The following is a 132,264-nucleotide window of genomic DNA, read 5'->3' as shown; positions in this document are numbered from 1 at the left end:
AAAATCAGAAAATAATGACAAAGTTATGGTATGTTAAAGGTTTGCATTATTCCGGTGAAACAGTTCTAGGCATGTCCTCATGAATATTCAATGTGCAAACTGATGTTATATCCCCACTTGTTCTTTTGTATTTTAATGTATGAAATTATATTTTTCAAATAAATATTACGCGCATTAAATATTCATTGCTGCAACTTATTCATAGGTGAGACTTGGCTCACATCCGATGATGATGTAGTAATAGCTCATCTTCGCCCAAGTTCTGACAGATTCGAACATTGTCCTAGAGCCTCCAGGCGCGGTGGCGGAGTGGCCTTCCTCTACAAGTATAATCTACAGGTTACCATTAAACCCACGTATATATAGGTACGACAGTTTTGAATGTATGTGCGGTACTCGTTCTCCAGCGACTCCGGTTGCTTCGACGTCGCGGTAATCTACAGGCCATCGAATAGTCATAGCTTTTCCAGATTTCTGGAAGAATTCTCAGACTTTCTCGACGACAGCATGTATAGAACTACACCATTGATAATTATCGGCGATTTGAACATACATCTCGACAGTGCCTCTTCATCTTACACGCAGAGGTTTGACTCTCTCCTTTGTCGCCACACCATGTCTTAGCTTGTCAGTTCTCATGATAAAGGCCACCTACTTGATGTTGTGATAGTACGGGAATCAGATGACCGATCTCTGTGTTTTAAACCGAAGGTTGTTCCGGGCATCTCATATCACTCTGCAGTTGTTTGGGAGATTGGTTTCAGCAAGCCCAGTCGGACTCGATCAACTTATCCCGCAACGTTCGAGATGTAGAGTAACTTTTGTCCAGAGTGTGGCTGATAGCAGCATTATCATTTCTTCTGCAGACAACGTCGATACTGCTGTTCTTCTCTACAACACTGAACTTAAGCTTCTCAACATCCACGCTCCACCAAGAACTAGAAAGGTAAAGAGCTACGTGGACTTCCCGTGATACAGCTCTGATATCACTGTTAGTACAGAAGCGTATTCGACGGAGGCTGGAGACGAAGTGGCGGACGAGTGGACTACTGATTGACAGGGATAATTTCTGAATTTGGCGCGACAACTCTCCTGTCAAGAGGTCGAAGCAATCTTTCCTCGTATGCATGATCCTGCAAAAGCGGGGGTGCTGGGGGTGAAATCTTCCTGGGGATGCTGCGTGTTTTCCATATGCAGCACCCCGACGAAATCAGGTTTCCTTTGTATTCTTTAAATATTTTATAATATAATATATAATAATCACATCCGACAATCACAAATCATTTACTGTCTTTCACATACTAGTATTCCAATAACTTATATCCTACTCCAATACAGATCGACGTGGTCGCACGCGATTCGTGTTAACCACACACACTATTCGATAGTGAGCAGGGAGGGACATGGGTGTGGTTTGACTTGAAATTTGAATCAAGTGTGCGTGCGCCCGACCGTTCAAACCATAATACATTCAGTCTGGAGTACCCTTTTAAACGTGCTCAAAATTATAAAAATTTTCGTTTTAAAGTGATAAGATTTTTTATGCTCGCACTTCGCGCTCACATCATTAATGTAGGAAGTTATCGAATTGCCCCTCATTTTCTTGATTTACTAAACATGAATAGGATGTTCCGTTTTAAGGTCTGAAATCTCAATTTAGTTTCCGCTCGCGCTTTGCGCGGCTCGCATCAATTGTATATAGTTTATACCTATCCTGTTCATGATTAGAAAAGTGATTAAGATATCCCGTTTTTAGGTCTGAAATCTAATTTCTATTTCCGCTCGCGCTTTGCGCTCGCATCTGTTATATACCTTTCGTTTTCATGATTACAAAAAGTGCTTATAATGTCCAGTATATAGGTTGGAATGTCAATTTTTTCAGCTCGCGCTTCGCGCTCGCATTATTTAATTGTTGATATTATGTATCGTCTTCAGGGGTAGCTGCAAACAGTCCTTATAACTGGTCCCTTTCGATCAGGCCAGAGTGTATATTGAAAATATCTGCTTGCGCTGATCGCGCTCGCAGTTATTATTGTTACATACGCATCTTGTTCAGGATCACAAACATTGCTCAAAATGTTCAATTTTTTCATGACAAATTACATGAAGTTAAAAAAAAAATAGCTCGCGCTTCGTGCTTAAAATATTTCATATTAATGTTCTTTTATAAAAATAAAGTTTAGAAGTGACTGTCATATATATGTATATATATATATATATATGTGTGTGTGTGTGTGTTGGTGGGTGGGTGTGTGTTAGGGTGTGTGTGTGTGTTTACTTTTAGACAAAGGTCGCCTTTAGTCCAAAGTCGTTTAGATTATTGGTTTATATCATGCAGTTTAGAAAAATTAGTGAATAAGTGTGAAATCTTAGTATCAGTAACACCGGATCATTCGGGCATTATTCTACAATTTCAGAATTTGAAAGAAAATTATGTTTATGGAAATTCGTACTGGAAATTTAATAATAGTCTTTGTATGGATAAAGATTTTATTAAAGAGATGTATGATATTATATCTGAATTGAAAAATGAATGGGCACCTAGGTTTTCGAATAAATTAGTCTTTTGGGATTTCTTAAAAATCAAAATGAGGGAATTCGCTATGAAATACTCTCGGGAAAAAGCAAAATTACGAAAACGCGAAATAGAAACAGTAGAGGCTGAAATCAAGACTTTAGAAAAGCAGATACTCGAAGGGTCATCGAGATCTGTGATTGATACAATTAAATTGAAAAAAGATAAGTTAAATGAATTATATAATTTTTCTCGGCAAGGAATTAAAGTTCGCTCTAGAGCAGATTGGTTTGAGGAGGGGGAAAATAATATGAAGTACTTCGAACAACTGTTAAAAATAAATAAGAGGAAAAGTGTTATTAAAGAATTAGTCATTGAAAATGGAGAAATTATTAGGGACAAAAATAATATTTTAAAAGAAATAAAGATTTTCTATGAAAAATTATATTCTTTGAAAAATAAAAGTTATTATGATAACAGTTTATTTTTGAACGAAGTCTTAAAGTTAAGTGAACAGAACAGAGAATTATGTGAAGGTAAAATAACAAAAGAAGAATGTTTTAAGGTGTTAAAAGAAATGAAATGGAATAAGTCACCTGGAAGTTACGGTTTTACCGTAGAATTTGGTGATACACTTTGGCCAGTGTTAGGGGATTTGTTGGTAGAAGCATTAAACGAAACATATATAAGAGGGGAATTAACAATTTCTCAAAAACAAGGGACTATCACATTGATAGAGAAGGAAGGAAAAGATGCTTTATATATTAAAAATTACAGACCCATTACGTTATTAAATGTAGACTACAAAATATTATCCAAGGTTTTGGCAGCAAGGATCAAACAGGTTTTAAACGAAATAATTCATTATGATCAGGTGGGATACATAAAAGATAGAAATATTGGGGAAGCAGTTCGACTAATAGAAGATATATTATTTTACTCTAGACATTACTTGGAGCAAGGACAAGGATTTTTTATTGCGGTAGATTTTGAAAAAGCGTTTGACTCTGTTTCTCATCAATACTTATTGAAAGCACTCAATTTTTTTGGTTTTGGGGAGTCATTCTGTTCTTGGGTGAAAATACTATATAAGGATATAAGTAGTTGTGTTATGAATGGTGGGTATTCCACCGGTTACTTTAATGTAGAAAGGGGGGTCAGACAAGGTGACCCACTTTCGCCCTATTTGTTTTTGATTGCAATAGAATTACTGGCACATGAAATAAGAAGGGACAAAATTATTAAAGGGATAAGTTTGGGGGAGCATGAAATAAGACAGGTCTTGTATGCCGATGATATGACAATTTTTTTGAAAGACATGGATTCAATAAAAAGGTTGCATTATGTTTTTGAAGAATTTGAAAAAGTCAGTGGCTTAAAGGTAAATATGGACAAGACACATTTTATGTACATGGGTAAGGAAAATGGAAAAACAAATGACCCTGTATATGTATTTGGCAAATATGTTAGGGAAGTTAAAATTTTAGGAGTAATATTTTCAGTTGACTTTAGATTAAAAGATGATCTGAACTATAAAGAAATATTAAGTAAAATAAAAAAGCTTTTAGGTTGGTGGAAACAACGAGACTTGACTATTATGGGAAAAATACATTTATTGAAAACCATATGCATTGACAAAATTAAATTATGTTTCATCCATCCTTGTTGTCCCCTCATGGGTGTATATAGAAATCGAGAAATTATCATTTGATTTTATATGGGGAGGGAAAGATCGTATTAAAAGATAAATTATGTATCAGAATTATAATTGTGGTGGGGTTAAAATGATAAATTTTGAAATATTTGTTAGAACGCAGCGTATAATGTGGGTAAAAAGACTTTTGTATGGAGAAAGAAATCTGGGGTGGAAGTTATTTTTTATTATTCCCTAAGTTCAGTTGGAAGGTTAATTTTTCTATGTGATTATGAAATGAAAAAGATAAAAAGTAAGTTGAATATTCCATCTTATTATTTGGAAATGCTAGATGCTTGGCAAAAGATTGATAATTTAAGACATTTCAATGGTTCTAAAAATCCAATCATTTTCAATAATAAGAATATTTGTACAGAAAATAAAATGATATTTGGTAAGATTTATTAGAACGAGGGTTAATTAAGGTTGAACACATCATTGACAATGGACATGTTAAACCAGTCGCATATTCTTTTTAACCTTGGTATGGGAAGTGATCTTTTGTTTATAATAGGTGAAATATATCACGCAATTCCAAGTGATTGGAGAAATGATTTAGGTTCGATACAATTTTGTGAGATAGACTTAATTAATTATAATATAAACTTGCTTCTGTTGGGGAGGGAAATTAGCTTTAAGGAGGTATTATCAAGAAAAATATATGAATATTTTATTAAAGAATTGCAAAAGTCATATGATTTACAGATAAGAGATGGACAAAATAATTATAATAATACAGAGAAAGAAATTAGTGAATGTTTTTTAGAACAAGAATAACATCATTAATTGGAAGACAGAGGGAATTTCAATTTAAGCTTCTGCATGGGGCAATTTACACTAAAGTTAATTTGTTTAGATTTGGATTTGTTGAAGATAATCTCTGTTCGTACTGTAAACTGGAAACGGAAACATATTCACATATATTTTTGTCTTGCTTAAAGGTCAAACTGATATGGGAAAGTTTGATACAGCGATTTGAATTAGATGAGATAAAGGACTTGAATTGGCGGGATATATTTGTTGGTTTGTCAGGCAATACAAATAGAATAAAAAGTTGTAATACTTTTATCTTTATGGTAAAATATATATTATTTATATTTAGAAAGGAGGGGGTTTTACCAACCATTGACGATATACATAAACTTATTTTAGAATATAAGGATCAAGAAAAGAAAATAGCTATTAAAATGGGGAAATTAGGGCGGCACTTGCAAAAATGGGAAACAGTAAAATTGTGACAAGGTTAAGTTGTAAGTCTTTATTTACTTTCAATATATGTAATGCTTCTCCCGTGAGCTTGTTATATTCAAAATTGTTCATCGAATTGTTTTGTACTTTTAAACATGATTTATTTATAATGAGTGTGAGCAGATCTTCTGGGCAGTGGTGTGTTGGGTGAATGTGTGTGTTTGTGGTGGGGGGGGAGGGGGAAGTTTGGTCTTTAAGCATTTTTATAATAACTGATTTCATTGTTGTTGTTTTTTTAAGATATATATGACTCATGATTTTGTTAAGTTAGTGGAAAAAAAGTGAAAATATGAAGTGTAAAGTATTATATATGATTTGAAATGTTAAATTGAAATGTTATGTAACTATTTGTTCATGAAATCAGAATAAAAACATTATTCAAAATAAAAAAAAAAGTGTGAGTGAAATAATAAATCACAACAGCTTTTGCACCTCTTTTATTTTAATATTTTGTGAAAGAAATGGATGAAGAGAACAATGATATGTTTGTGTGTATGTGTGTGTATAAAAGAACACTAGATAACTCAATTGTGACCCTCCCCCCGACTTTGAGAAGAGATTTCAGCACCCCCACTTAAAAAAATCGTTCCCTGATCGTTATGGAACTTGTTGATGAGTGCCAAGGTGACTCAAAACAACTCTTCTCACATTTCTTTTAAACGAAACTTCAATGTTTTATCCGGAAATATTCATCAAGGTCCGCGACGGAAAAGTTAGGGGAAGACGGGGTAAGTTGAGCATAGGGGCAAGTTGAGCCACCACCCCCAGGCCAATAATGAATGAGTCAGACATTGCGGTGGTGTCATGTATTGATGACCCATAGCATAACCCCTAACCCCACCACATTGTTTTCCACTTTGAAACAAAAAGTAGTTTTTTTAGAGGGAAAAGTATGAATTTCAGCCAAAAAAGTAAAAAAGAGTGTGAAATAGATAAGTACTTTATTCACACACACGTCTTTAAATATATTAAAGACATGATAACAACATTGTTAGTCCAGCCTGGATCTTCATTCTTGTCGTAGTCTTTTATATGATGGATGCATAATAAATGTGTGGATACAAAATTATCGCACTAAGTTCGGACTGGGGTAAGTTGAGCCAAACAGCATGGGGCAAGTTGAGCCATAGTAATTCTTATGGTAATGTATCTTAAAAAACAAACAAACCATAAAAATCGATTGAAATGCAGGCTGAAAGGAGCAAATTTACATGACTGCTTTTTTCCTTTTAAAGGATGTTAGTATTTATAGAGAATTAGCTAGTGAAAAGACTTCAAACAAAAAATTGACATGCTGGTTTTCCCCCCATACATTTTGTACGTAGTTTTTGTGGCTCAACTTACCCCAGATGGTGGCACAACTTACCCCATATGTGGGGCAAGTTGAGCCATTTGACATCGTTTTTTTTTCAAAGGTCACGATGACTTTCAGTGTGGGGGTAGAAAGTTATATGTAGGGGAAACATTTCCCAAGAATCAAATTTAAAGGCAAGGTACTTATTTCTACAATAGTACTAGTCATATCAATTCTAACATGCAAAATGCAAAAAGTGTCACAACTTACCCCGCCTTCCCCTACATGTCTTGATTTCCTTCCGCCGTGATTTGTGTAATGTCATATTGTTCAATTTACTGCAGGCTCAATTATATAAGCTTCAGAAGCTTTAGAATGCAGCTGCTCGAATCGTCATTGTAAAATAAACGCTCTTATATCACTCCCATCTTGAACTCGCTGCACTGGCTCCCTATCAAAAATCGTATTATCTTTAAGATTTTGTTGCTTGCTTTCCGTAGTATTCTTGGATCAGCACCACAATACAGTCTTTCATTTATCGAACTAGCGGTCTTTGCGCTCATCCACCTCTGGCTTCCTTGTTATTCCAAAAGTTTCAAAAACCTGGGGGGAAAGATCAAATGATTTTGCATGTCCCACTTTGTGGAATAGCCTTCCTGGTGACATTAAAAATGTACCTTTGTCGAAACTTTAAAAAATCTACTAAAAACTTTTTTTATTTAACTCTTAGCTCTTTATCCGCCTTGAACACTCTACAGAGTGGATTTGGCGCTCTATAAGTCACATTATTATTATTATCATTACAAGGGAGACATATCATTCACACATGTAAATGAAAAAAATGAAACAACGAAGATTTCATGTAATAACATACGAAAAAGGAAGGTGGGGATATGACGTTACCAGCTGATCTAATGAATGTTCGTGATGACGTACATATAACTGTTTTCACAATAATAATATTGCTAAACTTTCAAATTCCATAACTCCGCTCTTTTTTTCCAGATTTGTTAAATTTTCAGCACTTCACTCCGTAAATTTTACTCTATTTATTTAGATATTAATATTTCCAGCCCAGATCACCTCATTGAGTTATCAAAAATTAAGAACTTTGTTGTTTAACTTGTTTAAACTGTTGTTCTTATAGTAAAAAAACATTGTATAGCAATTCTAAACAACATTTTTACTGTGTAATGTAAAGTATGAATGAAATATGAAAAGCAAAAAGGTGTGTTATTGACACCCATAGTCAAGATAGTAGTGATTGTTTGAGCCGATATTTTACTAACCTACATGACAAAGAGTATTATTGATCTTTCGTGTATGCCAGCTTTATTGATTCAACATCATGCAGTCTGGTGCATATATAATTCAGGTGTCACGGTCATGATGGTCAAATATAATCTGATAATTGAAATATAAAATACAATGCGAATGTGACCTTATTAAGAATATAACGATTGAAGCGGTTAATACTAAGGAAATACCTATTTCCTGATTCCAAAAGTTGTTGAATATCTAAATAAATGAATTAATTTGTTTGCAATGAATAGACATGTATATTGGACTCCTTCTACCTCGATGCCTCTTCGCTTCGTATACATACAAACTTTGTTAATATAGCTGATTCATCTGAGAGCGAGACCTATAATTTGGTCATCTTGATAATTTGTGGTAGGTCCATGTCCATGGAACGAAATGCTTTCATGACTCTGCTTAAAGAGGTGTCTCCCATCCCCGCTAGGGTACTAATTCGAAGTACTTGGAGATATTTCCAAAAAGTCCTATATAGTCTATCCTGTCTTCAACCAAGCAATGACAATGCCAATTAAAACTTTTGTGACGTCGGATCTGCTGTCAACAAGGTAAGGGTCATCTCGGTCACAGTAAAACGCGGCTGATCAATATCAGCAATGACTTCTGCAGCTTAGAAATCAAACAATCCAAAGTACAAATGCTCTACTTCAATTGAATGTGTACTAGGACTTCCATATTTTCGAAATTCATACCAGTTGCATTTATTTTTTTCATGACTTTACTTACTTTGTTCATGAATGTTTCGTTCAATCATGTTCTAGTAGGATCCATGGTTCAATTCAAATTATCATCGTCTGTAAATAACCATATTTGATAAGACGGTTCCACCCAACCAAATGAAATATTAATATCCATGAATATACAAAATGCAGTAGCCTAATACAAGTTTACAACGAAAACATATTAAATGCAAACAGCGTACCACATTGGCAGCCGAATATAATATTCATATATATGTCATATTTTTAACGATCGGCCTTTGAATATTGCACACACAAAAAAGGGAATATTACACGTTTTACAATAAATCACATGATTTCAGACGAGATCTATAGTGCATGGATGATAATTAAAATAGTATGAAATTATTTGCATGTCTGCAATGTGTGCTATGTACGAGTATATTTTGTATCTAAAAGTACTAAACCTACCTTCAATTAAAATTCACATTATCGATCCCCATGCCATTCTGTTAGAAAATGGTAATAACTATTCTTATTTATGAATGAAGAGAAAACATACATTATTTTCGCAAGCTCATGGGTTCAGTCTTATGAGAGGACATGTAATACAGGGGCCACTTCATAAAGCTATTCGTAAGTTAAGAGCAACTTAAAAAACGGCTGGTGAACCTTTCTTACTAGCTAAATCATCCCGAATGAACCTTTAAGTGTATACCATTTACCACAAGAAAGTGTCACCAGTCGTTCATAACTTACGATAAGCTTTATGAAACACCCAACAGGTGTCACAAGATTTATGCCATGGATGAATCTGTAGAAAGAGTAAAACAAATATTTTCAGTGTTCAGAGGAGGAGGGGATTGTGGCATTCATACACGTTGTATCCCGCCGTAGAGGAATTGTTTTGGGGGCGGGCGCCATGAAAGTCCCTGTGTGACATGCACGTTAATCAAATTCTTATGAGGCAATAAGATGTGTAAATGTACCATTTCACGTCGTTATATGATGACGATGCTTTCATTTAATAAGGTATTACTAGGATCTTCCTTTGTAGTTATTTTTTCCAGTAATATTCCGCGCATTTATTTCATATACCACGACCTGAATATCAGAGTCCTGTCTTACAAAGAGTTACGATTGATCTGATCATCTTAAACTATTTAGGAAATCCAACGATGTAATTTTTTTTTCTCTGGGAAATTGGCATGATGTCGTTTGTAAACAAAGAGAAGCACATCAAGTTTTCAAGAAAACAATTGATACATCACATCTAGAAAACATTTTGATACATCACATCTAGAAAACATTTTGAACATGTATTTTAGCTGTTGCTGGCTTTCCATAGTTGTGGTTGATTCGATCAATCGGAACTCTTTCTAAGACGGTTCTCAATGCTGTTATTTATGACAAATTTTAGCTAAAATTGTTGTTTTGAACAAGAAACAAGTACTAGCGATAAATATCTCCTTGGTTCACAGGTGTGGTGATTATAGACATTTCGCACCCAGATGGAGATGGCGGAATTTCTAGCATGTTCGTTTTTCTTCTTGTTTTCCCATTCTGGACTGGCAGATCGGGTGCCAGTTCATTCCAAGTATCTGGAGTCCATCATCACCAAAGCCAGATCACGGAGCAATGCCTCCATGGTCAGCTATTGCACCTTCCACTGGTTTTGCGTCGTGACCCGAGAAGTTTTGTTTTATACATTATGCATTATCATGATTATCATTGTAATTATCATTATTAATGTTAAAATATTGTAAATCATGCCGTAGCTGATGTATTGATAGATGTACTAAATTGACAAAGCAATTGTGTATATTCGAATTCATCCTATATAGAAATCATGAGCCATAGACGAAATAAATAGTGCAATGCCGCGATATCCATTTATTACTTGCAAGAGAGGTGTATTATGTACAAACAAACTTCAGAAATGTGCAGTATTCATCTACATTTGATAGAGCTAAAATTTGGATTAAACAAATTCAAAATGAAATCATAAAAAAGAGAAAATGCTGGTGACCATATGAACTGAATATAAACACATCCGCAAAATAAACCAAACAACCTTTCACTTACGTGATCCTTTATTTTTTGTGGCCAAAGCATTGTCTTTTGCATCAACTTGTGCTGAATACTAATAGTTATTACCACATTATACTAATCACTTTTTATTTTATTTACATAATTTCTTATTCACATGTTTTATGCTATTGATTTTTTGTAACCTAACCACTAATCAATTTATATCAAACCTGAAATAATTCAAGCATAGCCCGACGCACGACCAAAGCACTGAAATTCAGTCGAAAAATGAGGATTGTCTGGGAAAGTGCTGCCATCTTGAATATTGAGTCGGCACATTTCTTTGACAAAATGGAATTAATAATCCTGTTCCCAACTGCACGATACCATACGCCAGGTAATCGCCAGGAACAGGCAAGAAGAACGTTGGGTGTGTTAGAGACCCCTTCAACATTCGTTCAGCTGGCTTCATGTTGACTGGGAAAGCGTCTAAAGCAGTATGCGTGCGCTGTGTCAGCGCTAGTTGTTCGCCGCCGAACTTGCTACGAATACCAAACGTCCGCCCTCCGTTAGTCTGGCGTTGGTCTAGCGCGCTCTTTGCATGTCTGGTGTTCTTTTGGCGTGTAGAGTCATGCGCCTTTTCTTTGGGCGGGGGAGGGGTATTTTTAACGGCTTTTCAGTCTGACTATTTAAGCCGTCGAGCTCTGCGCACATTTTTTTAGCAATCTATAACAAAACATTTAGACGGTTGGCGTTGAACAGAAAACGTTGGTCTAACAATGACGCACATTGAGCGAATGACAACAATATGACAAAAACTACCAAATTTGCGCCCCTCGTGCAAAACACGTGTCAGAGGAAAGCAGTGAGAGGCTGGATTTCGTAAAATGGTCTCTAATCAGTTCAAGCACAACTTATTGGATAGAGAGAACTTGTCTTTGAAAAGATACATGTACTTTCTAAATTTCGATTATAAACATGTATCAACCTAAACTACGTACGATTAAAGGCATAATGGTTTGCTTTGTGGACGATCGATCTCTATCATGTCTATCGTGTATATTTTCACTGGGAGCTATCAGGATTGGGTACACAATTATAATAACTAACAAGATCATCACCTAAAATAAATAAACATATCACTCGACTGATCCGATTCGGTGCTCAGGAGTGTGAAATTATTTTCAAAACCATGTGATAGGATCTTTTTATATTTGGCAATATATAATCATTAAGGAGATTTTTATTTTTACTGAACAGAGGAATCGGTCGAGATTTTGTATAGCGGGTGGTGTCAATTACAGTAGATGCGGTTTTGGTTAAATCCAAAACCCAGACGTCCACCCAATCATATGGATGTATTTCGTACAGAGGTCGTCGTCGTCCTATCCTTGATCCGCTGAGAGGAGTCATGCAGGCTTGTACCTGACGACTTGCCCATCACTAGACCACGCCACAGATCGAAGACTCTGCGGGTAGCAGCGAAAGCCAGAAATATGTAAACTCCTTGGAGTGAGTTGATGATGATAAAAACAAACCAGACAGCTTGCTGTTTGCTGAAAGCAGCTATGAAGCCAAACATCCATGTGAAGCCCATGAGTGAAGAGATCTTTAGTAAACAGGATGAAATATGAATTAGGGTGGTGTTTCACATCTGACCAATGCTGTCATGCCTTTTATACCGCGCACAACTAGGCATTTAAGTGCGAGTTTAAGTCATACTTAAATCTTTGTGAAATACCCCCTGGTTTCAGAATTACACAAATCCAATGCAAAAAAAAATCATCCGTTATCAATGTGGCCCCTCTCCAAGTAAAAAAGAGTCCCAACAAGAGTCACAACATACATAGCAAAGAAAACCTTGCAGGACCGTGCAAATTCTAAAACAAAAGCCAGTAACTTCTAATTATACGTTTCACCGTAAACGAACAGTTTGGCATACGGGTTTTTTTTTAATTATTATTTTGAATTCGAACGTTTGATACATTAAGAGAGAAGTAAAAAATATACAAAACTGTACACAAGGAACATGTTTGTATCCCCCCTCACATATTTTTTGTCTAGACCCATATTTTTATTTACAGCATGGATAATGGCATTTTCATCTTGGTATATTCCTACCTTAACGGCAATTTTGAGGAGTTCCTGGTGGTCCTTCTGGTTTTCTGTTCCCTCTTGCAAGGTCTTCCTTTCCCTTTTGCTCTTCAATATGCCACGCATCGTATCCAAGAAACAGGAGAAATTGAACACCAGCAACACAAGGACTGGGACGCCGAACGCTATGAGGTTAGATTGCCCTCCGCCAATCCAACATGTTTGTTCGTCGCCGTAATGCAAATCAATGCCTTCTACGAAGAACATCAGGGCAAGACAGGTAGCCACAATTAGCAGAGGCAACCCTGCGGCTAATGATAAGTAAAATATGAGGACTTTGCGATTTGTTGTCAATACCCTGATCGTCTTGCTGGATCCAAAGGTTCGACGGAGATCGTATGCGATTGAAGAAGACAGGGTGAATGTAGTTAACCACAAGAAGTGCGATATTGCCGCTAGAACGCTGCACAGGCGTTCAGACACCGAGCTCGCCATACCGCCAAACAAGAGTAGACACTGTGCCACTAGCAGGGTGCCACAAAAGATCATGATAAGCTGGTTGCTGACGAGCCGACGAAGAGATGGAAACGTGATGTAACAGACGAGCGTTGTGAATAGCGACACTAGTGACAGGGTTGTGCCTACAAGGCTAAGGGTTGTTTGTATGGCCGAGTAGTAGAAGAATAAGTATTGCGTTGTTTCATTAAACGTGCCATTTTGGCTCAGGAACTGACACACTCGGATCGTGTCACTATCAAGTAAAACGTAATCGCCAGGTGAAATGACATCACTTGATGGCAAGTATTTCAACATGCCACTCTCTCCAAGACGGATAAACAGACTGATGTTAAATACGTAGCTGGGACATACGAGCTCGTCAGTCGCGGGGATACATCTGAACGTTGATATGTTCTCCGTGGTATCATTTCTATTGGATATAAAGTTATAACTTGTTGTGAATACCTTAAATCCGTTAGTGGGACGTATTTTGGGGGTCGTGTTGAAGGGATGCTGGTCGCCTCTCGGGGCAGAATCATTTCTTAGATCCGTTAAATTTGTACAGATACTGTCACCATTACCAAGCAGTGCACATCTACTTGATATGGAAAAAGAGGAGATTCGACACTCGGTGTTGTTTGAAGCGTTAAGAGATAAATCAGTAATCATGCTTCTTATATCGTCGAAATCACAATCCAGACAGTTTTGGTTTAATTGCCATATGAGAACCGTTTTGGACTGACCACTTAAATAATTCTCTTCGCATTCTATCAATGTTTGGTTTTTCTTAGTGATCAGTAACGTCGCGAAATTACAACTTTCATGTATCAAATGTAGACTTTGGCACAGACTTCGGTCACTTGTTATCATAATAGCCGTGACCACGTTGCTTTCATATGATTCCAGGAGACGGCAAACTGAATCATCTGCTGAAACTTCTTTGGCACATTCATCTCCGATCATTTCGTAGCCATCAGGACATGATAGTCTAAGACATGAGCCAATGTATGGATCAAAAACCTCTCCTGACTGACACGCCACTGTTGTTTCAGAAATAATCTTGTTTTCTCGAACTACTTTGATCCCACTCTCAGATGAAAAATCAAAGAGGATGGACAAGGGACTAAGAATCGGCGGCAAAATGCCAAATCCAGGTCCTCGAGAACATTCAGGGGGACACATTCGTCGACGGGGCGGAAACTTTCCGACGTTGCAGGCGTAACAAACAGGGTTTTTATACGAAACACATTCTCCATATCTATTCTCCAGGAAAATATGCGCGCTAAAAGACGCGCATGCCAACTGAAGTGCCATGTCAGAGAGGGGTGGACATTTTTCTACGTAGTTTACGGAATCTCCTATGCATATTCTCGCCGCTGTTCCCTCTGAAGAAGGAACCACGGAAAATTGACATAACATGTCACGAATTATTCCATCTACTGTTCGCGAGTGGTTTTTCAGGTCTTCAACGACTTCATCAGGACAGTGAATTGTTACCTTCCACGGTGTTAGTTTTATGAGTTCCACTCCGTTACAAATAGCGCAGTATACATTCCTATAGCTTAATATATCATCCAGAGAAAGTGGAATAGACTCATAATTGAGTGATCCTAAATGAACAGATGGGGACTCACATTTCTCCCTCATTTGATCGCCAACAGATGCATCAGAACATTTAGAAATGAGATAGTAATAGGACGAACTTGGAAATTTTTCTATTCTTTCACAGCTAAAGTAAGAACGGTCGTATCCGTACAAAGTGGAATTGTCGCTGGATTCTCTTGGGTGATCTTTGGAAGCAGCCTTAGGGCAGCAGTCACCGAAGAACTGACAAAATTCATCACAAGAACATCCTCGATTACCATCTTCATTTACCATACAAGATTTTTCTGGACAACTGTGCCGGTCGGGGCAAATCGGAATCGTCAAATTTCCTATCGTGACATTCAATGGACCGTCGGGTAAATCTGCAGTTGGAAAAATGAACGCAGAATTGTTGAAATGAAGTGATTGTTAAGGTCCAGTTGTTTGTTGTTTGTTAACATTTGTTGAACGAGTCACCCTCGTGAATCCTGTATTAGCATAATCATTATCAAAATGATCACTACAGCCACAATCCTCCCCGTCGTCTGCGGACAGTCATGCACTTCCAAGGCTTTTCTTTACTACATGATCATGATCATTTCGAGAGAAGAGACTCCTCATCCTCTTCCTACTACTTCTGCTTCATACTGCTACTTCTACTTCTACTACTACTGCTATTAATACTACTACTACTACTACTATTACTACTACTACTATCAGAAATTACTACCACTACTTCTTCTTCCACTGATCATGCTGCAGGGCCCTGGGAATGATTTTTTGACTGGGGATGCTGATGTCAATTTGGCCAAAAAAAAGAAAGATTTAACTCTAAAATGGAGGTAATTTCGTCCCGAGAAATTTGACGAGCAAGAAAAATTGGTTTCTGAAAAAGACATTTTGGTCAATTAGGTTACATTTCTTCATTTTGTCATACCGTCCAGAAATAATAGGGGTGTTGCCTTTGTAAAATAATACACGCTGCATCCCCAATGAAAAGTTTAGGGGTACTTCAGTAACCCCAGCACACCCACTTCCCATGGCCATGTCATGCTGCCACTAATATAACTACTAATGATAAAAAAAACAGCTGTTCTTGTATTAGATGACATGATATAACGTCTCCATACGCTGCGTCCAAAGGACTTTGCTGCAGCTGCCAAGTTATCAAGTGTGAGAGCTTAAACCCATAACCTATTATATTGTTTATTGATTACAAAAATAAAACTGATTTCATTGTGTTTTTTAAGAAAAAGAGAACTGTCGATGCTAATTTATTTATTCGAGAAAAAAAGGATTCTACTTACTTTGAGGTTCCTGATGTGATTGTTCTTCACAATCTATCTCTCGACTATTCATGTCCAGCCCGGTTGAGGACAGAGATGATTCCGTGGTCTCTTGGGATACAGGAGTCAACATCGTTGACGCGATGAGAGTCCTCGTCATCAATAACAGGACGATCACATTCCGGATGGTAGATAGATGTTTACTCCAGGCCATTATCACTCTGAAATTCTTGTAGAATTAACGAATAATTTACATATATTGAAGAAATGTGATTGAAACTATCATGATAACTTTTTTTTTAAATCATCATGTTCACTGCAGCATTAAATTAGCAGCATTGGGTATTTCCTTACACTATTCAAGTACTTAATAGCAAAAAGAGAAATACTATTCCATCTTGGATATCATGAAGTTTGTAAAACGGTACGTCATCGAATCATTATGAAGTTGGATCTCGACATCATCTTCAGTCCTAACAAAGTGGGAAGGGGCATTCACTTGAAAATTGGCCAACTGTCTTTCCTTCATACAGGAGTCTGTGACTGAAATACTTATATTTAATACATAAGTCAATAAAACAATATTTTTATTCTTAAATGAAATGCCCCTCCCGTTTTGATGATGATGATGACAATACTATACTACACTGAGTGAAACATACCTTCAAAAAGCGGTGCTCTTCTTTTCCATTCCCTGCATTCAAATCGATGAAGAAGTTTAACTGACAGACAACTGAGCAAGATTATAATTTATAATTAAACACCAGGAAAATCTGCAACGGTACAAGGTATCATCGAATGACACGAAGGGTAATCTTTATATATGTGTGAGAAATTTCTAAGAATGGATTCTCCAATTCTTTTAAGAGGAGAAAACCCTGAGAGGCTCCACTGTATGTCGGTCGCTATAACTGCTTTCGAAGTTTAATGCAGGCCATCATCAACAAACCGCATTTAAATAAGCATCGGATCGAGCTTCTGAGGCAAACGTTGTAAATCAACTGCCGACATGGCAGCGCCGCGACGTGTCGTTCCGCCTGCTATGATTACTTTCATTGAGATGCATCAGCCTTGTGAACTTCCAAATCATTTGAAGTATAAATATTGATATGTTAACTAAATGTATGCATAAGCAGGGAAACGAAGCAGCGAGGGTAAGCTCGATGACCAATATGAGGCTGAAATGTTCAACTTTAAATATATCAACGACCTGAAGTGCATTCGTCATTTGTGCGCAGTATATTCTTGTCATCTGTCTACATGGTCTAGATTTCTTTTGATATCTCAAAATGAACATAAAACATTTGCCAGTTTGGATGGGTTCTTAATTCGTGGAGTCATATATATCTTGATCAAGGTTATTTTGGTGTTTTTTAATGCGATCAAACTATTGTGATGTTTCGTTCCTTCTGAGTTATTCTGTTTCTTTACTAATTCATTTCATGTTGTGGCGGCTATCAAGACAATCCCTCTAGGGTTTTATACAAAAGCCATTTTTCATTTTTGATCATGTGATTTTATATATATCTTTGTATTATTGTATTTTGATAACCATATTTTTACCTGTTGATTGAACTGATTGAAAAATAAACTTCACGGACATGCTTTCATCGTTTATCTTTAATAACTTGAAACAGACTATTTTAACAATGACGACCAGTCATTGAGAATGCAGCGTCAATAAAATGAATTAAAAACAAAACCTTAACAAGGTAAGAGGTAAGGTGAATTTTAAGAACACTTCACCGTAAAAACACAGTTTACAATTTTAAGTACGTTGTTTAAGGCCGTCTTAAACTTTTAAACAACTGTATAAACTTTATAAACAACTGTTTAAACCTTTTAAACAACTGTATAATTTTTTTAATCAACAGTTTAAACAAGTTGTTAAAAAAGTTTTAGCAATTAAAAAAAAAATAAACCATTTGTTGTTAGAGTGATAGGCTTAAACAATGTGCTATTTTATTACTGTGAATTTCACGTTTTGAAGGTTGCTAGGTATCTGCACGACCAAATGATGAAGAAAGGAAAAACCTATAAATTAATGAGACCATCATTATATTTACCGTACGCTCTAACCGTAAGGTAATCTCTTCCACTCAATTTATATGGGTTAATTCTGCGACAATCATCTTTCTAAACACCAGAATTGAACCTCCATGGAAACAGCAACCTGATATGGCACCAGGGGAAAGATGGCATTCATGCTGCTTACATTTAATTACACAGAGACATGTTCTCGAATCTCTGAGGACCGGATTTCAAAGTAAGGCTTTCTATGCCCTACAGTTCAATTATAATAAAGATTGAAATATGACGGTGGCGGTTTGCAATTGTTTATACATTCATCGAATTGTATCATCAGCCCTCGCATCAACGAAGTGGATGATTTAAAGCGAGACGAAGAAGAATGAGCGGAGGAGAGGAGATGGTTATTTAGTAACACAGTTTGTTACGTTTCCTTGTTTTTCATGATCATCTTAACATTAGATGATTCGTTGAGAACATAGAAAAAATGTTTTTAGACCATACAGGAGCATAGCGAGCCTATAATCTACAGCGGAGGCTGCGGTTATTGTATTTGTTGTTACGCTGAACGCAAGCGATACTTCTGATGTGGCAAAGACTCCGAACTGCGTCTTGCTTTGGACGTTTTTTATTATTATTAACAATGAAATGACAGTTTTCCGTACATAACTTTCTCATGCGTATGTACGAATAATACATAGGGCCAATCAAAAATAAGTTGGAAAGAGGAAGGTATTGCATATTTAAAGGACAAGTCTACCCCAACAAAAACTTGATTTGAATAAAAAGAGAAAAGTTCAACAAGCATAACACTCAAAATTTCATCAAAATCGGATGTAAAATAAGAAAATTATGACATTTTAAAGTTTCGCTTATTTTTAACAAAACAGTGATATGAAAGAGGAAGGTATTGCATATTTAAAGGACAAGTCTACCCCAACAAAAACTTGATTTGAATAAAAAGAGAAAAGTTCAACAAGCATAACACTCAAAATTTCATCAAAATCGGATGTAAAATAAGAAAGTTATGACATTTTAAAGTTTCGCTTATTTTTAACAAAACAGTGATATGAACGAGCCAGTTACATGCAAATGAGAGAGATGATGATGTCACTCACTCACTATTTCTTTTGTTTTTTATTGTTTGAAATATGAAATATTTTTATTTTCTCGTCATTGTCATGTGAAATGAAGTTTCATTCCTCCCTGAACACATGGAATTCCATTATTTTAACATTTTGTGCATCAGGCAAGGAGGTCCTAATCATTAAATTCGTAAAAATTGAAATATTGTATAATTCAAACAATAAAAAACAAAAGAAATAGTGAGTGAGTGACATCATCGACTCTCTCATTTGGATGTAACTGGCTCGTTCATATAACTATTTTGTTAAAAATAAGCGAAACTTTGAAATGTCATAACTTTCTTATAGTCTGGTCTGTTAGCGTCAAAAATGCCCTACTTGTGGACACGGTGGACAAAAGCATGACTTTTTCTCCAGACCTTTGTTTATGTATAAGAATTAAGAATGGGGTATGCTCCAAAAAATCTGGCTGCAGGAACAGTGAAAAAATGGGTGAAAATGTCAGAATTTATGAGTTCAGATTTGTCTGATATATAGACTAGCGCTAGTGCAAAACTCAATAGCAGTGCATTATTTTACATTGGTTTAGTTCTTGAATTCAGACCCTTTTTGAACAGATCTTCTGTTTGTCCTCGCATCTCAATGCACCAAATATCTGAATGAAGATGCTAACCAAGCCGAAGGGTGACGGTGGAGGGGTTGAATGTTGGTGTGTATGTACATATTTTGGTCTTGGGGGAAAAATGTGCAAAGACACATTTTTTGCACGTGTTGGAAATTGTGTTGCCATGGTAACAGTGAATTATTGCAAAAAATAAGGTAAAAAACTTGCAGTTAGAACCACTTCCTCTGTTTTTAACTGATTCTCATGAAATTTGGCACACACATTGGTCTTGAGGTGAAGATGTCTAAGACACACTTTTGTGTGTCTTTCAGAAATCTTGTTGCCATGGTAACAACATATTATATGGTGAAAATTGGGGAAAAAACTTACAATTCAAACTGCTTCATCAGTTTTCAATCAATTCTTATGAAATTTGGCACACACATTGGTATTGAAGTAAAGATGTACAAGGCACTTTTTGTGTGTGTTTCCAAAATTGTGTTGCCATGGGAACAACATGGCAAAATTTAGGTAAAAACCTTGCAATTTGAACTACTTCATCAGTTTTTTGTTGTTGTTGTTGTTTTGAACCAATTCTCATGAAATAATTATGGCTCACACATTGGCCTTGAGGTAAAGATGTGCAAGAACCTTTTGTCAGAGAGTGCATTGCCTTGGTAACCACATTTAGCCAGAAATATGGGGAAAACTCATTGTGGATCAGTCTACTTCTCAGTTTTCAGCCTTTGCTCATAAAAGTTGACACAAATATTCATTTTGGGTAAAGATTCATAAAGGGAATCAAGCCTTGGTCATAATGTTGTGTGCATGGAAAAGGAGAAAAATAAGAATGGTGAAAGTTTTAAAGAAATCGGACAAGCAAAATAAAGTTATGGCTGCTTTAAAATTAAGATCCCTAAGGCTACTAGTATGTAGAATTCAAATTGGCAACTGGGTAAGTAAATTATGACAAGGGGTGAGGCCGCAAGGACAACTTTCCCATAAGACCAGTTATCAGGATTTTTGGTTTTCTCCTAAATCCCTATTCCATTGGGGCCGTAATATAAACCCGGTAGTATGTTTTATGTCCTCATGAAAGAAAGATATAATTTGAAGTTAAACTTTTGAAAAAAAGAAATTTTAGCTAATTAATTATTCCAGTACATGGAAGAGTGGTCCTTGCCTTCTTACATCACTATGACATCACATATGCGGTCAATTTGAAGTCTTCATGGGTATAGTGATTACCAATGTTTATAACTTTAATATGTTCACAACTTTGTTATGGTTTGTCCGATATTGTTCAAACTTTGACCTATAAACTTGTCTGATTTTTCATTTTCCTCTAAAAACAAGTGTTATTTGGGTTTGATTCCCCTTTATAACGTCATATAATAGCGCAGGGTATTAATCACCTTCAATAATATTTATAGGCTTTTTTGGGGGGGGGGCGGAGAAGGTCCTTAAAAACTGACAACATAAAAATATAGAAGGTTAAAGGCCATGACCATGAGGAACTTAAACACTCTTAAAAAACACCCCTTACATTTTTTATTTTGGGGGGCTTTAGAAAATTGCCACATAAAGATTAAAATGAAATTACAACGACTAGGAACTTCAGCATATTAATTTAAAGCCTCAAACATTCTGCTTTGAAAAAAAAATGTTTCCGGTGTCCAATTAATCAATGTTTTATTTGAAGCATGAAGCAGGGGCTGTCACAGAAATATACTGAAAAAAATAAATGAAAGAAAATATAAGGCTAAAATCTATTGTGCACATAGGTATATTTTTGATATGGTATGTTACCGAGTCATGGATTTGCAAGTGAATTTCTAAAACAAGTGCAGAGATTTTTGTATATATTTATATTTCTATAATTAGTTGCATGATTAAAGGTACACTTTAAAATATGTCAGAAAAAATATACTTAGAGAGAGACAGGAAACAGAAGGAGATGGCATGGTGAAGCTCAAAATCAAGAGTGATGTGAAAGTTAAAAAGAAAGAGTAGGAACGGAATATGAATATGAATAAAAGACTGAGTAGGAGAATATAAATAAACAATGGTTAATTGGGTACTGTAAACAATTTTTTTATCAAATCAGAATGCATTAAACTTCAAATGAATGGTCTGAAGTGCAAAGGACTCTTCTTACCTTTGAAGGGGGGCATTTTCTACTAAAAATTATGTCAGCCCCCTATTTTTTTCGGGGGGTTAAGTTCCTAGTCATAATCCTTTAACTGTAATTTTTATGAGGTCATTTTCTAAAGACCCCACCCCCCAAAAAAAGAGTAATGTCTAGCTTTAAAAATGCATTGACCCCTGAGGGACAAAGGTGTAGACTGGTTTGAGCATGGGGAAGTAGAACTAAAAGTGGTATGGGGAGGGGTGCACATCTTGGGGAGGTGGAACTAAGGTTTGGAAAATCAGCTGTTGAAAGTAGAAGGGGTACACATTTTGTTTTGCTTGCCAGTGTTGGAACTCCTCTGCTTCAGCGGAAGGTTTCATATTCACCCAGTGTACCTCCAGCCTATATGCCCTTAAGGGGATGCATTTTTTAAGAGTGTTTATCATTTTTATGTTTCTAATGGCCACTGCCTTTAACCTTCTTTGATGTCAGATTTAAAGGACTAATCCTGCCCCTTCCCCCCAAACCCAGAAATATTAATGAAGCCCCCCACATTTTAATGCAGAGAAGACATTTAGAATTTAATATGAATCTTTACCCTAAGATGAATATTTCTTCCAATTTTTATGAGCACTGACTAAAAACAGGGGAAGAAGTTTGATCCACAATAAGTTTTCCTACATTTCTGGCTATCATTATGTGGCTACCCTGGTAATGCACTCTCTGCCAAATGCAAAAGAAAAAAAGGTTCTTGCACATCTTTACCCTAAGGCCAATGTGTGAACCAAATTTCACGAGAATTGGTTCAAAACTGATGAAGTAGTTCAAATTGCAAGTTTTTTACCTAAATTTGCCATATGATATTTTGTTACCATGACAACACAGTTTCTGAAACACACACAAAAAGTGCCTAGTACATCTTTACTTCAATACCAATGTGTGTGCCAAATTTTATGAGAATTGATTGAAAACTGATGAAGCAGTTTGAATTGTAAGTTTTTCCCCAATTTTCACCATATAATATGTTGTTACCATGGCAACAAGATTTCTGAAAGACACACAAAAGTGTGTCTTAGACATCTTCACCTCAAGACCAGTGACAGTGTGTATGCCAAATTTCATGAGAATCGGTTAAAAACAGAGGAAGTGGTTCTAACTGCAAGATTTTTACCTTATTTTTTGCAATAATACACTGTTACCATGGCAACACAATTTCCAACACATGCAAAAATGTGTCTTGCACACCTTCCCCCAAGACCAAAATATGTACATACACACCAACATTCAACCCCCTCCACCGTCACCCTTCGGCTTGGTTAGCATCTTCATTCAGATATTTGGTGCATTGAGATGCGAGGACAAACAGAAGATCTGTTCAAAAAGGGTCTGAATTCAAGAACTAATCCAATGTAAAATAATGCACTGCTATTGAGTTTTGCACTAGCGCTAGTCTATATATCAGACAAATCTGAACTCGTAAATTCTGACATTTTCACCCATTTTTTCACTGTTCCTGCAGCCAGATTTTTTGGAGCATACCCCATTCTTAATTCTTATACATAAACAAAGGTCTGGAGAAAAAATCACGCTTTTGTCCACCGTGTCCACATAATTTCGCTAACTGACCAGACTATTATATTAAATCCGATTTTGATGAAATCTTCAGCATTGTGCTTGTCTGATTTTTTCTCTATTGATTCAAATCAACATTTCTCTGAGGTGGACTTGACCTTTAATATATAAGTAATGTGAAATTACGTCACTTTCTTCATCCAAATGGCGAGTATGAGTACACGCGAGAAAGTTTGGATCCAGTGTTTGGATTCTGCTGCCGATAACTCGGCATTCCTAGTGGCAAATTCTGAGACCTTCAAGAATCTGCCATTCGTAGAGTTATTGACGACGGGAAGGATATGTTGCTTTACCAACAGGATATGGAAAAAGCCAGGCAATCCCTATGTGTCACGGTTATCTTCGCGATCACGGTTTTTATGATGTAGATGTCTCAAGTCGTTTGCACACGACCAGCAATGCAGGTACCAGTCCCAGTACCACAACATGTCAAACGACGAGATCATGGGGAAATACGAATTAAAAATCGTTAATTTGACGTCAGGTCTCTCAAAACACATTTTATCTAAATTTTGATATATAACGGTTGTCTAAAAAGATAAAAACACTGTTTTTGTAGAATTGGCCTGTCTACGGAAATCAGGTTTAACTTAGACCAAAGTTAAATCAGGTTTAACTTAGACCAAGGTCTAACTCTGTACTAAAATTATGGGGAGCCAAAAAAATTGTATATTTCTAATGTCTACTATCTTGTTCCTTTTGTTTTTTTAAATGAACAAACATACTTCAAATATAATTCCTAGAAAATTATGAATAATATGGGTGTCATACGAGTTAAGGAATTGAATGTGTACTGATAGGGATTTGTGCCCGAATTGACTCTCTATAGTTAAACCACCACTGTAAACCCGACTTCAGAATACGGGCCATTAAGTTTATGTATCCCTATCTCCTGATTTTGTTTACCCCCATTATAATGGACGAGCGGATTTTTTTTTCTTTGCGACTTCTTATATCTGATTGGTCGAACGTAACTTCGGTATTCCGTACTTGGCGCGGTTGTTAAATTATCCATAAATCCGCCATTTTGAATAAACATGAATATTGATTAGCAGACGGGAGTGTGTACAAGGGGTGACACGGTAGTCTTTGCCACATCAGACGTATCGCTTGCGTTCAGCATATTAAAAACAGCAAAGCAATAACTGCAGCCTCCGCCTAGATTATAGGCTAGAGCAAAGCGGGCCTTTTTTTGCCCCCCCCCCCCCCCATACTAGTGATGATCTTGGTACAGAATGGTAGAATGGTACAGATCTTGCTTTAGCATCGATCAGAAATCAATTCTCGATGAATAAAGTTTTGAATCAAGAGTAACTGCAGGAGGCTTGAATATTTAAGTGATATCGAACTCAAGGTAACCTTGCTTATCTTTATATACTCACACACACGCGCGCGCCCCCACACACCAGCCCTGGTCCAGCGGTTAAGAGCATTGGACTCATAATCGCAAGGTTGTGAGTTCGAATCCCTACTCTACCTTTGTCTCCACTTTGATATAACGGCCCGAGATTAAAGTCTAGGTCACACCGCCCGAGCGTTGTTGGAGCGGTCGTGGAGCGGAGAGAAAAAATAAACAAGTGGAATGCCTCTGGCCGTCTCACCTGCATCACGCGGTTCAATATAGCAGCAGTGCTGACTTTGAATACTACTCTAACTCGCACAAGATGTTCAGTGATACATGGTTACTCTTATGTCCACTTTTTATGAACTAGACCAATAAACTTACAGAGATATGATGGTTATTCAACAAAAAACCCAACATGGCCAAAGTTCACTGACCTTACATGACCTTTGACCTTGATCATGTGACCTGAAACTCGCACAGGATGTTCAGTGATACTTGATTACTCTTATGTACAAGTTTCATGAATCAGATCCATAAACTTTCAAAGTTATGATGGTAATTCAACAGATACATCCAATTCGGAGAAAGTTCATTGACCTTTGACATTGGTCATGTGACCTGAAACGCGCACAGGATGTTCAGTGATACTTGATTACTCTAATGTCCAAGTTTAATGAACTAGATCAATAAACTTTCAAAGTTATGATGGTAATTCAACAGACACCCCCGATTCGGCCAAAGTTCATTGACCCTAAATGACCTTTGACCTTAATCATTAGACCTGAAACTTGCACAAAATGTTCAGTGATGCTTGATTACTATTATGTCCAAGTTTCATGAATCAGATCCATAAACTTTCAAAGTTATGATGGGAATTCAACAGATATCCCCAATTCGGCCAAAGTTCATTGACCCTAAATGACCTTTGACCTTGGTCATGTGACGTGAAACTCATGCAGGATGTTTGGTGATACTTGATTAACCTTATGGCCAAGTTTTATTAACTAGGTCCATATACTTTCTAAGTTATGACGTCATTTCAAAAACTTAACCTCAGGTTAAGATTTGATGTTGACGCCGCCGCCGTCGGAAAAGCGGCGCCTATAGTCTCACTCTGCTTCGCAGGTGAGACAAAAATCATCACCGCTCGCTACCGTTCACCATTTTAGATTTCCCAAATTTTGTGAGTGAAATTCGACCCTCTCTCCCTACCGCTCCAACAACGCTCGGGCGGTGTGACCAGGCCTTTAGATCTGACGTCTATAAGGTCAGCCACAATTACTGATTAGATGTAAAATGTTTCCTAAGTAATTGGTTACATACCAGCTTGGTGCTTACCAATTCAATTTGTTTCCATGCAGAATGCAAATAAAACACAGACAGAAATGGATACAGAAATATACAAGTATGATTTTATTCCAAGACAGTCACTTAATAAGATTTTTTTTCTCATTTCAATTACCTGATGAAGAGCTTTGCGTAATAACGAGGTGGGCGTACGATCATTTTTCAAAACAATATACAAGTTGGTTATCATCATCCGTACACACTTTTAGGCACATATATTTTCACTTAGATTACATAAAGTTTCTTCTGTGGAATTGAATCTCACATTGAAAATGCACTAATCCCACACCTAGTCTATATATTATTCAATCGACGAAGTACGCTGTCCTCTAATTTCTCCGAAAACCATTTGTCATGGTGACTTACAGAATTATTGCTAGATGGAATATGTTTTAATATCGCATTTTCTTTCTTTACACGTGTAAAGAAAGTGTCTATTTTTAAAGGGTAAAGATTGTTCTCCTTCCCATTTAAGTTATTAAAAGTTATAAACCCCATGCCTTTCGAAATGTATATTACAGAAAAGTTTTAATCTTCTTTATATACATTCATTATATTAAAAAATACTGCTCTCATATCCAAGTACTGTTTAAGCATATTTTGGCTTTACACGCATTGACAAAGTGACTTAATCTAAAGTATTCGTGGTTTTCTACTACACTTTGAGAATCTTATATGATGTACGATGCTGTACGATGATGTCATCAATGGCATGCAATGAAATAAATAACACATGAAAACACATGCTAAATGAATGAAAGCAAATCTAGTACGAGTCGACTTAAAGAAAACTTTCGACAGAATCATTTTTGTTTCTATTTACAAATGTGTTTTAAAATTGAATTCCATTATGCGTGAGTAATTCATTGAGTGAAAATATCGGAACTCTGCGGCAGAGTGCTCTATAAAAATATGAAAATAGTAAAGATTAAAACAGATTTAGCTATGCCGTCACTGGCGTAGAAGAGGGAGGAGTTCCACCGCCAAGGGAGAAATAAAAAGAATTAATGAAAAGGAAATAACAGGAAAGGAAAGGATGAAATAAGAGAGTATGTATTTTTCAAATATGAAGTCAATCAGTCGCAATATATACAAGCCTACTGCCAAGATTAAAAAGGTTTTAAAAATACGTAAAGAGATTACTAAGACTTTACATTCTTGTTCCATAACTTATGAAACCTCGCTCTACACCCCTCGCTGAAGACTTGGATTAACAATACAAAAACATACCAACACACAATTATTGCAAGCGATCCTTGGATAATAAGTGCCTACCTCTTTGGTAATGATTAGTTATTTCATCAATTTTAGACTAACTTTGATCAAACCTGGATTCCCATTCAGAAAACCAAAATGAAGGTATTTCGTTAACTCCGGCAACTTCGGCAAGCCATATGATTGCGTTCACTAATTGTCTCTTTTTCTAAATGCTAGTCATATAATTCAAAACATGTTGGATTTATTTTCTTTCGAACAGTATTTGAATTGCGATAGAATAATGATGTATTTGAATGAATAGTGAAAAAAAATAGTTGTTTATTCATTTGTTTGATTTAGGGAAAGAAAATATGCCATATTGGTCATTGAAGTTCCATTATTACTGACCAGAGTCGATGGCCCAAACGAAACTTGTTCCGATTACAAAATGTTCCGTATTTACATGAACTGAAAAGGCGTATAAACAATAATAAAAACACACAGATATGTTGGCGCAAGGGAACTCGAATTCATTATAGAGGGGCAATATTCTTAGTAATTATGAAAGAGAAATTAATACATGATATTCAAGAAGTCAATCAGGTTGAAAACATTCGAATCTGAATAAGAAACAATAAGAGAGTAATTAAATAAACCCCGATAGTCAAAGTAAAATGCGCGCACATGATATGTATTGATTACCATAGCCTTGTTTGAAATATTCGAATTGTAAATCACATTGTAAGTCTAACCAATAGTCAAGAGGAAATTTGCTATCATCTCCTGCAATTGCTGGTATAGCCAATGATAATTCTTCCCATCAAAGCCGTCTCTGTCTGTGAAACAACACCTGGATCACTGTTTATTTCACGATATGGCCTCAAATGATAGCCACAAAGGCATGTTTATCGATTTAATTACAAGTTGATTTCAAATTTGGAGACCATTCCGTGAATTTATAACACAACACACAGGTCATTCCAGTGTCAAGTGGAATAAGTGCAATCGAGTGTTGATATGAAAAATAATCCACGACACCATAGTTTCCAAATTATTTATTGCAAGGATGTAGCCATATCAAATTGATCATTAAAAATTCAATTAGGGATTTATGACTAGGCTTCGGAAGTATATTGAATTAAAACCTCATCATTTTTTTAAGTGTCTACATCAGGTGCTTCATTTCTTTTATGAAAATTCATTGTATTAAAAAAAGAATAAGAAAAAAACAACCCAAATTACGATATGTGATTTTCATTGCCATCCGGTCTGTAATAGGGAGCATGAAAATGGTTTTACTCTGCAATATGCTTAGTGCTTCAATCTTTCCGTTACCTTAGATATGGCTAAGGGATACAAGTATAATACTTGTATAGTTCTCTAAGTGATGGCTTTGAGACGTGTCTGCCGAGTGTTCGATAAAGATGTTCGTAAGTTACGATGACTTTACAAATGACTACTGACCCATTCTTGTGGTAGATGATAATAGAGCTGACTTAGCACCAATATAACTTTGTCTCTATATAAGAACATGTTCCAGTCGTGCGTCAAGTAGTGTGTAACTTTAAGAACAACTTCACGAATCACCCACCAAGAAGCCGTTTCATTAAGCTGTTCGCAAGTTCAGAGTGACTTCAAGAACGATTGGTGATCCTTTCTCAAGCGGTAAACCATCGCCAATTAACATTTTGGTGTACATCATTTACCACAAGGAAGGGTCACCAGTGGTTCTTGAAGTCGCTCGTAACTTACTAACACCTTTTTAATAGGAAACGGCTCCCAGGTTTGGGAGATTGCGTAAAGAAATCTAAACGCCGAGTTTAGTCTCGGAGGCTGATGTAGGTCATACATCTGTCCAAAGGTTTGTTGGAGACATTCGCCAGGATGATGTGGCGTTGGGACTGTTCCAATCTAAAATCGAAGCTTTGCAGCAGCTTTGCCATGATCACTTTTGATTCGATCTGTACGAGGGAAAATCCATAATATTTCGTTTTGGTGAAAATCAAGTCGGAAAGAATCAGCAATTATTAGAATGTTGTGTCAGCAGCAGGAGTCATTAGTAATTTGAATTTGTTTACAATATTGGTGAATATGAACAACAACAAATTATTTAGAAGGCTTGTAAAATTATCAGTAACAATCGTGTTTACGTATTCGTATTCGTTTACGTATCCATAAACATTTATGTTTCAAAGACATGAATATAGCGCAATAATTGATTTCGACAATTTTAAAGTATGTTTGATAGATATTTGGCAATGTGATCATCGATTACATCTTTATATGGTGTACAGTCATTTCGTCTTGTTAAATATTCAGACAGCTAAAGATTTGTCATCAGGTTATTTGCTGGAAGCTTGTAATATTTATTCAAAAGGAAGGAAAAGTCCAGGATACTTTGATTTAAGCTACGGCCAACAATATCTATATCCCTATTTTTCACAACGAATATAAATTTTAAAAAAAAAAAGAGTTGTCAAAGCTGATGTACATTTCTCACACTTATGAGGTGGTGGTAGCAGCAGCAAGCAGCATCAGATGCAGTAGCAGAAGTAACTTCTGATGACGCATTGCAGCAAAAGGACTCTTCGAAGTTTTCTTCGATATATTTAACAAGATATAAGTAGCCAAATTGTTTTATACAATGTAAGAAAAGAGGGTTAGCAGAAGTTATCAGAAAACAACTCGGTGAAAAAATATCTTACCAGAGCTAATTGCTGTCCGATACAATTGCGTTGACCAATAGAGAAAGGAAAGTAGGCAAAGAGGTGTCGTGGACTGAAAGAATACATAATAAATGATTTCTGAGTGATTTTGTCTTGAATATAAATAAGAATGACAATGGTGATGTGATTATATTTCCCCATGCGGTATTTTCCCCATGTGAATTTTTATTTGGCGTCTTTTTCTCGTTTGAAAACATGATTTGGAAGAGGATGGATATCTTCCGGTTTTTGCGAGTAATTAATACGAATGTCCGATGTGACACTGTACTGTAGCAGTAAATGTATGTGGAATATGGGAATACTGAAATGTCACTGACATTTCAAGTTATACAATTTTATATATTTACTATACAATTCAACATAAATTTAAAAGCAAAATACATATGATTGCACCAGTTTCACTAATAATGTCACAGCGTGTGTAAAACATTCACTTCTCAACATCTTATCAATTTTAAGGCTAATCCATAATCTGCATAAGATTGGTTAGAATAGGCCATTCACTTCAGATAAACCTTTCGATGTGTAAAAGCAAGAAATGGTATGAATAGGATACATTCAAATAACTATATATTTGTTTGCTACATAAATTCAGAGTTGGATTACTGGATCGAAAAAGTTTCAATTTGACTGATCAGTTTATCGTAAGAAGTCTGTGTATTTAATTTAATTTGCATAAGTACAAGTTGGCATTAAACGTTTTAGCGCTGTTTCTACTTTATCGTTGAATTTCACTTCTCAAAATCATTCAAACCACTCTTCCAAAATAATCTCACGTGCTTATTCAAGTTTAAGATATCTTCAATGTGAAAATATTTCAAGTGTACATTTTGTAAGTCTTCGAGGAAATAATGATGAAGATATGAAACCATCGGAAACTCTAGGACCAAATTGGCTCATTATTTCGTTGAGTGTGGTATTGACTATTTCCTCCCCCCAAAATGAATCAGTTGTGTTATACTTTATGGCTCTGTCCCTGTCCCAAGATCTTAACGATAATATGACGGACAATACTCACAGTTCATCACTTGGAATAAATCTATCGGGGTTGAAGAGGAGAGGGTCATCAAAATATTCTTCCATTCGTGATGTCAGATAAGTACTGAACTACATTAGTGAAAGAAACACGGTTCCAAATTCACCAAACTACAACACAAATCTGCTCGTATTATTTGAAATGCTTAACAAACCTTAAACTAAAGTGGCTATATTTGACTCAGATTACCCGGTACTAGATTTTTTGAGTCGTTAAACACAAGTTTGTAAAAGCCTAAATCATAAATCTGGAGAAATTGAAAGGGTGAAAACTGATCCAATACAAAGGACTCTGGTGGAGACTTTGGTATGAACGTATATACAGGTTTATTATACAGGCCAGCTAGGCAGGTCAATCAACAGGCATGGTATCCATGTTGCGGGAGGTGTGTGAAGTGCTTAGATATCCATACTGATATCGTAACATCCCCCTTCTTCTGATAAGATTGAGAATTTCAAATTTCAAGAATATTGTTTTCAAACAATACTTTTGGTAGTCTGCAAATTTTGGTAATTTGGCTTAGTTATGATTTATCAGATATAATATAGAAATTGTTTGGTTTGTGAGAATAATACCAATTTGTGATAAACTGTATGCATCTTCAATTTTACATAACTTCAATCTTGTGCAAAACTGAAAATAATTTGGATAACCGGATTGATCCTGAAATCAATATTTCCAAACAATAAGTTTTGGTTATAGTGTCTTTTTGATAATTTCGTAAACACTATCTTGACATACCAAAAATAATGTACAATGTTTATACATGCATATAATAAACTTAAAACTACACTAATGTCTTCAGTGTTGTCTTCTTTCTTCTCTTTCTCTTCTTTGTTTGAGAGTTTAGAGTGTTCATAATGTTCAATCTTCAAACATGAATCTCTCTGGTTTGCGAATAGTGCGTCCAGACCTCGTGGTTTGTGAGTGTGTCTGTTGAGATTGATTAGAGTTGGACATTGGTGTTCGTTGGACGTTGTCTTCCTCTGGTTGAGTTTCTGTGGAATGGTCTTCTTCGAACCTCACACGCTTTGGAGTTGGGTTGGTGGATGGAACTTCCCTCAAGTGAGATCTATTTCTCCTCAATATTCCTCCATTCGGCGTTGAAACTTCGTAGGATCGAGGTTCTTCACAGACTTTGGATACTTTGGCTGGTATCCAAGTGTTGTCTCTTGGATGCAGAACTCTCACTGGCTGTCCTACATGCAGTGGTGGCAGATCAGAACTTGCATGTCGATCATGCACTTCTTTCATTTTGTCTTGCCTATTCAAGAGAAACTCGGTAGCAGCAGAATCTCTCGAAAGATAGTGACTTGGCAATGTGGTTCGGATGGGTCTTCCAAACAACATCTCTGCTGGTGATCTCAAGTTATTGTCAACTGGTGTTGCTCTCAGGTGCATCATGGCTAGTTGACTGTCTTGGCTAGTTTGAGAACACTTTGTCAACAGATTCTTGATTGTACGAACCATTCTCTCAGCTAATCCGTTGGATCTTGGATAGTGCGGTGAAGAAGTGATGTGCTTGATATTCCACTTCTTGCACATGTCTTGGAATGGTTTCCCGACAAATTGTGGACCGTTGTCAGACACAATCTCTTCTGGTGGACCAAACAGACTGAAGATTCCCGTCATCTGTCTTGCTATAGCTGCACTGGATGTATCGGTTAGCTTAGCAATGATCGGATACTTGGAATAGTAATCAGTAACGAGTAGATACTCTTGTCTGTTGTGCATGAACAAGTCACTTCCCAGTCTGGTCCATGGTGCTGGTGGTACATCATGGGGATGCAGTGGCTCTTTCTGCTGTCTTGCTTGGTGTTTCTGGCATGTTTCACACTGCTTTATCAGCTGATCAATGTCCTTGTTGATGTTTGGCCAGAACACTGTCTCACGAGCAAGTCGTCTCGTGCTTTCGATTCCCATGTGTCCTAGATGAAGCTGTCTAAGGATGTCATTCCTTAGTGTCTTCGGTATGATGACTTGACTTCCCTTGAAGAGTACTCCGTGTGATACTCCGATTTCATCTCTGTAAGACCAAAATTGACGAAGGGATGTCGGCAATTCTTGGATGGTCTCAGGCCATCCCTGAGTGACTATTTGCCATAGTGATCTGAGAACAGGATCATTAGCCGTTTCTCTCTGAAGCTCTGTTCTCTTGTGTTGTCCGAAGTATATCAAGTCAATCTGGTGCGAATCTTCGGCTTCAGAGCAGATGGATTCCACTCTGACATCTAGCGAAACATCGCGTGCTTCCTTGGGATTAGGAAGTCGGCTCAAGGTATCGGAAAGAATCATGTCTTTTCCTGGTCGATACTTGACTTGAAATCGGTATCCTTGGACTTTGATGAGCAATCTCTGTAGACGTGGTGGTGCACTTCTAAGAGGTTTCTTCCATATCATCTCCAATGGTCTGTGATCTGTTATGACGGTGAATTCCTTCCCGAACAGATATGTATGGAAGCGGTTGATACCAAACACTAGGGCTAAGGTTTCCCTCTCTATGTTGGAATAGTTGGACTGTGCAGTGGAAAGACTTTTGGATGCAAATGCAACTGGTTTGCCTTGCTGGAGCAGGCATGCTCCTAGCCCTTTCATCGATGCATCTACCTCAAGAGTTGTCTCTTTCTTTGGGTCATAGAATTGTAGACATGCACCTGATGATACTGCACTTTTCAGGCTGTTCAAGGAATGTTCATGATCATCGTCCCAGATGAATGGTACTTCCTTGTGTAGAAGTTCTCGAAGTGGCGCTGACTTATCTGAGAAGTTAGGAATGTATGCTGCTAGGTATGTGAATAATCCTAGGCATCTCTGAACATCTTCTTTGTCCTTGGGTGATGGCATTGAGGTGATAGCTTCTACCTTGCTCGGATCTGGGTAGATACCTGATCTAGTGTACTTGGAACCAAAGAAGTTGATGGCTTCCTTCTTGATAGTACATTTGGAGCTGTTGAACACTAAGCCTTCTTGCTTTGCTGTCTCCATGAGTAGGTAGAGATTCCTATCGTGTTCCTCCTCCGTTCTTCCTACGATCGCTATGTCATCTGCGATGCATATGCAGCCTGGCACATTTTGGACAATCCTATCCATATGCTGCTGGAAGATATCCTGACTAGTACATAACCCAAATGGTAGTCTTTGGAAGCAGTACCTTCCAAATGGTGTACGGAATGTGGTGAGATCCTGGCACTCCTCTGCTAGGTGAACCGACCAGTAACCAGCCTTCGCGTCTAACTTAGAGAAGTACTGAGCTCCTGCGAAGACAGGTTGGACCTCTTCCAAGGTTGGTACCTTGTGCGGGCATCTCTTCAAGGCATCATTTAACCTCCTGGGGTCAAGACAAATCCTGATGGATCCATCTTTCTTCACAACAGTGGTCATGGAGCTGCACCAATCGGTGTGGTACTCGATTTTTCTGATGACTCCTTGCTGCTCCATATTGTCCAGTTCCGCCTTGATTTTGTCTTTCAAGTGTACGCTGCACTTGCGGGGTGCGTCTATGGTAGGTTTAGCATCATCCTTGACATGAAGCATTGCCTTCCCTCGGAAACTACCAATAGCGTCAAACTGATTTGGATATGCTTGTTTGAGATCCCTTACACTTGTGATAGGTGTTTGTTGAGGATTGGTTGTAGGTGTTTTGTTGTGCATTGAGTGAATTGTGATAATTCCAAGGTCAGTGCAACCTAACAACCCTAGGATCGCTGGACCCTTGACATCTGCTACATAGAATGTATGTGTTGACCATTTTGTACTCTTGTATCTACACTTTATGTCTAGTGTACCCTTACATGGAATTTGTGTCTCTCCGTAAGCTATAAGTTTTATCGTTGTTTGTTTCACTACTGATTCCCACTTTGGACCGTAAATTGCTTTGGCGGTACGTACTGTGATAGTGTTAGCACTTGCCCCCGAGTCCACTTTTAGGTAAAGCTTATGTTGACCTACTCTCTGTGGGCATATTATGTCAATGTTAGCAAATGCTACAGTACCTTCTGGATTTACAACTGTGTGTGGTCCACTAGTGTGTATGGTGTCGAATTGTGCTACGTTGAATGGACTATCTGTAGATTGATAATGATCATGATCTGTGGTAGTATCATGTGTTATGTCCATTTCGCTTATTGGTTTACTCTTTCCACTTTTCGACCTTGATCGTGATTTGTTTTGTTTTGGTTTCCGGTCATCAGATACCGTGTCTGATCTTTGGTCATCTGATCTACGATTCTGTTTACGACTACGATCATTTTTCGATTTACGACAGAATTTGGCCCAATGGCCCTTGGTGCCACAGGCACGGCACTCATCGTCATACGCAGGGCACTGACGAGGTTTGTGGAAACGTCCGCAGTTACCACATGCTTTTCGTCCCTGGCTACGCTTGAACGAATCGATATTCTGTTTGGGGTCTAGTGTCTCAAGACATTGTCTGCTCGCAGCAACTGCCTCGTATTTACGACCTTCTACCAAAATTTGTTCGACCTTGTAACCTTTCGGTTGATCTAGCAATGACTTTTGGAATTCGAGACTTGGAGTTGACGCAATCACTAGCTCCATGATTCGCTCATTTAACTCAGCTTCCTCGAAATCGCAATTTTTGGCTTTGTCCCTACACCTGGTAACGAATTCATCAATCGTTTCATCTGGTTTCTGTCTGTACCGCATTAGCTTTAAGCGGTGTATGCGAAAATTGATATTGACCTTTAACTGTGCCTCTAATAGTCTCCATAGCTCTTGCGGTTTTTCTTTATCGGTCTCTGATAGCCCCGATGCATTGATTCGACGCAAGCCTTCATTGCCTACAGCAATCTTGATTTTTATAGCCACTTTTCTCTGATCAGTTTTGTCTTGGTCTGCTAGAATCAGCTCCATTCTTTGTCTGAAAAGCTAGAACTCATCTGGTAGGTCTGTTGCCTCCCAGTTCATTTCTGGATATTTTCCACTACTCATTGTGTATGTTCGCTGTACGTATTAGGTATTTAAATGAATGAGTGTAGATATTAATGTCTGATTATATCCACGTGTGAACGCTCCTTACAGTCACAGGTCGACTGGTGATGATACCTGTAACACACTCACAGCCCTGTGTGAATGTCATTAGGTGTTTCATGCAGTGAAAATGCTGGTCACTCCCACTCACTTCTCACACTCCAGATTTACAATTAATATTAGGAAAATATTAATTCATTGTTCACACTCCAGTCCAGAAAATTAAGTAATTTAGGTTTTATCAACTTTTAGTGTATGTTGATCTTATGATGCAGACCTCTGTGCCAGTGATTGAACACAGTTATAACTTATTCAGGCTATATTTGATTGTTTACAGTTACCGTTAGCATCTCGCTCCTTCTCACAACACTGTGTGATTTGCTGTGACAGTGCATTGGGTATGCACAGTACGGTACGGCACAGTAGCGATGCGATAGCCGGGGCGAGCGGGCACCCGTTGGGTTAGTAAGTAGGTTATGAAGCATGCGAATTTCGGTAAAAAGACATGCAGTTTACTTCCCAACAATACAGTATCTGGTTACTTGATCCCTGTCATTTCAAAAGCGATCACTGGTTTCCGCTGCCACCATGATCCAATACAAAGGACTCTGGTGGAGACTTTGGTATGAACGTATATACAGGTTTATTATACAGGCCAGCTAGGCAGGTCAATCAACAGGCATGGTATCCATGTTGCGGGAGGTGTATGGAGTGCTTAGATATCCATACTGATATCGTAACAAAAACATATCTGATATGATAATAATTTCGTTTATTCGTCATAAGTGTATTCTCAACACCCTCTGAAGGGATACAAAGTTTTCATAATCATTGGCATTTGTCTGTGGCGCAAATAATAGTGTGCCGAAAGCGGATGTTGATAAACTATTTCCAAATTTGATCAGTGGCGTACTATTTAAGTCACCTGATCTATGCTATGTCTTTCTTTTTATAATTAAATTGTTACATTATGCTACGTCAGCAAACGTTACACATCTTCATGCGAACATGTTCGAAAGTGTTGGTGCTTATCCTAATGATCATTCGAGGAAAAAAAATATGTGCTAGTTGCGATTTGATTATTAGCTCTAGAACAATTTTTTGCAAATCACCTTTCATTTTTTTTTAATCTGGATTATGAATTCAACTAACAATAACTTTACAGGCATTTGTCAGAGTATGTCTACTTCACCGGTGCATTTTTCGCGCATTCCAATCTACGGGTACATGAACAAAAACAAATACGCCAAAAATTGATTTCAACTAAATATATACTTACAACTGTAGGTGATCCTTTTGGAATGACATAACCACAACTATTGACGTCACAAGCTAGAGCCCGCATTGTTCCAGTAACAGGAGGGTTAAGGCGCAGTGTTTCTTTAATGACCTACAAATGGAATCAAATTATCTTAATTTGTAAGTTCTTTAATCGAGCATTTCCAACGTACAGGACAAGTCATTCAGATCATTTTAACAATTTTAATGCGTCACACTGTTCAAACTATTTTCGCTGAATTTACCATAGACAATTAACAGTTACGTGCACAATATTTGTATAAAAAAAGGGGGAAAAAAGAAAAAAAAATATATTGAATAGTTGTATTATAGTACTATTAGAAGATGCGCGTAATGCGCCTAACGGATATGACAGTAGCGCCATGGACACTATCGAATGAAATGTTATCTCGAGTTATCTTCATTTTCATCGAACTACACTTATCTGTACAATAGCTGAAGCTCAAGTAGAAAAAGGGCAGTGTTCAATCAAGCTTGCAATAATTGGTCTTTAGGAAAGCATTAATTGGAAGAAGGACAGTTTACAGCTAACTCCCTGTCACGAATCACACCACGATTGAAAAGTAGCCTTACTCGTGAAGTAATTATACTGATCGTATCGGATCGTATCAATCAGTAATGGCAATCGCATTGATCATTTAAAAAAAAAGATTCAAAAATCTGTATGATCGGTAATGAAGGGCCAACTTGGAGTTCGTAACGGATCGCGCAACAGTGGGAACGAGGGATTAATGAAGCACACATATGGTTTCACAACAAAACAACGAAGCTATAAAGTTGATACGACCATGGACCCTACCACCATGATACGACACATAACATGAAGAAACCATTAGACTGGCCCCATGATGTTAATCAGATTGGAGTCTTAAACATTAAAGGCGTTGAAAAAAAAGTACGCTCAACTCCATATCAAGCATAGTTCCCTAAATCTATGTTATGTTATTTACGTTATCCACAGATGAGGTGTAAATAAATTCCAAGGACATCGGTTTTCTATTCATGGTAACTCCCGTAGGAACCCGGCTGGACAGCATTCTTACTGGTAAGCACCAATAGGCCTATAGTATTATAATCAATTATCTCGGAAACATTCATTTTAACGTCTAGGTTAATCATATAGCGGCTGACCTTATAGACGACGGGTATTACTCTCTGGCAAATTTTATCAATGTGAAAACAATGGTAAAGTGGGATTCGAACTCACAACCTTGCGGTTATGAGTCCAATGCTTTAACCACTGGACCACCATCTAACATGTTAGTGTGTTGGAAGAAAGCTGAAATTGAACCATGCCCCTGGAAAGCGCGGGGGTGCTGGGGCACTGCGCGTAATATTCTCCATAGGCAGCACCCCTGGAATTCTTGTAGGAGTGACGAAATGAAGAAATGGAAACCAAATGACCTTATTTCGTTTTGCTTGTCAAAAATTACCTTCACTTTGAATACTGAAGGCCTAGCCTGCATGAATGATACCGTTACATACCCGAGACATATATTCCAATTTGGGGAGGTCTGAGTACTCAATAACTGGTTTATTCCCAATGACTTCATCCACATCTTCTTTTAACCTGTTCCAAGTCAAAGAAAAAAATAGGATAAATCAGAAGGGCAATGTCAATTCAACTGAAAATAAAACATGAATATGACCATCCTTTGAAAATTCCATTATAATGCAACAGAACTGAGTGCACGAATAGAAGAAATTTCTACTAGATAACGTCAACGAATGACCTGCCGATTTTCTCTCAGATGTCGGAGTCACATTTGATGATGACCATTTATCAATACTTGAAAGATAATAGATCAGATTTGCATGATTTAAAAAAAAGAACAGCATCAGATCTTTTTAAAAAGTCTTGTTTTTACACCCAAATATAAATTATTATTTTCATTACTAAGACATTCGAGTAAACCATTGAAATTACAGATTGACAAGTAGGCACATGCATGTTTCAAATACGAAAAAAATAAATGCAGATGTTTAACCTCTTAGCCACTCCTTCATGTCTCCCGAGCTCAAGTATGGTAAATGCTAGAAGATTGCTCGTTGTTTCTTGACCTTGATTTGTGAAAAAACAAAAACAAATATCAACCATACAAATGATGATTATTATGGTAACAACATCTACAGCTACAACACAGATAAAATAAATGATGATAATAATAGTAATGATAATTATCATTATTATTTCAGAAAGAACAGTGCTTTTTCCACCCTTTGATGTACATTAATGTAACTTTTGGTATTTTAGAACGCGGTAAACATAAAGTGCTTCTTCTGGTCTTCTGGTAATATGACATTTTTTAATCTATTGCATCAAGACAATGAATTGGATCACCCAGATTGAGGGGGGATTCAGTCTTGATTATAATGCACTTATCAACGTCTAGAGACGGGTTTTCAGGGAAAATGTAAAGAAAAATAATTTGAGGGGAAGGCTTAAAGCTAACCTGCCACAAAAAACGTTCCAAGCTCGTCGAGCAGTTCTGCAATTTCAATATTCTGACCATTCCCAAGATCATCTTCCAATTTCAGAATACATGTCAGGATGTCCTTCGGCAACTCTTCGCCTCTCTTCTTTGCCTCTCTTCTCTTTTCAATACATTCCTGGCCATATCTTCGTACCAGTTTAATGGCGCTGCGCACCGAGCGGCGATAATCACGAGCCTTGCTGCGAGCATCCACCTAAAAATTAAAGTTTGATTTTTTTTAATGATTGTTTTCAATGAACAGTAAATGTATATAAAGATTATAATTGGGGAAATACCTGCACTGGGACAATAAGTATGCCAAGACGAACCATGATGGGCCGTTTAATAAAGCCACTCAAAAGATTAAAAACAGTCAAAGGTTAGGCAAACCTTTGTCAGAAAAGTTTGGCTCATAAACCTAGGAGTGATTCTGTACCCACTCTCGTTCAGAGATTTTTATCTCTGAAAAAAAACCAAGAACCAAAAGGAAATGACAATGCCCATCCATTCTAAAACAAATTCGACTTGTCCCATAAAGAAATAGATTTTTTTTTGTTATTCTTAGTATCATTTATTAGTTATCTGTATTTAGTTATAGGCTCTCCTTAAGTTAAAACAAGTGGAACGTCTCTGGTAGTCTCGCCGGCATTATGCGATTTGATATAGCAGCTGTGTTGGCTTTGAAAACAGCTATTGAATAATTATTCATAAAAGAAAACATTCATAAGACAATAAAATACTATGTCACTTGACCCATTATGGCCTTTGACCATGATCATGTGACCTACATGACCTAAGACGTGTGCAAAAAAAATCACTCATACTTGATTACTCTTTATGTCTATATTTAATGAACTATATCCATAAACTTTCTAAGTTATGATGACAATCCAACAAACATCCCCAACATTACCAAAATTCGTTAACCCTAAATGACCTTTGATCTTAGTCATGTGACTTAAACTTGAACAGGATTTTCAGAGATACTTGATTACCCTATAATGCCAATGACATTTCAAAAAGTTAACCTTGGTTAAGATATTGATTCCCCAACATGGTCTAAGTTCATTGACCCTTAATGACGTTTGACCTTGATCATGTGACTTGAAACTCAGGCAAGATGTTGATTACCCTAATGTCCAAGTTTCATGAACTAGGTCCATATACTTTCTAAGTTATGACATTTTAAAAATTTTGTCTTGGTTAAGATTTCAATGTTGACGACGCCGCTATCGCTGTCGGAAAAGCGGCGCCTATAGTCTCGCTCTGCTTTGCAGGCGAGACAACTAGGATGTTCTTCTGGGAGGTCCTGATTCTCTTTTAAAAAAACTATTGAAGTGAACGTACATAACAAATGAACACGCTTCACATAAAAATACTACAAAATGAATAAAATGGTGAAATTTATTACCAACCATGATCAGTGGGTTTTTAAATATAACATCCATCGCTTCAAGAGCGAGTGACACGGCCGATGGAAATGGACAATCTGGCGTCTCCACTGCGTTTGTATCCATGTTAAATCCGACCTGAGTGGTACAAAATTTAAGAAGGAACGTAATAGGTCACCGGTTTGGATAGCAGTTCATCATGTTCATAGCGGAGTGCCCTGAATTAAAGGGGAAGTTCACCTTGACAATAAGTTTATTGTAAAAGCAGGGACAGTAATTAAACATATTGAGAAAATATTGATAAATATTCGTCCAATATTTAAAGTTGTTAGAATATTTTGTTTTAATTTGTGACGTCGTATGCGAGTAGCTTCCCTATTTATTGTGCGATTAAAATCAGTGAAATGTCATCCCCCCCCAAAAAAAAAAAAATTAGATAAAATGGTTTTCATTGCAGTTCCTTATAACCCTTTCCTGAAAGAAAAACAATTACAGTCACCATTAACCATTGAAATATGAAAATTTGTTCATTTTATATTGCATGTGATATGAGACATCACAGATAAAAAAAATGAAATTCTATGAAATAAATTTTTCAATCTTTGATGAATTTGCCTCAAACTTTCACCCTGATTTTTTTTACTATTAATTTGGGTTTTTTACCAACAATCATTTTTCGTAATTTTTTTTCCTTCATTCGCTTAACCCCATGATAAACAATATGCCTATTGAAATTCATATATATATTCATTTATAATCATCAAGCTTGTACAATGCCAATAATTCAAAAGTGCCAAGTTAACGATTGTGACGATACGATGAAATATATTTGAATCAATTGTTGATAAAATGGGATCAAGAAGTGTTGCAATAAGAGAGGTTTGTGGAAAAAAAGGGAGAGGGTGAAAAAGAGCGGAGTGCTACCTTAGCAATGACATCCAAGGTGACATTGTTGAAATGATCTAGCATTCTAATTAGAGTTTTGCCGTCAGCAAGGGGGACTAGGTGATCACGCAAACGTGTCGCACTGTCGTTGAAAAGATCCATCATTTGCATCAGATATCTGAATTAGACAATAGAATGCGGATCATTTATTCTTTAACACAAGCCACAACACGCTTTATTACTATTTAAAGGTCAAGTCCACCTCAGAAAAATGTTGATTTGAATCAATAGAGAAAAATCAGACAAGCACAATGCTGAAAATTTCATCAAAATTGGATGTAACATAAGAAAGTTAAGAAATTTCAAAGTTTCGCTTATTTTTAACAAAATAGTTAAATGAACGAGCCAGTTACATCCAAATGAGAGAGTTGATGATGTCACTCACTATTTATTTTGGTTTTTATTGTTTGAATTATACAATATTTCAATTTTTAAGAATTTGACGATTAGGACCTCCTTGCCTGAAGCACAAATGTTAAAATAATGGAATTCCACGTGTTCAGGGAGGAATGAAACTTCATTTCACATGACAATGACGAGAAAATCAAAATATTTCATATTTCATATAATAAAATACAAAAGAAATAGTGAATGAGTGATGTCAGCAGTTCCTCATTTGCATACCGACCGAGATGTGCATATAAATGTTTTGTGAAATGAAGTGAAACTTTTAAATGCCATAACTTTCTTATTTTACATCCGAATTTGATGAAATTTTCAATGTTATCCTTGTTGAATTTTCTCTTTTTATTCAAATCAAGTTTTTGTTGGGGTGGACTTGTCCTTTAAGGACGTTCGACAGGTAAAATGAAATCCATGTCATTTTCACCAAATTTGGCACAGAGACACCTTACTTACTTCAAAATTATTATTGGTTCATGTGCTTGATTTTTGCAATCGGGCTTTGAAGTACACCCATTCTAAGGTCTCGAGAAATATGCAATAAAGATGCAATAAAGATAACATTATATATATATATATATATATATATATATATATATATATATATATATATATATATATATATATCTCTCTCTACATATATATAAATATATTATTCAGAAAATAAGTACTAAGATAAAGAATTCACTAATATTGCTATTCGTATGCTCTTTAAAGTGTAGCAGCACCTTCATTTTTCATAATAAGGTATGAAGGACGACAAAACACCTCAAAATTAGAAATTTATCAAACAGATTTAAGAAATACAATAAATGATGCACTATTAGGGATTAATGTGCTTGCTTTCAAACTACATGTATCAGCAAATTTGCTTTTAACAACACAAACAAAAAACGTGTCAATAAGCTCGTATCTACATGAAGGACAATGCTACACCACTATCTCATTTAATCAAACTCGAATTATCATACTTCGCATCACTGCTGAGTAAACTATTCTGAAGAGAGAGGGGAATTTAAAAAGTTAGTCTATAGATTTCTGTTAGAGTGCAGATGAATAGAAAAATCAGCTGATAGCTGCAGCTGATTACTCATTTATTCTCTAGTAACACCTACACATATTTTTTTTCATATAAAATTCATGAATTTCGATGTAAAATATGTTCATGCAGTGCGAGCTCGGTCTGTTGATGTCGCGTCATTACATACAACATGCGCGTTGCAAACACGAATAGTTTTACTTGCGATGCCTGCAGTCTCGGTGCGCGCGTGCAATGGACAAAATCATATGGAACCAAATTGCAAGTGCTGAATGATCGATATTAAACAAATCAAATGACAAGGATGTACTTAGGTGTCATACAACACAATCTAGATACATTAAACCGCATAAAATATAAAATTACACGCGCGCGCACGCCACACAGAAGCCCCACCCACTCACCCCAACGCACACACTCACCCATCCACACACGTCGATGACGACCTATAACAGGCCGTGTTAGGTGGCGCCTATGTTACGGGTAAATTTACACGGGGAGCCATGAGGCAAAAAATTATTGCAGCTGTAGCTGCATCACTTATGTCTGCACCTGATCTGATTTCCACCATCACGGAGTCGAACTACTGAAATAAGTAAGTTGTTAATTATCAGAGATTAAGATGTCTCCTTACATATTTTAACCCAGATGTGTTTTTCATCTACATACGTTTGGTACATGTAGGCCTAGATTCTTTTTCTAAAAGAAATGAAAGAGATTTTTTGCGCGATAAGTACATCAACATCATTTCATACCCTTTCTTTATTTAAAAAAAATCGTGTTTCAAATTATATTATATATGGGGAGCTGCTCAATAACTAAGGCCAACTAATTGCAAAGGTGATTTCCCCCTTTTGATAGAATGAGTGGATTTCATTGTTCGCGTCTTTTCGCATACGCCATTTTATGGCTCGTTTTTGTGGCTGTTTGACAAGGAGGGTAGCGGGATACTATATACTGCCACAGCTGCTGTAAGATCATTTAGTCAATTTCTCACAGATCAAACTCATAATGCGATCTATGGCAAGTTACACGCGCAACGACTCTAAATTCTAATACAATAGAAGTGTTAGAAGTGCCTAAGTGTTGAGCGCAGTCAGAGAGCGAGAGTCCAATTACTTTGCAATGACAACCAGGGGTCACAGTTCAAGACTGCTTTGTAATCTAAACAATCGCTTGAATGTTTGATATACTCACTTGCGATTAAAGGCGGGGTTCAGCAAAGCTCGACGACTATGCCATTTCTCGTGATCAGTTTGTGAAACCAGTCCGTTGCCCATAAATCTCTCGCCAAAGACAGAGTAGAAGAAATCATAGGTAAGATGAGGTTTGAGATGCCGGCTGTCAAGGCAAACCTCCTGATAAGACAGGAAATGGACATCAAAAAAATATTAAAAAGAGACTCGCAGGCGATCTCCATAGTCAATTTTCAAATTACCTGCCAGGAGAATGTGTTCTCGTCCTAGCTCTTTTGCTCTCCCACCCCTGCAAAATAGAATCTGCATCGCTGTCATAACATTTACTTCATTCATGTTTATTATGAAAGATAGGGAACTGATGTAATCCTCATGTGGCCCTGTTACACCATCAAATGTACAAAACGCTCATAAATGTATTTTAAAAATTATACAAAATTAATAAATACTTTACCCCCCAACACTAACAAGTGTAATCATTTGACCCACAAACGTAATAGCACTCTTTACCCCCCCCCCCCCTGAAAAATGTAATGATTTTGAATCACCAACAAATGTAATAATGACTTCCCACAAATTTAGTAAATTTGAAGATAAATTTTGTCGATTTTGTTCAAAACTAAAACCCTGCAAAGAAGAATGTATATTGCGCGCAGTCTTAAAGGGAACCAAAACCCAAGAAGAGAAGCATTCTATAGCAAAGAGTACAATGAGAGGAAGAATTTAAAAAAAGTTTCATTAAAATCGGTTATGAAATAAGCAAGTTATGGGAGTTTGAAAACTCTTGTTGTACTTTCTATGGGGATCCTCAACTTGGCAAACATGCTTCAAAATGGCTGATTTTGTGGACAACTCTCCATTTGTTTTATACACAATTTTTCAGATTTTCCTCATTATCTTTCAAATTGCATCTTGCCTCCTTCTGAGCACGACATATGTCATGGGAAAATATAATTCACACCACATATGTCAAGGTCAGGAGGAGATAATGTGAAATATGTAAAATAAATGAACAATGAATTCCTCTCATTTTACTTTTTGCAATAAGATTGCTTCTCTCCTTGGGTTTTGGTTTCCTTTAACTCGAGAGTGAGGAGTATACATGGAAAATATACTGATTATAAAAGACATATCTGGTTAACTTACCTTCACCGTTTTAGGACTGGAGCATATTACCAATGGTCGTAAGATAAATCGGATACAATAGACTGGTCCAAGTTCCCTCGACCTTAGAAAAAAAATGAAAGATGTTGATAGTGAAAATAAAGTGCACTAATTTTCCATCTCTCTTTCTTTTCTTCCCATTGAATTATTATTATAAATGCCTTTCTTTCTTTCTTCCTTCCCTTTTTGCGTGTCCTTATTTCTTCTTTCCATTTGCCTTGTTTTCTGTAAGAATAAAAGTCACAGCGAAGACATCGGCACGTTCACTTGCATACTGATTTTTTTTTCAATATAAAAAGTCATAATAAAATACATGAAAATCATAACAATATTTACAAAGCATGATAGCCCATTTAAGTGATAAATAAAAAAATAGCACTGTTCTTCCACGGGTCCTTATCAAAACGAAACTTATGTGCATTTTACTGTTTTCTTTTGTATTTCTAAAGAAATAAACGAAATTTTAAATGTCACGAGCCTAACTTTACTTATTTACATCCAATTTTAATGAAACTTTTTTCATTGTTCACTATTTTGGGGAGGTCACTCACTATTAACCTTTCTCTACCTTCCTATATCCAACGTCATCTAAATGACCAACTAAATTAAACCACACATTAATGCATCATATAAGGATTTTACCATCTCTTATAATCATCTTTGAATTTGCCATCTTAGAATTTATGGTACCAGCCAAATCACCCGAATAATTAACAGAGGGCAGCCTTTATGCCATCACCTGTCATTATCTAATTCAATTGAATTTTATTCAATTCAATAATGGCTTTATTTTGAGAAATGGATACACGAAAATAGTCAGAAGACTCATCATAGTCACGAAGTAAAAACAAGGATGTATATTATTATTATGACGTGGGATTTAACAGTACTAGACTATTAACAGGCTATACTATGTAAATAATCAAATGTTCTGACAGGTTCCAATTAAAGAATGAAATTTATCAAAGAAACACTTTATTACCAGGTCAGGGGGCCGTTTCATAAAGCTGTTCGTATGATAAGAGCGACTTTAAGAACGACTGGTGAACCTTTCTTATGCGCTAAACCATTGCCAATGAATATACCATTTACCACAAGAAAGGATCACCAGTCGTTCTTAAAGTCGCTCTTAACTTACGAACAGCTTTATGAAACACCCACCAGGATTGCAATTTCGATTCATCATTTACCATTATTTAGATTGAGATTTTAAATATTTCAACTTACCATTGGTACAGGAGTGCCAGCAGAGAAAATTCTAATTTCTTTCTAATAGCGTTAACGTGAGACAAATTACCAGTGACGAAACTATAAATGGGAAAGAATGTACAGAAAATAGCTATAACTTTTCCAATATTTGATCTGATTTCAATATGATAAAGAGGTGAAGAGACGAGTTATGTAGTTTAGCATGATTATTGCGTATACGGTATAACTAAGAAGTCCAGGAAATCCAGGGTGTGTCTGTCATTATAATTTCTATCCAAAAAAATTGTCTCGGCCAATCAGATGAATTAATTTCAGTAGCTTATTACAGCTACTTAGAAATCATTGATGAGACACCTCCAGACACTTTTCCCTAATCTAACATAGAACAATGCAGGGAAATATGGAAATATTTCAATAAATGAAATAAAATACAAGATATGCATTTTTAGCATTTGACATCACATACTAACTAATTTGTATAGTACTGTCAACGCTAATTATGCATATAAGCGTCACGCGTAAAGCGTGTTGTGAAAATATTATGATAGAAATGACTGTAATAATAACAAAAACAACAATAATGGTAGCTTTGATTGCTATGAATAATGATGGTAAGTGCAAAATCAGAATAATTTAATAATAATAAAGAATGATACAAAGAAGGAAAAGTTACAGAATGTGCGGAATGTGAAGAGAGACGATAAAATAAATGGGGAAGAAAACGGGAAGAGAGACGATAAAGGAAGGTGGATGAGTAAATGAAGAAACTTACAAAATAATGAGAACAGGCTAGGTTTTAAAAGGTTCTGATTTTCAAAGAGGAACCCATCCCAACGAAAAGGTGATTGAATAAAAAGATTTTAAAGAAAACGCACAACTTATTAACATACCTCTGAAAATCTCATCAAAATTGGACATAAAAGAGAGCGACAAATGGCCTGTTCAAATATCGCTTGTTTTCACAAAACGGTTATATGCATGTATCTGCAAATGAATGTCAATCATTTCACTCACATTTCTTTTGTTTGTTTTTTGGATTATACAATATTTCAATAATTCATTATACAAAAAATAAAAATGGTGAGGAAATTATCTTATATTTTTTATCACATGATAAAATAGGCCTACATAAGCGAGTGGGAGACCAATGTCTTCATTTTCATACCGGGCAGGAAGCGTGTATTTCCGTTTTGTGAAACTAAGCGAATTTTACAATATCACTTTCTGACTTTACATCGAATTTAATGAAGTTTTCAGCGTCGTGCCTATTTCTATACTTATTCGAATAAACTGTTTGCTCGGTCGACTTGAATAGTCGCCATTCTTCTCGTGTTAGTACGATCTCCTACATACAATTTGCATGTCATATTTCAAAACAAACAGTGCGACTTCTGAACGGATTACAGGTCCTAGATGTTGATGTATTTATGAGTGTTGTGTACATACAATGGCGGTGAGATACGACGACTATATATCATATATTCCTATTGGTCTTGACATATTTACATATTTATATATCTGTCAGATCATAGCATGGACAGTGGAGCTGCAGTTAGCTCCATGATCATATAGTTTGACTCGAGTATTTAAGAGTTAAGAGTCACTTTCAAGTAAGCCCAAGGACGCATATGCCACGTCATTGCATATGCACTAAAACTATGAATTTGATGATTAATCAATCACTTTTGTTCAATAATTATGATTCAGTCAGGGCCCTTACCTTGACGGTCTTGGGCAAGGCAAATGTCCATATTTCCTGTTGAAGCGGTACAAGAGTCCCGCAAACACCACGAAGGCAATACCAACTGTAGAGATTATGACGAAGAGTGTATAGGAAACTATTCTCAATACGGCATGGAGCTCCATTTTGGATCAATCCAGCAGCTTGGAAATTTGTATTCGACAAGTTCGGCCGAACAGGTCAATGCGAAGAAAGATCTCCATACACTTTAATACCCGCTTGCGTGCTGTAATACAAGTGTAAAAACAACAATCAACCTTTCCGCTCAAATAGTTTTGTTAGAGAAAAAATAACAATGGCATTCATATGTCAAGAATTTCTAGGATTTTTTTTTTACCTGTTGGGTTATATGTTCTGGCGTTGTGTAAAATCAGAGGTGCAGTGTTGATTTGGTTAGTAATGCGCAGCTTAAAAACGATCGTGCATTATTTCGTACGCTATACAGGTTTCATATTCATCGAGGCACTGGTATGGTAGTTCTAGGGTCAATCAAGGGCAGTGGCGTAACTATGGGGGCGCTCGTGCCTCCCCCCCATCGACTGGTCAACATTCCGACCAGAAGAATTGACATTTCAAGCGCTTATTTTAATTAAGAACACACTGTGTAACTACTCAAACAATTAATCCGTATTTTGCCTCCTGATCCTCATAATTATCCTGAATACGTACATGGTCATGGATAATAGCAAATACGATTTTGATTGAACCATCACGAGGGTAATTATGTGTCAAACCAATTTGGGGCAGTATTTTACCCGATGCGGGAAGCATAGGCCTATTGCCCAGCAAGGTTAAAAAAACAGCAGCAATTATTTTAGAATAGGCAAAATTTTCATCATTCTTGATGAATAAAAACGCCCAAAAGAAACGCCCAATGTTGGCTGGACACATAATTACCCTCATGGAGCATTTTCACCCAATATTTTTTAGAGTGCTATACCTCTGCAATACTCCTTCATCATTATTCCTTAAATACAAGAAAAATGCCATGTACCATTGTGTGCGGGTGTTATAACTTTGATAATGATTTATGATATTAATTCTAGACAAATTATGAATCATATACGATCACATGTTGCAACAAATATTGGGCCAATCTGTATCTGAGCACCATGTTGGTTAACCCCTCTCTCATATGGGTACAATTATGGAACTTGGATTTGTGGGATATCACCATCAGGAAAGTCCTATATTTGAGTTACTGAATCAACACTCCGAAGTGCAGTCAATATACAAGCTCTGTAAGAACTAAATTCGCACTTCATTTTTTAGATTCTCCTTATATCATTTGATAATTATACATATGATAACAGATTCCACTCCCTTTCAGTACTTTCCCTTATCACTTTTTTTTGTGTCTTACTATTATACTCAATTGTACAGTTATATTTATCATCACACGTATCAGATATCTAAAGCTGGTCAATTACAAAAAGTTGCCCTATATTTTCTGAATATCAGGAAGGGATCGGTGTATTATTTATATTTTCCTCGGTCTCTATGCGCGTATTGACGACACAAAATGTACCTTTTTTATTTTCCTTAATCTCACATCCGGCACATCCGGGAGTTTGAGGTTGGAAGAGATGCGCTTCATAATGATCCACGCAACAAAATATACTCCATGATAAAGACAACGTTATATCCGGGCGGACGCGACACGATTGAACCATATTCTTCATAGATATATATATAAATTTTCATGATTTTTCTCTAGATTTGGATGAAGACAAAAGAACCATATTGCCTTGTCTTAAAGACTCGGGCCAACATGATTCTGATGACCACCTCATAGCCAGTCAATGTTAAAGATTATTGACTCATAAAATACCAACAATAAAGAATTATTTACTAAATAATAACTTCTATAGCGAATTACAGCGAATTTACAAGAAGTGTAAACGAGTATTCAATCAGCTTGAACAAACTTTTAATGTTTGATTTTATTATTATTTTTTAAACAGTAGACGGGTTGTATGGTTTTGTTTGTTTTCCCCCTATGAGTATTTTGGGTAAATATATTTCTAAATTCTTTAATATATCCATGATATCTCGTTTAATTCATATTTGGGGTTTTTAAAACTCCTGTTTTTCATCTTTTTGGTTAAAGGGGTACTCCAATATGATTTTAACAGATAAAGAAAAATCAGACGTGCAAAACACTGAAAAATTTGATCGAAATCGGACAAGGAATAACAAAATTATGGAATTTTAAAAATTTGCATTATTCCGCTGCAACAGTTCTAGTTATGTCTTCATGAATATTCAATGAGCAAACTGATGATGTCATATCCACACCTGTTCTTTTGTATTTTATTATATGAAATTTGGTTTATTAAAACTTTCCTCCAAGAACTGAATATTGGATTGACAACTGATTTTGTATACGATATTCATTGCTGCAACTTATTTCATTATAAGGGAGACATACGATTTATACATGTATGAAAAAAAATGAAACAATTATCATGATTATGATTTTTCTGTAATAACATAAGAAAAGAGGGGATGTGACATCATCAGCCCACCTTTTAGAATATTCATGACCACGTGCTTTAAAATTCAATAACTTCACTATCAGATTTTGATGAAATTTTCAGCACCTTGCTGTGTGAAATGTATTCTATGTATTTAAGCTATAAATATTTTAAGCCCCTAGTACCCCTTTAATGGTAACACGTACTATTGAATTATTGAATCAAGAAAGACAAATTTTATAGTTAGAATAGCTCTCAATCCACTGAATGGGTGTTCCCGATTTACCACAGTGATAAAGTTTCTGTTCTAAAATGGTCTATGGTGTCGAGTGCTTTGACAAGTCGATGACAGTCATGAAAGCAATTTTATCAATTTTCGTTCTTTGTTTAACCCTACCCCTCCCACCGCTCGTTATATAGGCTGAGCATGCATAGACACGAAGGTATGCTTATTGAATTAATGATCATGACAAGTCTAATTGATTGTTCTTTGGAAATAAAAGGTTCATTCATCCTCCATCTGTATGTTATGTTAAATAGACCATGTATATATTTTATCTTTTTATATGGAAATAAATACAAACAAACAAACAGTGTAAAGTGCACTTTTTAACTTCACCGACGTCATAATTTCAAATGATTTATTTTTTCGAGGAAATATATACACTGCAATGAAACATCAATTGGGGTACCACCTTATAACTGACATGATTGCATGCCAAACAATTTATTAAAAACAAATTATAAATAATTCTTTCAATGATTTATGACTAATAATAGGAAGACATTTCGAAAACGTTCATCACCTGATTGCATCACCAGTTTGGTTTCACCATTTTTCGAATTATTCTAGGAAAAAAGAGACATGGTTGTTATCCAGTTGATAGATAAAGCTTTATGATTGGTCCAATCATGGACCTAATAGGTCCATGGTCCAATCAACGATGCTTTTAGTTTAAATTACACATGTTGTTTCTGTATTCTAATAACCTATACACTAATAACCTACAACACGCCTCCTCTAAGACGTGTTTGTAAGCTTGGCTTGGATGGGCTTGGATTAGAAAATGACTATCCATTACTCATATTTCAAATGATTTCTGGGGGCCGTTTCATAAAGCTGTTCGTAAGATAAGAGCGACTTTAAGAACGACTGGTGAACCTTTCTTACGCGCTAAACCATCACCAATACAATATACCACTTACCGCATTAAGGGATCACCAGTTGTTCTTAAAGTCGCTCTTAACTTACGAACAGCTTTATGAAACACCCACCTGGTCATATCAAGGTTACGGGGGCAAACTTGTTGCCCGTTAATAATCGTTTGACCCCCTCCAAGAAATTAATTGATTAAATATACATAATTCATTCATGAATCATACATTCGATCCAATTCAATCGAACATTTATTTTCTTCCGATTGATGTCACACAGGTTACTTCCAATTTCATATAAAATAAACAAATCAATACTAATTACAGTGATATAACAATAAATGCAAATACAATATATAATTTACTTATACATGGAAGAATAATGAGCGAGACGTAGCTCGACATTGATGTTGCTTTTAACAAGCAAGCTTTTGGCCATATCGGCCGTCACCGGGGCCCCGTCTTACAAAGAGTTGCGATTGATCTGATCGACAACAACTATGGAAAGCCAGCAACGTCAACATCTAAAACGCATGTTTTTTAAAAATATTTTCTAGATAAGATGTATATTCATATATTCATCGATTTCTTGACAATTCAGTGTGCTTCTCTTTGCTCACAAAGTACAAAGTGCAAGTTTTCTGAAGAAATAAATATGACATAGATGGATTTCCATATAGCTGGCGTTTATTGGATCAATCGCAACTCTTTGTAAGACGGGGCTCAGGAATGTAGATAAGAAAGCAGATCGATCGTCATAATATAAACACCGTTATGAGGAAATATCAAAAGTGTACCCATCACAGTTATATATCACAACACAAATAATCAACGACGTCATTATGATTATCATCATATAATAAATAGTATAAACAAACTTAATAATCATGATAATTATTAGTATTATTTTATTTGGCATTTCAAAAACATAGAGGATGCAAACAAGTCGGAGAGAAAATCATTCACAATTTTACATGATAGAAAAAAAAAATAAGACCTTGGGCCCGTCTTACAAACAGTTGCGATTTGGTGCGCAACTATGGAAAGCTAGCAAAATCAACAAATAAAATGCATGTTTGTTAAAATATATATATGTGAATGTATAGCCATAAAATCATTAATTTCTTGACAATTTGGTGTCTCTATTCAAAAAGGACATTTTGCCATTTTTCTGTAGAAAAAAAATGATGACACTGATGGATTTCCAGGGTTACGATTAATTGGATAAATCCCGGGGATCAATCGTAACTCTTTGTAAGACGGGGCCCTAGATGAGAGTTGGAGAGGCTGCCTGTGTATGGAAAAGGCTAAATTAATCATCATAACCCACAGGTCTTCCTCCCCAAACCTCCCCAAACCTCCCCAACTCCATCCAGGTCATGATATTGTGTATTTTGAGTTTTTGACAGACGTGTATCAATCAGGCATGATTATTTACGTCTGGGACCGACCTTTAACGTCACCATCCGAAAGACGTGATCAGGGCTCGGACCTCGAACCTCTGCATCAATTTGTAACTTCCCCACAGCTTGGATTACAGGCGCACGCCACAACGCCCAGTTTCCATGTCATGAAGTTAACGGTAAAAATAAATGAAGATATTTATAATCGGTAAAATACAGTGGTCAATTGTGACTCGGTCACTTCAAGCCAACCCCAACAAGGCCGTTATCGCTATGTGTTAATAACGAGTTTTCCATTTGTGTTGTACTAAAGATCATAATATGCTTATCTATATCCGTAGTAATCTTGTAGATATTATTGCAGAATATGATAAGCTTTTAAGAAGTAGTTTGGATGTTTACTGGGGTATTCGTGGTTCGTCGCGTGAGGGCGGTTTAAGTATAAAGAATAAGCCAAGCCTGGATTTTAAATATATATAATAATATGAATAATACATGTATAAAATGATTAAATGAAAAGAAATAAATACATACACATAAAAATTTTAAAAAATGGCATGAATAAAAAAACATAATAAAATAAAAAGAAATACAAATATAGAATAAGGAAAAAAATATATGATCAGAACATTAACGCGTCACTTGGTGCTATAAACGTTGATAAATGTAGTTTGTCAGTCTCGGTGGCTAATGTAGTTCTTACATCTGTCAAACGGTTTATTGGTGACGTTCGAAAGAAGGACGTGACGCTGGGACTGCTCCAATCTGAAATCGAAGCTCTGCAGCAGTTTCGCCAAGATCACCTTGGATTCGATCTAGACGATATAACAGGCAATCAATATAAGAAGAGTTTAAGGTCATGTAAAAATAGCATCAGCGAAAAAAAAACTTTTGCTGGAATAAGTTTAAAGAGAGAAGAAAGAGGAGGAAGAATTATTGTATCAATAGTTTTCGTGCGTTTTAGGGAGTCTGTTTTGTCGAAAGGCATGTATTCTTTTTGTACATATGATGATGTTGTTGATTAGTAAACTACTTATTAAACAGAGACATTTGTCTTTTCTCAGAATTGCTTTTAGCTGCAGTATCAACATTTTTCTTTTTCATTTTAGCTACATTTCATGTTAATCCTCCAAATTGGTGAAAATACACCGGGAAAATACTATACAATGCATGCAAAGAAACAATATTTTCTAGTTTAATTTCATATACACACATATATATAATATATTGAATAATCTATAATGTATAATTTCATTTACAGACATATAAACATTCAGATACTTTAAGAGACACTGTGCAGGCTAATGAGTGAAAATAACATACCAGAGCTAACTGCTGTCCAATACAATTCCGTTGACCAATGGCGAAGGGGAAGTATGCATAAAGGTGACGTGGGCTGCAAAAAAAAGAAATATTACATGAGTCATGACGTTGATACCTGTAAAGCGATAGATGATGATGGTGATGATGATGATAACGATGATGGTGATGACGATGATTATGGTGATGATGATGGTGATGCTGATGATAACGATGATGGTGATGCTGATGATGATGAGGATGATGATGTTGATGATGACAATGATGGTGATGATGATGATGAGGAGGAGGAGGATGATGATGGTGATGATGATGATGACAATGATGGTGATGATGATGAGGAGGAGGATGATGATGGTGATGATGACAATGATGGTGATGATGATGATGCGAATGAATGAATGAATAATAATCGTGATGATGATTGTGTGCATGGTGATGATGGTGAATACAATATTCGTCAAAAATGCTCCCTACACCTGCTTTTTTAATATATAAAATGGATATATATATCCTCATCAAATGATTAGCTAATAGTCGATCAGATGACATTCACAATTTCTGTGCCTAGTAAGCCATTTTTTCCAAGCAAGTTTTCGATTATTAAAATCATATTGCACAAGTGCATTGCTAATGTTGTTATTGTTTTTAAAATTACGCAAACTAGTCAGCTTTTACTATCGTTGTCTTGCTACGGTTCCCCTTTTCAGTCCTTAATGACAATATCTATTTGCCTAGGCATTAACAATGTTTAATCAATGCGGCTGGTGAGTAGACCACCAAATTTATATCGTAGGTCTTTCTTGGCGAGTGTCTAGACGTTTAGTTCCATATACATTAATTGATTTAGCAAACGACAATTACCCATAACATATCTATTTTTTACGAATAACATCAAATCTTGTAGGGACATTGGGTCAAATAAGCACACTTGACAACTTCAAAATTTTCCAAAGTCAGACAGACAATAAGGCATCAAACGATCACTTAGGAGCACTATAAAAATGCTGCATAAATGCTTCTAAAGCCAGGCTGACACTTGCACGACTTTTGGCCACGATTTTGCCGTGGCAAGTCGTGCCATTTTGGGGCACGAACTGGGAGGCTCCAGCACTGTTTACGACTTTTTCACGAATAGTTCACAAGTTCACGACGAGTTCATGAATAGGTCACGAATGCGTGCCCGTCAGTGTCCACATTGACACGAACTGGCACGACGAGTTCACGCATAGTTTGCGCATAGTTTACGCACTTCCCGCATTGGCACGACAAGTTTGCACAATTCGGACGGTGTCGTGCTGAACTATTCGTGAACACGACGTGAGCTGTTCGTTAACTATTCGTGACAGTCGTGGCATGGCGCGCACTGCAACGCACTGGCACGCATCCTCACGCATCGTCCCGACGAGTTCACGAACAGTTTGCGCATAATTCACGACCCGGTCGCTAAATTGTGTCGTGACCAAAATTTTGAACATTTCAAAATTCTCGTCCCGACATGGCACGCAGTCACGACGTGTTTACGCACACTTCACGCCAGTTCACGACTAGTTTGCGCACTGGCACGACTTGAGTCGTGCCAATGCGTGACACAAAATCGTGCAAGTGTCAGGCTGGCATTCTTTCGAAATACTCACAGTTCATCAGTGGGAATAAATCGATCCGGGTTGAATAGAAGAGGGTCGTCGAAGTATTCTTCCTGTCGTGACGTTAGATATGTTCCAAACTGCATTAGTGAAAAAGTGTAAAATAACTGAATGACGAGATAACAAATGAGAGGGAACTGTACAAATGGTGAAGAAAATTCACACATTTCTTCGTCAAGTCTCGCGCGACTTTAAAGACCATATTCGCGAGAGTTTAAAAAGCAGCATTTATTGATTGGTTTCGAAATGTTTGATATTTTTCCTCTGTATAATGGATGTTGTTTTCAACAACATACGATCATCCGAGCGAAGAATAATAGGGGTACACCAGGCTGAAAACAACAGGCCCCGTATTCCATAGGCCAATCAATTAAGTAAGAATGCCATAAAAAAGGAATAACCTTAGTATTAAGACCTTATTTCCTACACTAGATTTAATACACACAGGCGCGTAACAAAGGGTGCTTCCTGCACCCACCTTCCTAAGTGGTAATAATTGAATTATCCCACTACCTTATAATAAGATCCTTCTCTAAGTAGTGCGAATGAAATAATACTCAGTCATTGAACAATTAAAAGAAATAAATGATTTTTTAATCAATTTTTTAAAAAACATTTCCATATAAACTCGAGGAACTTTCTGCCCCGCCCTTCCCTCTCCCCGACGGGCGAAGAAAAATAAAAACAAAACGCCCTTACTCACAAATATATTTGATCCTTTTGGTATGACGTAACCCGAAGAATTGACGTCACAAGCTAGACCACGTATTACTCCACTCACAGGAGGGTTAAGTCGCATCGTTTCTTTAAACACCTATAAGTAATAAAAAATATATATAGGCCTTATATAGGCTATATATACATATAATTTATATATACATATACATATATTCACTTTTTCATACAATTATATTAAAAATCAGACAAAAACTCATTATAATTTCACATAAAATATTAAAGCAATAATTTAAAAATCACCCAAAACAAATTGGTAAATGAAAGTCATTATGTTCTGACAGCTTGGATGTTACTATAATTCATAGTGTGCTTTTAATGAAATCGTCTGTGCCCAAAATAGGTATGATATGAACACTGACATGACTGAAGGATGTTTTATTGGATAAATTAACTCGATTTTACATCCTTCAAGAGGGGTGCCGATAAAAATATCTACATATATATTTATGAATTTTTTTTAAAGAAAACCGTTTTGAAGTTATCTTTGAATACTTAAAATGGGCTAAAAATGTCAGGATCTTTGTCAGTAGCAATATAATATCATATCACTAGATCTGGGAAAAAGGAAAAGGAACCGTTTTAAATAGAAGTGAAAACATAGCCGATAGAGGACTAGAGATCCAAAATTAATAGAAAACACTTAATCGGCTGAAAAGATGCCAAATTTTAATTCGAAAGGCCAAAACGCATGCAGTGACTGCTACAGTGTTTGGTATGTAAGCTGATGCTAGGGTCTAATGACTATTCACCAGATATTTGACTAGTTTTAGATACATGTCTTATTTTATATAAATTAATGTAAACCTACCCGAGACATATACTCCAGCTTGGGGAGGTCTGAGTACTCAATATTCGGTTTATTCCCCAGGACTTCATCAACTTCAGCTTTTAGCCTGTCCAAAAAGAAAATGGTAGAAACATGTCATTCTTAATCGTTTATGGATTTTCAGCGTATCTTATTAGATTTAAATTGGTATCAATTTGCAATGCAAACATTGGCGCTGAACATCATCACATTTCAGGGTCAGATTTCATACCGTTTTGTTGGTTGAAAATCCTAGGTTACCGTTTTGTTGGTTGAAAATCCTAAGTTTCATTATAATAGTGAAAAAGAAAACACTTTTCCTTCACCAGTAGCTAAATCCTCTCCCACACATACAATCGTTCATTCATGAGAATTTCTTCTCATGCACCACGATGTAGGGTGTCACTGTACACTAGACGACACAGTCATCTAATCGTACCTTCGTATTTAGTTTGCAGAATATCGCATTTGCAAGCACGGATATTTTACAGAAAACGCCTCCCCGTTTCCCAGTCGATTGATCCACTCCCTCTCCATACACTAGCTCCGGGCAGTGGCTGGGACATTATTTCTCATCACCGCTGCCATTTGTACAGTATTTGTAAAATAAATTACCATAAATCTGTAGCACGTTGTATACTGAAACTAATTGGGCTTATTTATCAAAAGGAAAGTATTAGAATAGTCACGCACGGTTCCATCAATAACTGTTTCGCAAATCGATGTGTAGCTATTGCTATTACAGCTTTACTTCGATCTTCTGCTGCTACGTTGTATTTGTGAGGAAGGTTACGTGCGATCCGAAAAAGGGTACTACTTTATCAAGATTCAGGAGTTGCATGGTATCTTGACATTATGGAAGTCAGTCATATCCTACACTTCCTGCTTCTAGGATTTTCCTCTTTATTCGTTAGACATGTCGATGCACATGTTGGATTTGAAGCAACGACATCTTCAACACTGCTCACAAGCAAATCCACCCATGGGTGCAATCAGGATATGGACTTCAGGATGGTAGATTGCTCACATAGAGACTTGAAAGAAGTTCCTCAGGATCTTTCTAAGGACATCGTTTTGCTGGATTTGTCAAATAACCGAATCAAAATGCTTTTGAACTCTTCGTTCGATGTATACCCTCTGATCACCAGTTTGTATATTTCTAACAATGATCTAGGAGTCATAGAATCTACCTCTTTTCATCCCCTCCATGGCTTAAAGATCCTGAACCTGTCCTGCAACCCTCGTCTTGTGCTTCCAGTAAAAGATGTCTTCAAGATGTCTCCACAACTGATCACTCTGTATTTGGAGGAAGCAAACTTAATGACACTCCCTAATGACACCCTACAGTCCAGTCAAAATCTCCACCGCTTACTTCTATCAAAGAACAAACTTTCCTTTATTAATATAAGTTCTTGTGGTAAGGTCGACAAAGTATACATGGATGGAAATCAAATACAGCGTATTGCAAAGGGATGGTTCACGTTTGTTTGCCACAGTGACTTCCTAGATCTTACAGATAACCCAATCCAATTTGTAGATCCTGACGACTTTGCATCGTTGAACATTCGCTCACTAAAGCTGGGTTTCTATCCCTTGAGTGAGGAGGTATTAATTAACACCACACTCGGCATCTCAAAATCAAACCTCCAGGAGCTCACGATCGTGAGAGGGTACTCTGGTGCGTTTCCTGAAGGTCTGTTTGACCCGTTGTGTAATTCATCCCTCTCTGTCTTGAACTTCTACGGGAATGAACTTACGTACCTCCCTCCTTTAGTCTTTGCGAATTTGACAAAACTCAAACAGTTTACTTTCAGTTATAACAGCCTTCCCATTGATATAATTCCTCCAGAAATTTTTAATGGCATGGAATCACTGGACGTATTGAATATCAGCAACAACGATATAACAGAAATAAATCCTGACAACCAGACCTGGACATTAGTTAACTTAACACAACTGAACTTACGAGAAAACAGTTTAACCAAAATACTCTCATCTACTTTTCGTGGTTTAGAGAGCTTGATCTCCTTAGACATGAATTCAAACAAAGAACTCTCTTTCTTAGAGTTGAATGCATTTTCAGGTCTCAGCAGTATTCAGTATATTGATCTGTCAGGAACCAACGTTTATGATTTACAACTTAACATCCCAACGCTAAGAATACTATCCCTGAATTTTATTCTAGAGTCACCAAATTGGACACCATCAAGATCACCGTTTCGGTATCTACAATCTCTTGTTGATTTCAGCTTAAGGAAGTCTAGCATTTTCATTGTTCACCTGTTTAGCAACGCGACGAATGCCTCTCTTTTCGATGGATTGTTGAATCTCCATCGTCTTGACCTCAGCGGAAATTATTTCGACGGAACTAAGTTCTTCGATAATACTCTACCACCTGGAATATTTCGTCAACTCTTTGCTTTACAGGAGCTCATCATAGATGACTGCAAAATTGAAAATGTACACCCTCACTTCTTCACTGGTTTGGAATCTCTCCAGACATTAAGTTTGAAAGGAAACAACATCAAAAGTCTTGATGGAAGACTCTTATGGATTTTGCCTCAATTGGGATCAATAAACTTGGGGGGAAACCAAATTTCCTACTTGGAAAGATTGATATTCTTGAAAAACGCAAAACTCACCAAACTTTCACTGGCTGACAACAAGTTAACAAGTCTGAATCAAAGCGCTTTCAAGCCAATTGCGTCCTCTATTTCACTACTGGATCTATCAAATAACCCAATAGCTTGTAACTGTGACATTCAATGGCTTATAGATTTGTTAAATGAGAACATTGACTTGGACAACAAAGACAACACCATCTGCACGATAGCATCCATTGAACCTCTGCGTCTGAAACATCTGCTTGATTTTGATCCGAATCAATTTTGTACAGGCAATATTGGGCTCATTTCCTTGATTTCACTGACTATTGTTTGCTTTATCGTTATTTCCATAATCACTTATCACAACCGATGGTACTTGAAATACAAAATATTTCTGCTAAAATTAGCCGCTGTTGGATACAGAGAGATGCAAGATGCCAGAGAACACGACGACTATGAGTTTGATCTGAACATCATATTTTACGACGACGACGAAGTATGGGTTCGCGAGCACTTCCGACCTGCTCTGGTAGAACACCTTCCACAGTTTCGGAGGAACGTCTTCGGTGATGAGGATCTCGTACTAGGCATGCATTACTTAGATGCGGTCGATTACGTGGTGACCCACAGTTACAAGACCATTATCGTACTCAGTAAAGCTGCTGTGAAGGACCGCTGGTTTGTTCTCAAGTTTCGTACGGCCATGGATCACGTGAGCGATACTCTGACAGAATTCGTGATGGTTGTCTTCCTTGAAGACATCCATGATGATGAAATGCCCTTCTTGGTTAGATTGTATCTCCGAGACGGTAGACCTTACATTCACTGGACCGAGGATGTGAGGGGGCAAGAATATTTCTGGAATAAACTAACCAAATATCTGACCATTAATTTAAGGACAAATGATATACTCCCAAACGAGTAGCATAGTTCGTTTGGAAGTTTAATTATGTATATATTAGGAAACAAATATATACACAATTCACCTGTTAGCGTTAGAAGCAACTGGAATGCATCTGACTTACAAAGCTGACATTCAAGTTTACGTTTCAATATTTTATTTCACAGAAAAACATGGATGTATGCAAACGGATATGGTAATGCCACTGATGTTACCAAGTAATAATTAAGCATTCTAAAATTATGTGAGAATTAAGACATGTTTTCCCCCCTTGCATAATGATTACATGTCCAGTTTTATTTGAAAAAAAAAACACATTTGATAAATATGTATAGAAAAGACTAAAGAAGGCTTAAACACGCACTAAATTAAATTTAATCATACTCTTTATTTCACATAAACCCTCCCAAATGAGTGCACACACCACCACAACACACACACACTCTCTCATTAAAAAAAATAAAAGTAAAAATAAATAACTAGCACATACCTATTTTAAGAATGTACATAGCATTTACATTTATCTAAATACAGGATAAATGAGCACTGTCGAAGAAATGCCTTGCTTATGGCATAGGTGACGTAGCAGGGGATCGAATCCCTGATTTCCAAATGTCCTGTGAGGCGCCTTAAGGCCTGGTCACACCGCCCGAGCGTTGCTGGAGCGGTCGTAAAGCGGAGAGAAAAAAATCATCACCGCTCGCTACCGTTCACCATTTTCGATTTCGATTGCTTTTTTTTTCGATTTTTGTTTTCGATTTTTTCCCCAATTTTGTGAGCGAAATTCGACCCTCTTTCCCAACCGCTCCACGACCGTTCCAACAACGCTCGGGCGGTCTGACCAGGCCTTTAGACCGCTCGGCCACGGCACCCACACACACACAAACACACACATACATACTTATTTAGTGCCAATGTGAGGTATATGTTGCAAAAAACTTTAATACAAAAAAAAAATTAAAAGGAAAATGATGTACTGTATGAATTGCGCACTTTAGTAGAAACAACAGTTTAATAATAAACTTGCTTTAACAGTCGTCATACTTGATATTATGGTTTCCTTCTTTTAGTCCGAGAGCCAAACTATTTATGGCTTAATGAAAAATGGAAGAATGAGTATCAGGAATTAAATAATTGCAATGTACTTTCAAACTACATGTTCTGACTATCTTACTTAAAGGCTTTCTTCGAACGAGAGTGATTGGTGGTTTGCTTCAGAACTCGAGAGGGTGTTGGTAATTTGTTTATAAGCGTGATTTCTTGTATATAAGCAACCAGGGGACCGAAGGATCAAGGTCCTATCCGAGGGACCTGGTAACATACCGAGTCTGTTCATGGACCATGGTCTGTCCAAGTGGCAATTTAACCAAGGTCATCGAATTGTGAAACAATCATTATGGCTACTATAAGCTAAGTTGCTACCTTCCTATAATATGTTGTGTGTTAAAAGGAACTGTTAAAGCGAACTGTGGTCTCCGATTCACCGTATGTTATAAATAGCTAACTTTGCACAGAGAATGGTTTGAGAGGAAATTAAAGTACTCGTTTATCTACTTGGTGACATAGTTATTGTGCTATAAATGTATTGAGTAGTTTATGACTGTGTTATCATTCATTTTGAATCAACACCGCAGCGTATACTTTTGATTTCACAATTACATTTTAATAATATTCTTAAAAGAAATAGGTTGCCGATCTTGAACTAAAACTTACCTCTTTGCCACGTCTTCATGTCTTCCAGATTCGAGTAAGGTAAAGGCGAGGAGGTTGCTCGTGGTTTCTTGACCTTCAGAGTAATCATAAAGATCAATATGATATATGACCGTGCTGAATTATGGCATAGGTACAACAGTAATGGTGGATGGATAATGATCATGCCCATAATAATAATGATATCGATAATGATAATATCAACAGTAATAACGACGATGATGATGCTGCTTCTGAGGCTAATGATGATATGATGATGATGATGTGATGTTGATGATGGTGGTGATGATGATGATGATGGTGATGGTGATGATAAAGAAGGTGATAATTATGATGGTGATGATGATGGTGATAATGATGATGATGATAATGATGATGATGATAATGATGATGATGATAATGATGATGATGATGATGATGATGATAATGGTGGTGGTGATGGTGGTGGTGGTGGTGATGAGATGGTGATGATGGTGATGATGATGACAATGTGATGGTAATGATGGTGATGATAATGATAAGTTTACAACAAAGCTGATGATAACTATACCGGTAATTATAATAATAATACTAATAATATTAATACAATAATGATAATAATAAATTATAGTACAGTAGCGCATTTCATTATATAACAAAGAAATAGGCATATATGCCTACATATTACAGTATTACTCACCATTTGATCATGGAAAGAACCTCTCGCGTGAGTTGGTCACCAATAAAATAATGATTCATACTATATTACAACTACTTAAGAATTATGAAAATATTGATCTTAAACAAGGTCTTGAAATTTGAGTAATGATAACAATATTAACAATAAAAAAAACAATACTAATATTAATTGAAATTATTAAAGATAACAGATATAAAAAAAGTATTCCAAGACGATGAGGATACTGAAAAGGAGAAAACTGAAAATTAATTATTCCTTCATGTTTCTGAGAGAAAATATCTTACAAGGAGACAAAAGTTGTACGAGCTAACCTGCTACGAAGAATGTCCCAAACTCATCAATCATGTCTGCTGTGTCGATGTTTTGTCCATTGCAGAGATCGTCTTCGACTTCCAGGATACATGTCAGGATGTCCTTAGGCAACTCTTCACCTCTCTTCTTTGCCGCTCTTCTCTGTTCAATGCAATCCTTGCCAAATTTTCGTACCAGTTTAATGGCGTCGCGCACCGATCGGCGGTATTTACGAGCCTTACTGCGAGGATCCACCTGGAAGAAATAATTCTTTTTTTAGCTAGACGAAGATAGAGATCTTATTTTACTGAAAAGATAAACATAATGTTTCAAAAATGGAAAAGGGCCAATATCATATTTCTATTTTCTTCAGATATGTCAACATGATTAAGCTGAGACACCCTATAAGCCGGGGTCTTGGTAGTCTGCAGGCACAGACCCTGATTGGAACTTTGATCAACGAGTGTGCCTCCACGCAAAGACTAGCACATACAAAACTTGCTGTGCCAATACCTGAGCGAAAGGGCCTTCAGTACACAAGGCATGAGTAGGCTGCACATTCAGCCTTAACTTGAGTGAAGGGTTTGCCCAGCAGACTAGGGCCTTGGTGTCCCGAGAGGATCAAACCATGTTTGTATTAAAATGAAACCCGAGGGTATTAGGATTGCAACCGACACAAAATAATGTAAAAGTACAAATCAAAAGTGCTGTAATAATTCCCACAAGAGCTGAACTACTAGAAAAAAAATAACACTGATGGAATAAAATGACGGTGCACAAAGTCAACGGGACAGATTTTGATGTGCACTCTTCCCAATCTATCACTTCGCAAAGAGAGAATTTCGTGTGGATAAACAGTATGAACTGATGTAAAGAAGGTGAATTTTCATTTTAATAATAATAATGATATAGGATTCGCTTAGCGCACGTATCCACTTTGCTAGGTGCTCGAGGTGCTCCTACATTACCCCGGCTAAACTAGTTTTGATTGAAGGACGAGAGTCTTAACCACTAGACCACGACGTCCCCACACATTTTGTTAAGAAACGTTGAAATTCAGCACACTAACCATCATCATAGGTTGCTTGAATATAACATCCATTCCTTCAAGAGCGAGCGCCACCGCCGACGGGAACGGGCAGTCAGGCCTCTCAACAGCGTTTATATCCATGTCAAATCCAACCTTCGTTGCAGAAAATGGAGAAGTATAGTGAACATTTTTTAATGAATTGCTGATAAGTCGACAAAATTTACCATTAAAGACAGTGGTTAACGTGACGGAGGTAGGCCTATTCAGTATTGTTCCTTTGGATATCGTACGGTTATTTTGGCTGCATTTGAGGCCAACCATCTGATTTGGGTCTATAGGCCTATAATTGCACTTTAGCGACGAAATGGTTACGAATATTAAACTGAAGAGTTTGAAACTGCTTCCCCGTGTGTGTCCAAAAAACTGTGCCCTGTATTTTTGGATTTCTTTAGAAAGGGTCATTAATAGCGTGGCACGTATTTCTCATCTAATTACGTCAGCAGGACTTTAATACTCAACAGACACTCATAATCAATGTTGCCATCAAAAGAAAGTCCTCATGCAAACAGAATGAGGAGAGAGGGAGGAGTTACCTTAGCAATGACATCCAAGGTGACATCGTTGAAATGGTCTAGCATTTTTACGAGAGTTTTGCCGTCTGCTAGAGGGACAAGGTGATCCCGCAAGCGGGTCGCACTGTCGTTGAAGAGATCCATCATTTGCATGAGATACCTGATATAAGATTAAACAAGGCGATGGTCACCTCTTTGTGTGACACCAGGGGCCTGTTGCAGAAAGAGTTGCGTTTAAACGCAAGTCAAAAAAATCAAACGCAAGTCCCAAATGCGCGCTGTTGATTGGTTGAAAATCAAGTTGCGCATGATTTTTAGAGTTGCGATCGATTGCAACTCTTTCTGCAACGGGCCCCAGACCCTTCATTTAAATTCAAACAGGAAAACTACCCTACCGAGTATTTCCTTAAAATATTTTTACACTATCGCAGCCACTACCCCATCGTAAAACCAACCCTGCTGGCTGCATATGCTCACTGGTTGAAGGACACAGATCTTCAAGTGCGTACACAACTCTTGAAGATAGCTATACATATTAAATAATCATGAGTTAAATTCAAGGAATAAAACAAGAAAAAAAATCATCAAAGCCTGATGAAAATATGGTATTGGATTATAGTACACTCTAAAAAATGAAGTGCTAATTTAGCTCTTAAAGAGCGTGTATAGTGACTGCACTTCGGAGTGCTGATTTGTATAGTTCAAATTTGAACTAGACAAATCAGCACTCCGAAGTTGAACTATACATATCAGCACTCCGAAGTGCAGTCACTATACACGCTCTTTAAGAGCTAAATTAGCACTTCATTTTTTAGAGTGTAACTAGGTATTGGAGTTTGGTGATATTTTTAGAAAATTGGTATATGCATTCCCTCATGCCGATTATATCATGTACCCACTCTTACTTATATCATTTGATATTTCAATAACAAAAACATTTTCCCTTGTAATAGAAATCGATTTCAGCAATGATTATCGTAAACAGTGAATGTGTAATCTACAATATATGTATAACACAAAGGAATAGAATAAAGAAACGACATCATCAGCTCGCTAATAAAATGATTCACCAAAACAATGCAAAAGTTTGAAATGTCATAACTAATAACTTTGCTATCCCTGGTAGATTTGTGATGAAATTTCGCGGCGTTTTGCTTGGATGATTTTCGGACTCTTACATGTATCTGCTCAAATCATTAAGGTTTTAGAAGTTTAGCATGGAGTACCTCTTCGATATTTGGATGTCACTACTGCACATATGTCCCATGATTAGACCCGTATATCAACTAGCAGTAAAATGAGGATTGAATTATAGGTCTAATTTATATTACCATTACACACAAAATACGTTGGAGATTTCACATCTGACCATCAAACTGTACATTGATTGGCTCAATATGAAAATGAATTAACCATTGAAACATCTCATAACGGATTCTCATCCATCACCTGAAACATGAAAACTACCCTATTTTTTCCGCCCAGTGTTACATGGCGAATAATATGCATACAATTTCGTCAATCAGCTTTATGAATTTAGAAATATTGAGCCTAATTATGTTTTAAGTGTATTGGTTTTCAATGTTATTTAATTATTCATTTAATTTTTTTTTTAGGGGGGGGCTGTCATTTTAAAATTACGCCGTGATTTCTGGGATATACTCACTTTCGATTGAATGCTGGGTTTAGAAGAGCTCGCCTTGTGTGCCATTTCTCGTGATCAGTTTGTGAGACCAGTCCGTTGCCCATGAATCTCTCGCCAAACACGGAATAGAATCCTACGTACATGCTTTGTGGCTTAAGATGGCGGCTATCAAGGCAAACCTCCTGTTTTAAAGAAGATCAACGATACCACAAAGTTAAAGCTTGTCGAGAAATCTCATCGAAACCCCTCAAAATATTTTGATTTAGACACAAACACAAACAGAATAAGCTGATGATGATGATGTTGATACATGTATGACTAATGACTAATTGATTCACTAAAATTATGAGCAATGACGATGAATGACGAAGTGGAAATAGGTGTTAAATCTTTGTAAACCTATCCTGGGCATACCAGTTCAAGAATTAAACCTTCTTTTCAGCTATCCCATGGTCATAATAATAAATGATAAAATTGCATCAGTCAATAATTTACCTTCACCGCTTTAGAGTCGCTGCATACCACCATCGGTTGTAAAACAAATCGCAGATAGAAGACTGGTCCGAGTTCTCTCGTCCTTGTTTAAAACAGAAACAATATAAGTAAATAATTGTTTATTTACTTTGTCCCCATAACGAAAAGAACATGCCTTTAAAAAGAGCGAGGTTATGTCACTTTTTTTCCATATAATGTTTTGTTTAATTTTGTGTTTTGTTTCTATTTTCTTTCTCTTTTAATTCATATTAGTGTAGTGCTTGGATGGATGGGTATGGAACTTAAATCTAATTCAAACTGGAACACCTTCTGAATTAAGTTTTTAAGAGAGATTTTAATTTTCACTTGAGATGCAAAATTTTAAGTGTTGATTGAAACATGTTTTAAAGAAAGCATGTTGACTTTGACGAATCTTTATGTCGGGATAGTGCCTTTATGTTATTAAATAAAGTTATCTTTAAACTTACCATTGGTACATCAGCAACAGGGGCGGGAAATCCAGTTTCTTCGCAACAGCATTGAAATGAGACAAGTGACCAGTGAAGAAGCTAGAGACAGAACCAAAAAATATTCGAATCAGTCGTATCTTCCTTGAGAGAAACCAGTTTAATCGTAGAAATTACAAATGGCGGCGCAAGGATATTTGACAGGGCGCGGGCAAGACCTTAATGTACAACATTTTGTTTTCTATCTCTCTATTAGCTTAGAATGATACTATAAGGATACATGGTAATACAACTTATTAATATTGTCACTATTTTGTATTTGCAGTATACTATTAATATTCTCAGTATTCAAGAGAACACTTCCCTGGTAAGAGCAAAGCCTCTTCGAGCTTGTACATGTATATTGTCCTTGGCATAGTTTGCGGGATGTCTTACGTCTCGGTCTGCCTGAGCGACCTTCCAGCATTCCCAGCTGAGGTCAGACCATACCTGGACCTCGTTCTCAAGAGGACTGTCCTAGATTCGCTTACGTAACGACAAGGACAGTCTCTCAGTCGCGTGCGGCCTCGCCCAGCGATGACAGATCTCAGTCGCGTGCGACCTCGCCTGACCTCACGCTGAGGACAGATCTGTTTTGCATAAGTCCAGGGTCTCGCTCCGCTCGTCAATAGAATCTGCACTTGTGTTATGCAGCGTACAGCCCATCTAGGCCACTCATTCAGTGAACAAGGTTATGATATAACCTTGTTCTCAGTTAAATCTCCATGTGTGGCAAAATAAGGGTGGCAATGTTTGGCTTATTTTCTCTTTTTCTGTGGGACTAATGCTTGATTTTCTTACACTATCAGTTTCCATTACACCTATTCATCATATAACTTGGCACTCATGTGAATTTAAATTTTTAACTTATTTTTTCTGAATTAAAAATAGAGATTGAAAAATGAAAATTTTCTTGCCATATTACTTTCCACCAATAAAGGGCGTACAAAAATATATGCCCAAAATTCAAGTTTTTGAGCGCTCTAGTGAATAAAAAATTATTCCCAAGTTACTAATGAAAAATAAATTGCAACTGTATGAAAATTAGTAATTTTGGTCACTAAAGTGAGATTTTAGGAATTTTTTTAAAGTGTGTGCTATGTACAGCATTGGCATACCATAGTCCTACCTGTAGATTCCCCACAGGCAGGATGGTTGCAGTGAATAAGTGATCTAGGCCAAGGACAATGCGGGGGGACAATGTTGTTCTCGGGGTTTTTCTTGGGAGAAGGATAGAAACTACATGTAGCTCAAGGATGCTTTGCTCGGTTTAGCAATAGAGCTATTAACAGATGTATAAAGGTAAAAGGGGTGGAAATTCGCATTTGAGAATAGTTTTGGGGGGCATGTCAATTGGAGTCAATTTCAGCCGAGTGTAGTTTGAATGTATCTATTCTGTGGACAATCTAACATTAAAGTCAGCTCTGCTTATTTCAATTTGCAATTCCGCACCTGTGAGATAATAAAGACGCATGTATTGATAGTTAATTTACATTCTGAGAGAAGGAAATTAAGAACTGAAGTGAGAACATTTATACAGAGTCACTGAGAGGGGAAAAGTAAACAGTTGGTAAAATCAGTGAGTTCGGTGAGAGTTTACATTACAGTGGTTTATTAATTTCCAACACCCTTAAAGATTTCGCAACAATATGTTATAAACTCCTTGAAAATGTTCTACAACTCAAGACTGATGGGTAGTAAATTTCTTATTTTATTTCATTTCATTTATTTGTAGTTTTATATACACAGGGTAGCATTGTCAGTTTCAGAACTGATTTCCGCAACGCGCGGGACTGTCCACGTACAATTTGTTACATTTGAATCAGCTATCTAAAATCAATCAATAGCACAATTACATATTCACACATATGTATATCAATGCAAGTATGAACCCTATCGCAAATGTAGTATATATATATATTACATACATATTACATATCACATATTTTATAGTCGTTTGTAGGCGCGTATCCAGCATCAGATCATACAAAGGAGATACCTCCTTGATCCTAACAAACATTTTCATGGGCCCAATTGTCTGAAGACAATATTCATTCCAGTATGCTTTTGCCCCGGGGGCTTTTGCATGGGCCTATATATTTCTTTGTCGTAGTTGACCCTGGTGATGAGTGCAAACTGTATGGCAACGCTAATAGAAGTTAGAACGGTCATATCACATTTCCCTACATCATACAACCATGGAGCTATTAACAGCTCTATGATACAACCATTCGCCTATACAGTAATACGACCGGTGAAGCTAAGGTCCATGGTACGACGCACTCACACGTATAACTATGAAATAATCAATTAAATCATACCCTGTCGGTCTTGGGCAAGGCAAATGTCCATATTTCCTGTTAAATCGATACAAAAACAACGTAAACACCACGAAGGCAGTTCCAACTGTACATGCTACCACAAGGAATACATAGAAAAGTATGCTGGCCGCGACATTTAACTCCATTTTGGATAATCTTGGCTGTTGTGTGTACACCGCTTTGCCGGTATACGAACTCGGTCCATTTGCCTGTCCTCTCAAAGCTTGAATATGGTCAGATAATACGGTTTGACGATCAGCCCGATCAGTACCACACATCCGAACTTTGCAATGCTCATGATGGACTTTCCCCCCGTGGGTCAAAGCATGTCTGGATCGATTTGTTTACTCATGGTTTCACCGAGTGTTAAAGGGGCACTTCATTATTTGAGTTTTAAGATTGTGATCAGTAACGTCATATTCGAGCAGCTGCCTCATCATGCATGTAATATAAAATCCCGTATAAAATGCATGAATCAATGTTTAATGGCTCCTAATGACTTTTTATTTTTTCCAGGAGCGGAGTCTCCTGAAGGTATATACAATTTGCATTTTTTTTTTAGAAAATGACATACTGATCTTTATAAATTTATAACACGTAGAAAAGCTGCTTACATTTGACGTCACAAATAAGAATAAACTTATGATAACTAGGCTCTTTAATCCTTGGTTGATTTTCCCTAAACCTTCTTCAGAGTTTTTTTAATCATTTTTTTCTCCTTTTTTATATAAACTTTTTCTCTGAGAGAACTTCCCCTTTCATACTTAAAGGACAAGTCCACCCCAACAAAAACTTGATTTGAATAAAAAGAGAAAAATTCAACAAGCATAACACTGAAAATTTCATCAAAATCGGATGTAAAATAAGAAAGTTATGACATTTCAAAGTTTCGCTTCATCTCAAAAAACAGTTATATGAACGAGCCAGCTACATCCAAATGAGAGAGTCGATGATGTCATTCACTCACTATTTCTTTTGTTTTTTATTGTTTGAAATATGAAATATTTTGATTTTCTCGTCATTGTCATGTGAAATGAAGTTTCATTCCTCCATGAACACGTGGAATTCCATTATTTCAACATTTTGTGCTTCAGGCAAGGAGGTCCTAATCGTCAAATTCGTAAAAACTGAAATATTGTATAATTCAAACAATAAAAAACAAAAGAAATAGTGAGTGAGTGACATCATCAACTCTCTCATTTGGATGTAACTGGCTCGTTCATATAACTATTTTGTTGAAAATAAGCGAAAATTTGAAATGTCATAACTTTCTTATTTTACATCCGATTGTGATGAAATCTTCAGCATTGTGCTTGTCTGATTTTTCTCTATTGATTCAAATCAACATTTTTTTGAGGTGGACTTGACCTTTAAACATGCAAACAGCGTCGTATCATTCGCATCCCCCCATTCACATTGTTAAGTTGAACCTCACTGCACTTCTTAAGAACTGTTTGTATACATGGCATTCACACAATCTTAGAAAAGCTCATGATATATCTTAAGTTACAATGTTTCCTGTCATAATGTAAACAAAAATGATGAACATATAACAAAACAAGTAGCAATTTTTCTCATTATTCCGCCTTTTCAGGTCAATTCATTCTATGATGCAATTTTTGAGAAGGGTCGATCTTTCTTCACAACCAAATATGAAATTTCTGTAATGAAACCACCATCTTGCTTGTCAGTCCAACTTAAACACACAATACACCGTATGACATGTCAGGCAAATAATGAATCCAAAACAAATACACGCAATGCCGTACTCAGCGCACCCACAAAATCAAGCCAACATTCACTGAATTATAAAGTGAATCTAACGTGAGTATGAAAAAAAATCAAAATTTTTAGGGCAAATATTAAAAGGCGTCACATCTTTAATTTTCTCAGGCTTGCGTATGAACGAAAATATCTTCAATAATTGTACCTATTACACCTCTAATCAATAATTGTACCTTTACACAATTTTATTTTTTCAAGTTTTTGCGAGTAAGACTGAGATGAAAGTGGGATGAGTCCTTCCTTTTGTCGCTGGGCATAATCACTTTAATTAGTCCTTGGGTATGTATAGGTTATAAGAAGATCTCAGTTGCAAAACGGGTTAGGTTATGTCTCAATGTATGGATTTTTAGTAGCTCTGTAAGATGATACCAAAGACAAGTCAATATTCCCATTAAAAAGTGAATTAAAAAATCCCTTTTTTCCAAATTGGGTTAGGACCATTTCAGTTTGGTTGCAAAAGGGGTTAGGGCCACAATGATAATTTTTTTTGACAAGTATATTTCTTTCATACCCAATTTTATGTACACTTCATTATAGAGTATAGTACATCGTGACAATTTAGTTTCTCACAAGAATATTGCAATAAATGAGAATTTAAAAAAAACTTAATTTTTTTCTTGGAATGGTCCAAAGTGGACCTAACCCCTTATGTAACCAAAGTCTTCATATGTTAATCAATGCAAGGTTGAAAGGGTTGGTATTTCCATGCCGTATCCCTGATCATGGACCTACAACATGTACAAAGAGATGGATGATTAACGCGAGCCTTTCCTTTGATGTAATGACTGTCACCGTCACATGGTAATGTGCATATCAATGAGAACATACAGGTGTTCTGCCAATAGCGACTGCCAAGGTGTGTCTGAATACAAACTTGGAGCAATTTTCCTGGTCTTGGTTCTTGTTGGTTGGTGTGCTATTTCAAAACATGCCTTTCAATATATATTGGCAGCGATAACATTGCTATAAGATTATCGCCAGAGTAACCAATAAAATATCGTCATGCGCATAAATCTATTCAATTTACAAACTTTTAATCATTTTATATATTTATATATATTGGATTTAATTGGAATAAAAACTATCAAAGTACAATTACCAGCAATCAAAGACTGAAATGGGTGACTGTTTACATGTACAAATAGAAACATAACAAATATAAAATAAACATTATAAATAAATATTCAGATACAATACAGATTCATACAGATGAAAATAGGGGGAGTGAAAGATTAGGAAAAAAGAGGAGAAAAGAGAGGAAGAGGGTGAGAAAAGGGTAAGAAATGGGGATAATTCAAAAGAAAAGCGAACGCAAGAGGTGGAAACTGGAAAGAGAATAAGAGGCAACCCAAAGAATAAAACTCATTATACAATACAATACATTTAACAATGGTCACTAAAATGTAAGTTAAGTAGCAATTGAAGCGATTGAAGCGAGCACAAAAAGGGGAAAGTATAGATTAGGATAAAGACTCCCTGGAAACTGAAATATTCCATTCTCATTTGGTTTACATGAAGATGTGCCAGACCCTCGGAGAGGAACGTAAGCATCAGGTACTCTGGTTTCCTGCTTACATGCATTCATACTTCCTTTGAAGTCTATGGTAGGAAAAAACCTATTCGAAATAAAGCTATTCGTCTTTTTTATCATCGTCGTCGTCGTCGTGTCACCGTCCAACACCAAACATACCGTTATCGGCAGTTTATTTCATCCTAAAGCTGGATACACTGACCGTGTTTTAACCTGATTCCTTGCACATCGAATTTTGAACGAAACATTCCGCAAAGCTCATAATGAATTTGACATCACCCCATAGATCCGACATTCCATCCTATACCACCCTACAATTAGGTATAGAGGAATAGAGGGTAAGGTGTCCCTTGCAGAATTTGTCAAGACTGTTGATTTTTTTTTTTTTTTTTTTTGAGGGGGGTTGTCAATTCTTTGCCCCTGCTGACGAGGTTTGCCATGCTCCCAGAAGCGTCATGATAAGCCGACATTTTGAGGGGGCGGGTATGGAATATATAGGACAAAAAATTACTATTAAAAAAAGCTACGAGTGAAGAGAGTGCATGAGCAAAATATATTTGACCCTATCAATACAAAAATCTCATTTTGTCATAGGTCTCGACATAATATTCGGAAAATAATATTATATTTTACTTCTTTTCTTTTCCTTTCCATTTCTTTCTTTTAATATTTTTTTCATCTTGGTCTTGAAAATAATTGGGGTGCTTCATAAGGCCTCAAAGCCACCTCCCCATCTGCACGCCAGTGGGTACGCCATTAACACAAGTTTCCTGTAATTTAGCAAATGGCAACTCTCTATGAGCAAGATTAATATCGGCATGTACCTCCGGCACTATACTGTATATACCGGACGTTGGAACGGAGGTATTTATCTCACTATTGTTCAACCAAAGATCACAAGTGATCCGCTCCAACGTTAAGCTAAATTCACGTTCCAGATTTTGTTTCCTGCTGATATTTTCACATGCAGGCAAAATTTTGAAGTAGTTGTCCATAAACCTGGTTTTGTTATACCCGTGAGAGAACAAAGCAGGGTGAGTAAATCATTTTCCCCCCAAATATATTGTTCCAAATCTTTGATCGAGCACGGGACGTACATTATGTGTATTTATTTTCGCTTTCATAGTTTTGCAGCATGGAACTCTTCACTATGCAGTATGAATAGGGTGTAATATTGCTGTAATTCAGATGATTAAAAGTATTTACAGAGTTGGGAGTATATAGCTTTATGTGTGTGTTCATTGTGATATGCAACTTGTGTGATTCCACATCCTGCCTAGCATTGCTTTTTTTATCATTATAAACCATTTTATATGAAATAAAAACTCTCATATGACGTGTATGTATCATTTTAATATCAGAAATTCAATAAATTAGTATAGCTATAGGTATCATTTCAAAATATGACCCAAAACCCCTCCTCCTTCAGTTTTTTTCATAGACTTCCCTCTGAATATTGAAAGAGCTAGATGTCCCTCTTTTTGAAGGAAGGATGAAAAGTCGGTGATTGGTTATTTTAGCTTGTCACAAATATTTCTACAAGGAAATCTATCAACTTATCAACTTCCTTTGCCTACCCCACCCTCGTTAACATCCATGATTGTGTACAATGATAAAATAGTAACACAAAAATTGTGTCACTAAACATCTACAGGGCAAAGGCACTGGTAATACCTATCGTCATTTTTATCACATTTGTCATCATAATTGTTACTATTACGATCATCAACGGGTTTTTTTTACACACTTAATGAAACTTGGTAACTTTATAAGGATTTCACAATGAGGGAGCATGGGGGGGTCGGGACTAGGTACTATATTTCTTTATTCTAAGTTTTGTTTTAAAGGCAACGTGACTTGCCTACAGTTGTCGTCGAGAACCATGGCTCATATGCGATAAGTTATGCTTGTATTGGTGACATAAACAATCCATTTATATAACCCAGTAACATTTGCGAATATTATTCTTTGATCACTTTTATTAAAGTAAATGTAAACACGCCTATGTGTAATCTAACGGGGACTTTGACATTAACATTCTCGACCAAGGCAAATAAAGCACATTTTTTTTCGAAGGTAGTACAGCGGAGTAGTGGTAAAAGCTAATGTATATTTCGGAATATAGCAATACAATATGAAATATGATGAAAATCGTCGTGATGTAGGGCGATCACACCTGGACAGTTTAGCCAGCATGCGACGCCGACTGACTGTCCTCATGACCAGTCGTTTCCTCCTTTAAACCAATTTCTTGTTATCAAACACTTCATTCCTAAAATATCGAGATTGCATTTTGTTAACATACAAGATATTGAGAATTCAAATTATTTGTATAAATGAATATTTGCGTTGTTAACAAATGAAATTTTTGACATAAGAAATGGGATTAAGAAAACGGTTTGCCATAGCCTGCGTACGCCTCGTACGAAGGCTTAAACATTCTTAATTTGAATCCTATTTAGATACGATGTTTTTGCGATAGCCGAAAAGCCTGTGGAACATGAACCCGGGGCATGAAGTCATAGATATATGAAATATATATGTACAACATAATCAAAAGATATTTTTGTGGTACTCGTGTCCTACGTGCTCTGTACTGTCGTGATGAAATAGAACCTATCTTAGATATCTTATTATGTGAACAATGCCCCAGTACTCAAACAGTGACTTAATGATACTATTAACATTACACTTCGTATATTATTGAAAATCGAAACTGAACACTTACATCCAGTTGAACATGATAAATTTACCTTGGTTTGAATATTTTGTTTTACTTTCGATGTTTACACTCGGAAAAGTGGTCACCAATTGATTTAGGCATGTTAGGAGTTGTCAATTTATGGTTACCGTATGACAGGACAAGGGTGCTAGTTCGATTATATTATGATTCTCTTCTTCCTTTTCACGCAGTTATTTGTTATTTCAAAACGACGGTGTATTAGAGGTCGACGCTTATTTCCTCTTCATGGCGCTACTGTTGCATATCGTTATCCTTCAGCAGCTGCTGTCGATATATGCATCAGGTACGTTTCCCACCTTTATCGGTGACTATGTATATTATCATGATTTCGCTGCTGTTTTGGATAATGGGCTATTTGTATATTTTGGTAAACGAACGGAATGACAAAGAAATCAAAAGAAAAGCAAATCTTCTACCAACCCCATTGATTGCTTGAAAACATGAATAAGACCTGCAATATTTATTCATGTTTGACTGTAGATATATGGGGTGGTATTCTGAGGTCATTTTATCTTTAAAATATTTTATTTTATCTCTTAAAATGAAATTGGTATTCTGAGATGACATTTTATCTCTCAGATAAAATTTACAATTTTATCTTGCGTATAAATTTTATCTTGCGTAACTTTTAATGATACGCAACAAAACAGTGCCTGCGTAGACAAAGACATCGCGTATCTGGGTATTGCAACGCAGATGATGTGCTTGCGCCCAAGATAGTTTGAAGAAAAAATAAAATAAACTTAAAAGAGGGTAGGGGCTATTTTATCTCCGCGACGTTGATTTCACCAATATTTCTAGGTGAATTAACCCCAAATGTTGACATGAAAATGAAGAAAAATTATATATTTATTAAGAATAACACCTTAACGTTATTCCTGTACAATAAGAAAGTATTTCATAAGACTTGTCTTTACTACTATTGTCTTTGAAATGATGCTTGAAAAGATGCGATACAGACCTCGAAAAAAGATGAGAGCATTGTGCTTTTTGTTAAAAAGAAATCTCTGGAAAGACGCGCGAGCGTATAGTGCAAGCGTATTTGAAGTCAAAAATTAACGCAATCTCACTCCTTTGCCACACCTCCTTGTGGAATGGATTTCCATTGGTTGACTGACACGAAAGAGCTATAAAAGCGCGTTTCTAATTGGATATTGATTAAAAAGTAGGTGTGTCTTACAGAGATAAAATGAAGATAAAATGGTTCTCAGAATACCAATTTGGAGAGATTTTAAGGGCATTTTATCTCACTGATTTTAACGGAGATAAATTTTTTTATTTTATCTGAGATAAAATGGATCTCAGAATACCACCCATGAACATTATATTTCATGTCATCCTTGATTCTTTATGTACACCCCCGGGGGGCCACTTACATTGACGAGTGGATACCATGCGCGACCAAAAAAACACGTAAAAAGGATGTCCTTTTCACGATAGGGCATGTTACGTACGTAACGTGATAAGGGTGTCAAAAACACAAAAATAATGAAAAAGGGGTATCTATTTCGCTAGGAAAATTACGTGTTTAGGGTCGAATTTGCGGGATGATAAAACAAAATTTAAATGTTTTATAAAGGATGTCCTTTTTGCCCTAACACTTCGTGTTTAGAGTCTGATTTGCGCGAGGTGTAGACGGTGGGGTCGTACTTAACCAAATAAGGTAAAGCCGACGACCGAAGGACCCGTAAAAATAAAACATTCCTGTACTTGTTTAGGAGTTCATTATATTTGTCAAGAGTATCGTTTTGTTTCCAATACTTGTTAAGGTTAGGGTTTCACACGCCAAGGGGTGCATTTTCATAATATGGAAATTACGTGTTTAGGGTGCTTTTCGAGACCCCGTGGTCGCGCATGGTATCCACTCGTGAATGGAAGTGCCCCCCCCCCCGGGTGTACACCCTCCCGTATGTTCATCTCCCCTCACTCCTTTAGCTCGATCTCCCTATCTATTGCTCACTCTCCTTCATGTATTTCGTAATTACGGCCAAAGACGATCAGGCACTGGTATTTGCCATAAAGTAACCATGTCATAAAAAATGGCAAACACACAATAACAACACGAGATTGGAAGAAGTGACACGCATCAACCAAAGGTTCTTTTCACGTAGATCTATATTTTTATTTTTTCTTTCACAGCAACGACTGTCAATGTCACAATAAGGGAAAATACATTTAAGACCTGCACCTCGGCATCGTGTGGCAAGGTAAAATGTGGAGACGTGCCCGGTGATCCAACTCCTTGTCATTGTGACCAGGCGTGTGAGTTCTACAACGACTGCTGCGGAGACTACAAAATGGTCTGCTCTGGGACGAACTCTACAGAGAGCACAAGGGGTTTCCGTGAATCAATGGGTGCTATAGGAGAGGTGAACATTGAGTGCATCTCTCCAAACGCAGATTCATCAGATGCTTTTTGGATGATCCAGTCATGCCCTGGAACGTGGAATGATGATGTTTTGCGCAAGAAGTGCACGTCATATGAGCCTTCAACAAACATCGATTTGGGGCTCTTGCCAGTGGTCCATGGTGGTGTTACGTACAGAAATATATTTTGCGCTGTCTGCAATGGTGTCGAGTTCTATAACGGCGGTCTCACTGGTTGGAAGTTTGAATTCAGTTGCTCGAAGCAGCATGCGTCATTTGCCGAGTCCGAAAACATAACAATTCACGAACTGATCAATTATGCAAATTGCGAACCACGTTTTTCGCCTCCTTCAGGTGTGCCACAAAGTAGTCTTCGCCCCTGTCTGAACTATGATTATGTAGCAGGTTGTCCGCCTGATTCTCCACGGACTCTTCTAGAGGGATGTATGTCCTTTACTGGCATCTTTACAGAAGAATCGACAGGTCGATACAAGAATCCATACTGCAAACTTTGCAATGAGGGCGCAATCAGTAAGAATTGGACAACTGTTGAACAAAAAGAATACGTGGAGAGATTATGCTCCTCTCCGGGGGAGTCTTTGACACCTGGCGTCGCGTCTAGCAGCGTTGGCAGTTTTGGCTTTATAGACGAATCTATGGAACCCAGCGACAATGATATCGGCATGTCCCTGACACCGATCTCCGTGATTGTTGATTTTTCTGGTAAGAGTGGTGTGTCCATCTTCTATTCTGAGAACATGGTTGTGGAAAGGCAGGTGGCGTGTAACGTTGGTGAAGTCTACGATCTGACATCTGATGGATGTGTGGCAGTAACATGTGCTGATGGATATACACTCACTAATGGTAAGTGTGTCAAGGATGCACCGTCGGTCAATCTAACCTGTGGTAACAATAATGCCAATTTGGAGTTATCCATGACTGTGGTAATAGCGACAGAGAGCAATGACACGTGCCTGAAACTGGAAATTCATAAATTGGGTCAGCTTTCGAATTGCATAGCTGTAAGCCTGAACTTGCCCAATGAATCATTCACTATTAGACATCAGATTCCACAGGATAATGTCACTAAACAAGTAGATAATAACAATAACTGCAAGGAAGTTATGCATGAGGGACGGGCTTACACATCCATGGAATACACATTTGACACAACAGTCCTTGATTATGAAGAGCTTGAATACGCCATCGACAAGTCGCTTCTGTACGTTTATCAGCCAGCGATGGGTTGTGATATTAAAGATGTAGACATTTCACGCAGATGTGTCGCGATAGAAGGGCTCCCCAATTGTGATCGCGGTCGTAAGGAACTTTCTTATTATCAGTTTCAAAATCATAATGGTACATCATTTGTTTACGACAACGAGACGGGCAACCTCTACCATCCATATGAGACGGAGCTAATAGCGACTTACGACAGCCAATATCCTTCGACCATTCGCACATTCCATAAGCAAGAAGTTGTTCACATCTGCGACCGAGGGCACTTTCTTTCCTGTCCGCTAATATCTCGAAATGTATCGTATTTCACCACAGTGGAAGGGAAGGCTAATTTTCTAAGACATGCAGCGACCGGGGAAATACTTGGTCCAGATGAATACATGGTGGCAGCAGATGGCAACATCCAGGTATGTGTGCCAGAGGGATCGGGTCAAAACGCAACAGTGAACGAAACCGTTGTGAAATACTTTTTCCGGTACGATCGGTCGCAGGTTATTCTTAGCTATGTTGGTGTGTGTCTGTCACTTGTTGCACTAATCGCGACCTTCCTGACGTACAGTGCCTTCCCTGTCCTCCGACAGTGTGTCAGCAACAAACTTATCATGATACTCTGTGTAGCTCTATTTGCAGCTCAACTCCTACAATTATTGAATGGCCTTGCAACACGAAACGACTACGCCTGCATGATAGTAGCAGTCGTCGGTCATTTCCTGTGGCTCTTTGTTTTTGCCATGACAACAGTTCTAGCGATCGAACTGGATAGAACTTTCGGCAGCTTGAACAACTTCAGCGTGTCCTCAGATAGTCTCGTCTCTCTTTTGAAATACACGACATTCGCCCTTTCCTTAGCCGGTGCCATCGTTGCCAGTTGTCTTGGGATTCATTTCACAATAGGGGAAGAGATAGACTTTCATTACGGCAGTGAAACTCTATGTTGGATTGGTGACAGGACTGTGAATCTAATAGCATTTGGTGGGCCACTCGCGATTTTCTTATTAGTAAACATTATATTATTTGGACACACAGTGCGCGGAATAAGGCATGTGACCAAGATTCGAAATCGTGCTATCCGGCATTCTACCACCTTGAAGGAAAGGGGAAAGGAGCTACAAATATATTGGAAGGTAAGTATCAACACTTTTATTTTCTGTTCTGGAATCTTACCATGGTAAATGCGCATGATAGTCACTGACTGCACTTCATCTCTAAAAGAAATCCCAAAGCATTGTAATGACAAAGTTGTAATATGCAATGAGGTCAGGTTTGTTTATACGTAAATATGTAGCTGAAATAAGACTATTGGTCAACTCGTGTTTTTTTTTCAAAATTACTACATGGCTCTCTCTCTCTCTCTTCCCATCTTTTATGCGTGTAGATATCAACACTATTAGGTTTCACCTGGCTTTTCGGGTTCGTAGCCGCTTTTGTAGGAGTGCCAGCCCTATGGTACATCTTCATCATCCTAAATTCTCTCCAGGGCGTCTACATTTTTCTTGCGTTCATGGCCAACAAAAGGGTCTACCACCTCTGGGCCAGCGTATTGTGCTGCAGGACACGGGGTGACAAACTGACAAAGCAAGGAAAGGGCCATCGTAGCAATGGTAAATCAACGACTTTGACACTGGTTGCAGGAACAGTATCGACGGCATCTGAACACCGTATCGCCAACCAGTTCACAACCTGGAACTCGAGTGCGACAAAGGTGTGACATGTGGCTTGAAACGTCTCATTTTGTACATCTTACAAGAAATCACTTGTGGGTGTTGACCCATCTTCTTACCGCTCAGGCAAAAACATTCGACACATGCAAATGTAGATATAAAAATCTCGCATACCTGTATTTATTGATTGAGATCAAGCGACACCAGACTAAAAAAAGAACAAAAACCAACAATCCAAATCTTCATCAGAAAAAATATATATTATGTACTTATTGTGTAAAAGAATTATAAAACTATTAAGAAGGAAAATGAAATTCCATGTCATTGCAATTGGACCTACTAAAATTCTCAATAATGCTCAGAACTCTTTCAGCTTTGTTTTAAATCTTGACGATGGGACTTCATGAATACAGACACGAGTAATAGCGGTCTCATCATCGATAAAAATGTCCATTGATAAGAAATCTTGGGATGCTTTCAAACGTCTGAACGGATCCTATTCAAACCATGAACTGGCAGCATACACGTCAGTGGTAATCTATCTCGCCTAAATTCATGAAAATGCAAATGAATGATGGTAGGTCATAGTTATAAATGAATACCTGGTCATATGTTTGATTTGAGGAAAATCGACAAAATTAGGATTCACACCATTAATATTCAGAAAACAAATATGTTCGGTCAGTATAATTTGGCTATTACCTTTGGCGTGTTAGAACTGTTTTACAGGTACTGTGTGGGTTATCAATTCTAATGCCCCGTTGTTATTTTAATGATTTTGCACATTGGGGCTCACCATTAAGGTACAGAATCGTGATAGGCAAACTTTCAATAAACAATCTCATACCCTGTAGTGCCATTTATATTTCGTTTAACCTGCACATGTATATATACTAGTTTGCAGTTATTGTGCTATCGCGTTGAAGTAATATTTATACTGACATACATGCATTCGGGAAATTCCACTAATTCAACCGTCCTTTTAATGGATAATTTCTTTCATTATGCATTTCTATCTTCTGGGCTGAAATATAGGGCAACAAACAAACCACTTCCAGATTGGGGATTGTGTGTTTCTAATATTTTCATTGAAAGGAGAAGTCCAAGGTGACATTGAGTTGGCTTTAAAAATCAGAAAAAAATGCTCCTTTTGACGTCACCCTTCCCAATGGACTCATTTCAGGTAATCCCACTAAAAAATGTAATTTCTTCTAAATCTACCGAAAGTAAATTTATCACATCAAGAAATAAATCATACAGAATGCAAGATGATTCCAAATACATATGCATTTAAAAGAAAAAAAAATACGGGCATTAAAACTAACGCATATGACTTTTATTAAACTGGACGTAACAGTTGTGAGAAATTCACATTTTAATCGAGCAATACATGTATACTTTTGCTGTTCAGGCACCGTTACACAAAGATTACTGATCATTGAAAATTTGAAACGATAGATTGGTTGAAAGTGGATTTGGAAATCCTAAAACTCATGCGCCAGTCATATTGATTGGTCGTTGTTATTTCTCGTAATTTACTGTAAACCTTTGTGCTATGAAGCCCCGACAGCATAGTCTTTGTTTTCAGGCACTTAACGAATTAGCACATTTACTGAATATCTCACAAGAAATGATATAAATACCCTGTACCTTTTTGACCCTACGTGTATTATCTACTTGGTCTAAAATTTTTAAAGATTATCCCTAAAAGAACTGTGAGGCATGATGCCCCCCCCCCCCTCCTCTATGCTTCGCGCGATATTTCCAAAACGCAAAAAGATAGCGCGGCAAAATTGTTTTACTTTAAACATAAAAAAGGGAAAATTTGAAGTGAAACTGAAAGTCTCGGGCAACTTATGAGGCCAAATTCGCGACACACGGGTATAGCATCGCGACGCCACGTAACTTCATGACTCATTGTTATACTTTGTGTACAAAGTCTATGGGAGATGAAATTCATAAAAGGGTGATTATTTTTCGTTCTTATTGGTCTGCTTAATTAATTTAGGGTTAAATTTAGTTGTTAAATGGTCTGTAATAATTTCCATTTATAAAGAAACGATAAAAAACACAAAAAATACATAGGAAATTCTTAAAACAAAAAAAAAATGAGAAAAAAAAAGGTTTTCGCAATTTTCCTTTGTGGAAACATGAAAATTAGATTAAAAAGATGACATCTGGGGAAAAAAAAGAAAATTTGAAGTGAAAATGGGTGTAAAATTTACAAATAATGATTTTCACGAATACATTTGCATATTTTATTCATAGTAAATAAAATATTTTTTTCATATTTTTTTTCATATACTGCATGGCTTGTAATTTATGTGCGTCCCAAATTTCGGCACGATCGCGCGATATATCTCAAATAGCCTCGTTCTTTAAGAGTAAATCAATCATTCGATTACTCGTTGACATAATCAAAAGGGTTCCAATGTTTGAACGTAGACAAAAATACATGTACACTTAAAACACAATCAAATTAGAGAACCCGGAGATTTTATACATTATATATATATATATATATATATATATTAAAACATTTTAAACACGGCCCGTATTCTGAGCTAAGGTTTGGATTTTACCCTGGTTTAAAGGTGTGGTCTAACTATGGAAAGCCAATTAGGGCCCCAGGTCCCTAACAGTACACATTCCATTTATTAACTCATATAACACCCCGATTGTTCATAATTGTCTGGGAACTGACATCTCTTTCTTTATTATGAAAGCAAAAACAAAATAAACAAAATTTTTAAAATATGGCTCCCCATAATTTTAGCAGAGTTAGACCGTGGTGTAAGTTAAACCTGACTTCAGAATACGGCCCAATGTAAACAATTCATACGAGTTGAATGTGTGATTTACTAATGAAAATATTGGAGGATTTGTTGGGGGGTTGACGAAGTTATATATAAGGCTTCAATGTTTGGTAAAAAGTTACATTGTTGAAATTTACAAAAAAACAACACTGATTGAAGTAACAACATTATTGAGATGAAAGTATTATTGAAATAATAAGTTCATAAAACACATAAGTTTTTACTGTGAATCTCGTCTTCATTCGAAAATCGGGCAAAAATAATACTGTTTTATGCGGTCCTTGAAATTGTGCCAGAGATTACCTAAACTGACACTATATATTGTTGGATTAAACTAAATAAGCAATTTAACAACATATATAATTGAACCGTGATCCCCCCCCCCCCCCCCTCCAATTTTAAAACGTTAAAAATCCATTCCTGAAGTGGGAAATCAACAGGGCAATTCAGCAGTTGACCCTTATTTGCTATATAAAGATTAAATGCTCTATAATTATGACCGACTGCTCGAACATTATTTCAAAACAATGTGTTTGTTTTTCGTCAATCTTTACATGTTCCCTGAGAAAGAAAATATGGCATGCTGAAAATATTAAAAGCGGTAAGAAACAAAGAAAAAATATATATTCCTATCGCTATCTAATAGGAGTATTTTTATATATGAATAAAAAGTTTGTAAGGATCATTGGGAGAATTTTAGTACGTTTCTGCTACTACTTACGGAGGTTTTTAAGTGTCATCGACTTGTCAAGTCGCCAAGACGACATATGAAAAGTAGTATGTCGACATCATGATGGCGAAATAATTATCTTGCCAGTTCGACATAAAAGTTTTTTGTCAACATGGCGAGTTACATTATTCCATCTAGTCGACTTATGAAAGGTTGTATGTCAAAGTGGCAAGATATATGAACTCGCCATGTTGACATAATAAGCAATTAAAGGCGAGATTTAATTTTATATCCAGAAGTGCACACCGCGCGCCAATGGCTGTTGGTATATCACTAGCCACGCTGCATCGGCCAAGATTCGTTTTCAATTACGGGATAAGGTACCTGCATGGTGTTGATATAAAACTAAATCTCGTCATTTACTATCTACACTATTAATGCGTGATAATGATCACACCATGTATAGATTTTTCATTTGTCGAATTGGCGAGATAATCTATCTGACCATGTCGACATACAACCTGTTTTTATGATTATGTCGACTTGGCTTAATAATTATCTCGCCATGTTGACAGACAACTTTTCGTTAGTCGACTTAAACTGAAAAGATTTAAAGTCGAATCGATTTTCATACGATTCTCTTTCAGCCTCATTCCACTCCTACCAATAAGTTTGCATAGAAAAGTCTCAAAAAGAATAATGTCACTGGGGCCAAAAGCATCACTTGGTCCCAATATTCAAAAGTGGAAGAAGTCAGAAATCGAAGACAAAGAATATTGAGAGAAATACATTATTCGTTGATTTTGCACACTTTTGTTTTCATCCTGTTTTTAACCCTTCACGTTTTTCGTTTCCTGCGGATGAGACTCAACGAAAATAAGAAGAAAATGGTCAAAGATAGTCGTTTGAAAAAATTCAACTGAAAAGCATGCTGGTCATTGTGTATTATTTCAAATTTAGAAATATAAATACTTGATACAGATTCGTAACAAAATACTATTTTTGAAGATGCTCATTCAAAGCTATTATCACGCAGTATCATCTTTATGAACTGACTCTCTTGCATTTTGATCCACATCTACCACACTTATCCTTTCATTGCTACTTGGTTTATAAAACGCTAGCGCTCCTATAAAGAAGAAAATGGATAACAGTCTCAGCATCATACAGAGCAACAGTGCCGTCAGTCCGAATTGTTTGTTGTCGTAAATTAAGCAGGCCGAGCCGTCACAGGAGTCTTGCCACAATACACAAACTCGGTCGATGAGGGCGCCAAACACAACAGGACCGGGAATTGTTCCTGGACGAAAGAGACGGGAAGTAATTCTTATGAAATGAGTTCTATCGTCAAACCAACTAGATCACCAAGAATCATAAAGTTAACCTACATTTCTTTTTTTTACATAATTCATATTGCTACATTTGTTCGTTTCGTTTATTCATAAAATATAGATTGTTGGATGAAATATATCATTGCTCATTTTGAGATAAGGAATTAAGGAATAAAGAACAACAAGGAATCAATTTGCATGTATTTATAATCAAACACACGAATTTATATAACAAATATCTCTATGTAATCAGAACGTATGATTTCTATTGCTTCTTATGATATGATATTAAACAACTTACCGAAAGCTCTGAAGCAAAGTGATTGAATACCAAGTGCAAACGAACGCTGATCGTGTGAAACACATCTAAAAGGTCAGAATAACAAATAGAAGTGTAAGATTTTGCGAGTAATTTTCTTATTGATTATGGTGACAACACAAACAATAATAATAAGAATAACAATAATAATAAAAAATGGCATCTTTGAAAATAGTGATAATAATAATATCAATAATGACAACAATGATAATAAATATAATATTAATGACACAGTAATGACGGGCATTTTAAGATCACTTATCACTAATAAAATGATGATCCTATTACGATACAAAATTATCAAATTTATCTGTCATTCACACAAAAAAAATCAATATGTCGGTGATGTCAGTTAATGTTAGCTCTAACTTGATAACAGCACAAAATTTATCAAAAACATACCTTATTGAGGCCATGGTGGACGGGACCAAGGCTAAAAAGGTGCCTAAAAGCTGAAGAAATGTAAGAAAGATATACAGAGTTTCTTTCGAACACGATTGGGGACAGCGACCTAGCTCTGCCGAGCCTCCAAGCACCTCCGGGTCAATAGTCGAGTTACCAATACATGTGCAGTTGGTATACATCTGTTTCATACACACAGAAAAAATAAAATCATGAAGTAAAAATAAACAAGGTAATATTGGCTCCAGGTTATTTTATAAGCATGTCCATTATAATAGTGTTAATGAGTCAAAAATATAATTTTCGAGTATCCATTGCAATTACACAAAGGATGTTAGATAAATACGAAATAAATAACGCTGCAAGAAAGATAGCAGTAACAAGATAACCATAAGAAAATATATGTTGACAAATCCTGAATAGAAAAGCTCATCTGCCATAAAAATAAATAGTTGAATATATCCACGGCCAGGTCTTTTATAGAAAGCCGACAAGAATTATCATGCTGGTTAACCAAGTAATCAATACCTTCATGCAGATATTATACATGTACATGTCGAAGGTATAAGAACTTTCTGTTTACGAGAACGTTCTTTCGAAATGGGATAATGAAATACCTTTTCCACTCCGTTTATCTCCCCAGTTTCTAAGCAACCTGCGAAGCATGCTGAGTAGTACAAGATACCATCAGTCCCGCACACTGGATCGTATGTAGTGGAGCAGCCGCATCCCGTATTGCAAGATGCGGTCAGATTGCTGTCTAACGTTCCATCTCTTTCAATATTTCCTCTAAACGGTAAAAAAATGGAAGAGAAGAATTAACAAAATTTGGAGGTATTAATACCTTTCTCTACAAAATGCGACTGGTATGTTATATTTCTTTGATCATAAGGTAGATGGGTACCGGTAAAAAAGCTGTGTGCACCTGAATAGGTAGCCTAAGCTTAGCCGGGTAATAATAATAGCTCCTCCTATTATTGATCCTGTATCAAATCATCAATCAAGAGCACTTAAAAAAAGTAAAGTCTTCTATCAAGATTTCTAGAGGCGAAACGCAGACGGTTCATATGTCCTCTGGTCCCGGGGGGGGGGGGGCCACTTACATTGGCGAGTGGATACCATGCGCGACCAAAAAACACGTAAAAAGGATGTCTTTTTCACGATAGGGCACGTTACGTACGTAACGTGATAAGGGTGTCAAAAACACAAAAATAATGAAAAAAGGGTATCTATTTCTCTAGGAAAATTACGTGTTTAGGGTCGAATATGCGGGGATGATAAAACAAAATTAATTTTTTTTTATAAAGGATGTCCTTTTTGCCCCAAAACTTCGTGTTTAGAGTCCGATTTGAGCGAAGTGTAGAAGGTCAGAAGGTGGGGTCGTACTAAACAAAATAAGGTAAAGCCGACGACCGAAATACCCGTAACAATAAAACATTCCTGTACTTGTTTATTGGGGTTCATTTCAGGGAATATTTGCCAAGAGTATCGTTTTGTTTCCAATACTTGTTAAGGGTAGGGTTTCACACGCCAATACTTGTTAAGGGGGTGCATTTTCAGAAAATGGAAATTACGTGTTTAGGGTGCTTTTCGAGGCCCCATGGTCGCGCATGGTATCCACTCGTGAATGGAAGTGGCCCCCCGGGCCTCTGGTACTCACGTGTTTGAATATGCAACGGACACTCCGGCAAAAGGCACATTGGGACATTGTATGGAGAATGCTGGCAGCATACAGAAGCCAAATAAAAGACTACCCAGACAGAAACGAATCATTCCACGATATTGGAAGTTAAAGAAGGTCACAATCCAGCCACCGACTAAGGCACCGCAGAGACTGGCAGGGATCACAAGAAAACCTGTATGAACAAAAAAAAAACAGACAAACTGCTGCATCAAATGCCCTAACTAGAGTTTCTTTTCATAGAAAAATAACTCCCAAAACCAATTCTAGAATGCCTATACAAGCAAAATATGGTGATCTTTTTAAGCAAATTTATAAACAAAACCTCTTTTTCATATCCAAGCAGAAAAAACCGAGACTATTCAACATTTCGTTTAAATATTGAAGCATCACCACGATCGTCGGTGACAAGGAGGAGGAGAAGAAGAAGATGATGATGATGATGATGAAGAAGAAGAAGAAATTAAAAAATGCTTAAAAGCTAACCTGTTTTTAATGCTGCATCACTTGCAGGAATGTTGAATTGCGTTTCCATAAACTTCGGTCCAAATGTCGCAAGGGATGATATGATAAACCACTCGGTGATGGCAGCTCCGTTCACACACATGAAAGGGATGTTTTTAATCAGGTTTAAGCTGGCTTTGGGGAAATCTTTCAAAGCGTTTCCGTAGCCCGCCCGTGCAGCAAACTCAGAACCTTTCTGTGTTTGAGATACTCTCTTCAAAGCTAACTCTTTGGCCGCTGAAAATAAGGAAAATTGTTTATTTCTAAAATGAAGGTCATTCTAAAAACAAATAGTGCAATCGTACTAAAAAAGCAAGGGCGTAAGACTTACCAGTCATTTCAATTCGTGAAATTTAAAATTTAAAATGAGAGATGTTACTTTTGTTTCCATCAAGTCAAAAAAAAATTGATGGGAAATAATTAAAAATCTGTATATAAAGGACATATTGACAAATAAAAAAACGAAATAATAGCCATCTACAATCATTATTACAATATTTTATGTTTGTCACCCTTCGTTTGTGTTAATGCAAGAACGGCATACAAATCCATTGTTTATCATCATCTATCATACCCATATCACCACTCAAGATTCTTGGTACGGGGAAAAAGAATCTGTCATTTTCTTTCTCTTTATCATGCCCTCCATGCCTTGGCTTACCTGGCATAGATCTTGGAAACATGAGGAAAGGAAGAGCGATCGATAGAGCCATGCATCCTGTCAGGATGAAACCAAGCCACCAAGCACCAACCCATAAAGGACTGTCTGAAGAAATCGTTAAGCTATCAAAACAAACAAAAGTATAGATCTCTGAAAGACGGAATCGCACTTTACATCATTATTTATTATTACTATTATCTCAGATTTTTTTTCTACTCTGCTGCTTTTGCAAGTTTGTCTTGCAAAATGTGCTAATGGGAACGGCTTATTATTGTTCTCCTTAATTAGCAAACGTCTTCGAGAGAAATACGCGGTATGTGTTTGTTGTCGTTCATTTTTGGTCAAAGCTCACTTGCGTCGGCCAAATAATAAATTCGTCACTTCTCTCACTTCATCAGTTATATCGTATTCACTAGAAGAAATCATGCGACAAAACAAAATTTTACAAACATAACCACACAGTTGCGGTTTACGAATTCACCTGCCTAAATTTCACTCATTGATTATCGGTTTCATTGGGTAAACAGTATATATGCACATGTCCGATTTTTATACATCCCGATGGTTCGCTCAAATGATCATTCTACCGCTCTTTGTGTGTAATTTCTAAGTTTACACTACGGGAAAATCTCATTCCAGAACTTCCAATTAAATATATCATTGAATAATCTCATGGCTAAAGGCAAACGGAAGTCGTCTAGTAGATATTGGAAAGGTCATAAAGAAAGTTATATATATATACATATAGATAATCATTATTCAGTGGTCTAAGAGTGGTCTAAGAGTGGTTTAAGAGCCCACAAATTTCAATGTTTGCCCCTTTGCCAATGTGTAATACATTAATAATTATCCTTCAAGCAAAATGGAATTTGAACACAATCTCAAAAATGTTTAACTAACCCAACAAAATATGGAAAATATACTAGCAGTCCGCCCGTTGGTTAGAAAATCTTTGCTTGTAATTTTGTTTAACCAACAGTTCTGAGGTTCATATTTGAACCGACTGGTCGTGAAGGAATAATTTCTATAACGGGAACTCTCGAATCCATGATTCACAACTATAAGATGAGGAAGTGATATGACCTATTTTAAAGGTCATTGATAAGTGAGTCAAGTTTGAGCTGTCGAAATGGCTATGAAGACTAGCTTAACCCTCGTAAGGAAATGTGTGCAGTTCGTCTGGAGTTCTACTAGGTATGTTTTTTTTTCAAATCACGCTGAAGGATTGTCTCTATATTAACACCTTTTCGACAAGCTAATTGCTCTTCTGGGGCAAGACGATTTCAGCCCATCTTTTATGAGAGGATTTTGCCTCATCTTGGCGTGTAAATATCTAAAAGGATGTACAGTTCACTCTAAAGAGAGTGATCTAATAGAATCACTCCGAAACTAGCGTGATAAGGGACTAGATAGATCGTTTACATAATTAGCATGATTAGAGAGTACCATTACATGAAAATGTCAACATAACGCATATCCGATCGAGCACTGTAGCTGACTGGGAACATTAGACAACATAAACCGTATATATTGGGTTGCAATACTGGCCGAATAATAAATATTTGAATAAAAAAAACACATCTTCCTTCTTGTCAGGTTCTCAACATAATAATAAGGAAGTGTGAAATATAATATGTATTGATAGGCCTATACAGGATCGGGTAACATGTTATGCAACTTTCCCCCTGATATTGCTATAATTATCATTATTACGATCAGTATTATGTTCATTAAAACCAGCAGGTTGCATTAGAGAACGAACAAGACACTTGAACACCCCCATCCCCCTTTCTACACCTCCTCCAAAAACCAGCATATTACTGCACGAAATATAATTTAATCAAATTATAGAATGTGGTGACGAAGTGTTGATGTTAATGCGATAGCTTAATGTCTAAATATTCATATCTAAACAGAAGTTAGCGGGCTGGGATATGATTATTACCCATTGATAACAATATGGAGCATTTACCTATCATGTAGTTACCGTTTAAAGAGGGCACTGTGTAAATTATCACCCCAGCTTTAGCCCAAGCTATTGAAGGCGCTTGGTGCTTTCAAGGAATTAATCCTGCGAGGAACCCACCCCACCTGGGTTGAGTGCAGCAAAATGCAGATCAATCTTGTTTCATCACCCATTTATGTTGGTGGGTGTTTATTACAAGGAATGTTTTTATATAATCCACTGTATGACTATGTACTTTAATAGAACCTTGATAATCGTACCTTTCTTGATCTATGGTTACGTCCGTATAGTGGTTTAAGAAGAGTCCCCCGATGAGATACCCTAAGGCTGGGCCAAGCGTTGACATACCCTGAAAGAGACCTGTGCAAAATTAATATTTTTTAAAGAGAATTTTCAAAAGAGAATAGCAGGCGTAAGCATTGTGTAAACCTATCCATATAATATTACACAATAATAAATCGCCTACCTTCCATGCAGGTGTAAAAATGAGATCAACTCAACCAAAGTTCTTACCCCCCCCCCCTGCACTTTCCCTGCCCATTCATTTTCTTCAAGTTTGATACAGGTGTCACTAGTCTCTACCAATACACAGTGGCGGCACCAGGATTTTTAAAGTGGAGGGCAAAACAAAATGTTGTTGGCAAGGGCCGACAAGAACTCGCTTTTTAAAAATCACTCCAAAATGTTTTTCTTTCATAATATTTCAAAGATTAGAGAGGGCAAGTGCACTGGGGGAGGGCAAATGCTCCCTGTGTCCCAATGTCCTTTTGTTGCCGTCAACGACAATGCAGTTTGTTCTCAACATTGTCATCATTGTGATGAAATACATAAAATAGTTATTTCCTGTCACTTGCCATTATACGTACATACCCACATACAGAGGTGAGCGTTTGGTCTCAACATTCTCATCGATGTAGGTGACACCCAATGTGTAGATACCAGATGCACTGAATCCGTGCAGGAGTTGGGCGAGGATGAAGACACCAATGTAGTGACTGAGTCCTCCAGAGCTCCCCGTACACTCCCGATCAAGGGTCGCGTTGCCATCCAGTGAACAAGTGTCAATGCCTGCCGTCTGCATGGGTTGAAAAAAAAGTTTTGATTAGCACAACCTGATGGAAGTGAAGGTAACGGATACTGGTGGGATGGTTATGACCATTGTCATCATAATCATGGCTGAGGTGATGGTCTTGGTGGTGGTGGTGATTATGATGATGATATTGATAATGATGGTGGAGATGATGATGATAATGATGATGATGGTGATGGTGGTGGTGGTGATGATGATGATTTTAATGAAGATGATGATGATGATACAGACGACGACGACGACAAACCAATTGTTGGAAGTCGTAACAAAAATCTGATCGATTATGTATACACAAAATTCATGCCTTAATTTGAAAGTAGGATTGGGGTTCACGGCCCCACAAAACTACGAAAAGGAATTACCTGGTACTGGTAACGTCCAGTCGTGAAATGTGGCAAGGAAAACAGGAACGAGCTTGCCGCGAACCCCAAAGCTCCTATCCCCAACCACCTCGGTTTGTGAGCCCTCTCTCCGAAGTACGTGACGAAGACGACGACCAGTAGGACACCGAAGTCGTACGAGCTCGAGATGAAGCCGCTCTGGACGCTCGGGAGGTTGAACCTGCGTTCGAGTGTGGTCGTTACCACGTACACGATGCCATTGACCGTCATACCTTGCGTGAAACCGAAGAAGCATAAGCATATCAGGAAGCCGATTGGACTGTTACAGAACTAGAGGGAGAGAGAGAAGTAGAAGGGAGATAGAGAGGAAACGAAAGAAAAGAATGATGAAATTAAAAAGAAGAATAATGAGAGAAGACAAAAATGATGATGATGATTATGAAAAAGGAGAAAATGAAGGAGGAGGAGAAAAACGAGGGAAAAGAATAAGAAGAATGAGAAAACGAGAAGAAAAAGCAAAAACAGAGAAAATAAAAAGTAAAAGATAAAGAAGATAATGAATAAATACAGAGGGAGAAAGAGGAAAAGAAAGAGATAAAGAAACGGGATGTGGATATGTAAATATTGGGATTCTTTACGGAAATAAGAGGACAGAAAATGTCCTGGCTTTCAAATATTTGTAATGTATACTTCGAGTACTTTCTAAATAAATCATTTGCAGTTAATTTACAATAACTGAAGGTCAGAGCTTGTTATGATTGAAATCATTTGCAATGCATAGAATAATGATATTAAAATTAAATAAATATGGTTTTATTGATGGAGTATACGTTAACTCGATACCCATAAAGGCAATAAGAGTATTTTCTCAATCCGGGCGGGCGGTGCGTGTAAGGTTGTGAAATATTGAATTTTGTTTAGTTTTGTAATTTCATAATTGAAACAGAAATAAACATGAGAAGACTATTACTTATATAACTTTCACTTACATAATTATCGAGTGATTATTTTTAATTTCATTTCATTTTTTTTTGTTTCCTTCACGGTGACAAGTATAAAGTGATCAATTATTAAAGAAAAATGATGATAAATGCTATATGGATTGCTATTTCTCATACCTGCAAGCGACGGGGATGCCATGCCCCAATACCACATTGTGTCTGCTTTTCCTCGCCGTAGACCTCGCCAACAACACCTTCATCGACGTTCATACCCTCGATGACTTCGCTCTCCGACGTTTCCTTCCTCTCGTCGGCCATCGATCTGTCTTATTCGCTGCACCTTTGTCGTTTCGTGATTCCTGATTAAAATGACAGTAAGTTGTTGATTTAGACGAGTTGTGTGAATTGTATGTGGCCCTTGCAGTTTGCCTCACAACGGCTCCATGCAGGTTGTCTCCCAACCAAACTGTTACATTGGCTGTCAGAGAAATTCACAATAAATAAGGTTATATTTGGGAATATGCTAGGAATGGCATGAATAATAAGCCCCCCCCCCCCCCCCCTCCAGTCCCGGTCATTCCCGCCATTTGCAGCTGAGCGGGGTGACATCATCGTATAAACACAACTAGGCCAATTGCAAGTTGTAATAATGTTGTAACTTGTGACCATCACATGACAGGAGGCTTGACATGATATGATTACGAAGAGCTTGACATTGGTATGACGTCACGATTTTGGTATGACGTCATGATATTCAAAAGCGGGAAGCCAAGATCAGTGTCGATCTTGAAATGCGTGAAAATATGAAGGCAAAGGAACTTGACATGAAGCCAAATGAGGAATGATGTCGAGGGTTTGTCCATAGCGAGTCACGTCCCCGCGTAGAGACATAAAGCCAGCACTTTAACAACATAATTATAAGTGGAATCATTTTTATGAATAAACTACGAGCTATATATAATAGGTATACATGTAGATATACAGTGCATGGTCGTATGCAGCGGGCGCATGGGCAGTTGCCATCCAAATCGTTTGAAAACGTACATTTTAGTTGAAAAAAAAAATCCTCCATAGTGTGCACGAAAGCACCCCAATGACGATCTTGGCCGCATTGCTCCTTTCCGATTTTGTTTTCTGATTTTTTAATGCGTCTTACCCCTCTCCCTCCCCCACCCGAATAATATTTCTGATACATACCTAGATACATAGATCATTTTAATGTGAATAAGTTTATACCAGCACAAATTCATATCATACCCCCCACATTAACTTACATGATACTTCACACTATATTAGGCATAAAGAGAACACGCCAATCTTATCATATACGTATAATTCATAAAGTACATAGATGAATTGACCAAGTCAAGCTGATTATGTTCAATATCCACTTTTTATTATTATTACTATTATTATTATTATTATTATTATCATTATTATTGTTATTATTATTACTATTATTATTATCATTATCATTATTTGTTATTATTCAGATTATCATTTATTGTTATTATTTTTTTAAAACAAAGGCCCTTAATCCCAACTGTCAAAATAAGTTCTTACAAAATACTGAAAGTCATTCTTAACCGAATTTTGACATGATACATAGTAGGAGATGCTAAAACAGGTGATTATGTGCTCACATAGATGTTTTGATTCATTTACCTCCATGCTTGATTTCATTATGTTACATACATACCCCGGTGCATCATAAATGTAAGTCAATATCATCAGAAACCATATACCTACAATATGGTATTTATGGTATTCATCAGAAACCATATACCTACAATATGGTATTTATTGTCTTTGTCGTGCCCTAATGAGCCCGATTTCTCAAAGGGTGGCTAACTTAGCCCGGGTTAACTTTGGCCCATTGGCTAACTAAATTTATATCGTAACACACCCTTTGAGAATTCGGGCCATTGACCATGTTGACGTGAATATGATACAATTTCGCAATGGCAGCTATTGTACTTTTTTTTCTAGTTCATTACTAGTAATTTACTTCGGTCAGTAAATCAATTGGTAGCAAACGAATACACACAAAGCATACGGCCTTGACCTATCCACCACGAGAGCGAGAGAGATTGGCAACAATTCATCGACAGAACCTAAACTTATTATTCTGTGTCACGAAATGTTGCAAATCTCTTTCATATCCATCAGAGCCAATATTGGATTGCAAATGTTCAATCTTCAATGTTCGTGATGTCAAACTAAACTCCCGGGGGCCACTTACATTGACGAGTGGATACCATGCGCGACCAAAAAAACACGTAAAAAGGATGTCTTTTTCACGATAGGGCACGTTACGTACGTAACGTGATAAGGGTGTCAAAAACACAAAAATAATGAAAAAAGGGTATCTATTTCGCTAGGAAAATTACGTGTTTAGGGTCGAATTTGCGGGATAATAAAACAAAATTAAAATGTTTTATAAAGGATGTCCTTTTTGCCCCAACACTTCATGTTTAGAGTCCGATTTGCGCGAGGTGTAGAAATCAATGTGGGGTCGTACTTAACCAAATAACGTAAAGCTGAAGACCGAAGGACCCCTAACAATAACACATTCCTGTACTTGTTTAGGGGTTCATTTCAGGGAATATTTGCCAAGAGTATCGTTTTGTTTCCAATACTTGTTATTAGTAGGGTTTCACACGCCAATACTTGTTAAGGGGTGCATTTTCAGAATATGGAAATTACGTGTTTAGGGTGCTTTTCGAGACCCCATGGTCGCGCATGGTATCCACTCGTGAATGGAAGTGGCCCCCGGGACTAAACTATCCCTTTAAAGAAGTGTTCTCCACGGGATACTCCACTCACTTCAACTAGGGAAGATCAGTTGGCGAAAATTCATTAGAAGTCGGGCTTAGGTGAAATCCAGAATAAAGAGTGATTAACCAACATAATAGCGTGTAACTTCTCGACGATGAAAATAATAGTTGACAATCTGATAAGCAAATTATCGGTCGAAATGTAGAAGCATCATCTAGTCGGGCCAATATGTTGGATAATTTTGAATTTGACCACAGTTCGTTCTTGGCCAGCGATAAATGAACAATTACCAACATTTTTTTATTAGTGTAATACACCTTGTAGTATGGGTAGCCAAATCCATGAAACCGACTACCTCTGATATAAAAATAACACACACCACACACCTATTCTTAAACTATGAATTTTTGGATTGGCGTACAGATGCGCTTGTGGGCATGCCCCCCCCCCCCCTCCAAAAAATTATTCATTTATTTATTCATTGATAAAAAAATAAAATAATAATAATAATGAATGAATAAATAAATGAAAATTAGAAAATTAAAAATTAAAATCACGACCAAATAGGAGAAAAAGAAAGAAAAGGAAATAAAAAAAGGTTGAAATACATGACATGTGTTTCTAAATAATTATATCAAAATCTATTAGAACAATTTTGTATTCAGAATGTTCACATTTTTGCTCGCTCGCATCTGGAGAAATTTTACCCAATACGTCACGTACGTCTGGCCGTTATTTGGTTCACTAAGCTGCTGAATTGTTAGGTATAATCAAAGCCAAATACTTGATGCAATGAATAGTTTCCTTGTTTTCTAAATCCAGCTACGAATAAGACACAACTTATATATGTACGCGTGTAGGCCTACTGTAGACCACATAACCTTGAATGCTAATTGCAACAGATGTTGGATTCATCCCGTACCATTACATTATAAATGTGTCAAGTCCATGGAACACACGTTTTTGTTTGGAGCTATGGTTGTTTTTGCTTACAGCAAAATCCATTAGATCACAAGAAAAATGATGGCTATATCATGCGTCAATTAATCCTGTAGTTTATCAGTTGGGGAAGGATGATTTCCTCTCATTTGACTACGGTTATTGTTGTCGCCGCTGTTTGTCGGAAGACTCCATGTGCATGTGATATACGTTATGGAGGTTGTGGTGGTGGTGGTGGGAGTGAGGAGGAGTGAGGAGGAGAAGGTGCGTGGAGGAGGAGGAGGAGGATGATGATGATGATGATGATGATGACGGTGACGATTATTTTACAGTGCGAAACTAAATTACATAACATGACCAAAAACCAAAATCATTTCGTATATATTTTCTGCTATTGGGTTGAGGCTTTGTCGGTTCATTGTAAGCCACAACGTGGGAGCCAAACCTATATTCATCACTGTGATTTTCATGAATAGGCGCGGCTCATGCATTCAGAAAAGACCAATCTAATTCATTTTATTTTTGTAGCCCTTGATCGTTGAGATGTAACGCGTAGGAGTTTATTTCATCTTGTCTCTATTTCTAAGGATTGTTTGTGTCCTGAGAAGATCAACTTCAACTCAAATTAAATATTCCTTAATTGCTAGGCACGTCATCATCTCAGCTAGAATAAAATCAGAGTTAATAATAACAATATTCAGATCAAAGAATTGTCAAAGCATCCATACTGTGTAGTTATCATATTCAGGCTTATATTTAGAACAATATCATACTAAAATGTTACGTAAATCTACACTTACCTTTATATAGTCTGTTCCAAGGCCAGGCCTCCCGTGTCCTCCTCAACAGGGTTGAGCAGAGTGATCAACAGACTTTCACCATTCGCATCTACACGCGCATCATTCGGGCAGAGCAGTTAATAGCATCAGTCGATCATATTGAATAATCGTACGACCGAAGCTGAATACAGGAATAATCACGTAATAAACAAATGGTGCTGGTTCATTCCTGTTTTCTACTTGCACTTGAAATTGGCACGTTTACTTGGCTCGACAGGAAATTGTAGCATTTGTAGGTCAATTTCTCCTTTGAATAAACGTTCCTAAATACCGAGTTGCGGGTATGACCATGTTACAGACGAACAGATCGTGTACATTTGGCAGGTATACAAAAACACGCACAGGCGAACGTGGTCGTTCGATCAATCGATGCTAATTATATTCGTAGTCTATTTGAATTATCGTTATGTTCCCTCTCCAATGTTCGTCCACGAGTAAACTATCTTTTCAGTGTGTTTAGATTTATTTATATCATTGCGAACGATTCAGGAGATACTCATGCAACAACTAGAAATCTCACGTAGTTAGTAATATATCTGATGCCGATGGGATGTAAACATTGTTTGGAAAAAAAGTTTGATGTTATAGACTAGTGCCCAGGTTTTTTAATGAATGGGAATAGTCGACCGTAGTAAGAAGAAATAGTCTGCAAACACAGACTCATAATTGTACAAAGGAAATATTGATACTGAAAAAAGTCTGATCATTATACGAATTGTGGGATTGTATAAATAAATTCCATAGTTTCTCATAGAATTACTAGATTGATCGAAATTGTAAATGAAAAAAGACAGGGGCGGCGAAACCTAGCTGGGGGTTAAAGCCCCCCCCCCCCCACTCTAAAAAGAAATATGTACAAAATAATAAACATGACTGATTGTGTTTTTTACCTGGTCAGTCCACTTTTTTCTTTAGCCCCCCCCCCCCCCCCTTCAAAAGTAATCGCGACTCCTGAATGGTAATCAGAAAAAATATAGATGGCCTATAGGGGGCTTTTGCCCTTCCACCCCCTCCAATATCTGGACATCATCGTTCACCATTTTTCCGAATCCTACTCTTGCACTATTCCCACCCCCCCCCCCTTTGGAAACACACTTTGCCAGCATTTCTATAATAGTTCTATAGCAATAATTTCGTAGACTGATGTAAAAAATACCATTCATATTTTTTTTCGAAATCAAGTAAGAAAAGGATTAATCAATGCATGGTGTAAATATCAATAGCGCCAGCTTTTGTCTAAAACGAGCAAATTTGAGAAAAAACTCTCAACTCGATTGTGTTATATATAGGGCAGACCCCCCCCCCCCCCCTCTTTCCCATTTCTCTCTCTCTCTCTCTATTTCACTTAAGTTAATCTCTTTCTCCCACCCCACACCCATTTCACCCAATAACACCAAGTTATTTATCCTGTAATATATCATTTTACATTTACATGTGATTTGTCTGACAAGAGATCAAAATGGGCTAAGATTAATTTAATAATAATAATACACTTCTTGTGAAATCATTCAAACATTATGTAATGCTTTGGGTTAAAGAGCATTACTTTAATGTAATATGCTTACCTTTTATACCATTAAAATATCAGAATGTCAAATCGGTCTCTAAGATCATGTAGCGTCGCCGATTCAAAGTATTTTGACCTATCCAGGAAAAGTCGGTGGCAAAGAGGAGAAAAAGAGGAAAGCCTTGCATTATTTTGTTGATTATTTTTTAATTTACTTAAATGAAGTAACCATTTCTGTAACAGCCCCCACAAAGCTAGAAAAATGATTTAAGAGAAATAACACTTCTTCTCACCCCATTTAAGCTTTTCCACAAACTTACGCAGACACACACGCACAAATTGTACAGGAAACTTTTGTGGAAGCCCCCCCCCCCCCCGTGAAGGTGCGACTTAGCCCATGGAGTTGTCTTGCCCCGGGAAACTAGTCAGGCAGACCAGTCAGCCACGGTACCATCGACATAATTATGTACAATTATGAGCCCGTAGCCGGAGGGGGGGGGGTCGGGGTTCGATCGAGTCCCCTAAAATTTCCAAAAACAAGAAAAAGTTAAAGTTTAGAAGAAAAAGGGGAAGAGAAGGGAACGAATCCCCTTATTGAAAGCCCTGGCTACAGGCCTAAAGTACTATGAACTCTTATGATCGATATTAAATCATCCAAAGAACTAAATTATTCGGAAATAAATCAGCATGGACGACACCCCGTCTGGGTAAGAACAACCCGGAGTGACCCAGTTTCCGGGGCATTTTTTTAATAGAACAGACTATTGCCCCAGTCCCCAGCTGACTTCACCCCCCCCCCGTGTTTGTTTGAGGGTTCGTATGTGTATGTCTCTCTCTCTCTCTGTGTAATCTCGGTCTGCCTGTCTGTCTGTCTGTCTGTCTGTCTGTCTGTCTGTCTCTCTCTCTCTCTCTCTCCATCCACGCCCCCTCTATTTTCTTCCTCACTCATTTTGATTGTTATCTTTATATACACATAATATCAATCACTTTTGGTTACATAAATTTTCAACATCTTGAGAAAAAAAAATCGTAGTTGAATTAATTTTGTTATAAAACCACGGTTTTATTTACAAACCACACTAATTTCATCCAACGATAAATAAACATAATGATCTGTCGATATGTTACATGTAAAAGTCACGAGAGATAAGATAACATCGTATGAATAAATTTGGAAATTAAATACCGGTTACAATCTTTCGAGAAACACACGGTTGACTTATTTTTAGAAACTTAGTTATTGAGAGAATCGAGCAGCTCCGACGTCAAAAGAAAATGTCACTGTATTTTAATGATGGTGAAGATAAGCATGAAGACATCAAATCAGGGTCGGTGTCAAACGGGGATGACGGGTGGGGGGTAATAGGCAGTGGACGACCGTCCCCGGATGATTTTTTTTTTCAAAGTAGTGAGAAATGAGAAAAAAGGGGGAAACAAAAAGGGAGAGGTGGAAAGAAAGGAGGAGTGTACAAAAAGAGGTCTGGGCCGCGCAACTCCCGTATTATAAAGATAACCATATAATTCAATTGAGAAAAATAACACGTCGCTTTGCCCCCTCTATCCCCATAAAAGATATTCCTGGCTTCGCCCCTGTATGCATCGAAGTGACGAATAGAAGGTTAGATGACAACGTCATCTTAAAAAAAAAAGACCTTGTCAAATTTATTATATATATTTTTTTATTCACAACTGCTATGTGCCCCCGAAAAACAGAAGATAAAAACTAATTCCGAAAATGGCATGATCAATCAAAATCATTATGATTATGCGCATATGGTCCAATTCAGCAACTATCAATCAATAAGGATCTTAGTTTGAAATCTTTAGCGATTTCAATCAGCTTTACAGACACTTTAAATTTTCAATTTAATTTTCAACTTTTAACTTTTGACAAACAGGTCTGAAAAACATAGTCTATGTTTATTTCAGTGAAATGGAGAATCCCAAATTCGACAATTACCGAGTGAAAAATTAGAATTCACAACTAAGAGGAAATAACAATTTTGCAACATCTTACCAATAAATGTCAAAGCCAAAAAAAATATAATAAGATGTTTATTGGAAGCTATGACAGTGCAGGGGAAATAGGGAGGCAGTAATTCATGCGATATAACGTTGAATATGATTATTAGTATTATTATTAATATTATTATTATCATTATTAATATTAATGTTGTTGTTGCTGTTGTCATTGTTATCATAACATTTAGGGCCCATGAATTCAAGCAAGAAAATTGAGAAATTATGGTCGGCAATAATAATATATTTGGTATTCTCTGTTGATTAAAGGGGAGTTCAACATTAATAAAATAAAAGTGTCATCTTGGACGTCCTCACAACTTTTGGTTTGGTTATATCTAATTTTCACAAATAGCCTGCAAATCAAATATGAAAGATATGACAGACAATCACATATATCCGATATATCATGCATTATTATATCAGTGTTTCATCCCAATTCTTTCATAAGTATATATAGCCTTTAGTTTTATGAATACCAAAACAGGTGTACAAATGATCCTCCGAGGAATGATAAAACAAGTAGAACTGGGGAGTGTTTCATGAAGCAATAGTCAGTGATTTTCACCGACAAATGTTATAAGCTACTGGGAATCCTTGCATCTGATTGGCTGAGAGCAACTTTGTTGATAAAACTCATCATGAAACACTCCCCTGACCTGGGCTCCATTGAGAGAAGCGAACTATGCAAGAACCATAAGCCTAAGTAGCAGATCAAGAGGGGCCATCCTCCCATCCTACCCCATTGTAAAAAAGACATTAGAAAAATTTGGAAAAAAATGTTGGGGCCCTATTCCTTGCGGCGTCAAGGGGGTTATGGAGTTTATTATTGAAGTGGTACCTTTTTTCTAATTCTCGAAAAAATGTGCCGCAAAATGTTTTTTTTTTTTGCTTTTCACAGAATTTTGAAAAAAAAAACACTCCTCGACCCCCTAAAAATAGAACATGGACGAGCAGTTGGTGAGTTCTGACTATAAATGGAACTAAACACACACGGAAGAAAAAAACAAATCGTATCGTAAGAGACTTCATGGGAGAGTCTAACAATAAACAATTATTTACAGTTACGATCAGATTTTATGTAATTGATATCACGATAACAATACTAGTGTAGTACACACATTTCTTTTCTGTTTCAACAAAATAAATCAAATTTTATGATATAAAATATGTATTACTGCTCAAATCGACATTCAAAAAGGTTTTCTTTATATTACTTGCAAATGCACATCCGATGCCTAGTACTGCACATATTATCTAGTAACAATAGTAATTTGTACACATCGTTAAAGATATTTAAACACCCTGAATTATTTAGATACGTAGCTATACATTTTAAGTACACACTAAGATCAATCACACAATTAGTACAGGCGAATACAAAGCCATAATTAGAATAGTAATGCTAATCTACTTTCCAACAGGTTATAATTTGACAGCATGTTTAGTCAGCAATATATGCAAACAAATATTTCGCAGTAAGATCCATGTTGTGAAAGTACTTCCGTAGCGAATGCTGTAGCGTCATGCTTTGAAAGCGATCGAAAATAATGAGATGAAAGTTGCCGAAATATTGCTCGCCGCAAAATTCTCAAACTTTGTACAGAGAAATTCCGAAACATCGTCTTTGCTTCGTTTGTTTGTAAAATCCGTGGCAGATAATCACAAACTCCTCTTTTCAAATAATAGGAAGTTTTCGCAAAGGGACGCAGAACGCTTTGAAGAACATAGAAAATGTGTTCTTAAATGACCTTCATGACAAAGAATGGCAACTAAGAAGACTAAGTAAAAAAAATATGAATCATAGCAGCAGTTTCGTCCTGGACTCTGGACAAACGACACATTTGCAATTTTGTCATGCCTCCCAGCTGACCATTTTGATTTGACGGGTCTTTTCAATACATTTTCGGTGTTTTTTAAAGACGTTTTTAGTCCCGGTTCAGACCCCCACCCCATTGCCTGAATAAAACGTACAGGACATTCGTGCGTTGACTGTTTTCTAAAATTATGCCAAAGAAGAACGAGCTTTCGGCGGCAAATATGAGTCTTGTGCAATGTTTTTTTATATTTTCAACCATCGTAACAAGTTCAGGTGCTCTTGATTTGACACATTAACAACCTTAGCAGTGTCACATTATGACATTGGCCGTTTGCAACGTTAAACATGTAGTTATTATCTCCATAGCTTAAATCTTTCAAGTTTATGTTTCCTTCGTGACGCATTATTGACACAATATTATCTTTTACACTGTAGCATTAAGATATTTTGATGTCCATCCACGTGTGGTTTCTACCACGTGATATTGATACAAATGTCATAGGGTTTTCAAAATGCGGTCTTAACATGTTTCGAGCGACAGTAATGAAGGTGTCACCATAACAAGCCGTAGAATTGATTTCAGAACATTAAATGATCCGGGACACTATTAGAACCAGGTCCGTTAACAAACTTTCTTTTCTTTAATCATCAATGTCAATAGTTATATGACCAGCGATGGATCCTGTATTGAAATTTGCAAATGTGATATTACCTATGGACAATGTAAACATGATCAAAACAACTTGCATAAGTCAACCTTACATTAGTGGAATATCCGCCCAAGTCGAAGCAAATTGTTAAACCAGATTATGCAAAACATGTTTTATATACCTCTTCTATGTCAAATTTATCATAATTCGAATAGATTTATCTAGTCTAAACAAGATTTGACATAGTCAAAGTTGCATGCAGATTTCACTAGACTCATTCCTTGCACTAGGTCTTGATAATCCACTCTTGTCCTTATCCGTGTCATTTTCGTCTTTTGCAGTTGCTAAGGCTGCGAAAATTATAAATCCATAACTGTTTTTCAACAGGTATAACTCGTATTGGTCCTTATCTATCAATTCATACACTCTGAAATATTTGAAAAAACCATCATAAGCTCTGGATGTAAATCGCATGTAACATGATGCACATAATCTCCATCACTTTTAAGATCTTAAGTCAACACCCTAATAAGTTGACGTTCGAGTACTTTCGCTACAGAGCCGTATCCGAGTTCACGGTTGAAGGTGAATTTCTTTTCAGTGCCACGAAAGTACTTTGAGGTGACCTCAACGACGTGAACAACGTAACACTTGGTCGATGGTAGTTATTGCCTCGGTTGTGGTTGTTCATGTTCAAATTCTCACTCTTTTCGCAGCAGTAACTGCTCTGCTTTTGGCAGCATTTGGACAGGATTTTACGGTAGACCGTGCTCATCGCGAAGACGATGTACGGGTCGAGGCACGCGTTCAAGAGCGCGGAGATGGCAGATATCTGTTCAAAGATGATGCTGTGTGGCTTGTCGCTGCCAAGGCTAAACATCACGTGTTTGTATAGGCGATGGATGAAATATGGCATCCAAAATATGGCAAACGATACGGTGATTAGAACAAATATCATGGCAAGGCGACGTCTTTGGGACGTCTGCCTCCTATTATTTGCATCCTGCCTGGTATTGTTAAGCATGGTGTGACTGCTCTTGTAGAGTGTCACAGCGATGGAGACATAGAGGGTACTGATCACGAGCAACGGTACGAAGTACATGGTAAAGAAGCTATACAAGTCAAACAGTTGTCCTTCTATTTTACCCATGCGGACAGTGCTGCATATTGGCATTATATCGAGGATATAGGACATCAGAGCCATAGGAATGGCCAAGACAAGAGCTACGATCCACGTGACCAGAACACCCACAACCTTGACAGTTCTGCTGTTGATCTGTCGAGACTCTAGACCCCGAACGACAGCCATGTAACGCTCGATGCTCAACGCTGTCAGTGACAAAATGCAGACGTACTGGGCCACCGTCTCGAAGTAGGTATGCATCTTGCAGGCCACTAGTCCGTGGTTCCAGCAAAGTGGACCTAGGAGTTTGTTGACGTATACAGGTCCGCGCATCAGGATATATATCAGGTCCCCAACAATAACATTGATGAGGAAGATGTTTGAAGGAGTCCTCAGGGATTTGTTGAGGCACGTAATTGCTAGGAGTCCGATATTGGCGATTGTCCCCATGAACATGACGATGCATATGAAGATGACGCTGGCAAGATAGTCGTAATCGACCATGCTACACCACACATCCCAGTTGTTGGTCATATTAGTGTTGTTGTCACTGGAAAAGCTGCTGAAGTCATCCATCGAATCCATGGCTAAACCAAGATTTTACACGATATTCATCCACTGCGAAATGCTTTGTTTTCCAGCCTTATGTCTGCTCGATACTCTTTTAAGAGCTAAAACGTGTTAATGGTTATTTAACACTTATCAATTGTCAAGTAACAAAGGATTCACTGAGATATACAACGTGAGATAATATATCTCAAGTTAATCGAGAAAAAAAAATATGTTACGTCCGGTGACTGTTGCAATACTGAGAGGCTAGAATGTTTTTTGATGTTTTTCGATGTTACTATATGAATGAAATCAATTAGACTGTACTGGTCCAGAATATCATCTATATACAACTCTTTATTTACCACGAAGCCCCATTGCCTTATACGCTGGTTTTTATAAGAGCAACATGTCAACATGCATCGAATCTGAATCTTTTAGTTTTCGAAGATGGGGAACAACTCCGTGCAAGTAGCTCCCAGTTGCAGTCGGAAGTCGGGGTATAAATAAGGTTCTTCGAGCAGGCTGGCGGCGTCAAGCGGCTCCAAGCACACCATCCTCCTGATTCCCAAGCGTAATTCTGTCTGCGATGCTGCCAAGAGACCTGCAAAGAAAAAAAAGAGGGAAAAAAACTGTTTGAAAGTTTAGCAAGCAAAATTGTTTAGTTGAACGGTGAGAGATAACTAGAAAATGATCGCTTGATGTTGTAAACATGACGTCGAATAATCACAAAGCATATGGGTAAATAATCGGATGCCGCCTTGGAGAGAAAATTTCATTTAAAAGCATTTTGCACGCGGCTTTGTGTTCTCCCAATACCCGAGATTGACATGATCAAGCTTAAGTATTATCCCCGAGCCAACATCTCCATTTTCTACGAATAGTATTGAAACTGGACTTTAGGAGGACTTTTTGTTGGCTTTTTTCCCCAGAATATCCTATTATTTCTTAAGTTCATAAAATGAATAGTGAATGTACATGATTTATATATCATGGTAACTCGTATACTCTAGATGCACACTTGACATGAGGAAACGTAAATGTCTTCCATACACCTACTGTCTTAGATATTAATATAAACATCTGCAGACATATAAGTTTGCCTCTATCGTGTAATTGCATCATTGATTTTAAGATCAATGTGTATGTCATATTATAAATTCATCATTTACCCATCTTACTGATGAAGTTAGAATAACTGAATTCATTTAATAACACAACAACTATCTTAGGTCCGCCCTGTAACATTTTGCTTCATGATGGTAATTATTTATCCAACCAACATTGGGTGTTTCTTTTGGGCACTTTTATCTATCCAGTGTGATGAATATTTAATTTAGCCCATTCTGAAGTACATGTAGTTGCTGCTTATTTTTTAAACTTACTGGAGAATATGCTTCCCGCATGGGGTATTATACTTCCCCAAATTCGTTGGACACATAGTTACCCTCGTGCTGGTTAAAATCTGATTAAAAATTAACCCAGGGAACTCGGCCATTTTTGTTATGAATTGTAACAAAATGGCCGATCGAAACGGGGGTAGAAGGAGAGAACTTTCCGTTTTTTGAGGTTCCAGTCTGTGCCCAGATGTCAGGAAAACTGCCACTCGTTAGACCTTCATCCATATAATCGTGGTAAGTGCATAATTTCTGTTTTCATAATTTATCTTGCCATATATTTTGACCATAATCTACCCTTGTCCCGTGAGTATGGGTAAATACACGGTGAGCTCCTGGGCGCCGGCCCGCTACGCGGGCCGGCGCTCCCTGGGTTAGTTAAAAATATGTTTACAGTGTATGCAGTGGTTTTAAGAAATGATGTTTAAGATTTCAACGTGGCATCTAAGCACCCCGCCCATTTCAATTCTTTAAAATCATTAATTCTTATCGTCCAGCCCACGGTATTTCCAATTTCCATCCGTAACAAAGCTGATAAACAGCCCAACATAGATTTCTAAAAACTATTTTTAAAATATCCATAACAAGGAAAGGCTCATTTACCATCCCATCTGACCTGGTCAATGCCGCCGAGAAATATCCGGATGACGGGGTAAAAATTATCTATTGAAAAGGATCCATCGTGCAGCGCCAATTATTATGAAGCCTATTTTACTTCCCGCATCACGTCTCGATCCAATTCGGTATGATACTTCGAAAATACGAATTATATGAGTTGGGTGAATAGTAATAGCCCCTCACCGACAATGTTCTGAATGGGCGGCATGGGATAGGTGTAACATCAATAACCAATGGTTGAGAGAGATATCTAATTCCAGCAAAATAGATACGAGGGGAATCAATTTAACACTAGAAACGATAGGGGCAATGCATTCTAAATTAATATCACCTGAACCATACCTCCTGTATAACTTTGTCTCTTTGTATTCATGGTATCAGGAAAGTGCACGAGATTAAGCGCTTGAACCTTACTCCAGTTCGTGAGGGTCTCAGCATTGTGAAAATTATATTTGAAATCATTTTGAAATCAAGTACCGCGGTTTTTTAAGTATAAGACAAGACGGTCAACAATTTAAAACTCACACGCCGGTGTGGATGGAGTGATAACACATACTGCAATTTTTAATGACAGAACCATCTAGATTCACCGGATGACAATTAAGAAAATATATAGATTCAAACTGTTTCTAAACTAACGAACAAATAACGATTAACAAATAATGATATTTCTTTTGACTGTGACTCTTTACCAGAGTGTTCTGAGGCCATCTCGGATCACAAACAGTTGGTTCATCCAGACAATTAAAAAGAAACTGGTCGAAGCGTACCGATGTATCACTGGGGATATCCTTAACGATTATTACTTCGGTAATGTATCGTAAACCCTCTTCCTCACGTCATGATGGAAATGGCTTAAGCTGTATATCTTAAGGACAGAGTGAGTAAGAATTCTTATTCCCATGCAATTATTCCTCTATATCGATGCTCAAACCACTTCTTCGTGAACAGAATCGGTAATCACTGTGGCCAAGAGTGATGTAAGGTGCCTGATTTGAAACATTGAAGTCCGAGTTCGATCCCTGGGCACGGCACTTTAGCCCTTAGGCAAGGCATTTATCTTCAATAATCTTTTTATCATGCATGAAAATATCACAGAACTTGGGGTTACCAACGTTTTCATTAAAGAATTAAAGAAAAAAAAGTTCTCAATATTAAGTTTAATTTGGATGGCTAAGAATGGGAAAGAAGCAGTAATATTCTCCGAGGTAGGGGATATTTAACGAATCGAACGAAAGATGAGATTTAATTTGTCACGTGCCATCCATCCCCCAACACATTTCTCTGGGTTATCGTGTGATTTGGTCCCCGCCCCCACCCCCTTATTGCCTTATTAAGGATAATAGTATAAAAACAAAATACGTCGACCATGTCAACTGCATGTACTCGAATAATTGAACAGTGTATTTATTGGACCAAAGAATGTAGTAAAAATGGTTTGGTAAAACTTTGTTGTATATAACATTTTTTGCAGCAATTCATCCCCATTGGCACACACGCATACACACCCACACGCGCGCGCGCGAACACAACCCACTCATTACTTTTCAGAATATCTTCGATTGTCTACACTCTCGGAAAATGATTTAAACACAATAACAACGTAAATTGTACGACTAAGAGTACAGACTCCTGTAATTAATGAACAATAAAATGATATTACCATGTTCAATATAAGTTTTTGTGGTAAAGCAGTCAAGTTGTTTGAATTCCATCTTTCTTCCCGTTCACAGACCGTGTGATTAAACGGTTTTAAATCAGTTCCTTTACCTCTAACCCATGCCCGTACCACAGGGCTCTGTGTAAGGGCTGACCCTTTTTTCAATTTATCTGATAAGATTGGGAAGTTATGATTCTTCAAGGAATTCAATACCATAGTATACCGGCTATATTCAACTAAGTAGCGAAAACTGCCCTTAGTCGACTCTATTCATGCATTATTGAATTTATGACAGAATGCAAACCCTTTTTATATGAATGAAGATAAATGTAAATTGCTGTAAAATTGATGTAAACTCCTTGTCACCTTATGACCACACAATTTGTCTTAAACTTGGCTCAATCTTTGAGTTATTGTTTTATTCGCAATTGACAATGTCTCCTCAAATCTGAAAGAGCAAGTCTACCCAAAAGTTAATTTGAATGAAAAGAGAGAAGAAACAAACCTCCAAGATAATGGTGGATTATTATAAAGTAAGAAAGAGTTATGAAATGTTAAAGTCTATATATGACTAGAACATTTTTATCCCATTTTTATCCCATTTGTATGCATATACATGATTATACAAAGTAACATATATTCCTTTCTGTGGCCTGGGAAAGTCATTTTAACAAAATTGAATTGTTATCTTTGGTGATAATTATAAAATTCTAGACTTTACATTATTTCATCTGTCATGCTCGTGTATGATTGGATTTCAGATTGTATTGGACGAAATCATAAGAAATGACAGGTTACTCAAATTACTCAAGAATTCATCCTTCAGCGAGAAAGTGCTATCTGTATCATGAAATTGTGGGATCTTTAGAAACAAAAAGAAATTTGCCGAGGAGAAAACAATAGCCAAAAGAAATCGAGAAGCCTTCCCGACCTATCAGTGTGGCGTCAAGTTGCCCATATCTCTTTTCCGTTTTCCCCCCAAAGAAATCACGATAATTTACAAAACACAAAAAGTCGTCGCCGTCTGTTCTTTCATTCATCCTAGAGTTTCTTCAAACTCGGTGTCTCTTTAGATTGATTCAAGGAAAGCTTCCAGTTGACGAAACCCGTGTCTCTTTTTTTCAAAATTGATATTTTGTGACTGTAAGTACCTCCTGCATCACAAATGTCGCTCCTGGCAACTTCAACACTTCGTCAGCACGGGCATGTTTCATAAAGTTTTTCGTAGCAAAACGTAAAACTTTTTTGCGGACAACTGGAATATGGCAACTCAAAATTTCACCGAGTTTGATTTATAATATGAATGTGCAGTTCTTTAATAAAATATTTGTTTCCGTTACCATTAGCTTAGAAAATGGACGTTGAAGTACAAGTTCTCGATTAGACCTTGCCCCTCGAATTTTTTTCGAGGGCAATATTTAACTTTATTTTTTTTATCACTTATAGTATAAATGCGCAGATCTTTAATAAAATTCTTTGTTTCCATTACCAATAACTTTTTGTCCAGATATAAATGAAGGTATTTCTTAGCTTACTTAAATAGGTAGATAAACTCCTTTAGGAGATACTTTTTGCTTTGTTTCTTTATGATTAGAATGGTATAAAATATACTTACATAAAATACAGTTTCTAGTGGAGAATGTTTTTGACGTTGCCGGATAAAGGCTTTTTCATCTTAGCTTGATCAATGAACGCCTTTAAAGCTAAATTACAGTAGTTACAGTTAACATTGATTTCATGAGAAAGTCTGTAAAGGTTAAAGTATTACTATATCATCGTCGATCTAAATCTTGTACAGTTACATAAACAGTTATCTTGTACAGTTACATAAACTGCACTTAAAATCTAAGCTGAAAAACAATCACACTGAAGATCGTCAACACAGATAGGCACACGTGGGACAGTGTATATTATATTGCTGGAATAAAGACCCGACGGAAGTGCCCGAATCCGCGCTTATTTTGCTTATTTCTTAGCAATTACACAATTTCTTCCAGAATCCTTCGGCACATATTTTTTTATTCATATAAACAGACACTTGTGTGGTCATTATATTGGATTCTGTAAAAAGTCATTTTGAGATCGTTACCACAACTGGAATTTATCTTTAAATTGACGTGATAAAAAAAAATCAAATTGGTGACTATTTAATGATGTCTCACATTTTTGTAATCCTTCTATATTCATATTTGATTTTTTTTTCTTTAACGTATGACATTTTTTCCTAATAAAAATAATTGTTGCCAATTCGGGGAGTAAAAGTTGATTAATTCAAACCTTAGTCACGTTGCGTATCTATCTTTTGGGGTAGATAAAAAATCTTTTAGAAACTTGGAACTCTCATCCTTTATCACTTTCTCATGTCGTTTGGAAAGTCACATGTTCCTTCTTTCTAAACTCTTTGGGGTCACCTATTTTCTTTTTTCTTATCTGTTTTCTACATTTATATCTTAAATATTAACTACTATAACCTTGGTGTTTGGATGGAATGTGTGTTGTTGTCATGTATGTGTATTCTACGCGGTAACCTTTGCTGTTCTACGTGGTAACCAATGCAGCGTGTCCTGCAATGTGCTGATTAAACTTACCTGCAAAGATATCTCCCTATTTGACCGCGCCCCTACTCATACATCTCCACTCACGGAAGTATTCTAACGCCTCTAGTTATGTCAATTAGGCCTACTTCTGTTTTTAAATCAAAAGTTAGGTTAAAAGATAGGGGTGGTTGGCGATTAAAACATGCAAATAGAATAACCCTATGTTTATTCCTGAATAGGATCAATTCAACAAGCGGTGACTTCTCGCCACCGGAGATCCATAAAATTCCTATAAACAAAGAAAGCGAACTACATAACTGATGGTCCTGTTTTAGTGAAGCTGAAGGGCAAGTTCTAAATAAGTTCATGGAAGAAAGCGGGGATGGGATGGAACTCATCAAACAAGGAAGCATTAAACGACGTCTAACGTGTGTTAGTTTCACTAAAAATCCAAATAAAAAGACATGACAACCTCCGGAATGGTTTACAACTCCTGACTTCGACCGATTTCCTACGCTGCGTCCTACTTTTGTGCTGACGTCACTTTTATTTGAAGTGGGTTATTATTAGTCAATGGGCAGTTTTGGTTTAGATTGCACCTTTTTAGGGATGATGGGAGGACTTCAATCTTAACTGGATGACAGGTTATGACCAAAAGTCAGAGAAAAACAAGAAGGAAGTGGACATTGGAGAGGAAAACGCAGTAATCACTTCATGGTCATCCACTATTTTTTTTTAATTTATAAGTGGAACTTCTATCGATTTAGTTAGATTACCCACACCCCCTCCATCCACTCGAACATCTCGATAGTTTCCCCGATATTGATTACTCTCTTAATGATTTAAAAATAGATCCTTGTTATTGTTTCTTCGAGTTAAAACTGTAAGACTTTCAAACTTATCGTGCGACCATCCGAATATTACATTCGGTGCAAGTTGAAACGGTCTATTCAACTTCTCTTCGCGTCGTTGAATAGACTGTTTCAACTTTTACACTCGTGAAATATTCGGAACGATCGCACTCATCAACATTGAATATTTGTATAATATCGAACCGCTACGTGTCGGTATTTTACCTTTTAAATTTGTTATGATATATCGTATTTTACTCTGTACTTGTCTTGACAAAAATTGAGGTGAAATAAACTAGCATTTGATTAATCAACAACATTTATGCTGTCGAAATCTATTTCCATTCAACCTGTTTTTATTATATTCCCATGATTCTCTTATTCTGTTTGGTCTATATTTGTGTAGTTTATGTCTTTCTAGCCTTCTTCGTTGTTGTGTGTTACATTATTTTAGTTTTTAAGTCATATCTCCTCCCTGTAATACTTTTCATCTCTTGAAAGTATGTGTGTTTTAAGATTGCTATTTTCCATGTCGTCTTTATGTGAGGTGTTGATGATTTAAACATGAAGTTTGTGATAACTTATTCCATCATCATCATGATCATAGTTCAGAACGTGTCTTTCTCGTTATTTTTATCACATTTATGTGGATAAGTGGCGAAGGCGTTACGTCGCCCTTGACTACATTTTACCAGATGCCTGGAACATTAATTTTTCTGGGAATAAATGGAGCACATCGATGTCATAGCCTGATTCAATTACTCGTAATTACCATGCCGACGGATCGATAAAGCAGACTTATCGGGTATCTGTTCTCGGATATAGAATTTACCCTTCAATTTATATAAAGTCCAGGTAATGTTTTACTTATTTTTAAAGCGTGTTAAAAATCAAGGTTTTGGGTTGTTGTTGTTTTTAACACATGGCATTTTAAAGAAACAAAACAAATTCATGATAGAATGAAGAATTGATAGCTGTTTCTGTTAGAGGTCCTACGACGGTGGTGTGTGATCACTGAATTTTTACTGATATGTTTAAGTGTTTGTTTGGTAAACCACTATTTGTAAAGTAATCACCTCATTTTTCATTCGAAATACACTTGTAGTTAATCTGAGACCTACACTCGCCTAAAACACCGTATATACAGTACATGAAAAAGATGCAACGAACACACTATGATTGGTGTCGAAATATACCCACAATGCAACAGTATACTAGATGTAATTGCAGAATTGAGTTTATATCCTTTCATGATATCCACATCAGGATCCAACACAAGGTGAAGACTCCCCGTCCCCAGATCCTCTTTATCCAGCATCCTCGTGTGAACATGTTATGTCAATACCAGGTTGTCAAGAAAGACCGTTTTCAACCGCTGAACCGCAGAATAAACCCTCAGGGGAGATGGGTTTAATGGAAGATGATCATGATACATGAAATAATCGAAGGGGATATGAATTGATTAGGAAACTTTCGCTACTGCAGCGGGGACAGGTACAAGAACACGGTAAATGTATTGAAAATACCATTTCCAACAAAGAAAAGGCCCGGGTACTATTTGTACAGATCCACGTCTGCGTCATAGCTGACAATGTGTTATATGTACCTGCTGTTTAACAGTTGTTGATGTTGTTATACTGTTCGGTGATAGTTGAGAAAGAGGTGGCGCTCTTCGAATTGATTCATGTGTACCTTACAATATAGCTCTGACATTATTTTCTCTAACATATTAACATCAGACCACTATTCAATGACAAAATCTTCATGATAAAGACAGAATTAGAATATTTCCAACTATGTATAAAACTTGCAAAACGTAACATTCGCCCATACAATTTATCTTTTTTTTCTTATTATCGATCAATATCTTGATTGTTTTTTGTGTTTTTTTTCTTGTCAAACCATATTGATCACATTGTACCATATTATTATTAACCCTTTTTTTCTTCTATATTATCTTTTCTTGTTCTTATCCTTTTTTACATTCTCAAACTCTTCTTCTGTTGTTGCATGCTGCCACTGCTCCTGATGTCGGTTCTGCCACGGCCTCCTTCTCTACTTCACCAGCCTACTACAAAAACTGTTTGTTTCACATATATAATTATTTTCCTTTCATTTTTTTTTATTGTGAAATCACTCGGCAAGAAAAAAAAATTAATTTGTTTACCGTAACTTACTGCTAATAATATTGAATTTTTCTTGGTAAATTCATTCGTAGACATCATCCCCAAAGACGACATCCACCTACGCCAAATCCATACTGAAGCAGATGCTTCAGCAGAATGTGATTCTATTGTTCTATTTATATTGTGTCTTCATGTTCACTTGTCGCCCCCTTCCCTCCACCCTCCTCCTCCCCTGCAGCTTCTCTGAAGGATAAATGATCCCGCTAATGGATGGTGCAACGAGCTCCCAGGAGGAATAATGCCTAGTCCTCAGCTCAACGTGAAAAGAAGATATGCATCAAAGACCAATTTCAAGAGGGATGTAAGGATACAATAGGGATGTACGTTTTCTCGTTGTTCGCTCCCGTTCTTTGTCATCAACTGGTTCCTCCTTTTATCCGTGGTTTTCCTTCTTTCTTTCTGCTGTGTGTGTGCGTGTGCGGGGATATATGAAGGTGTGGGTGGCTGGGTGTGTGTGTCCCCATACGCTATTCTAACGTTAGTCAGACCGGCCGGCTGGCCCCTTTTTACAGAACACTATTTTGATTATTCAAGCAATTTGGATGAACTGAAAACACTCATTGCCGTAACACGTGTGTGTGCGTGTGTGTATTTTCTACCAACATCAATCGAACCACCCTGTAAATGAGACTATGTACCTGCTGAGCATGATTTGAAGTATAGCCTATTGCAGAAAGAGCGGCAAATATCAATCGCAAGTCTTTAATACGCGAATTTCATTGGTTGAAAATGATGTTGCATTTTAGTCTTGGAGTTGCGTTTAAAAACGTTTTTTCTGCAACGGACCCTTGCTGTTTTAATTTCTTTTCAATATCTAACAAATTTCAAATGACCGGCGTTGCCAAAAAGCATGTCTGACTAAATAGAAGCTTGGACCCATTTGCCAACTATCGTGATTGGCGCCGTAAGAGCAATAACATTACAACCGTTTAAATAAAAGAGCTCTTTTGACTCTCAAATGACAACTTACGAAATCATCCTTAAGATTTGTATGTTGCACTAATGAAATGAACCAGTTATGTCAAGAAGCTTAATCTCACTAACATGATTATCAATCAACTGTATAGACAGATTTTGATGTTCAGCCTCTCTTGATGTATAAAGTGCAAATTCATTATCAGGCAGATTCACTATGAAGTAAAAAGCAGGACACAAAAATTTCTTCCTCTTATCTTTGCAAGGTTTCATAATGAGGACGAATCAAAGATTTCCATCTAATCCATCTGGAAAAAAAATCCTCCCTCACTCATTGAGTCACATAAATGCGGTACAAACATCTTAGTAATAAACATCAGATATGTCGATGGTTAAATAATAACTTAAAAAGAATGAGAGTAAACAATTTGAAAATAAACCTCTTGTTAATCAATGGTTGTGCAATTGTATTTTATACAATAAAATGGACTGCATTGCAGGGGATAGGGTCTCCCTCTTTGAAGAAAAAATACTAATCTTCATATTATTGCTGTCGAATGAAAATTATAATTTTAAATATCCAAGAAAAACAATCACATTTGGCATGTTTGGATTCTTCATCTTACCCCTCCGAGATATGATATAAGAAACCCTACTAAATGTTTAAAAGAAATCACAATATTGTCGTAACATCATCACATCGGCACTCTATTGGTATCATTTTTATTATTAGGCCTATCATCATCACCATCATCATCACCATCATCACCATCATCATCACCATCATCATCATCATCATCACCATCACCATCATCACCATCATCACCATCATCATCATCACCATCATCATCATCACCATCATCATCATCACCATCATCATCATCGTCATCACCATCATCATCATCACCGTCACCATCATCATCACTATTCATGATCATCATTTGTAATTTCATTACTGTTATCGTCATTATAATTTTATTTTTGAGGGAAAAGGCCTATGCGAAATATATGAGAAAGAAAAGCAGCCCTTAAAACCTGAAACGGTTTTGAACTTATATACTTCGATATCGACTAAGTTAACATATTTAGGTAACGCGACATTTGCTTTCACGACCAATGCGCCTACGCTAATTTCCCTGAAGATATAATGGGAGGGTTTGGGTTAGATAATAGAGTTCTGTGTTAAAAATCATGTAAGGAGTGGCATTCAGGTTAAAATAAGGTTTGAAGCTCGGGTGTTTGTTAATACGCATTTTCAGTAGGAGTAAATTTTATTGTCGCAGGAGCAAATCTCAAACAACCGACCATTAGCAATTATGGAGCCTTTGCATAAAAGAAACCTCTTCATTAGAAACCATTGGAGTCTTGACATACAATAACCTAAATTTGATTACCATTTGCATGCTGTAAATTACATTGCCATCACGAAGATGTGATCCATATGGGCAGACCAATGCACCGTAATTTAACTAAGAACAAGGCAGATTTATTAATTACGGACACGAAGATAAAAAAAAATCCGTACAATTCTGTGCACGACCTGTTTACTGAATAAAGTTGTTTCCTGACTTAACATTTCGATTGAAATGGGCTAAATGTATAACGTCTGCTACTTAAACCTCCTGAAACATTTATTCCTTTTGGCAAGTCGACACGGCTGAGCAACCCTCAGGCGCCAAGGAGCGACCTGGATCACGCATATGAGCTTTGAACGAAGGTGGCAAGTGGCCCACATAGTCGCTTTTTAATTAGCTGGTCACTCGTCAAAACGGAATTCAATAAAAGAAAAACTTCCAATGTGTTCACTCTACATACTCTATGAAACTTAATAGCATAATAAATCATCCGACGTTATGTCGTACATAGTGGTGTAAATTGGTGGACATTCATGTAGGCCTAGAGTACTGTGCCTACACCCTTTAAAAATTGTCAAAGTAAGTATTTGTTGGTGAATGTGACCAGCCGACGGATAAAAGAAAAATTATCAGTACCAACGAAAATGCTGGTAGATTCTAACCAATATATTGATTGTTCCATTTTCTAGTCGGACAGATATTCATCACCACATTATTTATTTTAAGTAATCCTTATTAAGAGAGTAGATGAACTGTCATTTTCGGATAAGAAGAGGCTGTAATAGCTTCGACTTTATAAACATATTTGAAGAAAAAAAAAATGATGGTGAGTGATGTTAAAGGGGTACTTAAGAATGGAAATAATATGATTTGAGCAGGAAAAGAAGAATCATTCTAACAAAATACTGCAAATTTGTCATCAATGTCAGAGGAGGAATAACGAAGAAATTACATTTTTAAGCGTTCACAACAAAAACTGTGGTGCTAACCGGTGTACCTAGAGGACCACACCAGTTATTTTACACCAGTGTTAAATTGGTGGTGTTAGTTTTACACTAATAGGTGTCATTTCAACACATTTTGTTGTTACATTTTCACTCTTTGGTGTTATGTTTAATCTCTAGGGTGTAGTTTTAACACCTCAGGGTGTGGTCCTCTATTAACGCCAATTGGTGTCAGTTTTAACACAGCAGTTTTTACAGTGTTGCTTTATTTCGGTGAAAACAGTTCTTTGCATGTCTTCGTGAATATGCATTGAGCAAATTGGTGATCTCATATCCCTACTTATTTTTTTTTATTTTATCATATGCAATAATTATAATTCCATGTAATAACATATGAAAGGGGAAACCTTGGACATGACATCTTCAGCCCACCTATATAATATTCTTGACTGTGTACATATATATGTTTTCACAAAATAATGCTAGACTTTAGATTTCCACAGCTTTGTTATTTTTGTCAGATTTTTTTTTCTAAATAATTCAGCGGTTAGCTCGGCAATTCTCACTATATCTGTTTAAATATCATTATTTTCAGCCTGGAGTGCAAAATACGTCTTACAGATTGACTCAAAATGTCAACAGTTCTTCGGACGTCGTGAAGAAATGTTTTGAATACATCGGTGAGAGTCGATAATGTAAAATAAGACACTAGATTGGTTTACACAGTAGTGGTTACTATATAGCGACACACCTTGACAAAGCAGAACATAACAGCGATATTTATGCTAAAGATAACTTCCACAATTATCCGGAGGCCTTTTCGATCAGATTCCTAAGGTATTTATAGATTTATGACGTCGAAAAGACAAATGGTATATAATCCTAATAATGCCCTGGGATTCGACTGCTCACCATAAACATGATATAGCAGCTGATGTACAGTACCAATGGTCTAATCTGGTGATATCGGACATAGCGTCGAGTTGCATGTAATCATAACAGGAACTTAACTACTGAAACCGTATCTCTGGAGTCGGAATAACCGAAAACAATGTAACTTTGGATAGCTTTCTCATGTGTTACGCCATGGTTACGCCAAATGTTATTTTTAACAAATAAACAAATCAGAGTCGTTTGTAACTTACGACAGCTTTCATAAAATGCCCCTGGCCTATTTTATGTATTCATGTTTATGCAGGTGAATCCCTGCGAGAGGAAGACAGACGTAACATATGCTATCGTCATGATCTTTCAAAGTTGAAGAAGAAAGATAAACCTGCAAAATATCAGAGGAATCGAGATTCGATGAATAAATCATTAATCGTAAAAATTGTATCATAATTTTCTTTTGTTTAAACAAGTGCACACCTAGTTACCAATAATGCATATAGCATTTCCATTTATTTGAAAGCAGGATAAAAGAGCATTGTAGATTAAATGCCTTGCTCACGAGCATAGGTGCCGCGGCTGGGATCGAACTCCGGACTTTCCATGTATAGACAGGCGCCTTAGACCACTCGGCCACGGCACCTCCTTACTATTTTGCTACTTCATATACGATGGCATATCTGTTCGATTATTCTTAATTTTCTCTAACATTTCTTGTAAAGCACACTATACAGAGCGGATATAGAGAGGTACAAGTCCAATCTATTATTTATTATTATCATTAATAATATTTTATGATTATCACTATTATTATTGTCATTATTGTCATTATCATTAAGATGTTGTGAATCCTCCTTGAGAGGGGAATGTCTACACTGAGATAAATGTATGTTTGATAGATAAAACAGACAAAAGTGGGGACAAGAATTCTTTAATGATAGACCATGATCAATTAAAAGACAAGAAAGTTAATGAATTTGCAAAAGACGTCAAAACCTTGCAATGACCCAATTTTTCTTGTAAAGTAAAATCCACGAATTGCCATTCTGTTCTGACTGAAAATACTTACTTTTTTGTTTTCATATAAGCATTTAGTAAATAATCTGTGTGATGTAATCGAATGCAAAATTTTAAGCCTATACATCATTATGGAATAAAAACCAATGGATTGCTTGATTTTTAGCAGTGAAGTATAACTTAATGATAACATGACGTCACAAATTAACTCATGAAGCGCCCTGTTGTTTTTTTATACCTTAATCCATTGATATGTATCATTCGGTAGAGACTATACATAAGAGGGTGTATATCATTTTCCACAAAGGAAAATCACTTACCAATCTCTAACTGCTTAATCCTTGTATTTTGCTATTCATGAAATAAATGATTCGGGGAAATTAAAGAAAAATAATAATAAAAAAATCAAAATCAAGGGGATTTAGCAAGTGAGGAAGAAATGTACTAGCGGTTTTACCTGGCTAATTGAGCTACAGTATTACGAGATATTCTACAATAAAAAAAGGGTATCAAGATTCTATGGACAGCTGATTTCCTATTTAGAAATTTAATCCAATTCACTTACCATAGTGCAGAGACGTTAGCAAGCTATTTATATGATCAATTTCAAGGAAACTTGAAGGCAAAATAAAATGTTGCATTACATTCACGGAAATTTGTTGGATTGAAGGCATACCTCCGAGTGGTTTTCACTTCGCATATCCAGCCACAACTTATCAAGCAACAAAATCAGCAATATTCTATAGTAAGCCGATTCATACTCGTATAAATTTTCAACCAACTTCATTTTTGTACAGATAATACAGAAATATAAAAAGCATCAAGGCATAATGTAGAAGTATACAACATTAATATTCAAGGCAAGAACATGATTAACAATATTATGGCCTCCTTTGTAATTTTCTCTCGGCCTAGAGATAAAATGGTTTTTACCGCAGGATCCATAACTCGGTTTGTGCTTTTCGTTCAATGTGTAAATTAAGAGTTATTCCAGTGAAAAACGTGCCTGATAAGGTATTGATTTGAATTGATATATAGACACAATATTCTCTTCCTGTTTTCACACATGCAATAAATTGGCACGGTCGGGGTGAATGAACGCTGAATGAGAGGGGGGCGATTTAGTCTCTTTTTCAAGACTTTTCTTCATAACAATGTACATTTCAAAAAGGAACACCCATGAGAGATGATCAGCAATAACCAATTGTATTCCACTGATCAACTATTTATGATTTTCTCGAGGAAATAGATCTGCTGAAAAGTTAGGCAGGGGTGTTCATGCAGCTAATTTTGAATACCGATTATCAGTTGCTCATAATGATGATGTACAGGTACTGAGGTGGTCCGTGTTGCTAACATAAACATAAGATCACCACGGGATCGATGACGTAATATAACGTAGATTTTGTTTCGTTAAAACTGTATGATTCTTATGTTTACTGGCCTCTATCCCCTCCACATGTGTCAAAGGTGACGAAAATTTGTATATAGGCCTATAGATTTCAAATAGAAATTTTAGTTCGAAAAGGTGTTATTTTATTATTCATTGAGAGATGTGTATCACATCATCTGGCGACTCATAGATAAAGCATAGATTCTCATGATTAATATCGTTGCTTAATGTGAATCCAACAAATACAAGCCAGTGGGTTTAGGAGTTCATCTTTTACTAGAATGTACATGTATAGAGTTTCATTTTGGGGACTGTTCTTCGACATTCATGACTTTTTTGCGATCAATAGACATGATGAATAAGTGGAGGACAAACGTCTACACAATTACGGCGGGCGGACTTGAGTCCGTCAAGAACTTTGACAAATAAGTCCTTCCTCTGGGGAAAGCTGTCTCTAATGACATTTCATTTGTCGTTGTATTACAGCTTAAATCATCAAACTTGCGAAATGAATAAGTCACCAAGATAACAAATTTAAAGTGTTTCTTTACAAAATGTTTCTCTGATGATGCTATTCAAATCCGAATCCATATTTTACAGTTCGAAATAGACACCACTAATTGAATACTGTTTCATTGTTTTCCCCAGTTGATCGTGATTGACAGACCATATCGTCGGCCTTATGCCAAAAGGGCCTTAACTGCTTTTGGCCATTCCGAGATAATGGCGTTTATAAAGGTTTTGGCCTCTCTAATAATCAAAAGTTTGTGGTCGTTTTTTGCTTTTGAAGCCAATTTCGATAAACGTGTGAAGTTATTAAGTTTTACATGAAATGTGTTAAATTTATTATAAAATATTCAGAACCCCTAAAATCGGGTTAAGGCCCTTTTGGCATAAGGCCGACGATATTATCCGATAGATCACCGAATTCTATGATTATCACATGCCTTGTGCAGAGATCTCCTGGTACCACATAGCCTCTTGTCGAGGCCCTGGCGGCTGCTTCCCGAGCGAAGCGAGGGATTTCCTAATTCTCGAAGCGAATTAGGCCTGGCGCGAGCCAGGGCCTCTTGACATCTGAAGTGAATTATATATTCATGAGGAACGTCTTTCTAATAAACATACACGAGTCATGATATTACCGGTCACCGAGTAAACCAATGACATGTCAGAGCTGTTTCGTCTTGGGTTCGGAATACTATATAGTATTCAACAATTCTGCATGGAATTCATTTAATTGCGTGACACTAAAGGGGTTATAACCAGCAAAATGCTACAAGTAGTGGTACTACTACTACTAATACTACTACTGGCCGTAACAGACCCATCACCGCCCCGACCCTTCCCGGGAGATACTGCTCATATCAGCCGCTGGTCAGACTCGAGTCAAAGGGAAGCAACTCCACTCCAGCTTCCCTCACTGCACAGCGGAGATCGATAATCGACAACCCCGATCGACCGGTGGAATCACATGAAATATTACATTGTTTGCATATACTGTGGGTAGATTTACAAAGACATCTCGTTCTTTCAGTGCAGAGTTAAGTTCATCGACTTGCAAATCCTTAAATCGGTCAATATTCTGCATTTTAGAGGCATATTCAATGCTCTTTGATATTTCGTCGTCACTCTTCGCCATGAATCCAAGGGTAGCCGTTCAAGATTAGCTCATGAATATTTAATATGACGTCATAGCAGCCCGCGCTCTCATTGGATGATTTTCACCGACAAGTTTTTGGTCGGTGAATTGGTAACAAGTGGAATGCTTCTGGCCGTCTCACCTACATCACGCGATTCAACATAGCAGCAGTGCTGACTTTGAAAACTACTATAACTCGCACAAGATGTTCAGTGATACTTGGTTACTCTTATTTCCACGTTTTATGAACTAGACCAATACACTTACAGAGATATGATGGTAATTCAACAAATACCCACAATGTGGCCAAAATTAATTGACCTCACATGACTGTCAGATCAATAAACTTGCAAAGTAATGATGGTAATTCAACAGATACCCCCATTATGGCCAAAGCGCATTGACCTTTGACCTTGGTCATGTGACCTAAAATGCGCACAGGATGTTCAGTGATACATGATTACTCTTATGTCCAAGTTTCATGAATCAGATCCAAAAACTTTTAAAGTTTTGATTGTAATTTAACAGATACCTCCAAATCGGCCAAAGTTCATTGACCCTAAATGACATTTGACCTCGGTCATGTGACGTGAAACTCATGCAGGAGGTTTGGTGATACTTGATTAACCTTATGGCCAAGTTTCATGAACTTGATCATATACTTTCTAAGTTATTATGATATTTCAAAAACTTAACCTCAGGTTAAGATTTTGATGTTGATTCCCCCAACATGGTCTAAGTTCATTGACCCTAAATGACCTTTGACCTTGATCATGTGACATGAAACTCTGATAAGATGTTTAGTAATACTTGATTAACCTTATAGCCAAGTTTCATGAACTAGATCATATACTTTCTAAGTTATGATGTCATTTAAAAAATTTAAACTTGGGTTAAGATTTGATGTTGACGCCGCCGCCGCCGCTGTCGGAAAAGCGGCGCCTATAGTCTCACTCTGCTATGCAGGTGAGACAAAAACAATAAAAAACAAAAGAAAGTCGGTGATTCCGGTGCGCACAGCATTTTGAGGAATTACTTCCTTCCGATAGCCATTTGCCTCACCTGGGTCGAGTGCAGCACAGAGTGGATAAATTTCTTGCTGAAGGAAAACACGCCATGGCTATGATTCGATTTGTGGCTAGGAGTCGATAACACAATAATTGTCATGCACTCATCGTAGTTTCTCTTTTGCTATGCAGTGCTTTGATTGGGTTTGACTGACAAGTCACCATCCATGGACACAATACCGCCTTCGCTCAGGAATTCGAATTCAAATCACAGTTTTCGAGTGAGCATGTGAATGTTACAATAATTCTAGAGACGAATTGCAGTAATCATTACAGTGATGATTCACGATTCTCGTGTAAAAAGGCCCTTAGTACCCCCTGATGAAAAAAAAGCATTTGGAATGTTGCAGTAACATGCAAAAGTGGTTATTACGGAAACTGATGAAGGTCCCTTGGACCTGCAAGCTCCGTAAGTTGATATACAAGAGCTGGACTGCATTGGGAACGTCATACGAGAGATGTTGATTAGGCATCTGAGGAGAGAGAAACTGAGAGAGGGCTGTGATAGAGAAGGTTGATACAGGAAAGGGTTACCGCTTAGCCCGATCGCCAAGCTTCAAAATTGACTTTCATGTAAGCATGTTTCATTGTCAAATCTTAAACAGCATCGGGTAAATTTTACACACGCATGTTCGATTTTCACTCATTTTTGTGTTAAGCAGCTTTTGAGGGAAAATTACACAGCAATCACCTTTTCAAGCTGTCTAGATCGTTTCTGAATTCAATTTGAGGGTTTTTTTTCTACTGAAAGACAATATTTTCGCGAACATCCATCCCAGCCCCTCCCCCAAATTAACAACAGGTATATTCATATCTCAATAGATATTATCTCAATAGACGTGATTGGCACTTTTAGCATGATACTATATGTTAATATAGTCATATCAGGGTTACTTTCTAAAAAGCAAAGCTTTTTGGAAAAGAACGGTGCTTGTATCCCCACATGCGACCCCTCTCCTCTTTTTTTTCTCTCCCTCTTTCTCTTCTCTGTTTTCCTATCAATCTCCCTTTCTCGCTCTGTAACGTACTTCTTTAGACGATAAACAGTTTCATATCTTAGAAAGACGAAACACATTTCGAGAGATCTATATCGTATAAGATAACAGGAAAAACGCCATCCTTATGAGTTATCTTGTGTTTGATATTTATCATCTCAGAAGCGCATTCTTCGCACGCGAAGACAAGAATTGAGGAAAATTGCCTTTGATAGATGATAAACACTTTCATATCTTAGGAAGACGAAACTTCGGGAATATACGTGGATATGTTATCGGGCTTCTTTCCAAGACTAGGGGCAGACAGTTTCACCTATAATCACATCAAAATCACCTTTTTGAAAGGAAAAGTCGATTTTGGGGTTAAAATTATCTTAAATAGAATATTGGTAATTTCATAACTTAGGAAGACAAAACACATATCGAGAGATCTATATCGTATAAGATAACAGGAAAAACGCCATCCTTATGAGTTATCTTGTGTTTGATATCTATCATCTCAGAAGCGCATTCTTCGCACGCGAAGACAAGAATTGAGGAAAATTGCCTTTGATAGATGATAAACACTTTCATATCTTAGGAAGACGAAACTTCAGGAATATACGTGGATATGTTATCGGGCTTCTTTCCAAGACTAGGGGCAGACAGTTTCACTATAATCACATCAAAATCACCTTTTTGAAAGGATTTTGGGGTTAAAATTATCTTAAATAGAATATAAGTAATTTCATATCTAAGGGAGACGAGAATTAAAGAATATATAACTATCATTTTCCCTGATATGAGGCAGTACTATACGAACATGGTGCCGTATATAAAGGCTATAGAAGCATTCATATCAGAAACCTTTCTTTGCATGGGACGAGGGAAATGATCTGCTTAACGACCATCCATGTCCCTCCTACCCCCATCTCTACCCCACTCCCTCACACACACACACACACACTCGCTCACCCCTTGCTGCTCTTCTCCCCTCTCCCTTTCTGTCTATCGCCCTCATCTTCTCACGTTGCCTCTTTATCAAGATGCATTATTTTGATATCTTTATGATGTAAATAATATTCGACTCATTTTATATCCCTGCTCCAGTGAAGCATAGCCAATATCGCCTCTCCCCCATTGTTTAGGGTAGGATAATTGATGTGATGAGTAAAATGTTACTTCACATTAAGAATAACCCACCAAGGCTTCGGAAAGGATTGAGTGCAATTGGCACGAGGTCTTCAAAACAAAACAACAGATGTGACATGCGATGACAGGTGATATGCATCATGCTAATCGTATCAATAAATATAGATATCAATTTCTGATCCGAAAAGTAGCTTGGCTTATTGTCCTAATTTACAGCTTGAAATATTCGCCCTACTTTCCTCCCATTTTCTGTTCATATCTTGATTGATAGAGATTCAACATTTTGGTTTAACGTAAGCACCGACGCCAAAATCCAAGATCGAGATTCGTCCTCAGCGAATGCCAGCTCAGTGATCAACACATGAAAGATTCATCGTGTTGTGCTTTATAAAAGGATATTTAGGCCCTGAAGTCAGGTTTAACTTAAACTCAGATTTAAAGCTGTGGTTTAAGTATGGAGAGCCAATTGTTACATAACTCACTAATGGTAGAAATATAAAATTTCACCTCATTTGGCTCTCAAATTATTCATGATTTTCTCCACCATCGATGAATCAGGAAAGAGCACGGTAAACATAAGAAACATACAAATTAATAAACATTTTGACACTTTGGGCTTCCCATAATTTTAGCACAGAGTTAGACCACGGTCTAAGTTAAACCTGACTTCAGAATACGGGCATTAGATTCAATTTGAATCGGAATACACACAGGTCAGATACTTTGCTTATCAATCCTCATACTCCCCCCCTTTCCCTTCATTATCCATACTACATACACACACCCCAACATGCACACTCAGAAACAAACACGCCCTTTGTCGTGTTTCTGAATAATATTTTAGAGATTTCATATTTGATAAAATGAATGTAAATGAATCCAAAACGGCAGAAATCTTCATTGGTTTGAAAACACGACATTCAAAAAGAAATAACAGGGCGCACAGCGCACACACACACACACAGACATCCGGATAGAAGCTGAGGTCATTTCCCCAGGAGCACTTTTCTTCGATGATGCTAGGTACATGAATAATTTCAAGATTTCATCAAGGTCACAGGTGTCTAATCTACTATGTACCTTAATTTAAAGCAAACACTCACCCTTGTCAATGAAAGCAGAAAAAAATATTTAAAAAAGTCCAGCCATGTATACAGTATGTATTGAGAGAAACTGAATGGAAAAGATACAAATTGCAAAATTCGCTCCCAACATGCCCAACGAGTACACGTCAGATAATTCGTGTGAACCCATTGCACATGTATGTTTGTTCTCTCAAAGAATATGTTTTCCCTTTTTCTTCCTCATCTGAGTTCTTCGATGCGAGTAATGGTAATTAATACTGAATTATCTTTTTGAATTAAGATCCATCTCATCCTATTCTCCATTATTTCTTTCCCATGTCTTTCTTAACCTCTCTCGCTTTTGTAACCTCCCCCCCCCCCCATCTCTCTCCGCACCGTTCAACTTTATTGTAGATTTAATGCGTGATAAACATTTTCATATATAAGAAAGACGAAACCTAAGTTATCTTTTTTTTCTCTCTCTCTTTCTCTCTCCTTCTCTATCTCTCTATCTCTCGCTGTTCTTCTTTCCATTAAATCAAGAAATACGTGTAAAGAGTACACTTACGAAGCAGAAGGTAATAAAAGCAATAGAAAATATGAAAAATTATATGTTATAATGAACAGTAAAGAAATGTAGGGTGTCGGTCTTGGCGAGTCTGTCTTTTTTATCGTTAATGATGTGTTTGCTTCCGCTGATGAATTGAAAAGTGTTGCCAATCATCCGTCTAAAAATAATTTTAGCATTTTGATGTGTGCTGTATACAAAAAAATATGTTGTTCAACTTTCGTTTTGTTCATTATTCATTGAAGTCTATACTCCAAATGTTAACGGATTGAAGGTTTTCGTTTCAATCTCAGGGTCTCTTTATATCGCAATCTTTGAAAAGGGAATTAAAAGAGGAGTTGGCATGTCTGGAAGTCATGCTATGAGTCATGAATGTTTCGGAAACTTCTAGAATTGGTCATTAATGTTGCGGGACGAAATAACCAATTTTATGTTAAACACTTCGTATAAATGTTATTCCTTTTACTATAAACATCGATATTTTCCTTCATTTAGCATGTCTAGAGCAATATTCATCTGTCTTTCTACCTTATTGTACGGTGATAGCGTGGAATCTTGACTCGACTGATTACTAGTTCTCCCAAAGAGTGTCTCTTAGTTTTATTTTCTACACTATTGATCGGAGTGTTTCATGAAGCATCCGGTCAGAGATTTTCATTGGAAATATATTCTGAGCCAATCGGAGGCAAGGATTTCAGTAGCTCATAACAGTAAGTGAACACCATTGGTTGTTTTGTTTCGTGAAACGCTCCTTCGCGGTGATAGATCAGATCCATTGCCATATCGTAATCTTAACCAGGAGTGAATCTCTTGAATAATTCTCTCTGCTAATACTATACTATTACCTCCCACTCTCCTTCACTGTGATCTGTCTAATTCTTATTTCTAAATATTTGGATAGTCATGCTTATTTCATTTTTTCTTTTCTTTTAATTTTGTTTTTCTTGTATCAGCCCAACCCTTCCCACTTCCTATAGATACCTCTCTGTATCATCATCTCTCTCTTTCACTCTCTTTCAATCTCACTCACTTTAACATCGTAACACGACTTCTCCAGTGATAAGTGACAGGAGGTCATTAGGGAAATTCTTTGGGGGTGGAAAATTTGAGACCCTACACAATTTGCAATCTCTCTCACTCACTCAAAGTACTTCGAGTTAACTGCTAGAACAACATCCAAGTGATGATAACCAGAATTCGCTAGATCCGGAGCTGCATCACTGGAAGTGCATCCCTCCAAAACAATATCATTATTTTCGGTACCCTTCTTTGTCTCAGCGCACTCCCGCCAGGTTAAATCGGCTTTATCCCAAGCTCAGTTTCTGGATGTTGAAAGATTGTTACAAAGTTACTCAATGAATAATTTTATTAAGTCTGTAAATAAGCAAGATCATTGAATTTTAAACACTAATAATCCCTTACTATTTCAAAACAGTAGTCATAAATAACTTGATATGACATCTACATGATATGCAAAGCTTGCTTTGTATTTACTGCACTTCTGTAACTATTAGCACTGTTATTTCTGTTTCTTCTCTCATTACGTTTATGATGATAATAACATCTATGATGATAATAATAATAATAATAATGAAAATAACATTAATCATAATAATAATATAACAAAAAAATAATAAAAACGACATTAAATAAATAATAGTAATAATGACGATGATAACGATAATAAAGCAACTCTTTACGCTCTCGTTTATGTTGTGTATTTTATCTAATTTGTAGAGGGTGACCATTTACATTATCCTGTATTTATGCAAAAAATTATGTAGATGTCTAGTTAGTTTTATAGACGAATTCCACTGACGCATACATGTAATGCACATGTAAATGGCTTTATGGATGCCCTTTTTCCAAATTTATTTAATGCTTGATTTTGATCTATATTCCCAAAAGAGAGCAGACAGGAGGTATGGAAATCTTTTACCCTCACATCAAAAACGGCGATAAGAAATTTATTAAGTTACCCTGTTACAAAACCCACGCAACGATTAATAACCCATAAGGCAAGATGTTCCGTACATGTGCCCGAAGACATCATTTCCTCGGCGTACCTAAAATGTAGAGGAAAGTGATTTACCGTTTTCGCCATGAGGGGATAGTTATCTTTAAAAGCGCCGAGTATCAGAAGAAAAACATATATGCATGTAGACGTTCATGTCAACATCAATCTTTTTAAGGGGAAATGTCATTCAAAATACCATTAACCAGTTCAATATAGTCAAATACGCATACATACTGTAGGTGTCCAAATAAC

The 132,264-nt window shown here is 36.9% G+C and overlaps 7 protein-coding genes across 11 annotated transcripts; 2 read left to right on the top strand and 5 right to left on the bottom strand.

Annotated features, from left to right (window-relative positions):
• Nucleotides 1–12,065: 12,065 nt before the first annotated feature.
• On the bottom strand, nucleotides 12,066–13,651 carry LOC121406495 (adhesion G-protein coupled receptor D1-like). Its single transcript, XM_041597506.1, has 2 exons — nucleotides 12,900–13,651; nucleotides 12,066–12,387 (listed from the first exon to the last, which is right to left on the bottom strand). Exons 1-2 carry the CDS (start codon nucleotides 13,419–13,421, stop codon nucleotides 12,127–12,129), a joined length of 783 nt encoding a protein of 260 aa, XP_041453440.1. The 5' UTR covers nucleotides 13,422–13,651; the 3' UTR covers nucleotides 12,066–12,126.
• Nucleotides 13,652–27,860: 14,209 nt separating this feature from the next.
• On the bottom strand, nucleotides 27,861–49,410 carry LOC121419220 (cholesterol 24-hydroxylase-like). Of its 2 annotated transcripts, XM_041613582.1 has the most exons (13): nucleotides 49,200–49,410; nucleotides 47,498–47,578; nucleotides 46,253–46,334; nucleotides 45,108–45,268; nucleotides 42,449–42,587; nucleotides 41,549–41,662; nucleotides 40,113–40,347; nucleotides 39,648–39,720; nucleotides 39,145–39,229; nucleotides 37,640–37,750; nucleotides 31,354–31,442; nucleotides 30,315–30,387; nucleotides 27,861–29,570 (listed from the first exon to the last, which is right to left on the bottom strand). In XM_041613582.1, exons 1-13 carry the CDS (start codon nucleotides 49,343–49,345, stop codon nucleotides 29,430–29,432), a joined length of 1,530 nt encoding a protein of 509 aa, XP_041469516.1. In that variant the 5' UTR covers nucleotides 49,346–49,410; the 3' UTR covers nucleotides 27,861–29,429. The 2 variants fall into 2 exon arrangements, with proteins under 2 accessions (XP_041469516.1, XP_041469524.1); XM_041613590.1 differs by lacking the exon at nucleotides 41,549–41,662.
• A 5,395-nt stretch (nucleotides 49,411–54,805) lies between these two features.
• LOC121419210 (cholesterol 24-hydroxylase-like) lies at nucleotides 54,806–71,836 on the bottom strand. Its single transcript, XM_041613571.1, has 13 exons — nucleotides 71,500–71,836; nucleotides 69,161–69,241; nucleotides 68,694–68,775; nucleotides 68,220–68,380; nucleotides 66,575–66,713; nucleotides 66,021–66,134; nucleotides 64,972–65,206; nucleotides 63,985–64,057; nucleotides 58,768–58,852; nucleotides 57,925–58,035; nucleotides 57,213–57,301; nucleotides 55,579–55,651; nucleotides 54,806–55,070 (listed from the first exon to the last, which is right to left on the bottom strand). Exons 1-13 carry the CDS (start codon nucleotides 71,775–71,777, stop codon nucleotides 54,930–54,932), a joined length of 1,662 nt encoding a protein of 553 aa, XP_041469505.1. The 5' UTR covers nucleotides 71,778–71,836; the 3' UTR covers nucleotides 54,806–54,929.
• Nucleotides 59,423–62,337, top strand: LOC121419199 (toll-like receptor 3). The gene has a single exon (XM_041613559.1). It carries the CDS (start codon nucleotides 59,620–59,622, stop codon nucleotides 62,293–62,295), a length of 2,676 nt encoding a protein of 891 aa, XP_041469493.1. The 5' UTR covers nucleotides 59,423–59,619; the 3' UTR covers nucleotides 62,296–62,337.
• Nucleotides 71,837–75,219: 3,383 nt separating the features above from the next.
• Nucleotides 75,220–85,292, top strand: LOC121419178. 3 transcript variants are annotated; one of them, XM_041613531.1, is made up of 4 exons: nucleotides 75,220–75,849; nucleotides 77,729–77,841; nucleotides 79,698–82,288; nucleotides 82,540–85,292. In XM_041613531.1, the coding sequence occupies exons 2-4, from the start codon at nucleotides 77,784–77,786 to the stop codon at nucleotides 82,870–82,872; spliced, it is 2,982 nt and encodes a 993-aa protein (XP_041469465.1). In that variant the 5' UTR covers nucleotides 75,220–75,849; nucleotides 77,729–77,783; the 3' UTR covers nucleotides 82,873–85,292. The 3 variants fall into 3 exon arrangements, with proteins under 3 accessions (XP_041469465.1, XP_041469481.1, XP_041469473.1); XM_041613547.1 differs by lacking the exon at nucleotides 82,540–85,292 and having other exon boundaries at nucleotides 79,698–82,509; XM_041613539.1 differs by lacking the exon at nucleotides 75,220–75,849 and having other exon boundaries at nucleotides 76,899–77,841.
• Nucleotides 85,293–86,845: 1,553 nt separating this feature from the next.
• LOC121419169 (solute carrier organic anion transporter family member 4A1-like) lies at nucleotides 86,846–100,436 on the bottom strand. Of its 2 annotated transcripts, none has more exons than XM_041613510.1 (12): nucleotides 100,065–100,436; nucleotides 95,725–96,025; nucleotides 94,628–94,936; nucleotides 94,046–94,250; nucleotides 93,436–93,535; nucleotides 91,210–91,331; nucleotides 90,531–90,785; nucleotides 90,024–90,219; nucleotides 88,981–89,152; nucleotides 88,364–88,545; nucleotides 87,944–88,008; nucleotides 86,846–87,611 (listed from the first exon to the last, which is right to left on the bottom strand). In XM_041613510.1, exons 2-12 carry the CDS (start codon nucleotides 95,863–95,865, stop codon nucleotides 87,340–87,342), a joined length of 2,019 nt encoding a protein of 672 aa, XP_041469444.1. In that variant the 5' UTR covers nucleotides 95,866–96,025; nucleotides 100,065–100,436; the 3' UTR covers nucleotides 86,846–87,339. The 2 variants fall into 2 exon arrangements, with proteins under 2 accessions (XP_041469444.1, XP_041469453.1); XM_041613519.1 differs by having other exon boundaries at nucleotides 95,725–95,906.
• Nucleotides 100,437–105,528: 5,092 nt separating this feature from the next.
• On the bottom strand, nucleotides 105,529–107,934 carry LOC121406494 (gastrin-releasing peptide receptor-like). The gene has a single exon (XM_041597505.1). It carries the CDS (start codon nucleotides 107,804–107,806, stop codon nucleotides 106,652–106,654), a length of 1,155 nt encoding a protein of 384 aa, XP_041453439.1. The 5' UTR covers nucleotides 107,807–107,934; the 3' UTR covers nucleotides 105,529–106,651.
• Between the last annotated feature and the right edge of the window lie 24,330 nt (nucleotides 107,935–132,264).

Source organism: Lytechinus variegatus, chromosome 1 (genome assembly GCF_018143015.1).
Source record: "Lytechinus variegatus isolate NC3 chromosome 1, Lvar_3.0, whole genome shotgun sequence".
Classification (NCBI taxonomy): Eukaryota; Metazoa; Echinodermata; class Echinoidea; order Temnopleuroida; family Toxopneustidae; genus Lytechinus; species Lytechinus variegatus.
This window is presented reverse-complemented; position numbering and strand designations above follow the sequence as displayed.

Coding starts and splice junctions, on each gene's coding strand:
- LOC121406495 (XM_041597506.1), bottom strand. CDS start 13,421: ATGATCTTTTGTGGCACCCTGCTAGTGGCACAGTGTCTACTCTTGTTT. Junction 12,388..12,899: donor TCCTCAAAATTGCCGTTAAG/GTAGGAATATAC, acceptor TGTTTACTAAAG/ATCTCTTCACTCATGGGCTT.
- LOC121419220 (XM_041613582.1), bottom strand. CDS start 49,345: ATGGAGCTCCATGCCGTATTGAGAATAGTTTCCTATACACTCTTCGTC. Junction 47,579..49,199: donor CCTTGCCCAAGACCGTCAAG/GTAAGGGCCCTG, acceptor TCCCATTTATAG/TTTCGTCACTGGTAATTTGT. Junction 30,388..31,353: donor TTTATTCCAAGTGATGAACT/GTGAGTATTGTC, acceptor GTATTCTTTCAG/TCCACGACACCTCTTTGCCT.
- LOC121419199 (XM_041613559.1), top strand. CDS start 59,620: ATGGAAGTCAGTCATATCCTACACTTCCTGCTTCTAGGATTTTCCTCT.
- LOC121419210 (XM_041613571.1), bottom strand. CDS start 71,777: ATGTGTGGTACTGATCGGGCTGATCGTCAAACCGTATTATCTGACCAT. Junction 65,207..66,020: donor TCAAGCAACCTATGATGATG/GTTAGTGTGCTG, acceptor TATTTCTTCCAG/GTGGATCCTCGCAGTAAGGC. Junction 55,652..57,212: donor TTTATTCCCACTGATGAACT/GTGAGTATTTCG, acceptor TTTTTTTTGCAG/CCCACGTCACCTTTATGCAT.
- LOC121419178 (XM_041613531.1), top strand. CDS start 77,784: ATGGCGCTACTGTTGCATATCGTTATCCTTCAGCAGCTGCTGTCGATA. Junction 77,842..79,697: donor GCTGTCGATATATGCATCAG/GTACGTTTCCCA, acceptor TTTCTTTCACAG/CAACGACTGTCAATGTCACA. Junction 82,289..82,539: donor AGCTACAAATATATTGGAAG/GTAAGTATCAAC, acceptor TTATGCGTGTAG/ATATCAACACTATTAGGTTT.
- LOC121419169 (XM_041613510.1), bottom strand. CDS start 95,865: ATGGCCGACGAGAGGAAGGAAACGTCGGAGAGCGAAGTCATCGAGGGT. Junction 94,937..95,724: donor GGCATCCCCGTCGCTTGCAG/GTATGAGAAATA, acceptor CTCTCCCTCTAG/TTCTGTAACAGTCCAATCGG. Junction 94,251..94,627: donor CTGGACGTTACCAGTACCAG/GTAATTCCTTTT, acceptor CAACCCATGCAG/ACGGCAGGCATTGACACTTG.
- LOC121406494 (XM_041597505.1), bottom strand. CDS start 107,806: ATGGATTCGATGGATGACTTCAGCAGCTTTTCCAGTGACAACAACACT.